Source organism: Rousettus aegyptiacus, unplaced genomic scaffold (genome assembly GCF_014176215.1).
Source record: "Rousettus aegyptiacus isolate mRouAeg1 unplaced genomic scaffold, mRouAeg1.p scaffold_m13_p_17, whole genome shotgun sequence".
NCBI lineage: Eukaryota > Metazoa > Chordata > Mammalia > Chiroptera > Pteropodidae > Rousettus > Rousettus aegyptiacus.
Genome location: NW_023416292.1, coordinates 24,365,481 through 24,494,913, shown reverse-complemented (window position 1 = coordinate 24,494,913; position 129,433 = coordinate 24,365,481). Strand labels below are relative to the sequence as shown.

At 64.1% G+C, this 129,433-nt stretch overlaps 9 protein-coding genes and 3 long non-coding RNA genes across 23 annotated transcripts; 4 read left to right on the top strand and 8 right to left on the bottom strand.

Moving 5' to 3' along the window:
• Positions 1–8,792: 8,792 nt before the first annotated feature.
• On the bottom strand, positions 8,793–12,976 carry CRABP2 (cellular retinoic acid binding protein 2). Its single transcript, XM_016166195.2, has 4 exons — positions 12,755–12,976; positions 9,981–10,159; positions 9,667–9,783; positions 8,793–9,242 (listed from the first exon to the last, which is right to left on the bottom strand). The coding sequence occupies exons 1-4, from the start codon at positions 12,822–12,824 to the stop codon at positions 9,192–9,194; spliced, it is 417 nt and encodes a 138-aa protein (XP_016021681.1). The 5' UTR covers positions 12,825–12,976; the 3' UTR covers positions 8,793–9,191.
• Positions 12,977–22,896: 9,920 nt separating this feature from the next.
• ISG20L2 (interferon stimulated exonuclease gene 20 like 2) lies at positions 22,897–27,811 on the bottom strand. 3 transcript variants are annotated; one of them, XM_016166190.2, is made up of 4 exons: positions 27,673–27,811; positions 26,291–27,105; positions 24,357–24,557; positions 22,897–23,720 (listed from the first exon to the last, which is right to left on the bottom strand). In XM_016166190.2, the coding sequence occupies exons 2-4, from the start codon at positions 26,990–26,992 to the stop codon at positions 23,604–23,606; spliced, it is 1,020 nt and encodes a 339-aa protein (XP_016021676.1). In that variant the 5' UTR covers positions 26,993–27,105; positions 27,673–27,811; the 3' UTR covers positions 22,897–23,603. The 3 variants fall into 3 exon arrangements, with proteins under 3 accessions (XP_016021676.1, XP_016021677.1, XP_016021675.1); XM_016166191.2 differs by having other exon boundaries at positions 27,614–27,751; XM_016166189.2 differs by lacking the exon at positions 27,673–27,811 and having other exon boundaries at positions 26,291–27,601.
• Positions 27,715–33,591, top strand: RRNAD1 (ribosomal RNA adenine dimethylase domain containing 1). Of its 3 annotated transcripts, none has more exons than XM_016166186.2 (8): positions 28,110–28,373; positions 30,225–30,349; positions 30,474–30,666; positions 31,083–31,145; positions 31,379–31,522; positions 31,943–32,427; positions 32,807–32,991; positions 33,315–33,591. In XM_016166186.2, the coding sequence occupies exons 1-8, from the start codon at positions 28,263–28,265 to the stop codon at positions 33,434–33,436; spliced, it is 1,428 nt and encodes a 475-aa protein (XP_016021672.1). In that variant the 5' UTR covers positions 28,110–28,262; the 3' UTR covers positions 33,437–33,591. The 3 variants fall into 3 exon arrangements, with proteins under 3 accessions (XP_036090689.1, XP_016021672.1, XP_036090688.1); XM_036234795.1 differs by lacking the exon at positions 28,110–28,373 and adding an exon at positions 28,380–30,018 and having other exon boundaries at positions 30,514–30,666; XM_036234796.1 differs by lacking the exons at positions 28,110–28,373; positions 32,807–32,991; positions 33,315–33,591 and adding an exon at positions 27,715–27,931 and having other exon boundaries at positions 30,514–30,666; positions 31,943–32,796.
• On the bottom strand, positions 33,556–37,244 carry MRPL24 (mitochondrial ribosomal protein L24). Of its 2 annotated transcripts, none has more exons than XM_016166193.2 (6): positions 37,112–37,244; positions 35,058–35,305; positions 34,884–34,979; positions 34,624–34,727; positions 34,240–34,370; positions 33,556–34,145 (listed from the first exon to the last, which is right to left on the bottom strand). In XM_016166193.2, the coding sequence occupies exons 2-6, from the start codon at positions 35,238–35,240 to the stop codon at positions 34,009–34,011; spliced, it is 651 nt and encodes a 216-aa protein (XP_016021679.2). In that variant the 5' UTR covers positions 35,241–35,305; positions 37,112–37,244; the 3' UTR covers positions 33,556–34,008. The 2 variants fall into 2 exon arrangements, with proteins under 2 accessions (XP_016021679.2, XP_016021680.2); XM_016166194.2 differs by lacking the exon at positions 37,112–37,244 and adding an exon at positions 35,450–37,072.
• Positions 37,245–38,085: 841 nt separating this feature from the next.
• HDGF (heparin binding growth factor) lies at positions 38,086–46,991 on the bottom strand. The gene is made up of 6 exons (XM_016166192.2): positions 46,650–46,991; positions 40,996–41,072; positions 40,738–40,876; positions 39,918–40,106; positions 39,501–39,724; positions 38,086–39,379 (listed from the first exon to the last, which is right to left on the bottom strand). The coding sequence occupies exons 1-6, from the start codon at positions 46,734–46,736 to the stop codon at positions 39,373–39,375; spliced, it is 723 nt and encodes a 240-aa protein (XP_016021678.1). The 5' UTR covers positions 46,737–46,991; the 3' UTR covers positions 38,086–39,372.
• LOC118612870 lies at positions 42,413–43,527 on the top strand. The gene is made up of 2 exons (XR_004955200.1): positions 42,413–43,082; positions 43,296–43,527. It is a non-coding gene; the product is annotated as an uncharacterized LOC118612870 (long non-coding RNA).
• A 4,430-nt stretch (positions 46,992–51,421) lies between the features above and the next one.
• On the bottom strand, positions 51,422–55,764 carry LOC118612869. 2 transcript variants are annotated; one of them, XR_004955198.1, is made up of 2 exons: positions 55,128–55,764; positions 51,422–53,744 (listed from the first exon to the last, which is right to left on the bottom strand). It is a non-coding gene; the product is annotated as an uncharacterized LOC118612869 (long non-coding RNA). The 2 variants fall into 2 exon arrangements; XR_004955199.1 differs by having other exon boundaries at positions 55,237–55,762.
• Positions 55,765–55,860: 96 nt separating this feature from the next.
• Positions 55,861–74,058, top strand: PRCC (proline rich mitotic checkpoint control factor). Its single transcript, XM_016166185.2, has 7 exons — positions 55,861–56,668; positions 63,801–63,848; positions 66,124–66,690; positions 69,072–69,167; positions 70,294–70,437; positions 72,245–72,310; positions 73,618–74,058. The coding sequence occupies exons 1-7, from the start codon at positions 56,207–56,209 to the stop codon at positions 73,702–73,704; spliced, it is 1,470 nt and encodes a 489-aa protein (XP_016021671.1). The 5' UTR covers positions 55,861–56,206; the 3' UTR covers positions 73,705–74,058.
• A 1,738-nt stretch (positions 74,059–75,796) lies between these two features.
• On the bottom strand, positions 75,797–83,454 carry SH2D2A (SH2 domain containing 2A). 2 transcript variants are annotated; one of them, XM_016166188.2, is made up of 8 exons: positions 83,303–83,454; positions 82,633–82,793; positions 81,930–82,114; positions 81,264–81,353; positions 80,872–81,040; positions 79,450–79,599; positions 79,051–79,356; positions 75,797–77,717 (listed from the first exon to the last, which is right to left on the bottom strand). In XM_016166188.2, exons 1-8 carry the CDS (start codon positions 83,334–83,336, stop codon positions 77,550–77,552), a joined length of 1,263 nt encoding a protein of 420 aa, XP_016021674.2. In that variant the 5' UTR covers positions 83,337–83,454; the 3' UTR covers positions 75,797–77,549. The 2 variants fall into 2 exon arrangements, with proteins under 2 accessions (XP_016021674.2, XP_016021673.2); XM_016166187.2 differs by having other exon boundaries at positions 81,930–82,117; positions 83,303–83,453.
• A 2,427-nt stretch (positions 83,455–85,881) lies between these two features.
• Positions 85,882–102,065, bottom strand: INSRR (insulin receptor related receptor). Of its 4 annotated transcripts, none has more exons than XM_036234785.1 (23): positions 102,014–102,065; positions 100,904–101,044; positions 97,968–98,519; positions 96,179–96,482; positions 95,950–96,092; positions 95,553–95,697; positions 94,515–94,729; positions 94,191–94,317; positions 92,705–92,943; positions 92,247–92,414; positions 91,953–92,148; positions 91,795–91,836; positions 91,506–91,726; positions 90,666–90,802; positions 90,417–90,579; positions 90,163–90,265; positions 89,437–89,489; positions 89,069–89,298; positions 88,639–88,749; positions 88,369–88,528; positions 87,913–88,042; positions 87,666–87,800; positions 85,882–87,433 (listed from the first exon to the last, which is right to left on the bottom strand). In XM_036234785.1, exons 2-23 carry the CDS (start codon positions 100,986–100,988, stop codon positions 87,205–87,207), a joined length of 3,888 nt encoding a protein of 1,295 aa, XP_036090678.1. In that variant the 5' UTR covers positions 100,989–101,044; positions 102,014–102,065; the 3' UTR covers positions 85,882–87,204. The 4 variants fall into 4 exon arrangements, with proteins under 4 accessions (XP_036090678.1, XP_016021664.2, XP_016021665.2 ...); XM_016166178.2 differs by lacking the exon at positions 102,014–102,065 and adding an exon at positions 101,340–101,432; XM_016166179.2 differs by lacking the exon at positions 102,014–102,065 and having other exon boundaries at positions 96,179–96,449; positions 100,904–101,424.
• An 833-nt stretch (positions 102,066–102,898) lies between these two features.
• NTRK1 (neurotrophic receptor tyrosine kinase 1) lies at positions 102,899–119,349 on the top strand. Of its 2 annotated transcripts, XM_016166196.2 has the most exons (17): positions 102,949–103,223; positions 106,092–106,166; positions 106,364–106,435; positions 107,777–107,845; positions 108,527–108,672; positions 108,844–108,983; positions 111,077–111,209; positions 112,430–112,756; positions 113,101–113,118; positions 113,292–113,347; positions 113,588–113,690; positions 114,154–114,300; positions 114,573–114,703; positions 114,808–114,980; positions 117,043–117,283; positions 117,651–117,809; positions 119,026–119,349. In XM_016166196.2, the coding sequence occupies exons 1-17, from the start codon at positions 103,012–103,014 to the stop codon at positions 119,209–119,211; spliced, it is 2,388 nt and encodes a 795-aa protein (XP_016021682.2). In that variant the 5' UTR covers positions 102,949–103,011; the 3' UTR covers positions 119,212–119,349. The 2 variants fall into 2 exon arrangements, with proteins under 2 accessions (XP_036090686.1, XP_016021682.2); XM_036234793.1 differs by lacking the exon at positions 113,101–113,118 and having other exon boundaries at positions 102,899–103,223.
• Positions 119,350–124,293: 4,944 nt separating this feature from the next.
• Positions 124,294–126,412, bottom strand: LOC118612868. The gene is made up of 2 exons (XR_004955197.1): positions 125,703–126,412; positions 124,294–125,099 (listed from the first exon to the last, which is right to left on the bottom strand). It is a non-coding gene; the product is annotated as an uncharacterized LOC118612868 (long non-coding RNA).
• Between the last annotated feature and the right edge of the window lie 3,021 nt (positions 126,413–129,433).

Genomic DNA, 129,433 nt, shown 5'->3' with positions numbered 1-129,433 from the left:
TTAGAGGTCGGAGGAACCGCGCAGCCTCGGTCCCCACCGCACCGCGGGCGGGATGGAGAATGGGGAGCAAAGGGAAGCCAGGCTGGGAGGATCCGCTGTGGTGGCGGCGGCTTTCTGAGGGGCGAGGCCCCGCACCCCATCCTTCCTCCGGTGCTTCCCCATAACCTGGGGTCCACCTACCCACTCTGGGAGGACCCCAGGTCTCCTCGGGGTCTCGGCGGAGGGCGCCCCATCCTGTCCTAGGAGTCAGGGACTTTTGGGCAGAGGATGCCCCCTGGTGGCCGACAGGCCTGGCCAAGAAGAAGAAGCAGAAAGACGCCCTAGCCCAGAAGCGGGGAGCCTTTGTGGAAGCTCTGCCGTCTTACTCACATTGCCTGAACCCTCAAAACGCCCTTCGATGGTTCTACACTCCAGGAAGCAGAGAGTTCCTTGAGGTGGCGGTAGTGGGAGGCCTTTGGGGAGGGTGCCCTGAGCTGGGTGCGAGGGGCAGGTAGGGTTTGGCTAAGTGAAGGGAAAGCAGGAAGAAGCCAGGGGTAAGGAGACCGACGGGTCGCGGGGAAGGAACTTCTGCTCACCTGAACCCAGTTTAGCCCTACAAGTGTTAATTGAGCACCTACTATGTCCCAGCACCCCCCCCCAAGTCCCAGAAGGGGTCCCGTTTTAGTGATGTGAGGGCCACAGCGATGAGCATCATGGGAAGGGAGGCGTAATAAGATTACTGCACCACTTTATCAGCTCCCCAGGTGTCCGCCCAGAGCTGGGGGGGGGGCACGGGGAGTAGAGAGGCCTTTCTGGGTGGGGCGACGGCGAGGTCAGGGACCAGGAGGCCATCCCCACGCACGCCCCCAGCCCCGGGCCAGCTGGGCTTCGGAACTCACTCCTGCTCCGTGGGCCCCGCCTCCCCATCCACCTGAGGGAAGCGGGGAGGTAGACATGCTTCTCTCTTCCTTTTCTCTCCTCCAGCCGGAGGGATGATGGGCCGGCCTCGGTGCCGTCTCCTGGCCCTCGCGTCCACAGCAGGGCGCTTGAGGTTTTAACCTGAGTTGAAAGGTCGCCTGGTCACATCTGCATCTTAGAAAAATCACTGCGGAGAACTGGGGTGAGGTGGGGGAGGCAGGCAGGATGGCCAGGCAGGAGGCGGCTGTCACCATCCAGGCTCATGGCGGTGAGACCAGAACCCAGAGGGAGAGAGGAGGGAAGGGATCCTTTAGGACGCATCAGCTGCGGGAAGAATTCGATGTAGGGATGGAGGGAGTGAACGGCGAAGACTCCCGCGTGTGTGGTTTGGAGCCTGGCATGGGAGGGCATGCGGGGCAGGGCTCGGGGCAGGGCCGGGGCCGGGGCACCGACTGGAAAGGGCCGGCGACGAGGGAGGACCGCGAGCATGGACGAGGTGGTTCCGAGAGGGTACCTCGGCGAGATGCGGTGTTCCCTTGTATCCCTGAGCCTCTGAGTCCGTGGTTTTAATGAGCCGCCTGCAAAGTGGCAGCCTCCCTGCGGCCTGACCCGCATCCGGTCTGAGGGGCAGGCACAGGTGCCGCAGCGGGGCACGGCCACCAGGGGCCACTATTGCCTCAAGAAAAGCTACCTCCCGCGGGAAACTTAAGGCACAGAAAGATTTAAAGCAGTGAGGCAGGTAACGTCGTCGTCATCGTCATCCGTGGCTTTCTACCTGAGGAAACTACTCAGAGACGTTAAGTATCCTGTCCAAGGTCACACAGCTGGAACCTGAACTCAGAGTTCTGGCCCAGCCAGCACCGCCCTCTCTGGGGACGAGGGTGATGGCCGGGACGGGAGTTGGGGTCGGAGGGGACCCAGTGCGGCCGCGGCCTCGTGGCTGCGCGTCGTCTTGGTGCAGTCAGGTTTCAACTGGTCTCGAGCCGAAGTGCGCCCATCGGTACCGCTGCGGAGAGCGGAGAGCGCGCGGTGCTGCGGGAGCCGGGGCGGGTGCGCAGCCGGCGCGGGGCGGGGCGGGGCGGGGCGGCGGCCGCCCCGGACCCCGCGGATCCGCGTGCCGTTCGCAAGTACGTGCACATGGAGGGAAAATGTCTTCGGAAGGCAAAACGATGCTAGAAATAAATGCGAGTACAGTGGTTCCGTCGGAGAGGAGGAACGGTTCGCAGGGGAACAGAGGCGCACCCTGTGTGACAACTGGGTGTCGATAGGGGGCGCGAAGCGGTCCGAAGTCAGTGCACGGCGCGGGCCGCCTTGAGTGTCTGAGCGGCTCGCGAGTAAAAGGGCCCTGGCCTTTCCTTCGTGGACGCGGGCCTGCCGCGTGGACGGCGCAGGGCCCGGTGCCAGCCCTAAGGGGGTGGTCGCAAGACTCGTTTTGCAAAGAGTAGGTCGCCACGCGGGGGCGTGCGCGCCCTGTGCCTGGAGCGCGCACCCGCTACCGGCTCTCCGGGGACTCTTTTTAGGAGCTGTCCCAGTGGATCTTAGTGGGCTTCTTCAGTCCCGGAGACTCCAACGACTTAGAAATGAACCACAATCCATCCTGACTGCGGGGTCCCTCTGCCGTCCGCCCTGGAGAGGGGCAGTTTCCACCCCGAACTATTGCCGGCCCCCGCTCTTTGGGCCAAAGTAGGAGGCCTGGCAGGTAGGTAAGCCCCGGGAGAACTGGCAAACCACGCCGCCGGAGCCCGCCAGCGCCCCCGCGTGGTGCCCAGGGCTGCTGCATCCCGCCCGAGCCGGCAGCATCCAGAGTGCCCTTTGCTGGACGTGATGTGTCCGGAAGGCACGACGCGGGGCCAGGACGCCAGCACGCACGCGCGCACGCCCGCCTCATCTGTGGGAAGCGGGGGTCACGCTGTCTTCCTGCAAGGCGTCCAGGGTCAAGGGGGCCCCACTAGGAGGAACCGTAAGAAGGGTGAGGGGCAGTCGGTCGGAGATGGGCCGACCGAGGGAGAAGGGGGCGTCTGCAGGGGTGTCGGTCTGCCCAGGGCGAGGGGGAGGGGGAGGTATATTTATCTCCTGAGCCGATGGCATTAAAAATAACCAGGCCCTGAGTAACCCAAGCTCTCAGCCTCTGCGTCGGGGTGGAGGCCATCCGTGGGGACTGGAAGGGCAGCAGAGGAGGGGACCAGACAGTCTCCCCCAGCTGCCCCTCGCAGGGGCCACTGCGCAGGGCGTGGGCTGGGGGCAGGGAGGGAGGCGGGCAGCGAGCCAGGCGGAACAATGCTGGCTGGCGGCCAGGCGCGGAGCGGGGACTGGGGAGAGAGGGGGAGTGGACGAGGGTCGAGAGGAGAAAATGTGAAGGAAGGCCAGAGGCGGACACAGCGCCCACCTGGCTGCCGCGCCCACGCCGCTCACGTCCGAGTCCCTGAAGCCACTCGAGGGAGGAGCCAGCCTCTGGTCCCCGGCCGGTACCCACGGGGAGCTGAAGCTACAGCAGGAGGCACCTGAGTCAGCCCTGGGAGGGACCGCCCGGGGGAGTGGGGGAGGGGCAGGCCCAGGCGGTGCACCCGCCCCTTCTGCTCACGTCCTGGTCCTGGCCGTCGGGTCGGCGGGCCTGTGGCACATGTTCTCACCCTGAGACAGACTGCCAGACAGGGTGACCTCACCTCTCTCCGCTGTGTGGCCACAGCTCCTTGGCTGGCTTCTGAGCCGGGCTGTGACAATGACGGGACAGTTTCACTGGAAGGCAGCCCCTGCCTGCAGCTGCGAGGCGGCGGCCTGCGGAGGGCCGTCTGGCAAGGGCACCCAGTCCCCACCCTGGTGGGCCCCGAGGGGACACGACCTGCCCGGCACATGGTGGGAGCTCAGGAGACGGCTCCTCAGCGGACGCAAGGAGGGAGGGCGGGGGCGGGGCGGAGCGCTCGCGACGGCCGCACTGGCCCCACTCGCCGGCACCCGGCACCCGGCACCCGGCACCCGGCACCCGACGGCCGCGCTCCGCCGTGTCACGAGGAGTCAGCGCCCCCTGTCTGCCGGGCCCGGTCCTGCCTCCATGGGCATCGCCGGCAGCGGTGACGACACCTGCGCCTGGTGCCTGGTGCGGCCTGCGGGGCATGACGTGGCCGAGGGCGGGTCTCACACTCAGACACTTCCGTCCCCGGTGGGCTGAGGTGGCTCGGGGGCTGGGGCAGGCCTCTGAGCCACCCCGTCTGGCGCCCGTCCCCCGGGCGGGGCCCAGGACCCCCTGTTCTTAGGCTCCCGCTGAAACCTTAGCCCCTAATCCCCCACCTGAGCCTGAAGGGCCGCACCTGTCAGGCCTCGTCATCTGCAGCCCTGGAGGAGGGAGGCCCAGCCAGGGGCTGGGCAGGCTCACCGCGACAGACCAGGGGCGGGGTGCTGCTCCTCTCCACACGGGGACCTGCTCCCCTTCCGAGGGAGGAGGAGGATGCGGAAGCGTCCAGCTGACATGACAGCCCCCCCTCCACCCGGCTGGCTGCTTCTACTGAGCCCCAGCAGCCCCCCAAGTTAGCAATGACCTCCCTGCCGACTGAGCTACCCAGGTGGCCACACCTTCTCTGGTCCTGAGGCTCTCGCCAACCAAGGAGCGGCGTGACCCCTGAGACCCTTCCTCCTGGGACTCTGCGGCTGGTTCTGGAACCCCTGGCTTCTGAGGCTCCACCTCAGGGTGGCCGCAAGGGCGGGCTCCTCGCAGGGGACTGCAGCTGTCAGGGTGCTCCCGCTTGAGTCACCAGCTTGAATGGCACACCTGGCCTCATACACCTGCTCACCTCAGGGCTGGGGGCGGCAGCCGAGCCAGACGCCCCCAGCGCTCCCCTGCCGGCTGCCAGCATTGTCCTCCTCTCTGCTCTCGGGTGTCCCTGGTCCCCTGCGGGGGGCCGGATGCTGGGGGAAGTAAGGGGAGGCCGGCCAACCCTATGGTGGGCTAGGACAGGAACGGGGAGCAATCTGAGGCTTCTGGGGTGCTGGGCAGGGCCAGAGGTCAGGCAGACATGTGATGAGGAGGCAGAGACTGGAGATGACCCTTTAAAGTCCCCTCTAGTTGGAGGAGTGGGGGAGGGGAGCAGCTCCAAGGGGCGAGCAAGGCACCAGAATGTCCTGGGAAATGAATGATGGTTCCAGGGGAGCCCATGGGCTGGGGTTAAGCGGGGTCAACCCTCTCTGGCCCTTCCTGCTTCAGGGCCAGTGACTGGGCAGGGGGCTGGTCCTGCTGGGGAAGCAATTGTCCCGGAGCTGTGGGGAGCCCGAGGTGCTGGGGGTGGGTCAGAGGGGGGTCAGGGAGGGGACGGGGTGCAGAGGCGGTTCAGACCGGGCGGGCCGATGGCAGAGAGGAGCGGGGATGGGAGGAGAGGGACCCGGCTTCTGGGACAGGGTGGGCAAAGGCCAGGGAGGGACCCTGCGCCTACAAGGCTCTCCTGAGACCATCTCCTCCACTGGCAATGGGGCTGGGCAAGGCATTCAGGAGGTTGCAAAGCGTCATTGGGAGAGAGGCGACTGGCCCCTTCCTGGGGCTGGAGCCAGAGTCTGGGGGGCACCTCTAGGTGCTCCCTTCTGTAAGAGCCACGAAGCTCTCCCTGGAGCGGGGAGGAGGGACCAAGAGTAGACAGTAAGGGACCTACGCGGGGCTGGGGGCCGGGGGAAGGCGGTGCCGCCTGGGAGAGATGGGGGGCAGGGCGAGCCCCCCTCGTGGGCTCAGCTCAGCGCGGGGCATCACACAGCGGGTGGGGGGCCGGGGGCGGGGTGCCGCCCTGCCGGGTTCCTGTGGGGGAAGAGCCCAGCCCCGAGATCCTTATCTGGAGCAGGAACAGAACTGGTTTCTCGACTGGCAGCGCCCAGGGACCAGGGGCAGGGAGGGCCACGAGGTCAGGAGGGCAGGGGCAGGGCGGGCGGCGACCTGGCGACCTGGCCAGGGGACCGAGCTCCTTTGGACACTGTCTTCACCGCCTCTGCCGGGACCTCCCGGGGCTCTCCCCTTGCGTCCACTTTGCACATGATTGATTCACTTTCTATACAGACTGAGGGCCCCCCGGCCCCCCCAGGCCCTCCACTCTGCCCCCCATCTTTCTCAGGTATGGCTGGCCCAGCCAGGAGAAACACCGGGCTGGACTCTGCTCCTCCCCGCCCCCCTCGGCCTCGCCCCACCCCCACGAACACTGCGAGGCCCCTGAGGTCACCGTGGGGAGGAGAGGGGAGCCGGGGGAGGTGGGTGACTGCGGAGGACTCCTCGGAGCCGGCCCCCTTTCATCCGCCGCCCCGAGGGGCCTGGCGCCCCCGTCCCATCCATCTTGCGCCCATGGAGGCCCTTTGTTGGGGCCTGGGGTCAGAGGGCCTGACCAGCGCGCCCCCTCTCTGACCCCCACCCCGGCCCACTCCCCACTCCTGTCTGCATCTCCTCCCCTCCCCGCCCCCCTGCTTCCTCCGGGCCCCCTCCCCCAGTCCCCTGCTTCCTCTCCTCCCTTACGCCCCCTCCCTCTCTCCCCTCTTCCTGTCTCCGGCCCCTCTCCTGCCGGCCCCTCCCCTGTGGGCTCCTGTAACTTGGCTGGTCCCGCCACATAGAAACCCTGCCGCATAGAAACGTGGAATTGACCAAGGGTCCTGGGGGCCTCAGAAGCATCCTGGGCTCTGGGCTCCCCCAGGCTTTCTGTTCTCCGGTCTCAGTTATGCCCTGAGTCTCTTGGTTTTGACATTGCTGGGCCTTCTCAGCTCCACACTCCTGAGTCCTGGGTGTGTGTGTGTGTGTGTGTGTGTGTGTGTGTGCGCGCGCTCTTGTACGCACCTCAGTTTCCCTAAGGTGTTGGTGCGGATGTTCCCAGTCGTGTTGGTGCCCCTGCCCTGCCCTGTTTGTCAGCCTCAACCCCAGGGGAGAATCACACGTGCCCCTCGCCTGCCCTGGACCCTGGGCTCGGTGCCCCAGGCCCCTCTGTGCCTCAGCCGGTTCAGCCCCCTGGGCTGGGCTCTGAGAGGCTTGGACGCAGAGAAGATGGCGCGCAGAGGCCTCACAGGGTTTGGGGGATGGAGGCCAGGGCCAGGGTTTCCTGTACCTTTTGTCCCGGACGCACCTCTGAGTAATGAAGGCCCAGGTAACGGGGAAGCGGAACCCAGGAGGGCCTGGGGGGTGGGAGGGGCAGCGGCAGGGACTTTCACACGGGCGGGGCCAGGTGGGGGAAGTGGCCCCTCCCTGACGCGGTCCGGGTGACTCGCTTCATCTCTGGCTGGCAGGTGAGGAAGTCCTGGGGAATCAGAGCTGGGGGAAGGGCTTTGCCTGGAGGGGGCTCGGGCTCAGCAGGGACACACAGCCCCTGGCCCAGGGAACCCCCAGTCTGGCGGGGACACTCGGTCCTACCCTCAGGGGTTTCCTGGGAAAGAGCGGCCGCCTGTTCTCTCTGCCCTTCACAGCATCTTTGTTCCAGAAAGAGGCTGACCTACTGGGAGCTGGGGGCGAACTGGCAGGAGCTCCACTCGAGGGGTCTGGGGTCTGGAGGGGCGGGGCCCCCCAAAGCGGTCTCTCAGGAGTGGGAGGAGGGAGTCCGTGCCAGTGGGAGGGGATGGGGAGACAGGGGAGGTGGGAAGCATGAAGGCCGGGCAGGGGCTCAGGCCAAGGATGAGGGTTCTTCCGGGCTAAGCCAAACAGACAGTGCGCCTGGCCAGCCCAGCCCAATTCATTTCCTTATTTCTGAAAAAGCCAGGAGCCCCGCAGTGAGCGGAGCCGGAGCCTGAGCGCCGTGGAGACACCGCCCTTTCTCACTGGCCCCCATCTGAGGCCTCAGTGAGGCCGTGCGCCCCATTCTCCCACTCCCTCCACCTGGCAGCCAGAGGGACCTTCTAAAACCACAAACGGGATGCTGCCTCCTTTTAGAAATCCTTTGACGGCTTCTCATCACGAATTAAGTAAGGAATACCTGCCGTCGGTCCAGGCCCTGCCTGCCAGCCGCCCCGCACCCCTCGGGGGGGCGCGGACAGCCCCACACTGTCCTCCATGCCTGTCCTCCGTGGTTCCCTCCGCCCGGAGCACCCTCGCCACTGCTTCCGGACCCCCGAGCGCTTCGTCCTCCAAAACGCCTGCTTTCCCGACCACGCCGCCCGCACCTAGTCCAAGCGGGGGCTCCCCCGTCACCCTCTCTCCTCCGCCCGTCCCCACCGTGCGTGGTTTCATTGTCTGTCTTTCCCCATTAAAGGTCTGCGCCCCCCGCAGGCCCACGAGGCGGAGATCTTGTCCATTCTCTGAATTCGTGTGTCCGTGGCGCCTCGCGGGGGACACAGTGAGGCTGCGAGCTCTTCTCCTGACACTCGCGCCCATTTCGCTCTCTCAGGCCGCGGTGACGTTAAGGGCGGGCGGGACAGGAAAGCCAGTTGGGAGCAGGTGAGGATGATAGGTCTGGCCGAGGCCGGTGGCCTGGGGCGGGAGGGCAGGTGCTAGAGATGGGGTGGAGTTTGGGAAGGTGTGGCAGAGAGCCGCGTGTGGGACCCGCGGGCGGGCAGAAGGGCTGTGGGAGGCAAGATAGACACGGGCTTGTGTCAGACAGAGACCTGGGCAGGAGCAAGGCCAGCCTGGCGTGTCGATGAGCTCATCTGGGACATGTGGGAGACCAAGGCCGGCCCGGGGTCGCCCACAGACTTGGGCTGGAGGAGAGAGGAAGCGAACCGGCTCCTCGGCGTTCGGCACCTCTGAGAGGTCAGGAGGAAGCCAGAGGGGCTCCAAGGCACCAGCAGAGAGGAGGTCACAGGCATGGACCCAGCAGCAGACGAAGGGCGGTGGAGTGGGGAGGACCGGAGGGGAGGGGAGGGGAGGACCGGAACTCCCGCAGAGCCCACACTGCACTTCAGAGTCCAGGGTGAACTTGGACGACTTGTCTACAGCCTTCCAATGAGCTAGGCACAGGTTACATTTTTTTTAAAGCATTTTAATAAAATTAACCAATAAATATTCTACACTGTGGAAGCTACAGGGACAAATAGTAGAAGCCAGAGGGTGGGTCTGTCCCTCTTGGGCCCTCAGGGAGAGAGAGAGAGAGAGAGAGAGAGAGGCTGCAACTCTGGGCTGGGCAGTGATTCCGGAATGGGAGGCCTGGGCTCTTGCAGTCCATCCCTTTGCTCATATTGGGGAGTTGGGGAGGGTAGGATGGGGGTCGTAAAAAGGGGAGCTCCTGCAGGACGCACCCCAGCACCCCAGGGAGGTGACGCGGGCAGGGAGAGCTAGCCTAGGAGGACGGAGTGGGGTCGGCGAGGCCCGCAGGGCAGGGGAGCAGGAGCAGGGCCGGGCGGGCCTGGCCAGCAGCCCCTCACTCTCGGACGTAGACCCTGGTGCACACGACGTCATCCGCTGTCATGGTCTGGAAGGACAGAGCTGTTAGCCCGCAAGTCCCAAGGACCCATGCTTGAGGGGACGAGGGCTGAGCGGAGGGACTCTGCTCGGTCCCCCAGCCCAACCCTGCTTCTTGGCTCAGGACCAACAGGCAGGACCTGGTCCCGAAATGCCCGGGCACAACGGGAGGGCGGGTGGCAGGAGAGCCCCAGGGGTCCATGCCATGTCCTCCTCCCCCAGCCAGGAAGGTCCCCTGCTGGGGCCTCTCCGTGCATGTCCGCTGCCCCACACAGAAGGGACACCATTATCCTTTGCACAAGGGTGCTGCATGGGACAGGGACAGCCTGGTCAGGAGACCAAAAGACCTTCCTCGAGCCCCTGCACCTGGAATGTCCCAGAAACTCCCTGAAGGCAACGGGGCCCCCTCTTTGGCAAGGGGAGGCAGGGCTCACCAGGATCAGCTCCCCGTCATTGGTCAGCTCTCTGGTCCAGGAGGTCTTGGGACCCTCCCCCTTCAGAAGCCTCTGCTCACAGACCATCTTGTTCTCACTCTCCCATTTCACCAGGCTCTGCAAGAGGGGGGCGGCCAGGTGAGCAGGCCCCGAAGCAGGGACGCCGCAGTGGGAAGGGGAGGAGAGGTACCCCCTTTCTGCCGGCTGCCACCACCGAGGGACTTTCTCCATCAGAGATGGAGGGAGGGATTTAGGAAGAGACCGGGGAGTGGCCAGGGGCGCTGTGCCCCGAGGGACTCCTTCACGGCACCCACCTTACAGGGCCTCCCGTCCACAGTCTGCTCCTCGAACTCGTCCCCGACCTTGAAGTTGATCTCTGTGGTGCGCACGGAGGTGGAGGTCCTGATGTAGAACGTGTCCCCCTCCTGCTTGATCTCCACTGCCGGCTTGGACGCTGCAGCCACCGCGATCTTCCTCAGCATCACGTTCACCCCTGCGGGGTGAGGAGAGAGGCTCACCTTCCGGGGTGCCCCCAGGCACCTGCGTCGCGATCCGCTGGAGCAGGGGGCGGCCTGCCTGGGTTTCCACGCACACTGGAGGCTCCCGGGCAGGCGGTGCAGCCCCAGGGGGTGGCGGGGCTGAGGGAGGAGGGCAGAGAGGCAGTGCCCTGCCCCCAGGACCCTGCTCCGAGCTGCCCCCCGACCCTGCCCCACGAATCGACAAGCCCGGATCACGCCCCCAGGCCTCGGCTCGTCACTGCATTCTCAGGTAGGCATTCTCCCACTCCACTCACCCAGCAGGTACCCTGCTGTGGGCCCCGCGTGGCTCCTGTCACCTCCCACTAGGTCCTTTGTTCCCCTTGCCTGAGACCCTCGCTGGGTGGGCTCAGCGGAGCCACTGCGTCTTCGCTCCCGCCCGGGTGCAAGGCAGACCCTCCTGGGCCTCAGCGCTGTGTGCTGGACGTAGGGCCCACTTCACTCTGTCCCCTCTCCACCCCCGTCCGGTGCTGGGCAGGCCTTCATTTGCCCAACCTCTGTCCCTCCCCCAAAGGAGAAGGAGCAGGGGTTCTCAGCGGGGAAAGAGGTGCCGGCAGCCTGGGGCAGCAGAGGCAGTGGGGTCAGATCCATTAGGCCCCGATTCCCGCCGGCCAGGCGAGTTAACTTCTCTGGCATTAGACACCTCGGTTGTGAAGTGGAAACACAGCTTCGACGGGCGGGGCCAGGGGGCCGGGGCTCCCCTCCCTCTGATCAGGCCCAGGCCCCCTTGGCCTTCCTCCAGACCACGGTCCCTAGAGACACGAACCCTCCTTGTCCTGGGTGGTGCCCACAGCAGACGCACCCTGGCCCAGACAGAGGGCGAGGGAGGCGGGAGCCCCGCCCCTCGAGCCCCAGGACCCTGATCCCTCCTGGGTCCAGGGAGAAGTGACGGAGGTTCCAGGTCCCAGAAGACACGGCCCAGTCCGCCTTCTTGGACAGGGACTGCCTCACCCTCTGTCGCCACCTGGTTGGTCCTGCCCGTGAGTCCGTCCTGCTATCTAATAACATTCGCCCCTCCCGTCACGGGAGCAGGACCTGCTACACACCACGACCATGCACCCAATGGACAGTCATCTTCCAAATACCTCACCAGGAGAGGGGCCCTTAACTAGGGCAGGGTGGGCCGGACGGGGCGGGGGGAGCTGGCCGCTGGGTGGGGAGGAGACGCCCCTCCAGCCCGCCTGGGCTGCCCGGGGAGCTGGGGCTGGCTCCACAGACGTGGCTGGCTCAGGACTGTTTGTCTACGGGGTCTGTTTTCAATCCGTCCCCCAGCAGGACCTGGAGAGGGCACGTGGCTCTGAGAGACCCCGCAGGGAGGACAAACAGAGGAAGGCGGACAACAGGGCTGGGCTTCACAGCTTATTCTCCAGCTGGGGCTGGGGCTGGGGTGTGCCAGGACACTGCCTCACCCGCCGGGGCGAGGGGCGGGGACCCAGAGACGGGGGAAGGAGAGGCGACTAGGCCTTCTGAGGGGAAAACCCCTTTCGGCCTTTAATTTCGGCAAGGGCAGCGCGAGGCTGCTGGACTACGGGTACTAGGGTTAGACGGCAAGAACCAACGGTAAATCCCTGCTTTCCACACGGCTTTATCCCCACGGCACCCCAGATCCCTCACCCCAGGTCCATATTCACACCTACAGCTCCCTGCCCCACACAGGGTGCCCCTCCCCCCACTCCCGGCCCAACGGGGTCTCCCTGTTCAGTCCAGAAATGGACTCCGGGGCTCCCAGCCACTTCCCAAGTGTTGAATTAACTGCATCTCTTCCCAGAGCGCTCTCCAGCCCCTTCCAGGGGTCGCCCCTTGCCCAGACGCCGAGGACACAGCAGCTGGGAAGGGCCTCTGGGTGGGTGGGCTCAACCGCCCCCGCGTTCGGCCAGCACACCCAGCTGCCCGCGGGGTCTCCAGGGAGGAAAGTAGACGAGAACTCGGATCCTCGAGAAGGGGGTGGGGTGAGGGTTTAGACACGAAGCCATTTGTTGAAATCGAAGAAAGTGATAATTATCCAGAGCGATTTCAGGACTTTGGAGCTGCTCGCTGTAGGAAACTATTTGTCTCACAGATGGGGAGGGGCGCCGAGTGGAAAGTGCTTTAGGGGGGAGAAAGGGGGACCACGGGGCGGGTCACCTGGCGGGCGGAGAGCGGGGCCGCGAGGTGCCGGACCTGCCCTGAGGACCGGGTTACCGGCGGGGGCCGGGGAAGGAGGCTGGAATGTCTCCAAGGAACGCGATGGGGCAGGGACCCGGGCTCGCTGCCCGGACGCAGGGTTTGCAGCTTCTGCTGGGCGGAGGGGCCCCCGCCCCGCCCTGGGCACCCGGACCTCGGGCTTCTGGTGTGGACGCTGCACGAGCTGGCATCGGGGGCAGCCCCGCCGGGGACACGGGACTTCGGTGTCCCGACCCAGCGCCCCGGAGCCAGGGCGCGCGGCCCCTTTCCTTGGGGATGCGGGCGCCCAGCCCCCCACGCCCTGCTTCCAGCGCCCCTTCTTCCTCGCGCCCGCCCCCAAGGCCACCGACGTCCCCTCTCTGCTCCTCGGCGCTCAAAAACCTCCTTACCCAGCACTTTGAGCAAATCCTCGAAGTTTTCGGACCGGATAATCTTCCAGTTGCCAGAGAAGTTGGGCATGGTGGCGACGCTGGCGGCGGCCCTCTAGATCCTTCTGCCGGAGCACTGGACGTTGAGCGCTTTAGTCGAAAGGGATGTGGCCGCCGCCTTCGCCCGATCGCGAGGCCCGGGAAACTGGACACGACCCAGGACAGCCCCGAAGCTGGCGCGGGCTCCCGCGCCGGCAACGTTTATACCCCGCGCGGCCCCGCCCCCGCCCGCGGAGGTGGCCCCGCCCCACCCCCGCCCACCGGGGGGGCCCCGCGCCCCGGCCCTGCATCGCCGCCGCCCCCCGGGTCCCGCGGCCTGTGGACCTAGTCCCGCGGGCGGGTCCGGGGTTCGCTAGGGGCCGAGATAGCGGGCGGAGGGCCACGGGAGGCGGAGGGAGGCCGAGCGCCGGCACTGGGCTTCTGCGCCGCGAGCGAGCGCCACGCCCGGGGCGCGGATGCTCGGGTCTCGGGTCCCGCGGGCCGAGCCCCGGGATCAGGTTCGCGGGGTACCGCCCCTTCCCAGGCTGACTGGGTGCACTTGACTCCGTGGCGCCGGACACCCGGCGGCACCACGGGCAGAGGAGCCCCGGCCCGCGAGCGGAGCTGCGGGAGCGAACGGGCGGCCGAGCCCCGGCTCCGCTGACGCCTGGAGGGGACCCGGCGCGACCGCTCCGGACTCAGGGGCCTCCAGTGAGTCCCCGGGTCGCGGGACAGGCACCCGAGTGAGGCGACGGCGCCCCCTGCTGGAACACCTCGAAGGGGCTTGGGGGGCGGCACCCCCCAGCTCTGCCCACCAGGTTTCGGGCTCCGGCAGTGCGTAGGGGCGCTGCGAGCTGGCGCGGGGAGACTCGAGGGCCGCGGAGCGGGCATCGAGGGGTTAAGCCGGAGCCAGGGCGCGGGGCTGGGAGGGCAGAGGTCACAGCCAATCACTTGACACGAGCTCTTTATTAAAGCGCTTTCTCTGCTGCTCGGCTCCGCAGACCCCCGAGGGGGTCGCAGTCGGCGGCAGGGAGGGGAGGCGGGGGCAGGCGCGCAGCCCCCGAGGTGGGAGGGAGGCTGGTGGCCCGGGGAAGGGGAGGAGCAGGGGCTCAGGTGTCACGATTCTCAACCGTAAAACGGGCAGAAGGAGCGCCCCGCCCCCCGCGAGCGGCTTTGAAGAGGGAGATCAAAGGAGGGGGCAGGGCACGGCTTCCCGCGGGGAGCTCCGCGGAGCAGGGGGCGCCGGGACGCAGAAATGGAGACCCGAGGCCGCCCACCGCAGAGCCGCGGCGCGCGCGGGGACGCTGCGGCTCAGGTGCCCTCGGCGAATCCGCGCACGTGGCCCTGCGGCCGTCCGCCGCCACCCGCGCCGCCCTCGCCCGACTGTCCTCCCGGCTCCCTTCCTGGGGGGCCAAGAAACCCCACGTCTGGTCCCGGCCCTGGGTTTCTGCCCTGGCTCGTCCCCGCCAGCGTGGCCGTAGGCGGAGCAGAAGACAGGCTCTGGGCCCTGGGCCCTGGGCCCTGTCCCCACAGCCGGGCAGCGGCGTAGGGGGCTGCGGGCCATAGCCGGCGAGAAGTCCGGAGGCCTGAGCTCTGAGGAGGGGACGCTGAGTAACGTACGTGCAGCACGAGAGCAGCGAGGGTGACCTGGGGCAGGAGGGGCGCAGGTCCGGCTGGGAAGGGGCCACCCCGCAGCAACCGATAACCTCAGACTGAAGAAAGGAGCCGGCTGCATCGGCCTGGTGTTAGGGGGCCAGGTTTTGCGTGGGAGAGCTTATTTGGGGATGGCGGCCTCTGAGGAAGGACAGGCAACAGCAGAGGGGATGTCGAAGGCCTGGGGCGCCGGCTCAGCGCGTGCTCCGGCTGCGCCGTAGGTAGAGGGCGGGGTGCTAGGGTCTGACAGTGAAATCCGGCTCCCGGCCCAGGGATGCTGAGAGGCGGGGGAGGCAACATGGCGGAAACCAGGCTCCCTCTGCCCCCTCCTGCGCCCTCGCTGTCCCCACCTCTCCACCCAGGTCCCTGCGTCCACCTCCGCTCCAGCCCTCTTGAGCCCCAGCCGGAGCGCAGGCGTCCTGCTGCGCGGAGAAAAGCCGGCAGCACCCCCCCCTCCCAGCAAGCCTGTGACTAAGGGTGTTAAAACCGCACCCAGAACACGGTCACCGGGATGAGGGAGGCTAGACCTACAGGAGGCAGGAGGAGGAACATGGTCTGGCCGAGGATCCTGGGGAGGCTGCCCCCCCCCCGCCCCCGCACTCGGGGGAGGGGTGGGCCGAGGGCTTGGCCCTCTCCCTCCCTTCACTGCCTCGCTCCCCCCTTCGGCCAGACGGTCAGAATTTCCAAAAAGACAGAAGAAAGACAAAGGGAAGTTGGGCTGGGAGGGAATTTTTTCCAGATGTGTTTGTGGTTTGGCAGCTCTGGGCCTGAGCTCCGGCCCCAGCACCCCAACCCTGTCTGAGGGAGGTAAGCGGGGTCTCAGCCTCCCTCAGCCCTGTTAACACCACGGGAGGTGGGTGGCGGAGCTTCGGGAAGATGGGGTGCGGGGAAGGTTGGGGGATGGGGGCGGCATGGGGGGGAGGGCTGGGGTGGGGAAAGGGGTAGAGCAGGAGGATGGGCAAGCCAGAGGCTAGGGCCAGGGGCCGGGGCGCTGGAACAGGCCGTGAGGAGGGGCTCAGCCAGCCTCCGACGCTCAGTCAGAAACAACTGGCTTTAATTTCCCGCCGGGATCAGTGAGGAGAAGGAATTTCCCAGTGTCGCTGGCCTTTTAATGATGACTAAATCCGCTGCAGCCCTGCTCGAGGCAACCTGTCCTCCCTTCCTGGGGGCCTTGGGCATACCCCTCTGTGGCTCCCCCCCCCCGGGGGGAGGGTGAAAGCTGATGAGAAAAGCTGAGCGAGCAGCGGCAGGGTGGGAGTGGGGAGAGAAGGAAACAGGCCGGAGAGAGTGAGGGAAGGGATATTCTGGGGCCTCGTCCCCACGGTGCTGAGGCTAAGAGGGGGGCAGCTGGTTTCGCAGCGGCAGGAGCTGACGAGCAGGCTTCTGGGGGGCCCAGGGGCGAGCGTGGCGACGGACTGTCGGGGGAGGGGAGAGACCCCGTCCATCACTCCTTTGGGACTGGGCGGGGGAGGAGGGGGAGAGTCCTGAGCCCCTCGCCCTCGCCCCCAGACAGGACGAAGGAGAGGCTCCGGCCAAGTCCAGCACCCGGAAGGGCCTCGCCCCGAGCTGAGCGGTGCTGTTGCGTCTGCCGGGTCAGAGTGTGTTGGCTGCGAGTCGCGCAGAAATGAAGCCCGGGTGGGCTGGGCCTGGGGCTCTGCCACTCCACGCAGGGGCAGTGGCGAAGGCAGGACTTGGACAGGAGAGCTTAAAAAGGGAGTGCGGAGCGGCTGGGCCAGGCCGGCCGTGTCTCCCGGGGTCTCTGAGCCCTCAGTGTCGCACTCAGCAGAGTGTGGGCCTGAGCATCCTGACCCGTCTGGTCTGAGCCTCTGAACTTAGGGGAATGTCCCATTCCTGTCTCCCTGGGTTCAGGGACCCAGCGCCTTTCAAATCTGGTACGGCCTGGTTCCGATTCTTTCCAAATAAATTTGTCATTGCGGCAGGCTGGATGGGATTTTGGGGAGAAAGAGGTGCCGGTGAGCTGAAATGCATGCTGGGAGACGGGTCTGTGAAGGAGGCAGCTCACTTCCCAGAAACCTCTGGGCGCAGGGCAGAGAGCCAGGGAGGTATGGGCAGAGTCCTGGTGATGGGGGAGGGGGAGGAGGGACAGTGGGACTAAGATTCGCCTGACAGTGATCCCAGGGCCATCTCCCGCCCTGGCGAAGGGAGGCAGGTATGGCCCAGGAGGCTCAGAGCCACAGGCTGGCTGCGGTAGGAGGCGCTGAAGTTAGAGCAGGAGAGGACCACGCAGCACCTGGGCAGCCAGGGCTCTGCTCAGGTCCGCCACCTGGTCCCCGGCTCCAGCTGCCGGCTCTCTCTGGGCTGGGCCAGGCGCTGAGCAGGTAGGGGGAGCCCAGGGAGGGGCAACGGGGAAGGGGGAGGGGGAGGAGGAGGAGGAGAAGGAGGAGGAGGCGATGCCCTGGCTGAGGACTTGTCGGGAAAGGATGCTGTCCCCCGAGAGGCCTCTGGCTCTGTCAGCATTTTCAGGGGGCAGCACACAGGTAGAAGAACCCGGAGACCCCGCACTGACCTTGTCCTCTGACCCTGGGGTCTTTGCTTCTCTGTCCCTCTGCCCTGGCCCCACCGCCCAGAGTGGCACTGCTTGCCAGCCGGGCATGGGGCGGGTTATCTGTCCCCACTCAGCCCCCTACTTCTCAGAGAACCTGCGGTTCCAGTGTGCCATCATCTGAAGGTGGACAGCAGGCCTGGCCAGCTGCGCCCCCACTCCTGAAGGACCCCCACCCCCACCCCAGTGCAGCAAGGCCTGGGGAGAAACCAGCACCAGCACCAGGACTGCCGTCCATGCCTCTCTGATCCAGTGACTAGGGCCAGGCCCCTCGCTACTCCCGCCCCCGGCCCGCACTGGCCCCTTAACCCCTAGCATTCCAGGGCAGGAGGGGGAAGGCCAGAGCTGTGACCAGTCTGGCCATCTGGACGCCCGGGCTTGCATGGCACCTGGGGACAGCAGTGAACGGCCTGCAGTCTAGCCTCACCCCCTGCCCCCGTGGCCCAGGGTGCTGGGCCTGGGAGCCCGAGCCCCCTTCCCGCAGCCACCTCTCCCACTCTGAGTCAGGGGTCCAGGGAAGCCCCTGCCCATCGAGATGAGCTGGCGTCCTGGGGGACGAGAGTCGCCAGGGCTGCAGACGGTGCGCCCCGTGTGCCTCCTCCCGCCTGACTGCAGAATGGGCCCTGGGCCAGACAACCAGACGCCGATTTAAGAGGAAAGAGGCAGGAGGGAAGGGAGAAGGGAGAGGCGCATGGGGGCCCCGGATGGGGATGGGAAGAGGGTCTTGTCGGGGCAGTGGGTCAGCCCGGGAAGGGGGTCAGCCAGCCCCGGGGGGACGCCCTCGGGCTGCTTAGGGCTTCCGTTCCCCTCCTCAATCTGGCCCCTGAACACAGCAGCCACCTCCAGACACAGCAGTTGGCCCCGGGCTGGCTCCTGGGGGCCTCGAGACATCGGCTGTGCTAGCGGCTCCGGGAGGCGGCCGGAGCCCCAGGAGCAGGAGCAAGGACCAGCGCCCCAACCCCAGCGCCTTCCTCCTGCCGCAGACCCGGCCCAGGCCCTGCCGTCCTTGGGGCTGGGGGGCCAGGCAGAGGTGGGGGTTTGAGCAGAGTGAGGCGGGTCCCAGGGTCCCAGATTCCCGGTCCCTGCAGCCACCCTCCCGTCAGAGCCAGCCGGCTGGGTTCAGAGTCTGGCCCCTTGGCCAGGCTAGGGCCTTGTCCTTCCAGTGACCCCCCCAGCCCCCCTCCCCACAGCAGGCTGGAGAGATGGGCGGGGCAGGCCCCCACTTGACCTAGTCCTAAAGCTTTCCCTGAGCAGCCCAACAAAATGGGAAAAAGATGTGTGAGGTGGGAAGCTCTGATTTCCTTTCGCCTGCGGCGCCTGCTCTGGAAAATGTTAGCTGTCAAAGGAGACGGAACAGTCTCCTGCCTCCCACTGCCGGCGCCCCTGCCCCGCCCCTCCACCAGCGGCCGGCTCACCTCCCCAGAGGGCACTGCCCGTGGGCTGTGCCGTAAGCCGCTCTGAGAAGCCCCCAGCCCCCCAGCCTCCCAGCCTCCCAGCCTGTGTCTGCTCCACCAACCCGGGGACCAACGGGCGCTTTGGCACTTAGGGATCCGTAGGGACTTGTCCCCGGGGGATCAAAGGAGCCAGCAGCTCCTGGATTTCACAGCTGCCAGCCTCCTGGCCACGGTCTTACGCCTCCCAAAGTCCTGAGACAGCCAGCCATGGTTTTCCAGATGACCTGGTGTTTGCTAGTCTTCCCACAGAGCCCGAAGGACCTGGCTTAGAGTCTGGGGCCCGGGGTGGGCCCCGTCCCTGCCTGCGGGCTCCGTGGGCCTCATGTCCTCACATAAGCTCCCTGATCCCTGGGACCCAGCTTCCAGGAGCCCCAGGGCTTGACTCCAAAGCTGGGGGGAGGCTGTCCTCGCCTTGGAGTGGGGAGTGTGTGGGGTACCGTGGGTTCCAGCCCCTGAGGAAGCCGCCAGAGCACCCTGCCCTCTCCGCAGCCGGGGCCCCATCGCTCCCCCTGCAGCTCCGCCTCCCAGGCCCCGCCCCCCACACCAGCTGGGCCTCAGACCCGGGCTGCCAGGCTGGATCACCTGCCTGGGCCCCGCTGTGGGCCTCGCGCCCTCCCCAGCTCCCCGGCTGGGGGCACCTGCCGGCTTCCTCCTTCAGTGTGGGTTTGGATCCCTCGTGTGGAACCTTTCCAAGGAAGCCACCAAGCAGGATTCCACAGGGAGGATGGGTGAAGGGCCTGGCCCCTGGGGAAGCCGCCTGTGGCCGAGGAGGGGCTGGATGGAGGTGTCAGGCCACAGGTGCGGGCTGGGAGGGGGCGGACCGGAGCTCACCCCTGAGCCTGCCCAGGGCCGCCGCGGGCCCACCGGATCCCACAGCCTCGCTCTTAAACACTTCGAATGGAATCTGGTCGAGCCTGGGAGAGGATTAAGGTGTGCTTGCCTTCCCATGCCAGATTCTTAAAAACACCTTTCCTCCCCACCTCTCTCCCCACCCCCTCCTCTCAAAACCCCATGCGTTGTACACGCCCTTTCAAAGAAAGCCTAGAGTTGACGGTGTCCCTAACAAGGGCTGGGACGGGACGGGACGGGAGGGCGGACAGGAGAGCCGCGGCTCCCGGGGACCACCCCCCCAGCAGTGCCACCACAGGGCCCGGGGCCATTTAGCCACCGCCTGAAAAAGCTCACGCAGCCCGACTGTCTGCCGGAGCCTGCAGCACAGGGACCCCCGCTTGCGCGTCCCCAGCCCCCCAACTCCTTAAGGCTCAGGCTGCGCCGTAACTGCGCCCTCTGCTCATTCGAGGCATCTGCGTTGCACCTCTAACTCGGGCTCCGACCCCGTCTCTGACCCTGGGGTCCTGGGGGCCTCTGCAGCCTCAGGACCCGGCCTTTACAGACCCCCGCCCTTCACCTTCCCGGAGAGGATCCCACCCTGGCCAGGACCCGCCCGGGCCGCACGTTGCTCCCCTCAGCCCCTCGCGCTCTGCAGGCTTCACCCTGCAGACCGCGTGCTCCGACGGCACCCCTCAAACGCTCCCCTTCGAAGCCAACGAAGAGCAGCCCACCCACGTCTTCACCTCCAGCCCAGCCCAACAAGGCTTCCGCCCCACACGTTGCCCCGAGGAACGGCTCCGAACTGCCCCGAGCCAGACCCCGCTCCTCGCCCTCGTCCCCCTGGCCCTCTGCGGGCCTCCTCCTCCGGGTAGTCCCCTGGGTGTCCTCCCACCTGTCTGAGTCCTCTCGTGGGCCTCTTCCGCCAGCAGCTTGGAAGTAGGGGTGTTGCCCAAGACTGTGACCTTGACCTTCTGCCCATCTTTGTACGCCTTTGGCTCCAAAGGCCTCACCCCACCACCCTGCCTTTGGCTCTGAGGGGTGTCCTGCCCCCGGGTTCTTTGCTAAGCTCCAGGCTGGGCTCTCGAGTGCTGGCTGGACATCTGCATTGGGCTGTCGCCAGGCGCCTTAAAGCCAACCGGAGTGACACCCAAGTCCTCCTCACAAATCTGCTCTTCCACCTGCCTCGGCCTCTGTCGCAGTGCGTGGACCCTGCTGTCTCCACTGCAGTGCAGAAACGTCAAGTCCACCTTCGGGCCTCGTGCCCTGACCTCTCCCTGGTTCTGCCCCCTCCGCTCTGCTCACCTGCGTCTTCCCACCTCCCCGGCTCGGGCCTCCGTCTCCGCTCGTCCCCGGTGTCCACACAGGCGCTTGGGCCCCAGCCCGTCTGCGGCCGTTGCCGTGTGGCTGTCAGCATCGTCCTCCCGGCACGCGGCTCTGCTGCCCCCCCGCCCGCCCCCCGCCTCCCCCCCCCCCCCCGCTCTAACCCTCCACGGCTCCGGACGGCGCGGGCCACGGCGCCCCGTGTGGATTCGCTGCTGCCTCCTCTTCGCATCACCGTACGCAGCTCAGGGCCTGGCATGGGGCCTGGCTCGTAGCAGGTGCTCGGAAAGCGTCTGCGTGGGAGAACTCTCAGCCTCCCCAGGTGCCGCTCGGAGGTGTTCATGGTGGAGTGCAGAGGCTGCGGACCGGCACCCTGGGCCGGCCTGAGCGCCAGCACTGCCAGCCGCCAGCTGCTCGGCCTGGGCGAGACTTCCTGCCATTTGTCAGCCTTGGCTTCCTCGGCTGTTAGGGGAGACCACCAGCCCCTTCCAGAGAACGGGACAGTGCACCTAAGTGCTTAGCAGGTGCCCGACACAGAGGAGCACTGGAGCAACGGCTGCCATTATGATGGACGGCAATCACCAGCTAAACCTCGAGGTCAGGAAAGAATTCAGGGTCTTGATGTTAGAACCATTGAGGCTTCAGGAAGCAGAGTGACTTAATGTCACAGTCTAGTAGTAAGTAGCAAAGGTGAACTTGACACCTGGTGACAAACAGGGCCACTCTGCGGTTTGGTGGACTTGCTCTCCCAACAGGTGAATAAAGGTGCTTTGCGAACCTCAGGGACTGTGGAGGGAGGGCATCTGGGGATGGCTCAGCTCAGCATGGGGTTATTAGTCTCCTGACCTTGGACTTGGGCTAATTGCCTTGGGGCAAGTTCATGACTACAGTACTGTTGATCTTCCCTGTTGTTAGTTATGATCACCTTTTAACTGGACAAGAGAGCCCCCCCCCCTGCCTCCCCTAGGTCAGTGTCCTTTGGGTAGGGGGAGGGGCAGCGCTAGCCCCCACGATTTCAAAACACACTCCCCTTTCCCTTTTAATAACCGCTTGATTAAGGTTTTGGCCATCAGGAGTGTTTGGCGGATGAGTTCTCACTCATTGCCCTTCCTGCGGCTTACCTGCTGTAGGGGGGCCCCAGCTCACCTGCAGTGGTGGGTCCCCCGGCTCACCTGCAGTAGGGGGTTTCGGCATCAGAAAACTCTGTGCCCTGAAGAGAAGGGACCTTGTTGGAGCTATTTTGTCAGGCCACGTGCTCCACTCTGCTGTTCTTAGACGTGAGGCTCAGGCGGCAGTCTGCGCCAGGGCTGGGCCATTGTCAGCCGGACGAGGGATCCCTAGGCAGCTGCCCGAGCAGGGCCGACAGGTGCGATGAGAGGAAACGCTGCAGGACTGCAGGCCCTCTGGCCCCCGCTCTTCCTGGAGAGGCGCCTGACTCTTCCCACGGTGGCCAGGACCAGGGACCTTCCGCCGTAGGTGATGGAGCCCGAGAGCCAGGCACCACTTCACCAAGACACATGAAAGGCCAGCTTTGTTCCAGCAATAGGCACCCTGAAACTGGCCTCAAGGGAACTACCTTGTTCCCCGATCCCCATGGGACAGACTCATGTGGGTGTGCCGGTTTTGGGTGTGGACTTCCCAGACTATTCACCTAGAGGTGTGCAAGGAAGCTGGCACCCTCTGCGAAGTGTCAGAGACTGCAGATGTTGGCTCAGCAGGAGCCAACTTGCTCAGAGCTCAGCAGCTGCCTGAGCAAGCAGGCCCTGCAGCCGAGGGCAGCAGGGCGCGGGGCTGGTGTGGCTGCAGGCGGCCACGCCGACCCTGGCCCCTGGGCCCGAACGAGCCGCTCACCAGGGCACAAGTCCTGGCAGTACCTAGAGTCTGCATCCTTGTCGGGCTGCAGATGGCACTGCCAGCCTGACCCAAGGCCGGACCTGTGACTCGCCCCCTCACAATGCGGGCGTGTGTGGTGGGGGAAGAGCCGGCAGGAGCCGCCAGGCTGGAAACGCTAAGCGCCCCCTCCCTGCCGCGCCCCCTCCGCGTGCCCACCGAGCCACCATCCTGGTCCCACACCCGCCGCGCGCACGGCCCGGGGTGTCCTCTGAGGCGTGCTCCTTGATCTGTGGAGGGGACGAGAAGGCACCATGGCACGTGGCTACACAGAGCTCGGTCAGCACATCATGACTTCCAGTGACAAGGGCCCAGCCGGTGCCACGGAGACCCTGGAACCCGCTCACGGACTTACAGCCCTACCAGACCCGGTGACTAAGTGAATCAATGTGGAATTAAAGAAAAAATACCAGTTTTTTTTTACATTATAAAAATTTATCAAAGGAATAATGAGTTTTTAAAGGCTTGGTGTAGCAAAGTAAGAGACTAAAAACCTTTAAAACATCGTAAGTTCTACCTGAACCTACCAGGAGGAATCTGAATGAAAGAAGCCCCGCGCCGCGTCAGGAAAGAGGCTGCGTCCCGCCCTAGAGGACGCTTCCTGCCGCCTGTGCCGCTCTGTGCCCGAGGGCTACGCCTCGGCAGGGCTGGCCCCTCTGCGACGCGGGCCGGGGAGAACGGGTGACGCGGACTAGACGCGGACTGAGATCCACGACGTGACCACGCGCGTCGCCACCCAGGACCCTCCTGAGAGGGCGCCGAGAACGGCTTGAGGACGGACGGTGACGGCGGGGCCTCGGGCCTCTGGCCGCCCGGCGCTAGGCAGCGTGGGAAACTACGCCCCCGGGGACGCCCTGCCCTTGGACGTCCGGCAGCCTCCCGGGCCAGGGCACCCTGGCCCCGCGGCAAGCACCACTCAGGAGGTAAATGGTACAGGGCTGGGTGCGCACGCGGAGGCTTGCGCCTTCCGTGGGACACGCGACCAGACACAGAACACGACACCTGAGGTGAAGTTTCAGGGGCTCTTAAGTCTGGGGCGGGGCCTCCCTCTCCCCGACGGTGCCAGCTGCCCGAGGTGCGGGGCTGGCAGAGCCGTCCATCGGCCGCCTGCCGCCTCCCGTCACCAGTCCTTTGGGGGGGTCTGGGCCAGGCGCTGCTCCCAGTCCACCTCGACCAGCTTGTACAGCTCCATGGTGGCCTGGGCGTCCTCCACAGACGAGTGTCCGCTCTTGCCAACCTGATCGCGGAGGAAGGGCGGGCACGGTGTCACAAGGCTGCTGTCCCTTCCCCGCCGGCCCCACGACCCCACGTGCTGCTTCTGCGGGGCGAGTGGGCTACAGAGGGCGCCCGGCGGGCCCTGTGCCCCGTCCGCTTTAAGGGCAGCTCCTGGGAGATCCGAGTGCTGTCTGCCTCGACCCGTTCTGTGGTGGCTGTGTGTGCCATGTCATTCCACACTCTATAGGGGCAGGACACACAGTCACAGCCATCTCAGAGGCCCTTAACTCTATGACATGTGTCCACGCCTTCTTACCAGGCAACCACCCCTTCCCTGAACAAACAGGTGAAATACACGCGAGGCCCTGGCACCCACCCTGCGGGCTGCAGACCCCCCACTCGGACCTGCTTCCTCCTCTGGGGGTTCCACGCCCGCCCGAGGCTCTGCTCCTTCCCCAAGTACCCTTGGGGACACTGGGAGGTGGCACGTGGGGACCGCTGTCCCTGCGTACCAGGAGACAGACCGTGAGGCCCTGCAGCCGCCTGGGTCCCCCTCAGAGGGACGGGGCTCAGAGGCTGGACGCGCAGCAGGGACAGTGCCGGGGCCAAGCAGGGCCTGGCGGCACCGGGGACGGCCACCTGGAATGGGAGCCGCTACCTGGATGTCCCGGTTCAGCAGCTTCTTGGTGAGGCGCTTCAGGGACACGGTGGCGTTCTCTGGGCAGTCGGCCTTCCGGTTGAGGAGGGGGATGTGGGAGGTGTCGCGGGTGAGGGCCTTGGGGTGGCAGTACTGAAGGGCTTTGAAGTCGTTGTGGACGGCATGCCCCACCACGACCTTCCCTGCGAGGATCTTCAAGATCTGGAATTGGCATGGAAGAGGGGGTGGCCAGGGGGCTCAGGTGGCGCCCTGCGCCCTCCCCCCGGCTTCTCCTCCACCTGAGACCCATCGCCTCTCCTCGAGGCGAGAGCAGAGGTGTTCAGTGTTAGGCCCATTGGTGTTTACCTCGCTGGCGGTCCCCACCCTGTCACTGACTCCCGCCCCAATGACAAGGCTACCTGCGGTCCCAGTCACCCTCGCGGTGCAGATGTTTACGCAACTGGTGCGGTTCTGGCTTGCTGCCTGAAGCCCTTTAGCCATCATTGTTATGCTGGCCTTAGGCACAGGGCTGGGACAAACGCAGTCAAACAGGGCTCCTGGGAGGTGACAGAGGCCCCAAATCATACGTGGACAGGTATGTTTTTTGAGGGCAGAGGGTCTATGGCTTTCATCAGACTCTCAAAATGTTTACAATTCCTGAAAGAGGAAGGATCACTTTTGGACTAAGGCTGCAGAGGCAAGGGACGAGGGGGCCATGTGTGCGCGGCTCCGACAGGACGCTGGCCCCGCTGCCACACCGGGGGAGTCCACCAGCTGCTCCGGAACCTGATCCACGCTGCCTTGGAACCAAGTAACTTCTCACCGCCTCAGGACCCTCCAGTCTGCGGACATGTCACCGGCAAGGACAAGCAAGGACTACACCACGGACTCTGACGGCCGTTCCGCAAACAGGGCTCCGGGCGGGCCGTGGACAGGAGCGACGGCGCTGGGACGGCCAGCACGGGGCCTCCCGCGGGGGCCCTGGGAAGGGGCCCGACACCTCCGGGTGCCCCTCAGCCTCGCAGCCCCGTCGGCCAGGTATGCGGCTGCTCCGGACGTCACCTGCAGTTTGCTGTCCAGCGCCGCCAAGGCCCATCCGTGCGGGGCGGCTTGCTGGCTCAGACCTGTCCCCTCTGGCCCCCCGAAGCCTTTGCTGTTCCTCTGCTCTTGCATCCGAGTCCCCTCTAAAACCCAGCCATTTCACCCCCGATGAACCTCCTCCGACCTCCTCTACTGACTGTTCTCGCATAATGAGAATTATCAGAACAGTGGAACTGAAATGACAAAGTGGACCAAGGGCGCCCTCTGGAGGCCTCCCGAGACCAGCAGGCTCCCCACCACTCCCTCCCCAAGCCGCGGAGGCTGCCCCGCTTTCTGTGCGGACGTTTGCTCTGCTCCCAGCACCCAGCACAAGGCTGCAATGAGCGGGTTTGCTCGGCTGGGTGAAACGAGAAGCTGGGCACGCCAGCCCTGCGCCTCTTACCCCCTCGCCACCGGCTACCTACCTGTCTCAGTGTGCAAACAATGCCCCAGCTCTGCCTGTAACATTCTGCCCTCCCCCACACCTGTCACAGGCTCCACCTTGCTTGGGAAGCCCTCCCCACTGCCCTAGGCTCCAACTGTAGGAACCCTCTGCCCCTGGCCCTCATGCCTGCTGCTCTGCCCCGCACTGGCTGTCATTTCTCTGTCATTTCTCGGCATACGTCCCCAGTTCCGCAGACCAGGATTCAGCTCAGGACCTAAAACAAGCCTTAGCTGATGAAGTATGTTATACCGGCTGACTGGAACTTCGAACTCTCACCACTCCTTACCCCAACAGGAAGCCTTCTTCATCAGCCAACATCCCACTTCCTCCTTCCCTCCATCCACAATCCTTTCGTGCCTTCCTTCACTGAAAATGAATTGGACCTCTCTCCACCCACCTCGCTGCTGCCACCGTGCCCCCTGCACCTCACCTGGTTCCGCGCAATCTTGAAGGGCGTAGCATTCACCATGTGCTGCTTCCGGATGCCACTCCACCTGGTGCGGTAGTCCACGATGTGGCAGGGGGGCAGGATGTACTCATCGTAGAGCACGTCTCCATCGTAGTTGACGATGCTACATCGAGCCAGAGAGCTAACATGGCCCTTGGGTCCTGTGCCCACCATCTCACAGTCAATCGCCACCATCTTCTTTGGCACTGTCTGGGAGGCTCCAGAGCATTTATTCTCCGCATGAGCCTGGGTAGAGTTCTGCGGGGCGTTCTTCTGGGGGCGTGTTGGGTGGCTCTTAATCTTTGGAAGGGCACTCTGGAACTCCCCCAGCAAATCTACTTTAGCCACAGAAGAACCATCCTTTTGGGACGGGGCCGGGGTCAGCCAAGGCACGGCAGTCTTCTTGTCCAGGGACTGCTCTGACCCACTGCTGGAGGCGGTGGCCTTCTTCTTTGGAAGGGGAGGGGCCTTACACGTGCCATCTGCCTGAGGAGCCTCCCCTTTCTTTGGAGGTTCTGAGTGCAGCTTAGGCGCCTTGCTAGGGGGCTGGTTCTTCTTATTCAGAAAACCTCTCCGTTCCAAGAACCTCCGCTTTTTGACAAATCTTCGGTGCTTGGCATTCCCCTCTAATGTCTTTTTTGGGGGAGGTTCGCCAAAATCCAGATTGAGCAGTAACGTAGACATGAGGATGGAGGATGGTGGAACATCAATGGGAAGAGTGGCTTATGGATGGAAGGACAGAGGGCTCACCCTCTGCTGAACCCCGCAGACCCACATCTGGAGGTCTATAGTGCACCCTGAGGAAGAAAGTGAACCTGCTAACGGAGCCTGCGGGCTGGGGAGAGCAGTAAGACCCATCTCCAGGGGACCTAAGAAAGGTGATGCATCGGAGCCCCCTCCCAGATGAGGGGGAAATGAGGAAGGAGACTCTCGGCCGGAAGCCTCACGATTCACCAGCCGAGCAAGCTTACGAAGCTCATTTCCCCTCGCCGGGGTCTGTCTCACTTGTAAACTGGGGGTTGCTGGGCTAAGCAGCTTGAACTCCAGGAGTCTGGGAAACCAGAACAGGTGAGCTCTGTCACCTGCCCAAGGAAGGGACGTGTAAGTGCGCGCGAAAGCAGTGCCGAGAACGGCGTCGATGATCTCTGGGTACCCAGGCATCCGGAGCGCGGGCCACACGAACAGGTACCCCCTTCCCCCGTCTCCAGGTGGAGGGAATCTCCACCTGCATCTCCCCCAAGTCCTCCCAAGAAAAGACCTCTGACAACGCGCGGCAGCAGCGGCGGGGCGGCCAGGGTCGCCTACCTCGGCGAGCAACACTTCGGCGGTCCGGGTCACGGAGCCCGCCCGCCGCCATCACCTACCTCCTAGGCGGTCCCGCTACGACCGGAAGCGCCCGGAACCGGATGCGGAGAGCGGCGGGCGCGGGCGAGGCCGGGGCCGGCAGGCGCGCGGGTTGGAACGCGCTGGGGGCCGGCGCACGCGCGCCCGCAGCGCCCCCGCCTCGGGGAGCGAGGCCAGGGACTCGGAGTGCGAGGGCAGCGGCAGCGGCGGCGGCGGCGGCGGCGGCGTGGGTGGGGGCGGGGGCGGGACGCGCTCCCCGGCCCCTCTGGCGCCGTGGAGGTACAACGCGACGGAGTGCGGGCGCCGCGACCAACGGGAACCGCCGCGCGCCGGGGTCCCGGGCCCACTTCCGGGAGGGGCGGGAAGGGCAGGGCAGGGGCGGGGCCTGGCGCCTCTGTGACGTCACAGCCCCGCCCCGGACGCCGGCGCCGTCGCACCCTGTGACGTCAGGAGGGCGCCTGGGGTCTTCGCCGCCTGGCGGGGCCGCTGCGGAGCACCTTCTCCCCGTCCCGCCGGCCGCGAGAGCCCGGCCCGGCTCCCGCACCCAGGGGCGCGGGCGCTGCTTCCCCCCGCACCGCGCTCTCGCTCCCGGCGCCGCCGCGGGACCCGGATGCCGGGCGTCTCCGCCCGCGGCCTCTCTCACGCCGAGAGGAGGCAGCTGGCCGCGAACCTCACCCGGGTCCTGTCGCTCTACCGTTCCCTCCTGGACGCCTACATCATCGTGAGGCCACGCGGGTGTGGGTGGGGGGCCCCCGGTCGCGCGCTTGTGTCGGTGCCCGCGACAGGGAGAGAATCTGGAGAGGTAGCCTGATGGCTTTTCTCCCCCGAGTTTCAGTCTGTCTTTACCAGAAAGGGTTAAAACTGGGGCGATCCCCCTTTTTTTTTTTTTTACAGATGACACAAATGTTAATACTTCTAATAGCTAGGTTATTTTTTTTTTATGGCCTTTCCAAATCAAGGCAATAAAACGCATGGACACGTAGCCATGCTGCAGCTACGCTCAGCTCTTCTCTGAAAGCGTGAGCTGTTCTCAGAACACACATCCACGCGCTGAATAAATTCCTGGTTTGTAATGTAATGGACGCTTCCAACCTTGGAATCGGACAGGCTCCCACCAGAATCCTGCCTCCCGTGCTGTGTTAGCTACAGGCATGAACTACAAATTCTTCCCAGCCCGGTTTCCCAGCTGTAAGCCGGGTCTCTGGAGGATCCTCATGAAGCTTCAGTGAAATGATGTATTTCTGGCTCCAAGTCCACTTGTTAAGCCCCCAAACCCAGAAGCCATCCTCGATCCAGCTCTTCAGTGACCAGTCCCTCAACAAGTCCTGTTGGCTCCGCCTCCAGAGTAGATACCAAATCCACCCATTTGTCTCCATTTCCTTGCCCACCCCGCACCCAGCCACCACCACGTCCGTCCTGGCTTCCTGGCTGATCCGTGTGCCTGCTTCAGCCCCCATATAACTTCTTCACGAGCAGCTCAGTGCATTGCTTTGAAGTGTAATCTGGTCATGACACGTCCTCGCTTCCTGGGTCCTCTGATGAAACCTGAACTCCTTCCCCTTACCTATGAAGCCCTCGGGGACCCGTGCCCTCCTGCCTCTCGAACCCCATCACGTTTCCTTGTCTCCCACATCCAGTCCTGACCCCCGCACTGGCCTGCCGGCTGCTCAGCGGGTATGGCAGGCCTCCGGGCCTGTGCGCTCACAGACCTGCCTGGCATGTTCTCCCCCCACAGAAAGGTACATCGGCTAAAAGCAGGAATTATAGTCAGGTCGGTGTCACCCCAGCTCTGCTACTTACTGGCTTTTTGATCTGGCAGTCTTATGTGTAAATGGGGCCATGAAAATAGTACCTACCTCATAGGGTTGTGTTAGGGATTAAATGTGTTAACACACGGAGAATGTTTGGCACAGCGCTCAGCACGTGAAAGTGGTTTGCTTGTTACCTGAACTTCTTTTACTGGTCTGCTTCCTGTTCATCACTCAGGTGTGAACTCAGACAAGTCTGCCCTCGTTACTTTCTCCAACTCTCCTGTTTTGTTACAGTTTTCCTATCTATGTGGCATTTGATGTTACCTGATTTTTTTTAAATGTAAACTCTGCAAGAGCAATAATTTTGTCTGTCTGGTTCATCATCATTTTCCCTGAGCCTAGAATGGAGAGTGCGTGGTGCATAACCAAAGCTCCAGGGTTTATGTTGAGGAAATGAAGGAACGAAAATGCATTCTGGCATGTCGTGTGTCTGGCATGTAGGGTGGCAGGTGCTGACTGGGAACATCCTGACGCAGCGCGTCAGCCCCTGGGGTGTTGGGGGCACCAAAGCGAAGACACCATCCCCGCCCTTCGGTTCAGCTGGTGGAGAAACAGGCACGTCGATAATGGGCACTGGCGTCAGGAGAGGAGAGCCCAGGACGCGGCCTGGGCTCCGAGGGGGCGGGGGAGCCTAGAGCAGGCTTCAGAGGAGAGCCGGCACGGACGAGGAGGAGGCACCTGCTGGTCGCGGCCAGTGGCCCTGTGTTGAGAGTCGGGAGGGGACAACGGGACCGGTGGTAGCTGCGGTTTCCCCTCCGCAGGAATTTTTCACAGACCACCTGTGGAGCACGTTGCCTTGCTCGTGGCAGGAAGCGTTGGATGGCCTGACCCCGCCGCAGCTGGCCGCCCTGCTGCTGGGGATGCCCGCGGAAGGGGAAGTGGTCAGGTATGGGCGCGAGGGCCCTGCGCCAGCTGTCACTCGGAGTCACACAAGGGCTTCCTGGGTAGTGAACTGCTGCCTTCAGGACGTGGCGGGACTGTTCACGGGGGCCTGGGCCGGGCTATCTCAGATACAGGTCGGTGTGGCCACTCACCCTGCTGGCCCTGAAGTCCACAGCCTCGGCCCTGGCCTTTACGCGGACGCCTGGCTTCCAGACCCCCTCAGAGTTCCTGGAGAACCCCAGCCAGAGCTCCCGCCTGACGGCTCCTTTCCGAAAACATGTCAGGCCCAAGAAGCAGCACGAGATCCGGAGGCTGGGGGAGGTGAGGAGACGGCCGGCTGCAGTGGCGTCTGGGGGCCCGGGGGCCCCTTAGGCTGGTGGGTGTGCGCAGCGCGCATCACCCGCAGGGCCGGAGCCCGACGTCCCCTTCCGTGGCCAGCGTCCTAAACATTTCGATGCTCTTTTTTCTCTTAATCCTTTGTCTGGGTTGGTGGGCGGCTGCGTCCGAATCGGTCTCTTCTGTGTCGCACCTCCGTCACCGGCCCACGGCTTCACAGAGGGGCTTCTTCCTGGTTTCATGGGGAGATGGGGATGAGCCTGGGGTCAGCACCCCGCTCTGGTCTCCCTGTCCCATGTCATCCACGGCACCCTGTAGCCTCTTCCTCTGCCCTCATGATGGGTGACGGCCCCGGGAATCGGAACAACGGGCCAGGAGACCTTTGTTTCCTCCTCTTTCAGTTGGTGAAGAAGCTGAGCGACCTGACAGGCTGCACCCAGGTTGTGGATGTAGGCTCAGGCCAGGTGAGCCCGGCCTTGATGTTCTGGGTGTTTTGAGGTGGAGGGACAGGCCACTGGAAGGCAGGAGGTTGGGCCCCAGGCCCAGGGAGGCCGATCCCCAGGATTGGTGATGTAAACAGCGTAGAATTTAAGCCTTCTGGGGGCCTGGGACCCAGGTGTCCAGGCCACTGATAGAGAAGGTGGCAGTGGGTAAGAGCGTTGGGCGGGGCTGCCTCTGCCCCCTCTCATGACTCCAGGGCCATCTCTCCCGCTTCATGTCCCTGGGGCTGGGGCTGAAGGTGAAGAGCATCGAAGGGGATCGGAGGCTGGTGGAGAGAGCGCGGCGCCTGGACCGGGAGCTCCTGCTCGCTCTGGAGAAGGCGCGGAAGAGGACGGCACAGGTGGGCCGGCCGGGCCTGCAGGAGCCGCGTCCGCCGGCTGGGGCCGGGCTCCCAGGGGGCTCCGGGCCGAGCGCCCCCGTCAGGTTTCTCCGCCTCGTGAGCCGGCATGCTCCACGTCCGCTTCCCCAGGGCCCAGGTCCCCCTTCGCCACCTCCAAGGCACTGTCTAGTCACCCAGTGCTTTCTGCACCAGTGTGCGCTGCTCGCAGCCACTTGTGAGGTGGCCAGTCAGGCACGACCGCTACCAGTGAGGAAACGGCGGCCCAGAGGGACTCGCTGATGGACCCCCAATCGCCCACCTCGGATTCGAGGCGCAGTTTCCTCCCACCTCCTTCACTGGGAGGGCACACGAAGGACACATCCCTTCCTGTGGCCGGAGGCGGCATGGGGACGGCAAACATTTCCTCTCCTGCCTTCGCAGGTGGCGCCCCCTGGGCCTCGCTGCTCCCCGCAGCACGTGGTTCGGTGGGTGGAGCCCGCGGCCCTGTGCGACGAGCTTTTGCTTCCGCTGGAGCACTCACCGCGCGGTGGCGCCCGCTTGCTGCTGACAGGCCTCCACGCCTGCGGGGACCTGAGCGTCGCCTTGCTGAGGCACTTCTGCTGCTGCCCCGAGGTGGTGGCCCTGGCCTCGGTGGGCTGCTGCTACATGAAGTTGAGTGACCCTGGCGGCTACCCACTGAGTCAGTGGGTGGCTGCGCTGCCTGGCTGCGAGCTGTCCTACAGGCTGCGGGAGGGGGCGTGCCACGCCCTGGAGGAGTACGCGGGGAGGCTGCAGAGCGCAGGCCCGGGCCTGCGGAGCCACTGCTACCGGGCAGCCCTGGAGACGGTCATCCGGCGCGCCCAGCCCACACTCCGGCGGCCAGGCGTGCAGGGCATCCCCAGGGTCCACGAGCTCAAGATCGAAGAGTGAGGCTGGTGGTGCTGGGGGGCGGGGGGGAGCCCACCCGCGGTCCTGTTTCCCGCTCCCCCATTCGCCAGCAAGCCCTGAGGAAAACCTCAGTCCGCCCGGGGTGGGGTAATTCTGGCTTCCTTGAGGGGGACAGCTTCTCTCTTTTATTAGGAGACTCAAGATTTTTAAATGCTAAAAATGTGGCTAAATAATTGAACAGATCTAGCTGAAAATACAATTTTGGATCTACTGGCTATTAGACAACCAACCAGAGAAACGTTTAAAAGGCAAACGAGGGCAGCCACCCAGAGTTTGAATCGGACTCGGAATGGGCGGTGTGAGCGGGAGGGGGAGGCTCTGAGCTAACAGTGCTGTGCCTGGCTGTCTGTCTGGCAGGTACGTGCAGCGCGGGCTGCAGCGGGTGGGGCTGGATCCCCAGCTGCCCTTGAGCCTGGCTGCCCTTCAGGCCCAGCAGGCCCAGGAGAACCGTGTGGTGGCCTTCTTCAGCCTGGCCCTGCTGCTGGCCCCGCTGGTGGAGACGCTGATCCTCCTGGACCGGCTGCTGCACCTTCAGGAGCAGGGTGAGGGGTCTCGGTGGCGCCCAGTCATCCTTGGGGATTCTCCGACTCCTGCGTCAGTCACGGCGGGGGTGGGGTGGGGGCAGGTAACTACAGACTCCCATTGGGTCGGCCTTTGGTGTACATCCCTGAAGGCATTTTAAGTGAGCACCCCAGGACTGCGAGCTTACCTGTGAAGGGACGGCCTCCCACTGTGTTCCTGGTAGAGAACCAGGTCTCGCGTCCCGAGCCTCCCCTGGGGAAGGGGGCTCTGCCCGCCTACAGGCTAGACAGCAAGTGGGGTGTGTGGGCTTTACCCCCTTCTGAGCAGCCTCTGTTTACCTCAGGCTTCCATGCTGAGCTCCTGCCCATCTTCAGCCCTGAGCTCTCCCCCAGAAACCTAGCTCTCGTGGCCACCAAGAGGCCCCTGGGTCAGGCCTTCTCCGTGCTGGAGACTGAAGACGGCTGATGCACCCCGCCTGGACCCTCAGTGTGCCCGAGGACCAGCATCCTGCACCCTCCCTGGGGCCTCAGTTCCCCACAGACCTCAGCTCTGTACTCCTCTCCATGTGTTAGGAAACATGTACAAAATTATTTATAATTTATTAAAAGTTGAAATCTTCATTTTTCTTCCATTTCTATTAAGTACAGAAAAAAGTGGCCCAGCCCTTCCCCGATTCTGCAGAGGTGTGACAGTTGGGTCTCATCTGCAACCCCCGTTGCCCTCAGAACAAGCAGCATTTTGTTACTCAGTCCCCGTGGGGTGTGGGGGGACCTCTGCCCCTTTGGCCTCCCTCTGCAGTCCACAGGCCCTGCCCTCGCAGAGGGCTGCCCTAGGGCTAGCCAACTCCCACCCAGGTTCCAGCTTAACCTCCGACCCAGGCCCCTCCCTTCAGTCCTCAAACCAGGAGAGGGGCGGGCACCAGCTGGGTGCCGGCAGACAGCAGGTGCATGCAGAGCAGGGCTCAGGCCGTTTATTGACATCTGAGGAGGGGAGCCCTGGCCCTCCGGGCTAGGATGGGACAAGCTGTTCTGCTCGGCTCAGTACCAGTAGACTTTCCTGTGTCTCCGGGTCTCCTGGATCCCCATCGCCTCCATCACTTCCTCCTCCAGCGTCTTCAGACGGGGCACGTAGGTTCTTTCGAGAGCATCTTCCACTGATGTATCTTTGGGGCCATCTGTTGAGCCAGAGGAAGAAGATGGGTGGGAGAGCTTCTAGCACCCCTACTCCTGTCCCGCCCCCGCCCCCGCCCTGCTCCAACGCAGCCTCACCAGTCCATGTTTCAGGGACAATGCCATCTGCTCGAGGAAAGTCTGGTTTGGGGATAATTCTTCCTGACCTTGTAGAGACTCGGACCCGCTCTCCTGCCTCGGTGAACCTCCACTCTACCTCAGTGGGTTTCCTAGTGGACATGAGAGGTGAGCCCACCTGAGAGCCAGGTCTCCCTGCTCTCCCCCAGCCTGAAATTCACGAAGGTCACCCACCACCTAACTTCTCTGCTGCCTCTGTACTAGTGTTGCCTGCAGGGGTCACATCCATGAGATGCCCTCTCGATCCAGAGTCTCTAACCCACCCTTCCCACTGGATAAAGAGCTCAACGCCTGCATGTATCCGAGGGTGGGCACCCCTCCACCCAGAGCCCCCCGTGTGCTTGCCTGTCCACAGGGTCCACAAGTTTGACCTGGTTGTGGAGCAGGGGTGCTTCGCTAGGGATCATGGTTCCCCGCTGGTCCCTGGTCCTGCCAACATAGCGGAAATGCTGTCCAAAAGAGGGGGTGTCAGAAACCAAGGTGTGTGAAGGGGACTGGCCTAGAGCATCTCGGAGCATCCAGCCCACGCTGGAAAATGGAAGGTTCACTTGTCTCACCATCCCCCAGCCAGTCTGTTGCTCATCACCCCACCCCACCCCACGTACCGTATTCAGCCCCTCCAAGACCACCCAGTTCCGCTGCCGGATCACTTGGACCACTCTGCCTTGCTTCCCGGCATCTTTGCCTTCTAGAATCTCCACCTGCAGTGAGACACAAAGGTCAGGGAGGGAGGCCCTGCCCCAGGAGCCTGCCACCACTCTGCCCCCTGAGGTCCTCACCCTGTCCCCACAGAACAGATGCCAGTCTTCATCGGAGATGGGTTCCACAGCCACTGGGCGCCGCCTGCTCCCTGGAGGGTTCCTCCTCTTGTCTGCCAGGGAGCCGGGGCGGCTCATCCCGTAGCGGTAGTTGGGGGGCAGAGTGGCCTTGGACGCCAAGGCCAGCAGGGCAGAGAGGCGCATGGTAGAGGCTATGAGAAATCCCTCGACCAGCAAAAGACGCAGAAACCTTCCTCGTCAGCTCTGGGCTAGATGGACAGAAACAAGGGGGAAAAGTAGAGGAGGAAAGTATTTCTAAGCACTTACTCCACTGCTCAGTGGACCTCATCTCACTGAATCCCCTACAAGAATTATCTTCACCTTGAGGAAACAAATCAGGTTAAGTGACTTGCCTGTGACCGTAAAGCCACTACACGGGAGAATCAGCATTCAGACCCACGCCTATCTGACTCCAAAGTCCAAAAAGTTCACTGAAGCCAGGAACCAGGTTATCTAGCTCACTCCCGAATCCAGCAGATCACAGTAGAGCTTGGCACACAGCAGGCATGCAATGAAAAGTCACTAATATGCACGAACAGTGGAATAGGAAGAAAATGTAATGGAACAAAACTTGGAAAAGAAACAAAACCTGAGATTAAAATGTTGCTATACCACTTCCAATTCCTAGCTTGTCATGAAACCTAACAAACCACTGCTCGCTAAGACAGCTGCTTTTCTAAAAGGGCCAGAGCCAGATTCCAGAATTTCTAGGTCCTACTTTTTCCAACTAAGTCACGTACTGTAAGCCTCCCAGTTTTGGACAATGGATTAGATCAATAAGGGGAAAAATAACTGCTTCCATTTACTGAGCATCTGCCACCTGCCAGGTGCCATGCTAACTGCTTCCCTGTATTGTCTCACTTAAGCCCAAGGACAACTAATGAAAGGAGGCACCATTAACCCTTTTTTACAGCTAAGAATGAAGTCTAGCTTCAAAATACAAATACAGTGTACTATAACAGCACACAGAGCTCTGGACCTGGGTTCCAGTTCCTGCTCCACCACACATTCTGTAACCCGATGCGACTTAACTTCTGGGCTGGTTTTATCATCCATAAAACTTTACAGGGTTGCTGGTGTCATTCAAATTACTTTCAATGTCTCAAGACATGGTACAGAATGTGATCAGTATTATCCCTTTGGGGTAAAATTTAAAAACAAACATTCTGACAAGCATAAATATTTATGGACAGGAAATAAACAACAAAGTGCTTGTCTCGGGGAGAGGAACTACTTGGAAGAGCTGTTACTTTAGGTCTAATTCCCTCCCATAACGTTTGCATTTTTTAATCCTGTGCGTTAGAAAATTACCGGTTTATCTGAAGAGGAGATAGTGTGTCATTTTCTTTATACTTCCCAAAATGCAAAAAGGCCAATGTTATTTTAACTAATGCGGGTTGAACGTAAGGGCCTCAGGTGTCCCATTCGGAGTCAACAAGTGGCTAGCGAGCACTAGTATGTGACACAAACTCACTATTACTGGCATTTGATCTACCCGGTAAGGCAGGCGGACAAAGAAACCAAGGCCATGCAAACTGAAGCGACTTATCCTCGTTTATACAGCTTGACAGGAGCAGAGCCGGTGTGACCTAAGACTTCTGCGTGACTGCTGCAAGAAGTCCCTTAACCTCCGCCATTCTGAATCTGAAGCTCTGGGGGGCTGATCCCAGAAGCCAGCCCCCCAGATCTCTTCCTTCTTTCCCTCCATTTCCCGGCGAGGCTGGAGTGCTCGCCCCAGCGGGGCTTTCGCGCCTGCTCTGGAGGAGCGTGCGAGGTAGTGCGTGGAGCGTCTGCCCTCCGGCCGGCGCTGCAGAGGCTTCCCCACCAGCCCTTCCCAGGTGCGCGCGCTGTCCAGGCTCCGGCGGTCTGCAGCACCCGCCCGCTCGAAGCTTCCGGTGCAGGCCAACCCCGGGCGAGACCACTGGGCCACCGCTAGGGCAAAGGCGGGCCCTTCTCACACAAACATCCCCGAAGAGCCCAAAGCCGCCGACGCCTGCGGGCCGCGCAGCCCTCACCTCCTCTTCCCTCTTCGCCGAGAAGTTTCCGCCTGTCACCTCCTGCACGTGAGGCCCGAGCGTCGCCAGCGCCGGGCCTCGACTTTCCAGGAAACGCAGTCTCACCACGGGCCGGAAGCACACCCCCGCCTGGCCCTCTGCATGCTGGGAGTCGTAGTCCGCGCCGCGAGGCGCGCTGGGAACCGGAAGTTGGGGCCGGCGGAAGCCGCGACACGTGGGATCGCGCGAAGCACGTCGGGCGTCCGCCCCGGGCTCGGCCAGCTCCTGCGCCTCTGCGGGCTGCTGGGAGTTGGAGTTTCCGGCGAGGACGGCTCCATTTTCTGGTGATCGTGGCTTCCTGGTCGCAGCGGAGGGCCCACCTTTGCAGGCAGGGACCCAGCCCGCGCGATCCCCACCCGCCCTCTGTCGCAGGGGTCCGGCAGATTAAACCTGTCAGGCTTCCTGGAGGAAGGGACGGAACATGGGCCAGGCAACGACCCAGTCACAAAATGACAAGTCTGTAAGGAGCCTCAGAGGTGGTCAGGCGCAGCCTTTCCCCTTGGCTCTGGGGAGTCCTGGGCGGGTCCCACCCTGTCAGCCTCCTCGCCCCTGAACACCAGCCGAGGGGGCCAGGCATCCTTGGTTCTAACCTTCTGGGGCGCAGGTCAAAGTGGTTTGCACTGCCAACCCAAGTACCCCCACTTCCATGGCCACCGTGGGCTGTGGCTGATGTCGGTACTCCCTCACACCCTGCTTCTTGTGCAAGCCTTCTTTACCTTCCTACGTGCTTAATGGGGGAACCTGTGTGAAATGGCCGGACACAAGCAGAATGAAGGGTGGTTTGCGACTCCCTCAAGAATTTTGGCTGTCTCGGTCTGAGAAGGGAGGACAGGATGACACCCCCGCCGCAGTCTGAAAAGGCGTGGCAGTCACTTGCCTGCCCTTCCCCACTTGTTAACCAACGCAGCCCCCAAAGAATCAGTCAGAATCCAATGTAGTAATCAACGGGTTTATTTTCCTAGAACTGAAATAGTCTACGGTTCTCAGAGCTAAACTTCCAAAGCTACAGTCAGCAATTTTTCATCAGAGCCCAAGGGAGAGGGGCAAGGGTGAAAGACGAGATGAAGAGGCATAGAGACCACTGGAAAGAGGTGGGAGAGGCCACCCATTTCCCTGTCTTCTCAGTGGCTTACAAATCAGATCTGGTGACTACAACGAGGGGACCAGTTGGATGAAAAATGACACCGGAAGGAACACCAGAGCCCCAGCTACAAAAGGAAAAGTCATTAAGCCCCAAACAGATGGGGAGCCTCCCAGTGCACCTCAGAAATTGGGGCAATAGTGGGGAAGAAGGGAGCAGAGTGGGGGGCACACGAAGGGATGGGGGTCTTTAAATTTTTTTTAAATTTTCTTTTATTAAAAACATTTTCTAAAAAATGTGTCTTCTCTATGTCTGGGTGACACAGGTGACTGCAGGCTGGCCTTGAGCACTGTGGGGAGAGGGAAAGGGGCAGCGAGGGGTCTCCCCAGGGCATCTGTGTCTGGCCAGTGACCTACTCCTCAACACCCCGCCCAAGCTGGGTGGGGTCCCCCCTTGAGATCTCAGCTCCCTGGCCCAGGCATCTGGGAAGCCCCCAAATCTTCTGATGAGTAACTACAACTCCCAGAAGTCCTGGGGTTAGCAGGAGGAAGAATGAGTGCTGTCAATCACAAGGATTTATGAAAGGGAGTCCCTCCCCTTCGAGCTGTCCCACTTTCCCTGAAGCCAGGCAGCAGGGATCACAGGTATGGGAGGAAGGGACAGGACCTCAAGCAGATCCCGCCCTCCCACCCCCAACCTGAATTTGAGTGCTGACCCTTGTGGCCCCGGAGCCCATCCTGCTGCTGATTCTCCACCCTGCCCCCCTTCCTCCTAGCCCTGATCCCAACTGACCCCAACTGAGGTCCAGAAAGCCTGGGGAAGGGGCAGAGAGGTGTCAGGAGCAGGAGCGGCTAGTCTGGGCCCCGAGAAAAACCCTGGGAGACAGCTCCCGGCGGGGAGGGACGTGATGGCCTCATCCCACGGCGAAGACTCAGCCCTGACTCAAATCACGGGGGCGTGGGGACACGGAGGGGAGGGCCAGGCGGCCTGTCCCATCCAGGTCTGGGCTTGGGGGAGTGAGTGGAGGAAAGCAGCTCGGGGTGGGGGAGGGGTTCCCAGTTTGCAGGCCGTGGCCAGTTCCCCCAGTAGCACCCAGACAGCAGCAGGAACGGGGCGGGGGCTCCTCTTGAAACATTGGTGGCTACAGGCTGCAGGGAGGGTGGGAGGGGAGAAGGTTAACAGTGTGGCCTTGGCCTGGCCTCGCCCCAGCCAGTACGGCCCTCCTCTCCGCGGCTGCGGGGCCCCCGGCCCGGCGGGCGGCTCACTCACCTCTCGTGGTCTCTGACGCTGGGGGCCCCGGCACCCTCCTTAGCAGCCTCTTCGTCCTCTTCCCCCTCTGCCTCCTCGGGAGGCGGCGCCCGGCCGGAGCTGGACTCAGAGGGGGTGCTGTTCTTCTCCCCCTCCACAGGGAGGGGCCGCTCACCCTCCACCACGGCCGCCTCCTTCTCCTCCCCTTCCGGGTCTTCTGACTCCTTGGGGCGTTTCGGGGAGTCCTGGGGAGATTGGCAAGACATGGCGGGCTGAGGCTGGAGAGGGCGGAGGCCGGCCCCCTGCCCGTGCCCCCCCACAGTCCTTCCCCGGCCCCCGGGTGGCTGACACGGTCCGCGTCCCATCTGCTCAGCGAGGGCCTCCCCTGGACCAGGGCGGGCCTGGCTCCCGGCGGGGAGCCCAGCGGGGGGCGGCTACCTCCAGCAGGTCGCCCGCTCTCCTCTTCAGTGCCCCCTTCTCGTTCTTGTCCTTGGCGGGCTCGTCGATGACCAGCTTCCCCTCCTCGTCGCTGCTCCCCTCGGCCGCGTTGCCCTTCTTGTCACCATCGCCCTCTGCGGCCTCGGGCTCCGGCTCGGGCTCCTCCACGCAGCTCTTTTTCTGGGAGGACTGTGGCGAAGACAGCGGAGGCTGAGTGGCACCCGCCGCGGCCAGGCCGGGCCCCCTCCCGGCCCCCCCCTCAGCCACTCGCTCCTTCCTTCTCCCGCTTCTCCCGCCTCGCCCCCGCCCCCACCCAGGTGCCCAGTCTCACAAGTGATTTGAGACCCACCTCTGTCGGATTAGCCCCGGGGTAAACCCACCGGCCGGGCAGGCAGGGCTCTGTGCAGGAGGGGGGAGGGCTGGAGCAGGAGGCAAAACCTCGGGTCAACTTCTCCCCGAGGGAGCTGGGACCCTTTCCCCGCCGACCCCCGCCCCCCGCCCTCCCGCCTTGTCCTGCCCGGCTCACGAGCACCTCCTCCTGGAAGCCTTCGGTGAAGAGCTAAGGCCGTGCCCTACACTCACGCTGGGCCGACACGGGCCTGTCCCCACTTACCGCCTCCATCCTGCTCTGGCTCCCCGGGCCTCAGTGGACCACACATGCCAGCGGCCGCCCCCGCCCCCGCCCCCGCCCCGGAGAACTACTCTGACAGCCCCGGCGTTTGAGACCGGTCCCGCAGACATCGGGACCCTGCACGGCCTGGGTGCCCAAGCCTCTGGCCACACCTGCTCTTGGGGGGCTTCGGGGCGGCTGGCGGCTCACCTGGTAGCCCGAAGCCTTGACGGTAGGGTTGTTCTCGATCTCCCACAGCCCCTCGCTGAACCCTTTCCTCTTGTTGGGCTTGCCGAACTTCTCCTTGGACTCCTCGTAAGGGAAGAGGTCTTTGGGGCCCAGGAATGCCCTGGGGAGAGAGGCGAGGCTGTGCTCCCAGGCCCCTCACTGCCCCCCAGCTGCATGACCCGTAGCCCTGGTCCCCCGAAGTGCTCCGCCCAGGGCCGCCCCACCCCTGCCCCCACTCACGTCTCGTGGGTCCCGAAGAAAAAGACTTGGTATTTGTTGGCTGTTGATTTCACCGCAGCCTCAGGCATCTCGTCAATCTGTGAACAAGACGACAAAGGTGAGCCAAAGTGAGCTAGTGTCCTGAGGTTGCAGATTTGGGGCTGGGGGGCCGACTTCTGGGGTACATTTGTGTGGTCAGACTGAGAGAGTCACCAAAGTGGTTTTGGAATCCTTCTGAGCAGTGGAACTTCGCTCACACGAACTCAGACACCAGCGCCCAGTGGGGACCCTGGAGCCCCCCCACAAAGCGAACGGCATCCGTTCTGTCCTCCGCAAGCCAGGCCCTGCCCGTCAGCTCCCCGTCTTTGCCCCACCCACCACCTCGGGCTCCCCCTGGCCCCGCTGCAGCCAGAGGGGCCTGTCCAAGTGTGGCATTTCCAGGGCGCCCACCCGTTCACCTTCCCCATATGTCAAAGTCTGAACCCCAACGCTGCTGCCAATATTCGTATTACCATGGGCAACCACAGAACCTCTCCGTGCCTCAGTCTCCTTCCTGTGGAGTGGGGAGTCGGTGGGCGTGACGGTAACGGCTCGCCCTGCGTGCGCCTGCCCTGTCCCCCCACGAGTGGCCCTTCTGCCCGCTGCGCGTCCCAAACTCACTCACTCCTGACCGGCCCGCCACCCTCTGCCCTGCGGCCACTTCCTCCAGAAGGTCCCTCGTGTCTCCCAACCCGGTCAGCTTCCCAGATGAGACTCCCCCGGCACCTCCCCTCCACAGCGCTCGTCACAACTCCGACTGTCCGGTTGTCCCCGTCCCCACCTGATTAGTGTCTACGCGGACTCCGCCCGCTCTGAAATCAGAGGGCAGCTGTTTTTGTCCCCAGCACAATGCCTGGCACATAGTAGGTGCACAATAAAGACTGCTGAACAAACCTCTGAAATAGCTAAAAGCAGACTGCTCTGGTTAAAGTGGAGGGACAGGCCAAGGGTCCTCCCATTTCCCTGCCCTCGAGGAGCAGCCCCCTAAAGACTTCGGGGAACACTCCGAAAGCCGCCTGATGTAGTCAAACTCTCTCACTTTACAGATGAGGAAACTGAGGCCCAGAAAAGTGACTTGCCTAGAATGACAGAGCAAGTCAGCAAGGGCCGGGTCTTGAGCTAGACCTGGGAGTGGGTCCCTGCCCCACGGCCTGGGGGCTGAGTGCCCTGGTGCTGAAGGGGCGGAGGTCTGAGCTCAGGGAAACGGCGAGGCAGCCACCCAGCCACCCAGCCAGCCTCTCAGGTCAGGCCCTGGAGGCCCAGGCCCAGCCGAGGGGAGACTACAACTCCCAGCAGCACTTGCAGCAGACCCAGCAGCCTGGCTTCCCGCCGGACAGAGGCCAGGTGGCCATGTTGACTGGGGCCCCAGGCACAGATAGGGACAGGCCAAGATAGCAATTAACGCACCAAGACAGAGACAGAGTGCCTGACTGGGGGCCTGGCGAGGATGGAAGCTGGGGGGTGGCAGTGTGCTGATACACCCGGGAGACGGGGTGGGGCGCTGGGCACCAATCTGAGGGGCATCTTGCTCCAGACCTGGAGTCTTCGGGCTCCTGGGCCCCTCCCCCCCTTGCCCTGTGGCCTCTGGGGACAGAGGTCCAGCCCCTCCCCCAAAGGCCAGTACCAACTGGGCCCTCCCCAGGACCAGGAGACACGGGGCTGAGTGCAGCGGGTGGGAAGGCACACTGTCCCCCCCAAACTGGATCTCCATTGCCATGACAACCCAACCCCGCCCCCAGGGCCACTCAGCAACCAGGAATGTGACCACTCCTCCCCCAGGCCCTCTCTCCGGGTTGGGGAGGAGGGGACACTATCACACCCCACCCCCCAGCCTGGAGTCTGGCACCTGGGTCCCTGGCTGTGCTGGAAATGGCAGCTAGGGCTGGAGGGCTTGGGCCCTTCTGGGAAGCCCGGCCTGAAGTTGGGGCTGAGGGGCAGCCAGTCCCGGGCCAGGACACCTGGGTCTGGTTTCCGGCTAACCCCCCGCCCTCTTCTTAGGGGTGAGGGACACAAGAAACAAGAAAGCCTCCAGGGCTGAGGTCTCAGGGGAGCCTGCGCGGGGCCTCCGGGTGGGTCTCCGCACCAGGCGCGGCTGGGGCGGGGTCTCAGGGCTCCCAGCACGGCGGGCACGCTGGACCCGCACTTCCAGTGCCCGCACCTGAAGTGGGGGCAGGGAACGTGCGACGAGGGGGGAGAAACTGAGGCTCAGGAGGGGGCGGGGTGAGTGAGGGTCTCTCCTGGAGCCAGAGCAAACAGTTCGCACCCACCCGCCTTTTCCTCAGGGAGGTAGCTGCCCGGTGTGACAGAGGACCCAGGAGGCCACCAGCTGCCCAGCCTCAGGGACCGGGAGAAACAAAAGATGGATGGGAATTAAAAATAGACAGAACACAACACGCCCGAGACCCGCCCCGCTGGCCACCTGCCAGAGAACGGGGGGCCCAGAGAGAGGGAGGCCGGGGCGCACGGGCAGGCACCCCAATGCAGGCACCTGTGGGGGAGGGGCCGGGAGTGTGCTCTTCCCACTTAAGGGGCTCCCAGCACCTCGCCCCAAGAGGGGAGAGCCCCTCTGCACTGGATCCTTCATCCTTCGGGTACAAAGGAAACGTCTTTCCTGCATCTGGAAGCGAAAGGCAGTCCCTCCTAGACCCAGCAGATGACAGGTCTCGGGGAGGCCTGCACCCCAATACAGACATGTCTCCAAGGCGGTGCCTTCATGTCCAGGCTGTGACTCAGAACAAGTGAGTCAAGGCTAAGGGCGTCGGGGTGGGGTCAGACGAGCACTGGGGACCCCACTGCAGCCCCTCACTGGCCCGACGGCAGAGGGTGCTCCGCTACTTGTCAGCCATCCCAGGACCCCCTGGCAGGTTACTTCCCCTCGGGGCCCGGCCCACTCGCTCCCTCTGCAACTGCCCAGCTCTGTCAGAAGGGCCCAAGCATGAATTCCTGTCCTCCCAGGGCCCGTGGACACGCACGCAGAGGGATCTGAAGGTCCCAGGGCGGGTGGGGGACAGGACCGAACACCTCTGTCCCAGCCTCAGACCAAATCCAGGCCTGGGGTGGCCTGCTCAGCTCAGAGGAAGGCAGCAGGGAAGGCCAAGCCCACAAGGCCCGCCAGCCAGGGTTCTGACCACCACACCCAGGGCCCAGGCCCCACCTGACCCAGGAACCGGAAAATCTGGGGCAGGAGACGGTTGGGGCCGGGAAAGTGTGGCAAACCCAGCAGGCAAAGGCAAGGTGGTGCCTGGTGTGGGGGAGGGGCAGAGGGCGGACAGATGGGTGAGGCCCTCTGGCCGCTCAGGTTTTCTGGGACCAGACTTTCTGGGACCACGAAGCAGGAAGGGAGAGAGGAAGGAACCAGGGAAAATCCCTGAGTCTTGGAGGTTAATTGTTAAGTGCCTGGAGACCCCCCAGGAAGTCAGGCAGGAGGAAAGGGGAAGGCTGGCTGCAGTGGAGCCCCGCTTCCAGGCAGGTTGGCCCACCACGGGGCCCCTCTGGCTGGGCTCCCCCCAGCGCCGCACCCTGGAGTCAGCTGTGGGAGGCCACATGTCTCCTCCTCCATCTCAGGAGGGGCCGGCTGCTGCGCAGAGACTAAGACCACATCCAAGAGGTGGTGAGGAGGCTCCCATCTGTCCGTCCTTTTGGTGGTCAAGGGGGATGTGTGTCGCAGATAAGCCCGTTGGGTGCGCAGCTCCCCCAGCTGTGACAGGGCACCCACACAGGGCCCTAGCTCCGGGATCCCACCCACGGCCCTCCCCAACCCTGACTTTATCTAAAGGGTCCAGGCCTCCACATCGGAAGAGACTCTGCCTCCTGTCCCACCCCCTGCCCTGGAGGCCGGCGGGAAGTGCCACAATGGATGGCATCCCCAGTCCCAGGCACTGCCCTCACTCCAAAGGCCACCAGAAACCTCGAGGGCTTCTCGGGGCCCAGGTAGGCCCATCTGTGTCTGTGGCCCCTTCGCTGATGCCTACGGGGTTCTGTGCAGCTCACCGCCAGCTTGCCGCACCGCCCCCCCAGCCCCCAGGCCTTAGCCCAGATTCTGGACTTCGTCCCACCCCAGGAGGCAGGAGCAATGAAGACCTGGGTTCAGTTCTTGCCCTGCCCACCAGGGCCTTGGCATCTGGGCCAAGATGCCAGTTGGATCAAAGGTGGAGGGTAAAGTACATGAGTGTTCAGACCCCCCCCCCCCGCGCACATGCGCAAAAGGCTGCCGTGGCTGCCGCCTCGCACGGCCTCCCCCGGACCCCGAGGAGGCCCTGAAAACCGGAGCCCTGCTCCTCTATCCTTTCCTCCTATCCCAGGGGCCAGGCGTCCAGAAGTGTCAGGGACCCGGGAGGTCAAGGCATATGGGGTCGGGCACACTCCTCGGGAGGGGGGACAGGGTGAGGAAAGATCCCCAGGGTTTTCTCAGAGTGGCCCCAAAGTGGACCTGACACTGAACAGGCCCCACGGGAGCCTGGGGCGACCTCCTAAGTTCACAGTAGGGTCTGGGCGAGAGACGTGGCTCCGCCAAGAGCACCCCGAAGCCCTCAGGCGCCTGGGCACCCGGCCCCCTAGCCTACAGGCCGTCCGCCGTCCAGCCGTCTGCCTCTGGCTTTCACCGGGCAGGAGTCTCACGATCCAGGTGCCCAACACCAGGCCTCCCCGCACCACCCCCAAACTCCTCCAGCACCCTCTGGGTCTCTCCCTCCCTCCTTCTTTCACCTGTCTCAGTAGGGGAGACAAGACTAGGCGCCAGGCCGGGCCTCTGCACCCCACCCTCCCACCTGGCCAGGTGCTGGTAGGGGGGAGGGGCCCTCATACTGGCGGGCAGATCAACCACATGGCGGACTGGGCCTTTCTGGCGGGAGAGGCTCATATCTGGGGGGGAGGGGCGGAGAAGAAAGTCGGGCTCCCCCCGCCCCCACTAAGAGGCAGTCTGGAGTGGACTTCCCAGTCCCACGGGGGCCCTGCCACCCTCAGCTCCATATGTGAGTTGCCAGCATATGGAGGTATATTTCCGTGGGGCTGAGGAGTGAGGAAGGTTCCCAGCCAGGTAGAGAGATCCCTCTTACGCCGCCCCCGGCCATCCCGCGACCCTCCCAACTTCGGACCTCTCACGGACGCCTGAGACCAAAGTTTTCTAAAAGCGCACTCCGCCTCTATCTATTCTTCCCTGGGCTGGGATCCTTCTTTAACCATTTAGTCCAGGAAGAAGTCAGAGCTGGGGGCAACGATCAATGAAGAAACTGGGGGTCTCTAAGGGGGTCCTGGAGGGGGTGGCGGCGGCGCCCCGGGGTGGGTGGGCGGAGTCACACGGCTGGCCCAAACCCGGGCAGCGGGCCCGAAACCCCGGGAGTGTGGGGGCTGGGGGCGGAACTGAGCACGCGGAGCCGGGCGGGGAAGTGACCCGCGCCCTCGGGTCCCCACGCCGCGCACACGCCGCTGCGCGCGGACGCCGTCTCGCCGCTGTTCGCCGCCCCCACCCCGTCGCCTCCCCCATTACATAACCGGCGGGTGGGCTCAGCGGGACCCGGGAAGGAGTCGGGGGGTCAGGCGCCCCCGCCCCCACCCCGCCGCGCGGAGCGCTCGCGCCCTCCCGGGTGTTATGCAACCCGAGCCCGGAGGGGGATCGGGCGGCTGGCCGCTCTGCTCACCCGGGCCGGCCAGTGTGGGTAGCCCTTCATCTTGGCGAACACCAGGTCCCCGCATTTGTACTCCTTCTGCCGGTTGGATCGCGACATGGCGGGGCTCCGGGCGCCCCGAGCTCCGCGCCGGGCCGGGAGGCGCGAGCCCAAGTTGGCGCGTGCGGCGGTGGCGGCGCCGCTCCGCTCCGGCCCTCGCGCGGCCCCTGCCTCGATGGCGGCCCCCGGCCCGGGCTCCGGCGCGGCCACGGCGTCTCCCCGCGCGCCGCACGGACGGGGCGGGCGCCGATCGGGGTCGACGCTCCGGCGCGGCGGGTGCGCGCTCGTGCGGTTGTTTGTGTTTGAAATTCAATTGCTCCCTCCTCTGCGCTAGGCCTCTTCCTCCACCCCCCGCCCGGTCCCCACTCCCGCGCCCTCCTCCCCGCCCCACTCCGCCTCCTCCCCTCCGCGCCCCCGCCCGCCGCGGTTCGATGCGCGCAGCTTCCGGACGCGCGGGCCTGGCGCCGCCCGGCGCCCAACCCGGAGCCGCCTGGCGGCGCGCGGCGGCACAGGCGTGCGGAGCCGAGCGCCGAGCGCGCCGAGCGGGCTTTGTGTGCCCGCTGTCGGTGGGTGCCCGCCCGGCGGGAGGAGCTGGCGCCCGGCTGGACGGCGCGGCCTGGCGCCCCTCCCCCGGCGGCTCGCCGCCGCGGCCGCCGCGCAGGCCAGCGGCGACGTCTGCCCGCAGGGTGACTCCCTGCCCTCCGCTCCCCCCAAGTCCACGAGCGTGTGCCCGGCGCCCGCCGCGCTGGGCAGCGCGCTGGGCGGCGGGGCGAGGGTGGGCGCCGCGCCGCGGAGCGCAGAGGTACGCCCTGGACCTCCACGCGCTGAGTCTGCGGGGTGGCCCCGGAGACGTCGGGGACTTGCGCCCCACGACGGCCTTTGATTAGGAGGAACGGCCAGGAGGTGGCCGAGGGGCTGTGGCACAGAGTGGCCACGTTCCGGGTGCGTTAGAGCTGGCGAGAGAGCCGGGCTGTGCGCAGGTGGGCTGTCCCCGTGGGGAGAGATGGCAGAGTGCCCGTCGATCCCAAGTCGTCTGTGAACCGAAGACCAGCCGCCAGGCACTGCCTCTCTTGGGGGCGGGAGTGGGAGAGAATCTGGGAAAGCTTCGTGCTGGGCCTTAAAGGACGAGTGTCATTTTGCTGGATTCCAGAGGCCACATTTTAGCTTTGGTGACATGTTATGGAATGACAGGGTCAAAGCTTAAACTCGGGTCTCTTCCCACTGAGCCAAACTAGACTACTGTAATTATATCACTGCTTTGTTGTCGCCGTATGGGTCTTGCGTGTCCCCAGATTCCAGACATAGACGCATAAGGTGTCTTGGAAATAAGGTGTTTTTGAATCTCATGTCCGGATCCCTAAAATTTTGCATCGAAATAGTCCAGGTTTGAATGGGTAAAACGTGCGGGTGTTTCTCCGGCCCCGGCATTCCCTGGTCCTACCTCGAGGCCTCAGAGGCCTCAGAAGTCTGGCTGCAAGGCAGTGCCAGGCGTAGGTAAGGCGGACTCCACATCCTACCCCGCCGCTCAGAACTTAGAGCCCTGCTCCACCACCCCCTCCCCGGAACTTTTCCCAGCTTTGGTTTCCTCAACTGTAAGATGGGACTTTACTGCCGCGCCAACACGGGAGCATAGAGCGGCCGCTTGTCGTCAGTGGTCGCGCTTAGCCCTTCGTGCCGGCGGCTTTGGCCCTGGCAGTGCCCTTCGTGGGGTTTGCCTTTGGTACAGGGCGCCCTCTCAGCTCACTCCCCCTTGCAATGGGAGTCCCTCTGGCCCTGTCCACACTCCACAAGGTGCCTTCAGCCTGACTTGTCAGCTTTTCAACAGCAAATTCTAACTTCCTGCGACAGCACGGCCGGGTTCCAGCTGGGGCTGGCGGCACCCCCAACTCTGGACGCAGTCGGCGCAGCGGTCCACGTTCTGGCCGAGGAACGCTTTTCTTTGCTGTCCTTGTTGTTAGTACTCTTGTCACAAGTTCTTAGAGACGTGTCAGTTAAGTCCAGTGTCACGGTAGGTTTCCTTTAAGTGACCAGGCCAGTATTATAAATAGGCTGTTTCAGTGCAACAAACATATTTTTAAACTATCTTCCAATTTGGCACACCCCAGTTTAGTTCAAAGCGAGAGTCCTATCCGTTTCTTCACTCTATTGCTGTCATAATATCCCGTTTGGAGGTGGCAGCAAGGTTTCTAAATTTTTGCAATTGCTCTGGGGCCTGTCCCAGGCCACCGTGGGGTCGCTGGCTGCAGTGGCCCGGTGAGGGCTCGCTTTGTTGCCGTAATCTCCCAGGCCTTGGTTGCAATTTAATACCCAAGTTCTCCTTACAATAACATCGGCCACCTCACAGCTGCCCTGACAACAGAGCCGAGAGCCGCAGAGGGTCAGTTACACGGGCAGGTGGGCATGAGCCTGCTTCCCTTGGGCTCCAGGAAGAACTTAGTGCCGCGAAACGAATCAACTGGGAATCGCCTTAAAAAGCAGATTCGAGATTCAGCAGGTTTGGGGTGCCTGCCGCAGGTGCTGTTGCTTTAAACCACCGTCTGAGCTTTATGATCTAGAACACGCGGGTCACAGGCCCCCAGACTGCCAGCCCTGCGTGGAGCCAGGCCAGCTGCAGGTGGCCAGGCCGTGTTTGCTTCTCCATTTGTGGGGCGCGGGGGGGTGGTCAGGAAAGAAGTCAGGGACCAGGGGCCCCAGGGCAGAGGAGACTTGCCGGTGCAGATCTGAAGCAAGTCTGGAGGAGCCAGGTCAGGGAGGATGGGGGTGGCCTACTCCGTCCACTTGCAGGGGGAGGACCGACAGCAGCAGGGGAGGTGGCGTTGAGGGTCCAGCGTGGCCTAGTGGCAACAACCTGGGTTCGAATCTCACTTTTGGTGAATGATGTAATTAGACCGACATTCACTGACTGAAATGGGAACCCACACAGCTGCCTGGAGGCGGGTGACAGGGCGCGGCCTGGGTGGGGGCCGCCCTGCTCCTCGGGTTCGAGGGGATGCTAGCGTCCTCCCTGTAAACTCCTGAGAGAGTCCCCAGGAGCCTGGAGGGGTTCGGCCCCGGCCCGCAGCACTGGGCGACCCGCTCCCATCGCCGCCCCCCCGGCCCCCAGTTACCCCGACTGTGTCGTTCAGACGGGCGGTTTTCCGACCCGTGTCGCCGCCCAGCTCTGACAGCAGCCATGCATTCGTGCTTTCGGAGGAGTCGGCCAGCAGGGCCTGAGCGCCCGCCCCGCCACCAACACCGTCACTGGAGGAAAGTTGCTCAGCTGTCCCTAGGCTAAGTTTGCCTGTCCAGAAAACGGGGTCCCAGTGAGGAATGACAACGAAAGCGTTTAAAGTGCTTTGAACAGAGCCCGGGACAACGTGCGTGCTGGACAGACTGATTATCACCGCGACTGTCGGACTTCGGGAGACGTGTTGTTTGAGAAGATGGGTTCCTTTGCCAGCACTGTGCCCTGGAGGTGGCATCTCTGCAGTGGGCGTGGGCGGCTCCCGGGCCTCGGGCGCCCGCTCACCTGGCTGGGCTTGCGTCCTGTCTCCTGCTTACCAGCCGTGCGGCGTGCTGCAGGTCGCCCAACCTTCCTGTGTCTGGTCTCACCTGTGAGCGGGGTGTTGATAAATCAGTAAATATACGTGATGTATGTAACATCCCTAGCGGGTACAGTTGGCGACTGTGTATTCGCTAGTAGCTGTTTGTGCAGTAATATTCGCTGTTTTCTTTAAAATGCTTATGTTCTATACCTCTTCTATATGTATGATAGTCATAATAAAATTATTTTTAAACAAGCTTTTTTTCTAAGTGAAAATCATTGGAGTCCTCTAAGGCTGTATACTGTATGTGGACTACTTAAATTTAAATTGACTAAAATTAAATAAAATTCAGTATTCAGTTCCTCAGTCGCACTGGCCACATGTCAAGTGTTTGGTGGCTTCTAGCTTCGTTTGGCTGTTGGCTGCCGAAGGCACAGAACGTTCCCATTGTCAAGAAATCCTCCTGGGCGGCAGTGCCCCGAGGCACTGGCTGGCTCGAAGCTGGAATCACTCGAAGCATTTAAAGAAGACGAATTCCTGGGCGGGACCGCAGAGTTTAGATGCAATTGGCTGAGAGTGGAAGCCATTAGGGGGTTCGGGCAGCAGAGGTGAACCTGGGGAAGCTTCATCGGGGGGCGGCCACGCAGACCCACATGGAGGGGCCTGGAATTGCCAGGTCTGGGCGCGGGGGTGGCTCCTGCGGAGAGAAGCTGTGTCCTGGGTCTCTTCCGCCCTCCCAAGGATAGCGGGGGTCCCTCAGGGGAGAGACCTAGAGGGCAGGAGGGGCACAGCTCCCTGGCGGTTCGGGAGACCCAGGTGGCGGTGTAAATTTAGGAGGAAATGAAGGTAATCTAATGAAAAGTCATCTCTATGTTACCCCTGTCCCTCAGCCACCCGATTTTCAGCCCGGAGGCAAAAATATTACTAATTTCGTATGTATTCTGCCAGTAATACTGTTTCTGTGTAATTTTCAAGCTAATGCAGAGCCGTTATCGCCTTTACACAAATCAGAGCATTCCACGTGTTCCGTTCTGTACTTTAAGCTAACACTGTACCTTCCATACGCGTCCACCGAGGCCCGCCCCGTTCATTGTGAATGCTGTATAATAGTTCACAGCATTATTACCCGGTCTCCTGTGGGGGGGGGGGGGCACGGGCATTCAGGTTGTTTCTTTTGCTCACACCAGCAAAGCCCTAATGAGCAAGACGGTACACATCTCATCTTATTCAGGGGTGAGGCTCTCTTGCCATTTATTTCCCTCCAGTTTGCAGGGTGAAAAAGGCTGTTCACAGCGACATTACTTGCAGGAGTTTGCTGACAAGTAGTTCCCAAAGTCGCCTGGCCGCTTACAGACGGGGGTGCCGAGGTTGCATGCGGAGCCCACCATTCTGTCCAGCCAGCAAACCCAGGTCAGCCTGCTTTCCCCCTTGGTCCCTGGGGCTTGAAGGAATGAGGCCTGGGGCATCACTAGGTGCGCGCCAGGCCCGGGCCAGTGCGGGCATGGCGGTAGGCCTGAAGGGGAATAAGGTCTCCAGCCCTGGAGGCTGACACGCCCTGGCCCTGCAGACTTTGCTGTTCTATTTTGAAAGCCCCTGGTTTTCTCCAAATTCCATGCTCTGCTCTCTCTCCTTTAATTTTTTTGGTGTGTTTACATATTTTTTGAAAGTACACAAGCAAACCGACGAGATTATGCCAAGACTATGTGAAGAACATTTACAAATCAATAATTAAAAAGACAACCGAATAAAAAATGGGCAAAATACATGAACAAGAGTTTCATACAAGAAAAAAAAAGCACCAAAGGCCAATACACACGTGAGGGGACACTCGGTCTCGTTAGTGATCGGCAGAACTCAAACGATCATGGTCAGAAGCCACGCAGACGCATTCGGTAGGCAAAAATATAGAAGTCCACAGTACCAGGCAGTGGGAAGCTGTGGACAGTCACTTACGCATTGCTTGGTTTCTTCTTTTTATTATTTATTATATTTTCTTTCTTTTTGTTATTTCCTCCTTATACGTTGTTTTGGAACTCGGATTGGCAGCGAGTTGTTAGGTCTAACGCCCACAGACCCTCTGGCCCGTGACCTTCACTCCTAAGTGGGGAAGGAAGAGCATCCCAGGGTTGTTCGTGACAGCGACGACCTAGCAACAGCTCAAAGACCCTCCCTCCTCATCGGCAGTTTGGCTCGGTGTTCAGCTCTGGGCTGGAAACGGTTTCCTTTCTCATTTTTGAAGCCCTCGCTACCTTGTCACCTGGCTCCGTGTGGCTGGTACAAAGTTTCAGGCCGGATGTTTTGAGAGGTGTTCCTTTTCCTTGGGGGCTTTTAAGATCGTCTCTGGGTCTCTCTCCAGTGTCTGAAATCTCATGATGGCGCCTGCCTGTTTTTCTCCACCACGTTGAGCAGTCGCTGGGCCCTTTCAATCTGAATTCTTGTCCTTCAGTCCTGGGAAGTTTTCTGTCATCGTTCCTGTGAAGATTTCCTTCTCTCTGTTTTCCTGTTCTTTTTTTTTTTTTTTTCCTCCTGGAACTCTTATTATTTAGATATTTCTGAGCTGATTCTTTGATTTTCTTAATTTTTCCAACTCTTCTAGTGTGAATTTTATTTATGCTCATATATTTATGTTTCGAGAATTCTCATTTCTGCCTGTAACTTTTTAATGGCATCATGTTCTCGTTTCATGTATACGCTATTTTGCCTAGCTGAGAAAATTATCGGTAGGTCTTTAAAGTTCTCCATGCACCTTCCATTATTTTTATTTGTTTTTGTGTTCTGTCTCTATTGCTCATGTCAGAGGCTTTCCTCAATACATAATCCTTGGTGCCTGCTTATGATCAAGCGTGAGGGACTAAAAAGCCATCCTACACCTCAGGACATGTGGTTGGGGCTTGTCAGCTGAGAGCTTGCCACGGGGGTGTCTGGCTGCAGGCTGTAGATGGGATCCCTGGTATGAGACTCTGTGGGTCTTTCGTCTTGGGCTGAGCGGACTTCCCCAATGTCCAGGCTGGAGGGTAAATGCCAGTGGCCGGTCTTCTGGAAGAGACAGGGCCGGGGGCTCTGTAGTCCACGTGCATATTGCTTTCTTCCCCCTGATTTCTGTGCACTGCCTCTGTCTAGTTTTCCCCATAGTAGAAACCCTCTGTTTCATTCCGTCTTGTGGCAAGGGGAGCGGGGGCGGGGGGATGCCTCTTTTATTTTTTGGGGGGTTGAGGTGAGGCAGTTCCCAGCCAGCATGAAGTGGAGGATGGAGGGGACATAGCTGTTTCTTGAACAGCTTTGAACCAGTCCTCGTTCGTGTTCCCTTCTCTTCTCATTCGCTTCCGGAGGTGCCTGCTGCCGCCACTCCCGAGCCCTCTGAAGCTTCTACAGCGGGTTCTGTTGACCCTCAGGTCCCCAGGGCCCACTTGGGTCTCGGTCCTCTGGGACGTGCCCAGTTTGCCTCGGCCATTTGCTCCCCACCTTCCAAACTGTTGTGACTGTGGTCTCCTCTTCTTCTCGCCCCATCTTTGTGGGTTTAAATCTTCAAAATAGTCTTTAAAGCCTTTTAAAAAAAAAAAAACCCTTATTGAAGTGTTAGTAGGATTTCAGGAGGGAACCCAATTAGATATGTATGTTCAATTCACTGTCTTGTACTGGAAAACTTTATTACAGTTATGCTACTTTTGAATAGGTGATACACAGGTTACAAACTTCCGAAGGTACAGAGAGTACACCCCAAGAAATAAAGCCCCTTCCCACTCTTGTCCTGAAGTTGCTATTATCAATTTCTTGCATGAAAACAACTTTTTAAGCGTCCCTATCTAATAAGATGAATCGTTAACCTTTGCAGTAAAAGGACCCAGCTTTGAAAATATTGGTCAAATATTTGAGACCTCACAGGACTTCTCTTCTCGAGGATGGCAAGATGTGTTGATAAGGAACAAGGGCAGTCACATCCCCTGGAATGTGTCTTATTCTCCGAGGGTTCTAAATCACTTCACTGTCTTTTAATAGCAGGTGTTTCTCACAGAAGTCAAGGATTCTCAATACTCCATTTTTCAAAGGAGAAAAGTGAGACTCAGAGAAGAGAAGTGACTGCCCGAAGTCACCAGAAAGTGGGTTGGGGAACCTGGACTCGAAAAGCAGGTGCTGGAAGTCAGCATCATGCAAAGCTCAGCCGCTGTGAGGTAGCACTGGGCGGTCCAGTTTCTCGGAGTGGTCTTCAGGGCACCTGTTTTGCAGTCAATTGAGGACTTTCCTAAGCGTCCAGACTCTCTGCCCCTCCCCACACCTACTGAATAGGAATCTCTGAAGCTTCGGTTCAGAAATTTGTGTTTTCAAGAAGCTTCCGTAGTGATCTCAGGCACCCGAAAGTTTAAGAACTGATATGCGGGGAAATGCCCTGGGCACCCAGAGCAGGGAGCAGCGATCGAAGGGGGCTTCATGGCGGTGGAACCTGAGTTTGCCTGTGGAGGCAGGGTGAGGTTCGGACACATGGAGTGGGGCAGAGGAGGGGCCCCTATCAGGCTTGTCTGGTGGAAGAGTCAAGCTGGGGTCTGTCACTGCCTCTCCGTTGATGCCACCATCACTGTCCCCCTCGTCACCCTGTCCGTCTTCCTCTTTAGCCTCCTTTCCAAATCTGAGCAGTCCTCAGCCGAGCTCAGTAGGGCCTTCTGCTCTCTGTGAGCAGGGAGGGGGTGCCCACACAGACGTGGGGTAGCCTGTAAAGGATACACTGAGGCAGAGTTGACAAGCACAGGGCATCCAGTCACAGGCAGACAGGAAGGGGCAAAAACAGGTAAAAAAGGACATAAAGTCACAGGTAGACAGGGAAGGATAGAATCATGGGCAGACATGTATGAGCTGGAAGACAAATAAACATGGGTAGATATGAAGGGGGTACGCAAAGGCAGGACAGACTCCAGGCACAGACAGAGCTGGATACCGAGGACATGTGCAGACCGACAGGTGGCAGGCACAGCAGATAGGGATGCACGCAGGTGATGCCTCAGGTCTGTGAAGGGGGCTGGGAGGAAGGGATTAACCTCCAGTACCCGGCTCTGCCTTCCAGGGCCCTGACGACGTTTGTCTCACTGGTCGCTGCTGAGGGAAGCGCAGCGCCAGGCTGGAAGTTAGGTGTGCTCCATGATGTGCACCCTGGTCCAGGCAGGAAGCGTACCTCCTGCCTCTTAAGTCAAATATATATCGGCTCTCAGGTGTTCTTTATTAGGTCCGAAGCCTGCGGCCCAGTTCCGTACAGGTGTGTCGGGCCCTGGCTCTTGTGGGCTCTTTCCCTCCAATGCCTGGCTTCGGTTGACTCGGGAGCTTCACCTGGTGGCTTCCGGGTCACTGCGCCTTTAAGCTACTCCACCGCCCCGCCGCCGCGCATTCCGCCTCCTTCCCAGACTCCCTCTTGTTCCCGACGGCCCTTGCAGTTTCTGGGAGCCCTACATCTCCCACAAGCCTTAGCGCCCGAGAGGCTCCCGCGGGGGAACTTCAAGTACCGAGAGGCCCTCGCGGCCGCCTCCGTGCTGCCGCGGTGGCCGATGGGGCGTGTAGTCGCCTAGGACTCGCCAGGCGCCCCGCAAACAGACTACGCCCCCCAGGAGCCCCCGCGCGGAGGCGGGCCGCGCGTCGGCAGTGTGCGCGGCCCTCGGCGCCGTCGGACTCCGGCTCCCGCCGCGCCCTGCGCCGCCTCCTGCGCGCGTTGAGGGCCGCGGCCCGGGCGCTGTCTGGGGGCTGTAGTCCGTCTGTCAGAGAGGCGCGGGGGAGGCGGAGCCACTCGGCGGCCATTAGCTGTGTGGAGTTGCCCGGGGCCGGGAGCTTAAGTGGCGAGGGGAGCCTTGCTCGGCGGGAAGCAGCCGTGGCCATGGGCTCCTGCCGGGGCTAGCCCTGGAGCACGGAGAAGGTGGACTTTACGGTCTCCCGCCCCGCCGGGTGGCGGGGCCCACTAGGCCTCCGGGCATCCCCGGTCTCAAGTAGGCCTCGTCTGCCGGCGAGGGCGCCCCGAAAGCGGGAGGCGCCATGTCGCTGGTCGCGTACGCCAGCAGCGATGAGAGTGAGCCGGAGGAGGCCGAGCCGGAGGAGGAGGAGGCGGCGGCCCCCACACCTGGGCCCCCCTTAGGGGGCTTGTTCGCGTCGCTCCCCGCACCCAAGGGCCCGGCCTTGCTGCCTCCGCCCCCTCAGATGCTAGCCCCAGCCTTCCCCCCGCCGCTCTTGCTGCCCCCGCCCGGCGGGGACCCCCGGCTGCAGCCGCCTCCGCCCTTGCCTTTCGGCCTGGGGGGCTTCCCCCCGCCCCCCGGCGTGAGCCCTGCTGAAGCAGCGGGCGTTGGCGAGGGGCTGGGATTGGGGCTGCCCTCGGCCCTTGGCCCTGGCCTCAGCCTGCCGCCCCCCGTCGCCGGTGCCGGGCCCCCCCTGGGGCTGCCCAAGCCAAAGAAGAGGACAGAGCCCGTGAAGATCGCGGCGCCGGAGCTGCATCAGGGGGATGTGAGTATCCGGGGAGGGCACCCCCGACCCGCCCACGGCCTTGGGCCTCCCGCCCTCCTTCCTGTAAACGCTTCCGTTGATTCCAGAACGCTGGGTTCCTGGGGCAGCGCGATTAGCTGAGCTGAAGTTTGTCAACTTCGGGGAGTTAGCGCGTTTGTGCTCGCGGGTTTCTCGAGGCCGGACTCGCCTGCAGAAGGGCCGCATCCTTCTGTCACCTGGCGCGCTCGCTGCACGGTAACCTCCGGCCGGGCGTTTGACTGGTTTTGTTTTTCCGTCTTATCCTGAGAACGGCATAAAACCTGGCACCTGAGGAAGTGACAGGAGACAGGATTCTTGAGCCCTTGCTGAACATCGGACGCTAACCTTTACTTTGCCTCTGAACTTAAAAACATCGGGGTCTGAATTAAAAAGAGAGGAGTCCCGGATCCTGTTTTCGAGAGGGGTTAGGGGAGAGTCGTCGAATCTGGGTCCCTTGCCAGCCTTTGTCCCTTGCTTTTCATCACGAAACAGCTCGGGAGAGCAGCTCATTTTCACAGAGGAGCAGGTGCTCAGCATGTAAGCTCTTACCTGGCTGAGGGCAGAGTGATGACGGGCTGGCTCTGTAAACTCCACGTCTGTGCCTCAGTTTCACCAGTGAGGTATGTCAGGCTTTGGTGAGTTAAGGTGCGTGGCTGCCAGTTCTAGAAGAGGCAGCCCAGCTGGTTTTCCGTAGCAAGCCAGACGGCCTTTCTGCAGTGAGTCCTGGGGGATGAAGGAGACACCAGGCCTGGGGCAGGTGGTGGACTAGAGTCCCCGAGTCTTGTCCTCTTCCAGAGCGTTCCTCAGTGAGTTCCTGGCTTACCTTTGGTCCTGTCTGCGAGAGGCTGGTTCTTATTGCTTTTCTTCAGACTTCCGACTCTGCCTGGAGGCCGCATCCATTCCCTGCACCTGCTGGTGCCTCAGTTTCGTCCCCAGGTAGCCTGATGTAGGACCTGGTCCCAGGGAGGACTTCCTGGCCTTCCTGTCACCCACTTTCTGCACCCCGTCTCCGTCTCTCCTGGCACGTACCACCGTCAGACGCACCGTGTTCTGCGCCTCTCCTGCTAGCGCGCAGGCTCCGCGCAGGCAGGGCCCAGGGCTCATCGTACTCACAGCCGTGCCCCTGGTGGCCAAAACTGCCCGGCACGTCCTGAGTGCTCCCTGAACGTTTTCTGGGCAGGTGAACGCGCATGATACGGCTCATTCATGGGGGGACGTTCCAGAGTCCCCCCCCCGCAGTCTGGTTCCAAACTCGCTCTCGTCTTGCTTCCGCCTTGTTCCTTGCCGCCTTCGCCACTTCCACGTCTGGCATCCACAGCAGCCCCCTGGACCCCCGAAGAGGACTGCGGCTTCGATTTAATCTGCAACAAAGGAGCGACAGGAAAATAGGTTCATCTCCACGGCGTTCTCTCTTCTCTCCTCTTCACAGTTCTCTCCCCAGACTTGGTCTTGGCCTCATTGTGGTGGACGGGGGTAGGTGGCACTCTGGCCCAGCCCGCCTCCATCCACAGTGACAGTGGAAAGGCTCATTTCTAGGTCCGCGAAGGTAGCAGTAGAAAAAGTTGGTGGGAGAGGCGGTGGCATCGTCTCCTTGACAGGTGGCAGGAACCCCGGGGACTCCTGACTCTCCCTCCTTGCTGAGGATACTTCGCTGGGCTCCTGAGGGGAACCGCGACGCGGATGATTAAAATTTAAGTCGCACGCGGGCCCTTGGTTCCACTTCCCGTTTTTGTTCTGTTCGAGTTCTCTGAACACATAATTTCTGGGGAGAGGCAGCCCGATGAGTGGGGGGACCTTCGTCCTTTAGTCCTTTAAACCGCTGTGCCCCTCCCGTCCTGAGCCCTCCGGCTGGCTGCACTCTGCCTTGCACTTGGTAGGCTTTCCGTACACGCTTGAACAGATGAGTTAGGGCTCCTTGAATGATTTCCCTTCAGAGTTTGGTGCTGAAGTAGAAGTAACGAGCTCTGAACTCTCATTAATTGGATCCGTTAGTTCAGTATACTGCGCCAGTTCCCTGTGCCAGGGCGAAGAGCACGGTCACACACGTGGTAGACCCTGCTCGGAGGGGCTCACGGCGAGGGGGCGGACCTTAGGTCAGGTCCCCGGAGAGCCGAGATGGGGCTGATGCCATGGCAGCACACCAGTCCGGGGCTGGGGGCTTCAGAGGGGTGATGTCTGACCAGAGATAAGACAGACAAGTAGGAGGTAGCCAGAGAAAGGGGGGGTGTGGGGAGGGGCCCCCAGGCAGAGGGACCAGAATGTACAGAAGGCCAGACGTGAGAGGATGGAAGAGCCTGGGATGGACCAAGCAGAGGCTCTAGGTCTGGAACTGGACAGGACAAGACCAGGGGATGGATTAGGTGTCATGGCCGAAGGCAGGATCCCAGACAGACCCCTGCCTTTGGCTCCGGCAGCTGGAGGGGAGTGGTGCCATTCACTTCTGGGTGCAGGAGGCAGCGCGGGCTGGGGGCGGTTTGATTTTGTTGGTCGCGAGGATCAAGAGCCAGCTCAAGCTCCCTAAAATAGTAAAGCCTCACCACAAGGACCCCAAGGTCCTCGGGAAGGGCCTGGCGTCACATGCTCTGTCGGGCCCGCAGCCTCTGCCCGCCTGGTGCATCCCTCTTCGTTTGGGGACCGCTCTGCGCCCCAGCCCTCATCGCAGGTGAAAGGGAGCCACCCTCACCTTCCTGCTTAATCCTCTCAGCGACCAGCCCAGATCGAACTGCAGCCCTGGTCCCAGCCCTGCTTTCCCAGGGTCGCCGGTGTGAGTTGGGTGGTGCAGTCACCTGAAGCCCGTGACAGGTCGGCACCGCGCTCCCCCTGTGGGTGCTGGGCCACATCACAGCTCCCGGCCGGGCTGCGAGGGGTGAGCGGTGGTCCGGCGGGTGCACAGCCGCCCCCCTTTTCCCCTCTCCCTCGTCCCTGCCTCCCCCCCTTGGGCGAGTGCCAGCTGCACGGGCTTAGGGGAGGCCGACCGCTAAGGTCAGGGCGTGGGAAGCCAGAATTAGAGTAGGAGCTGGAAGTGCCCGTCAGGACGAGTGGCCCAGAGCCAGTAGGGATTTTCAGGCTGTCTGCGTTAGCGGTGCTCGCTCTCGGGGGTCTGCCCAGACAGTGGGGGTGCTGAGTGAGATTGCCCCCGTTGGGTCATCTCTGACAACCACGTGATTGGGAGTTGGCTGCAGCACGAGGCTGGGTAGACCGGGAACTGCACTAGCCTCGGGGTGCGGGATGCCTTCTCAGACTGCCCGCTGAGTTATCCCGGTTTGCAGACGGGATAGGAGTTGAGAGAGCAGAGGCGATTCGCCTAAAACCACACAGTTTGGGAATAACGAGGTCGTGTGTGCAGCCGGATGTGTTTTCTGTCTGTCGGTGCTCGCCGAGAAGATGGCAGAGCCTCGGGCATCCAGAAACAGGAGAGTGACAGGGTGAGTGTAGAAGCAGGAGAGAACACGATGGCCTGGTCGGAGGGCAGGTGTCGGCGGGAGCCCGCGGAGACCGGGCGCAAGCAGCAGACGGGCTCGCGCGTCGGGGCGGCCGGCGAGGAGCCTGGGGTGGGCGCAGCGGCGTGTGCGCTGGCCCCGGGCCGTCATTTCCTCCTCGGCTCCTGGTCCCCACCCTGACGACGGCTTTCGGAGGGGGAGTCTGTGAGAGCCAGGGCCTGGGAGGCCGCCGTGGGCAGCGAGGCGCGGTAGACGCACAGATCCCCCTGGGCCTCGCTTAGTGGAGAGTGTCTGTTTCCGTTCTTGCTCAGCAGTCTCGGGGTGTGCGTGTGTCTTGTCACTCTTGGCAGCTGAAGCACAGAGGACAGTGGCAGCCATCGCGGTTCAGGCCCATGTGAAGCCACGAAAAAATATAATACGTCTTAAGAGACGCAACCAGGCTGCGCCTCCAAAACTCAGGCGCTGCCTGTGCGGCCCGCACCTTCTCCCAGCCAGGGCGCGCGCTGTCTCTGCTGCCACCTGCCTCCCCGGGTCTGGTGGCACAAACCCACTGAGGCCGCCACCGCCCACTGGTCTTGGCACTCTCTGGGCGTTGATGCCACAGCCTCTGTTTAATAGACTCCCATGGAAAACGATTTGGAAGCTCCTCACAAAAGTTAGTGAGAACCACCGCGCGACCCCGCAGTCTGACTCCCAGGTGAAGAGAACGCAAAGCGGTGAGGCGTGTTGTACCCACGGCTCACAGCGGCACTTCTCGCAGCGGCCAGGAGGTGGCAGACGAGTGATCAGCAAAGCGTGCTCTGTACACTCGAAGGAATAGCGTTCAGCCGTTAAAGGAGGGACAGTGACCCGGACGTGGAGGGCTTTGACGACGGCTGCGTGAATAAGCCAGACGCGGAAACGCGCGTTTGTGTCACCGCAGTCGCGCGAGGGGCCCGGACCGGGCGCTCTCGCCGACGGGCGGTGCAGAGGGGGCGCCAGCGGGCAGCGGGGAGTTGGCGTCCAGCAGGCGCGGAGGCTCTGCCGGAAACTGGTGACCGGTACGCCGTGAGCGTGCTCAGCGCCGCGGAATCGCACGCTTAGAAATGGTTGAACGGTGAGTTTTCAGTTGTTCGTTCTACTCTGATGAAGAAAACACCCGCTGTGCCCGTCAGGGACGTTCTCGGGTTGCAGGCAAGTCTGTGTGCCGGGTGCGGAGCCCAAGCCTGTGGCTTCTAGCCAGTGGCTGGTGGAAGCCGAACTGATTTGCTCTCAATAGAAGCCAAATTGATTTTCCTTTCAGATCCCCCGAGGCAGCTGTACCTCCCCTCCCTGCCTCCCTCCCCGCCTCCCTTCCCTGGGTGGCTGGCGGGTGCGTGGCACATCTGTCCCTTGGATCACTCAGCTCCCTGGTTATCTTTAGCGAAGCGTTCAGGTGGCTCCGCGCTGACCTTCCCTTCTCCCTGCTGGTGCCCAGTCGGGCCCCACCTGCCAGGAGTGCCCTGAGGGGCATCGCACCCTCCCTTTGAAGGAACCGGTGAGCCAGTTCCCTGTCTGCAGCCTCTGGGGTGGAGTCGGCTGAGGCGGTGCGCTTCAGCACCCGCACCCCGGGGCGGCGCCAGGCCCCACTGATGCTCAGCCTCGCAAGCCGCCGGCCTTCCTCCCTGGCCGCTAGATGGCCGTCTCCAGCCCTGCTTGTCAGCTGCAGGGAGCTAGGGTTTCCTCCTCCCCCTCCTTCAGCAGTGAACAGTCGTGACTTAATAGGGTTTAGGGGCTCAGTACGTTTCTGAGGGGCTTATTTTGGTGTTCTGTTTTGGGGGCCCATCATCCTTAGTGCTGTCACGAGGTGACTTATAATGGGGTTCAGTAGGTTCAGACGCCATGTTCAGGAGAGGAGCCGGCCTGTGAGGAGTCAGGGAGTCCTCTAAAGATACGGTGTTTGGAAAGAAGAAGGTGTTCCGAAAGTCTTTGCACTGTTTTTTTGTTGTTTATTTTTTTTAACGTGCGTTTAAACCTCAAACCTAGGTTGTCGGTGTAAATGGAAACGATCTGTGACATTTAAAGAGAAGTCGAATTTCCGTCCTGTGGCTGACCTGGCTTCTGGTTTGTCAGCCGTGGGACAGCTCGCCTGCGCTTTCACCGTAGTCCCTTAATTTGTTGGTCACAGGATCTGCAAAGTAAGAATGTGCTTGTACAGTTTTATAAATGCGATTGTCTTAAGCTTGGGTAAAATTCACGTAATCTCAGATCGTTCCCATTGGACCCGTTGCCCAAGGTGTTAAAGCTTCAACACTCCCGGGGCCGTCGCGAGAGCCTCGCACACCCTGTGGGGAGGTGGTTCTGTGCGGACCACTGCGTGGAGCCGGGCCTTCACGGTGGACCCAGGAGGTGGCCCGGAGCCTCTGAGGCGGTGGCTTGGAACAGGGAAGCGAGGTTGAAAATGCTTAGGTGTTCGGGGCTTAAGGCTTGTTCCGTGGTCGAGTTGGCATCTCGGCAGAGTCGAGAGCGTGCCGGCGCCGAGCCCCGTCCAGGGCTTTGGCCCGTGTGTTTTCGTGTGAAGTGGCGCCCGCGGTCTCTGACCGTCTTCGTGAGGCTTGGGAGTTACATGGGGTACTGGGGCCCCCCAGCCGGTAAGTGGCACAGCTGAGACTCAGAGCTGTCTCTGAGCCTTGTGCCTTGTGCCCTGTCGGCCATGTCACGTGGGGTCTGGTGGGGTCCGGCCCGTGTGGGTTCAGGCCTGGACCAGCGCGATGTCGCTGGAGGGCGCGGCCAGGACTCTAGCTGAGTGGACCAGTGTCACAGCTGTAACCTGGCCATGGGACCCCATATGGGTTCTCGGTCATGGCACTCCAGAGACCCAGAAAGCAGTTCGTCTGAGGGCGAGGGCCATCTGAGAAAGACGGGCACGGACTGGGGTCTTGTGGCTCTTGGAGGTGAGCTGGGATCTGAGATTCCTGCCCAGTCACCTTTGCTTGAGGGTGCTCCGACCAGGGTCCTGAGAACCAGTGGAAAGCTTCTAAGGTCTTGGTTTGGAGACGAACTTTTAAAATGGAACGTCAAGCCTGCTCTTCACATCCTTGTATCTTCCTGATGGTTGGGGGCGCTGAGGACCTGGTGTTGAGCTCCGAGCTTAGGTGTTTTCCAGCGTGAGAGCTTGTGTCGGGAGCGGCCCGATGAGTCGCAGGGGTAACACACACGGCCTCCTGTCTTGCCCCGGATTCCCAGACGTGGGCTTGCCTTCTCCCTGGACACGAACATTGGCAGACAGTAGATCATCTGGAGAGGGAATGGATTTCTGCAGTGGCTTTGACCTTTCCTGCCTCATAGAAGAGCAGTGACCACACCGCGTAGTCCCACCGAGCCCCCAGCCCTGGGCTGCGTGGTCTGCAGAAGTGGTTTTGAAAGTGGAGCCGAGATTGGGTGAGGCTGTGGGCCGGATCCCATTCGTCTTCAGTGGACAGACTTAAAGCAAGGAGAACGGGTTTGGCCTTTTCCTACGAAAGACTAAATGGCAGGAAATAGTCTTAATTTAAAGAAATAGAAATCGGTGCCAGGAAGGCCGTGCAGCAGGTCTGGAGGGGAGCGAGTGGCCAGGGAGCGCGGCGCGCGGCCCGTTCTCCGGAGGCGGCCGAGCGCGGGGCAGCCCTGCGCCGCCCCTCAGCCGTGAGGCCTGATTGCGTTTCTTTTTCTCTTAGTCAGATTCCGAGGAAGATGAACCCACAAAGAAGAAAACTGTCCTTCAGGTAAGCTCTGCGACGTGACAGCCGTTTCTCCTCCCCTCGTGCGGCTTCCTGAGCGGCAGCCGTTTCCAGGGCAGACCGAGCGGGACGCAGGTATTTGGGCCCTGGCTGTGCGGGCGGATTCGGTTTCCTCCGACGACGGCTGCGCTCCGCGCCGCGCCCTGGCCGGGTGGCGCCCTGGCCACTCTCACAGGGCGGAGGCGCGGACGTGAACCGTGAACCGGCATTCAGCCTGATTCATAACTTTCAGGTGAAAGGATTTTTTAGGAAGGATGGGATAAATTGGTCAAAACAGCTGTATTTCATTTATTTAGTAAAATCTCTCTATTTTCCTATTTTTTTCAATTATAGTTGACATGCGATGTTACAGTAGTTTTACGCGTACAGCGCGGCGGTGAGACACTTACGTGTCTTACGAAGCGATCGCCCCAGGCAGGTCCCACTCGCCACCCATAGCCACTACAGCACCGACCGCGTTTCTTCCGCCGTGCTTTCCGTCCCCGTGGCTGTGACTGTCCATTTGTGCTTCTTAATCCCTGACCCTTTGTCATCCAGCCCCCCCAGCCCCTTCCATCTGGCAACTATCACCTTGTCCTCTGTATCTATGAGTCTGTTTCTAGAACGTCTGTACTTTAAAATTATCCGTCTTTTCCCTGTCTCATTTTTAACCTGGAAAATAAACGAGTAGCTCTCGCTGCGCGCCTGGCACTGTCCCGGGGCTTCCGCAGTTTTTAATTGACCTAATCCTCGAAAGTGCCTCAGTGCCGGTGGTGTCAGCATCCCTGTGTCGCATGTGAGGAAGGGGAGCTTAGGGTGGGCGGAGCGGGCCTTCAGGCTTGGGCGGTCTCTCCGCAGAGTCGGGGCTCCGCCTGCTGCTCCGTCCTCAAGGCCAGAAGTCCTCCCCCACACGGGGCCAGGCGATGGTCTCTCTGCCGTCGCGGTTTCCCTGTGTCCCAGCGCCTTGTTTCTGGCTCCCAGGGGTTCTTCCTGTCTGCCCGCACGTGCTGTCTGAACTTGTGCTGATCAAAAGTGGTCCTGCCTTGTTAAGGTCGTCGTCTCGTGGCTCAGGGCTGTGGTGCTGAAGTTGCCCCTTCCCCGGCCCTGTTCAGGTGTCGCTTCCCCTGCCGAGAGGTCTTAGAAGGACACAGTCACGTGGAAGTTAGAAAGAGAACTGGCCAGAGTGTCCATATTTGAGGCGGGTGACAGAGGGAGAGTCATGCGGGCACCTGCATGACTGAGCGCGGCTGTTGTTCCCGATCCCAGAACGGCTTCCTGGAGGAGGTGGGCTGGCATCTAAAGAGATGGAAGGACACTGGCTCAGATAGAAGGCCCCTGGAGTAGAGGGCCGTCTCCTTGGTGGTAGGAAGGGAAACCGAGCCGGTGGGCAGGGCGGGGACCAGCGCCGTAGAGGGGTGCGGCCGGATTCCAGGTGTCCCGGTGTGGTCTGGGAAGTCCAGTGCTTCCAAAGTGGCCTGAGGATGTGCTCCACCCGGCGCCTTGATCTGGTCCCTGTGACCCTCAGCCTTGGGTCAGCCGGGCTGGAGTGACCCGAACCTGTGAACACAGACAGCAAGGAGCAGAGCCGTTTTCCGATGAGCAGCTCCGCCTGGCCCGCCCCACTCGGAAGTCGTGTTTCCGTGTCCCGGGCTCGTCCTGGTCGGGCGCTGCGGCGCCCTGCTCCGCTCTCCTCACTCACGCTGGCACCCGGCTCTGCTCTGAGGCTGGCCAGGCTGGTCTGACGGCAGCAGCGTCTGAGGGATGCTCACGAGTGGCGGGAGCTGTGGGCAGCTGAGCCCGTGAGCTCCCAGATTGGTACGGGGCAGGCTCGACTCCGGCATAAAGAGCTGCCACGCTGCGGCTAGAGGGCTTTCCTTGGGCGGGGGCGGGGGCCCTTGGCAGCATGCACGAATGTGTCCTGGACAGAGCCTTGTCCTGACTGAGCAGTGACTCAGAGGAAGCGGAGAGAGCGCTGGGCGTTGCGTTTGCCCAGAGCACAGGTCGTGGACGGCTCTGGCAGAGGGCAGTGGAGTGGGCTGGGAAGGAGCTGAGGGACACGGGGTGACATCTCGCCTTGGGAGAAACGGCCAGCAGAACGGCCTGAGGTCGGAGCGGCTGGCTGGGGCGGGTGGCCCGAGTAGGCGGAGGCAGAAGGCAGCGGGGCTGGCAGGGTTTTGGCCGGACTCGAGCGCAGACCTGTGATTCTCGAGCCGCCCAGTAAGTGTCGCAGCGTTTCACTTGTCACCTCTCTCCCCTCCTTCCCCAAACACGGGCACACCAGGGATCCGGCGAGGGAACCGGTCTGTCCGCCTTGCTTCCCCAACCTAAAAACCTGACTGTGAAAGAGACTAACAGGTTGCTCCTGCCCCACGCCTTCTCCCGGAAACCCCCGGACGGCTCTTCTGACACCAGGCCCTCCAGGCCCGCCTCTAAGACCAAGCCCTCCTCTCTGGCCCCCGTCGTGGGCACCACCACCACCACTCCATCACCCTCTGCCATCAAGGCCGCTGCCAAGAGCGCTGCCCTGCAGGTGACGAAGCAGATCACGCAGGAAGAGGACGACAGTGATGAGGAAGTAGCCCCTGAGAACTTTTTCTCCCTCCCGGACAAGGCCGAGCCCCCCGGAGCTGGGCCGTACCCTTACTCCATCCCCGCTGTCCCCGAAGAGCTGCCTCCAGGCACAGAGCCAGAGCCGGCCTTCCAGGATGACGCAGCCAACGCCCCCCTTGAATTCAAGATGGCAGCGGGCTCGAGCGGGGCCCCTTGGATGCCCAAGCCTGGGGACGAGCGCGGCTACAGCCAGTTCCCCACGTACGGCGGTGCCAGTGCCGCTGGTGCTTACTATCAGGTGGGTAGGCGGGGATGCAGCCGGGGGGTCGGGGAGCGTCGAGTGGTGAGACAGCCTGGGGGTCGCTTTGGCTGAATTACCGAATCCTCCGCGTCGGGGTGTCCCTTCCTGTGCCTGCTGTGCCTCAGCACACGCTACCTGTATTCCACACGGCATCGGCCTGAAATTTGCTGAGTCTGACAGGTAGAACCATGTGACTGACATCTTCATTCTGGAAACAAAAGCTTATTGTAGGAGCCGGCGAGGGATGGGGCGGCCAGGGGCAGGGACGGAGGAGGGTCCGTGATGGAGATCCGGCTGCGGTGCGGGTGAGGGGGCGAGTGGCCTGCGGCCCGGGTTTCTGATCGCAGTGAGTCTAATGGGGTGGGAAGTACTGAGCACACAGAGGGAAGGGGAGAGGTGGGTCCGGGGAGGCCAGGGGGCGTCTGCAGGGTCGCACGCGAAGGGGACAAGGACACGGGCGGGAGGCCACGACCGCATCTCCAGAAGCTGGAAGGACTGAGGTAGAGGCCTGGACAGGGGAGGCGGGGGCCAGAGTCCGGGTGGTGACGGAGGATGGAGTCTGAGGCGGTGTGGGGTCTGGGTCCCAAGCCGCGAGCGCCTGGGCACGTCCTTGACTGCCCCCAAGTCTCAGGTCCCTAGCTGCTAAACCGGCATAACGATGGCCACCTCGTAGGCTCGCGCGGAGAGGTACAGCCGCTTAGCCTGGCGCCTGGAACACAGCAAACGCCCAGCAAGTGGTTATGACAGCTCTTTATTCATATGTTATTTGGTTGTCCTCTGTGACCTTGGGCGAGAGCGAGGACGCCAGGTTGCGAGTAGGCGTGAGGCTTTCTGAGCACTCGAGCTTCGCAGCTGGCGCGGCCCCGGAGCCCGGGGGCTTGCGCAGCAGCAGTGGGCCTGGTGGGTGAGCAGACGCGTCTGGCCGCTCCCGCCGGGAGGCTGGCAGGAGACACAGGGCCCCATCACCCGTGTGGTCCCCCGAATGGGCAGTGTTAACCATGTCCGGGGGCCAGGGGGACCCTGGTCGCATCAAAGATGGAAGACATTGTTTCCTCGACACTCGCTGTTAAACCTCCTTGTGTCCTGTGGCTGGCTGCTCAGGGACAACGCATGTCCTCAAACGTTAGAAGGAAGAGGAGAGTGTTTTGATCTCTTCAGCAAAAAAAAAAAAAAAAAAAGGAAAAAAAAAAGATGCTATTTAAATCTAAGAAATTACTGGTTTATACCTGGCAAGCAAATAACAAATCAGAGTTTCGTATCCAGTTATAAACTGTTGAGGCGGCAGTGCAGATTAAGGCACTTCAAAGACACTGGGGACCCCGCAATGTAAATGCATCTCATTGTGAGTACACTTGACCCTGGAACACCGTGGGGGGCAGGTGCGGGCCAGGGGGCCAACTCCCCGCTCCATATAGTTGGAAACCCTCCTGTGACTCGTGGCTCCCCCGGCACATGCCCATGAGGAGTCTCTGCTGACCGGAAGCCTTGCCGAGCACACAGCGGTCAGCGCACACGTGCTCTGCGCGTCCTGTGTGACGTAAAGGCAGTGACACAAAAGTCCCCGTGCGCGGGGCGGCACGGTCCGGGTCTCCTGGGTGTTTGGACAGTCTTGCTCTGATCACTCGGGTTTTCTGTATTTTCATGTAGTCGTCACTCAGCCTTGTTTTTTGTCTCACTCGCTGCGAAGTGAGCCCTAGAGGGGTACCTTTGGAGTCGGGCAAAGGTCAGAGGACCGGGGTGATGCAGCCACAGTGGAAACGGTCCTCAGCCCCGTGGCCGCCTGGCTTGGCCTCAGCTCGGCTGGGCCGTGCCTTCCTCCAGGGGCCACAGCGATGTTGGCACAACTTTCCCAGGAGGGGTCATCAGGTGCCCGAACCGAAAGTCTGGTAACAGCCTGGCTCTTCCTGGCGTTGAGTCCTGTCGTGCCCGCGTGGCGTCAGCTCCCGTCGGGGACCCCCTGGCTCCCCGTGCAGTCCACGGAGGCCGCGTCCCACGCCCACAGGCCCTGACTGGGGTGCGGAGGGGGTGCTGTGCCGTCCCCGTCTCACCCCGCTGGTGTCAGCCAGGAGGAGCCGTGCTGGGGACACCGGGGATGCAGGGGTGGGACTTACCGGAAGCAGCTGAGGGAGCAGGCGCAAGGGCGGCAGGGGAGAGCGCCTTTGTTCCTGGTTCCCCAGCCCGCCCCCCTAAACATGCCCGCCTGTCTGAGATTGCTGCTGAGCTCGGGGACAGGCCCTTAGGGCCTGCGCCTCTGACCAGCCCCCTCCACAGGCCGCAGTGTGGGCGGCAGGCCTGCCGCTCTGGGTTTCCTGTGCTCCGGGCGGACCGCCCCCCTGTCCACGGTGCCCTCACGTGGTGTGTGGTCTTCCCTCCTGCAGGATTATTACAGTGGTGGCTACTACCCTGCGCAGGACCCGGCTCTGGCGCCCCCCCCGGAAATCGCCCCAGATGCCTCCTTCATCGACGACGAAGCAGTGAGTTAACAACTCTCGCGTGACCGTCTTTGACCCACGGACAGATCTGAAGCTGAAAGATTCTTTTTTCTTTTCACGTGTTCAGTTAGTGGGGTAGCTTGTGGCTGAGAATCTCCAGGCAGCGGCGGCTTGTGTGAGAGAGGGTATCTGTGTGCCTCCTGAAAGGAGGCGGGAGGTCAACAGGCCAGGCCGCTGATGGGGCGGCGCCACGCAGTTGTCAGGGATCCAGTCCCCTTCTGGTCATTACTTTGTCATCCCTAGGTTGGACCTTTACCCTTACGGTCGTGATAGTGGCTGAGGCTGCAGCTGTCACACCTGCATCTCAGTCAGCCCCCTGCAGCAGGGCGGAGAAAGGAAGAGATGGTCCCCTTCCCCTGCTGGGACGCCTCCCAGAGCCCCTAAGTCCCTGCTCTTCTGTCTCATCGACTGGAGTCGTCCCACGTGCTCCTTCTAGATGAGATACCCTTCTTAGGCCCTTTTGTCCCAAGCTGGGAGCTCCAGGGAGCTCTGCCGTGGCAGGTCGGTCCCTTGTGGGTGGAGTGACCTGGACCTGGCTTTCCCGGGGACCCGAGTGTTCCGATGTGACTCCTGCACCCACGCTCCCTCCTGGACACACAGTTGGGGACATGCGCCTCCTGTGGGGTGGGCGGCTCGTGAGCGTTCGCCCGGCCTTTTCCTGTGAGGCTCCCTCTCCGCCCAGCTCCACGTCCCTGCTCACGGACGTCCCTCTGGTGTGGGCTCTGCTGAGGTGGCGACACAGATCAGTGAGAAGAGACAGATACGTGAAGAGAACTAATTTTGAGAGAAGAATTTTTAGATTTCTCCCCCAACTCTGTAATTTGAAAGCTGTGCAGTCTTTGGGGCAGATACGCTGTCACGTGATCTGAGTGCGGATCCGCGCCGGTGGTCCTCTGCGCCCACTCGTGTTGGGGCGTGTCTCTTGGCCCCTCGTCCCTGAGTCTGGGAGACTGCGAAGTAGCCGTGCCTGTGGCATCAGGGTGAAGGGACATCCCGCGTGGAGGGCGCGTGGGAGTCGGGGCGTCAGAACCATCCCGTAGACTCCGCATCCCTAGCCACATCCGGGCCCGCCCCAGAGCCCCTGCTGCATCTCTCCCTCCTTTTCCAGTTCAAACGGCTACAGGGCAAGAGGAACCGAGGCAGGGAGGAGATCAACTTCGTGGAGATCAAAGGGGACGACCAGCTCAGCGGGGCCCAGCAGTGGATGACCAAGTCGTTGACAGAAGAGAAAACCATGAAGTCATTCAGCAGAGTAAGTGGCGCGGGCCTGCTGGGCAGCCAGTGTGGGAGGCCGCGATCCCCCCTGGCCCTGCCGCCCGCCGCCGCGCCTTGGCAGACGCCTGTGGTCAGGTGGCAGTGCGCGCCCGGCTCCGGGACGGGCAGCGCTGTCTCCCCTGGACGGGGGAGGCCGGCCGCGGAGGCCGGGCAGCAGCGCAGCGTCCCAGCCCGCCAGGTCTCTGGGGCCTCGTGGCTCCTCCCTGGATAGCCCGCGGTGGCTCTCCCTCCCCGCCGTCCCGTGAGGCTAGGACCTCGCTCAGCACGTCTTTGGGGTGCGGGCGCCATGGAGCCGCAGAGGTCCTGGGGTCCCGGGTTCTGGGCGTGCAGCCCCTCCGTGCCATCGTTCCTCGGAGCCGGCGGCCCCGCCCGCAGCCCTGCCTCCTCCGGGCGCGATGGCGAAGCTCTCTGCACCTAGCAGCTGAGCACAGCATATGCGGACGTTACAGCCTACGCCAGGGCGAGGGCGGGGAGCCCCGGACTACAGCCCAGCAGCCTCCAGGCCGGCGTCGGCTACCTCACTGCCTTCTCCTGGCCCCGTTTGCGCTGCTTTGTTCCGTGGCCACAGATGGCCACCTGCGCCCCGCCTCTGGCTTTAACGGCGTGCTGGCGGTCATGTAGGACAGCTCCGGACTGTGGTTAGGTCAGCACGGAGCCGTCACCGTTTGCTGGCACAGCCACTCCGGAGGGCTCACTCTGCCGACTGGGTCGAGAAGCATCGTCACGGAGTGACAGCTCGCGGTGGAAGTGCTCACCGTGGGCCGGGGGGAGCCGGATGTGTCGGGTCTGTCATCTTTACCTGTCGTGTCAAAGGACGTTAAATAGCAGCATGGAACAGAGCTGGCTGTTTTCCCAGGTCCGAGTTTTCTTTCCACCATTTCATTGAGTTGCGCTAGATTTTTTTGAAAAAGAAAAAGGTGAGGTCCTTGTGGCATTCGCAGTGTCTGGGGAACGAGGTGTAAGGACACTTGGGTGTAAGTGATCGCCATGCAGATTGATTACACAGGCCGAGGAGACTCCAGAGAGGCGTTTTGGGAGTTGGGCGGGGCTGATGAGGAAGCTCCCGGTCAGAGACGTTCTTGGCAGAGGACAGAAAAACCGCAGAGCAGAAGCCCAGACCAGGACACGCTCTGACAGTAAATCACGTGCATCAGAGCTTGGTTAGGGCTTCAGTGCAGCTAGGGGGAGGCTGGCAGCGTGGAGAGAGGTGGAGTGATGGTGGAGATCTAGTTCCAGGGAAGCTGTTGGCACACGCCGGCGCGGCGGGGGCGGGGCTTCAGCTGAGGGTGATCGATGGGAGAGAGTTCGGTGGGAGGCAGGCCGGACATCTGGCCTGCCTGGGGCGAAGGGAACAGGGACCACAGGGCTCGAGGGTGGCTGAGGAGGGGAGGTCGCCTGTGCGGCGGCCCTGAAGGCGTGTTGGACTCTGCGGGCACTACAGCTGGTGTCCAGTGTCCACTGCGGGCTGAGCTCATGCTTGGTGCTGGGGGTGGCATGGAGTGACCGAGAAGCAGGAGACACAGCCCTGACCTCACAGTATTTCCAGTCTAATGGGGTATTAGCAGGCTATTTCAGGCAAGGACTCAGAGCTCGGGGTTTCTATATAACGGCTTTAATAAAAATGACTTTGTAAGGACGCTCACAGAAAGAGCTCCAGCTCGCCTCCGCCCCCAGGGTTTGGGCCATGGCGTCTGTTTCTCAGGCCCGGACGTGGCACCACCTGCGAATGGGAGAAACTGCTCTTCTTCCGCGTGGACTCACGGTTGTGTTTCCCTCCCTTGCAGAAGAAAGGTGAGCAGCCGACAGGCCAGCAGCGGCGGAAGCACCAGATCACCTACCTGATCCATCAGGTGAGAGCGCGGAGGCCCGGCCTGCGTGCGGGGTCCCTGCGAACCCGGAATCCGAAGGCTGAGGTCTGGGCTGGAAGCCCAGGGTAGGGGCGCCAGCTCCCTGCAGGCGTCGTCCCCGGTTCTCCATGTGGCCACCAGGGGGAGGTGTGTCCCGCAGAATTGTCAGTCTCACTCCAGAGAGAAGGTTCTTAGAACAAACCCGGAGAACTGGGGTATCTAGGCTGTAGGAGAGAGAGGGAAGTGGGACGGGTTCGCACGGACTTCTTTTCACATCAACTTTAATAATTAAAAAACTAATGAGGAAAGGAGTTCCCCAGCCCCCACCAAGGCACCGCCTGATGAGGAGGCTGGTTTTGCGTCTCCCACTTCTGTGGTCGGAGAGCAGGAAACATGAGTGCAGGTCGTTTGGTATCGCAGATGATCAGCGACGAGTTTCAGAATTAGAACGTGTCTTGGTATTTATTTGCGAGGCAGTTTTTAAAAACTCCATCGTAAGCAGTCCTCTTTTCGAGACCTGCGGCACGCCCTGCTGTCTGGGTGCTGACCGGAGGCCTCCCTGGCCCCTCCCCTGGGGAGGGTCCGTGCTGCTGGGCGACGTCAGCGGCAAATCGGCTTTCATTGTTCTTGCCACGCGTTCACCCTCCTCTGCCCTCTCGTCATGTGCAGGAAGGGATTTGAGGGTAGGGTCTTCTCTTGAAACCCAGACCGTGAGGCCCCCCTGCCCCGTTGCATGGGAAGAGAGCAGGGGGTGGTGACGCGGGGGGGGGCGGTGAGGCTGGGGAGCCCGCTCCTGCAGTGGGCGTGTGCATTCCCAGAGTGCAGTGCAGAGCCAGGCGGAAGGGGCGCGATTCCCGTGCTTCCCAGTCTGTCCCTCACCGCTCTAGTGTCCAGTGTGAACTCGCGGGGTCCCACGTGCCCGTGTTTCGGCCTACAGCAGAGCTGCCCCCCAACTAAGCTCCTGCCGGTGGGCGTCCTCTCACACCTGGCTGGGCAGGTGTCCAGGGCAGCGACCTCTCCAGTGCCAGAGTCTCATTCTCACTTGTCTGTTTCCCACACGAGGATTTCGGTTTTAATTCCAGCAGATGAAGGACCAGGGTTTCTTGAGGTTTTTATTCCCCTGAACCTGCTAGCCCCCCAGAGAGGGGGTGCTCCTGCTCTGCCGGGTCTCCCCTTACACGCGAGCGGTGTCTTCCCAGGGGTCGGCTCTTCTCCTGTGTTGTCGGGGGAGAAAGCTTAAGTGGGGAGCCCAGGCACGAGCCGTGTCCGCCACACCCGTCTGACTGCCGTCCCTCCTTCCCCGCCGGCAGGCTAAGGAGCGGGAGCTGGAGCTGAAGAACACGTGGTCGGAGAGCAAGCTCAGCCGCCGGCAGACTCAGGCCAAGTACGGGTTCTAGGGCCCTGCGCTGGCCGCACGGCCCGCAGCGCCCGCGGCCCGGCCGCAGCTCCAGCTCTGGCGCCCCAGCTGCTCCGAGCCCAGGACCTTGTTGCCTGAGGACCCAGCCCTCGCCTCCGCGAGAACGAACACATTTGATAGATTTTTCTTAACAAACGTTAGAAAATTTAGCTCCTTTCCGCCTTGGAGCTAGCAGACTCGAGTGACGGCTCAGAAGGGGCTCCGAGTTCTTGGGTGGGAGTCTTGCTCCCTGTTGGGTGTGATGAAATGTTGAACCCCGCCCTCCGCCTTTTTTTTTTTTTTTTTTTAAACCAGGGATGTTTGTTGAAATAAAACATGGAGTCTGACAGACGCAGCCGGCCCTGGCCTGTGTCTCCTTCGGCGCGGTCTCCCTTTCTGTCCTGGAGCTCCCTCTGCTGGCGCCCTGCCCCGGGTCTCGGGCGACCTCGCGGGGAGCAAGCACCCTGTAACCCGTTGCGACCTGCACTTGCTTCACCTTTTCTCTGGGCCCATCGTCTAGACAGCACATGGCCCCGGAGGCCTCAGGAGCTGTGTGTACGATGCGTGCGGGGCTGGGGCTTGTGGCCTCAGATGTGGTGGTTACTGCCCATTTCCATGTCTTTGAAAGTGGGGAGGTCAGGAGGATCTTTCTGGAACAAAAGAGTCACTAGATGTGAGATTCAGTCCAGCGAGAGCTACAGTGGCGAGACGCCCGTCCCTGAAGACGGTTCAGGTGTACACGATTCGAGTGGTAGTGGCCCGGACTGGTTCGGGGGCTCTGCATGGACTTGGGGGCTAGACGTAGACAGGTCTCCTGGGAGGCTTCCAGACCCCTCGTTTGCTGCCGAGGGAGGGGCGGTCGGGGCGGGGAGCCAGCGGGGTGTGTGGACTCGGGCAGCGGCCAGGCACTGCGATGCCTCGAAGCCACCGGGCGGATGGCACGTTCCTCCGCATCAGGGCCAGGTCCAAGTGGGCAGGGAAGACGCGGGCCCTGGCCTCAGAGCTCTGTGCGTGCAGCCCTTCCGGACGCGTGCCGCGGAGGACACGGGGCCCTGGCAGGGCTCAGGTGCGGCGGCTCCCGCGGAAGGGACTGAACAGAGCCCCGTGAGGAGGCAGGGCCCGGGCGCCAGGCCGGAGGGCGCTGCGGGACCGACCGAGAAGCCGGGCTCCAGCTGTGGGCGCAAGGGACACGCCGAGGACCTGGGGTCCGGCCGTCCTGCTGACGGAGGAGGCGAAGGCCAGGGGGGCAGTTCGAAGAAGCATGTGGTAGGGGCTCGGGGCCGAGAGGAGAGGGGCGGACGCGAGGCCTCTCGCCGTGCTGGGCTTGGGGGCCGGGTACGTCGGGTCTGTTGTCGTTAAGTGCGGAGGACGGTTTCATCGCTTACAGGAACACTGCCGCTTATCTGAAATCTGACCTACTTCGGGTTGGAGCCAGACAGGGCTGCTGTGTCCCGCAGGGACACTCAGCTGCAGTCGTCCAAGTCAGTGCGTCCAGCTGGCCTTCAGCGGGGAGCGGCAGCCCGTCCCAGCAGCCCCGCGGAGCCCGCCGCCCTCTCCCGAGTCCACGGCGCTGCAGGGCGGCCCCGCCCCACCCCCAGGGGCTGCTGTCCTGGGGCTCAGCTCTCCTGGGCGCTGCGTCGTGATGCAGGGCCGGGTGGTGGGGAGCGGACTGAGTGAGGCCACGTAATCTTAAGGTCCTTTTTGCCGCTCACCTACTTTGGTTCTCTGCAAGTAATCTTAAGGCACTTTTTCTTAAAGCCATTTTTTAGCTCTACTGAAGATGATATTTTATTTAGTCTGCCAGCTTCACTCGGATGGGCTCGCCTGTCCGCAGCAGCCCGTGCGCCGTGAGGAGGCGGCACCTCCGTCTCAAGGGCACGTGCGCACAGTGCTCGGAGAAGAGGTCTCCCTGGCAAAGGTGTGGCCCGTTAGCACAGGGCATGGCCCGAGCCCAGGGCTCCTGATGCCACCGTCTGCGTCCCCTCCCCCACCCCCCGCCACCGCGTGGAGCTGTGGGGCTCAGGGAGGCAGGGGTCACTAGATAGTTCTCCCCTCCCCAGCTGCCCCTCACGGTTATATCCTGAGGTCCAAGGAAGCCCTGCTTCCCTCCCCCACCCCTCCCCATGCCCAGGACTTCCTACAGACAGCAGGAAGTGGAACGCCGACTCCGTCGACCTCAGCCCAGCATCCCTGGAGTGTGGAAAGGAAGGGGATTCACCAGCCACCCTGCAGGGTGGTAGTGACCAGACGTAGGGGCGCTGGCTTCAGGAAAGGGTCTGCGGGGTTTCTATGCCTCTGGCAGGAGAAGGGACCCTCACGGGCACTCACGGGCACTGACTGCCTTGAACAGGCTCACAGGACACTGGGGCCTGAGTGGCCTGGGGCTGGGGAGGGGCAGGCTCTGTTCAGAGCCCTGAGCACAGTGGGGCAGACCCAGCCCAGCCCCCAGTCCGAGGTGAAGTGAGACCAGGGCAGTCCCTTCCGGCCGGAGGCCAGACTGGGGAGCCCTGCACGGGGCAGGAGGCTGCCCCGCGGGGGCTGGAATGGGGAGGGGGTCCCGACAGAGGCAAAGGAACACCGCCTGGGCCTGGCCAGGGAAATGGGGGTCTTGGAGCTGCTGCAGGGTGACCCCCCAAGGGCTCACCCACAGCTAGGGGTGCGCCCCACTCCCCAGTCCCATGCTAGCAGGGGGCGGGGAGGAGGGGCAGGGGGACCCTTCCCCCGCCTCTTTCCCTGCACCTCTCCTGGCATCCCCAGGAGATGCAGCCTCCCCTCCATCCCCGGCGACCTGCCTAGACCGGCCCAGGTAGCGAGGGGACACGTTGCAGAAAAAGGTCTGTGGCCCCTCTTGGGGTCTCCCCGTCCCCAGCCCACATCCGAGACTTGTCCAGGTGTCTCACCTCCCAGACTCCTCTCCCCATCGCTGCAGGGTGGTGCAACCACCTGCCTCGCACAAGATGAGGGAGACGGAGACGGGAGGAGCCGGATCCCTGTGGGGGCGGAGGTTGGCGATGATTTATTAGCCAGACAAGGATCGACCAATTTCCAACATCTGTTCTCGCCAAACCGCTCCTCAGACGACAGCAGCATTGGAGCAGGGCCCAGCCCCGGGGCTTGGAGGACCTGGGGAGTCAGACCCCAGGAGAGGCTGGGCTGTGGGAGGCTGCAGGGCCCTCCCAGCCCCCTCCTCAGAGGGGCGCCAGCCCCTGAGGACCCCGGGCTGTGCCCCTAGTAGGGAGTGGGCCCTTGTTTGCCCCTCTGACCTCCAGGCTTCTTGGTGGGGACAGAGGAACAGGGCTGAGCTGGGAGCTGGAGGAAGGGAGCCAGCACCCAGGTCCTATGCGGCAGACTTCCTGTCCAGGAAGTCACTGAGGTCCCCCTGCAGGAGACGACGCGGGCGTGGGGTCGGGAACAGAGCGCTGCACCAGGGGCTCAGGAGGCCCTGCCCGAGTCCTCGGCCTTGGCCAAGCCCTGCCCTCTCCAGCTTCGTTTCCTAATGTGCGCGGCGGGGGGCTCGGACTTGACCAGGAAGGGCAAGGCGGCCCCTCCTCCTGCCCTCACCCACAGACACATCGGCCGTCAGTCACACGCTCTTCCTGCTGAGTTCAGAAGTGACCTTAACGTCCTTTCCAGTGCAGCGCCCTGGACAGCCACGGCCAGTGGATTGGAGCTGACGGGCAACGGGACACCTCTTTTCCATCTTTGCAGTTGATGACGGCCGAGGTCCTTTCCAGCTGTGATCACCTCCACTTCGTTCTGTCCAGATTTCCTGGGAGGGGCACCTGGGTGTGCATGTGGGTCTCCGCGCTGCCGCTCCAGGTTATCACCCCAGCTCCGACTCCCCGGCTACTGAGGCGGCCCCAGGGGGAGCCACGCCTGTCCCCTGTCCTGAAGCACCTGTCCAGATAGGTTGTGAGGGAGGGTGTGCCCCCAGCGAGGCTGGGGCTGGTGGGGCGCAGAAGGGGCTTGTCCAGCCACAGAGTTCTCGGAATGCAGTTGCTGGCCACCTGGACTCTGCAGAGAGAAGGACAGGCTTAGGTTGCTCCCTCTCCCCGCTGCCTCTCAGGCCGACCTGCATCCTTCAGGGCCAAGACATCTGGTCTGTGCAGGTGCTGGGCAGCACAGACGCAGGCTCAAGCCCTCTCCTTCACTCAGCAAGCACGTCCTGGGCACCTGGTTTGTGCTAGCCATTGCGGGTGCTCTGGAAACATGAGTAGGGCACAGCCCCTGCCCTCAGGGGACCCCACTCTGCCGGCAAGGGGAACAGGCATCCCAGGTGCCCCGGGCCTGGCGGGTGCGTGTCAAGTAGCGGGCCGCCCTGTGGCCAGGCGAAGGGCAGGCCAGTCCTGAGGCACGATTAGAAGGCTGCCTGGCAGTGGGAGTCCATGCGGGCAGAGGGACTGGCCTGTCAGACCCCAGGGGGCCTGGACCCACTTGGTGTGTGTGTGGGGACTGAGCAGTTCTTGGGGGGGACGGGCGGGAAGGTTGAGGCTGCCCCCAAAAAAGACACACTCCAAGGACGGAGAGCCTCGCGGGGCAGGCAGCTGTGTTGGAGCACTGGGGGTCAGACGTGACAAGACTGGAGGTTAGCGGTCAGCGAAGCAGCCCCGGGAACATCCTGAGGGATGTCGCAGACCGGAGCGGGGGAGGCAGACGTTTGGGAAGAGGCTCAGCAGAAACCAGCGGCTCGTCGGGGAGCGGGGTGAAGGGGAGAGGCTCGGGAGGGCCGGGTGCTGGAGAGAGGGGAACTCGGGAGGGGGCCACTGTGGGGAGCGGGAGCAGGCCGAGGGCAGTGTCCCCTGTGTTGAGTTGGGAGGGTGCCAGGGAGCTGAGCAGAAGTCAGGAGAGAGTTTGGATAGAGGCGTGGACCAGTGACATCAGCTCTAGGACTGTGGCCAGCAGCAGGTGGCAGGGTCAGGGGTGCGAGGAACAGGAACAAGGGCTGGGGGGGGAACCTGAGGGTCCGGCAGGAAGGGAGGGTTTGGGAGGGGCCTGAGGCAGGGGCAGAGGCCACCTTGCTCCGCCAGGAGAGGGCAGTGGAGGGGAGAGAGAGGGCGGGGTGGGGGCGGGGCGGAAGGAGGGGCCTGCGGGTGCCCCACCCCTGAGCCCATCCGAGATGGTGCAAGGACCCCCGAACCTCTTCCTCAGGCCAGCAGGGCCCAGAGAGGATGGGGTGGGGATGGCCGAGGGTGTCCGGATGCGGCAGCCTGGACCCTCTGTCCGTCCCATCCCACCTCAGACCTCTGACCTTCACCCTGGCCCAGGCGTCCAACCGGAATGCCTCCGCCTCCCCAGTCAAGCCCCCAGGAGGCCTGGCGAGCTCGCTCCTCCCTGCGCCCCCACCTACCTGGCTCCCTGAGACAGGCCTGGACCTGCACTTGCGGAGCGCGGGGCGCCCGCGGATGCCGGGCCGGGCCTCGCCCGCCGACGGCTCCTCCACCTCCACCTCCGCGTAAATGTTGCTGGCGGCTTCCCCGGGGCTGCCCCGGCCCATGGCGTAGAAGGCTATGGGCTCGTCAGGCTCCTGGTAGATGGGCACGGAGGGCTTGGGGGGCGGGGCTGGGCGCGGTCGCGGGGCGGGGCTCGTGTAGACTTCGGGGGGCAGCTGCGGCTTGGCCCGCACGGGAGGCTGGGGCCGGGGCGGCTGCGGGGGCTGGGAGAGCAGGAGGAGAGTGGGTGCGAGGCGCGAGGCCAGCCCGAGGCGCCCCCTGCAGGCCCGCCCGCCTCGAGGCCCCTCCTGCTGTACCTCCTTCGGCTCGCCCGCCCCCTCTTTCTGCGTGGGGGCTGCAGGCTGCTCCTTTTTGAGGACTGGGCTATACTGGGGGGGAGGCTCCTGGCTTTTGCTTCCAGAGTCTGCGTCTTCAGGCTTCAGGGAAAGTCCCGTGGGCTCAGGTTTCTGCTGGGAAAGGAGGCCTGAGGGACGGCGCCGCGCGGGAGGGCGGGCGGTGGGGGAGGGCCCTGCCCTCCAGGGGGACCAGAGAACCGGCGCGGGGGGCAGGGGCGCAGGAATTTGGCCCGCACTGGGTACCCTGGGTGAGGAAGAGCAATGGAGACGGGAAAGAGACCAGGGGCTGGGAAGCTCTGGTCGCGGCAGTTTCTGGAGTGACACGCAGTGGCATCCGGAGCACAGGGCCAGGCTGGTCTCCATTGCGCCCGCGGTTGCAAAAACGCAGCAAGGCTGGTGAAACCTTTAGCTCAGAATCGGATCCCAAGTCCACACGAGCCCACGGGGCCCCCGCCCTTCACCTCCGACGACGCCTGCCTGCCCGCCGCTGGCTTCCTCACGGCCCGGGCCCTTCGAACGCGTCAGCGCCCCGCACCTCAGGGCCTCTGCACCTGCTGCTCCTGCCGCCCAGAATGCTTCTCCCCTGGTCCGCGCGGCCCCCTGCCTGGCTTCGTTCAGGTCTCCTTTAAATGCCCCTTTACCAGAGGAGGCACCTCTGCCATCTCTACGTAAAGTGGCCCCCGACCTGTCACCCCCTGTCACCCCCTGGTCCTCCTCAGCGCTTACCACCATTAGTGGGCCTATTGCCATCCGCGTGCTCCCTTCGCCGTGCACACATGGGGCCCGGCCATCTTGTCCGCGGCCTGTGTCCAGGGCCTGCCAGCACCTGGTACACGCGGCACACAGTAACTCTCCCTTAGTTTAACTTTTCCCATTTAGAAAAAAAAGCTTGCTGCCAGCGTTAATCTGATGTCGCACGTAGGCGAATGCTACATCTTCTAGATTTGACATTTTCAGCAAATGAGAATGACTGTGTTTTGTAAACGGAAATAGCGCTACTAGAAACAGCGTGACAAACAGTGATGCCATTTGTTTCCGAAGACCATCGCCACGTAGAGCAACGGGAAAATCATAACAAAAGCGAGGTGGTTCGTGGCGCACGTTGGGGGCGAGGCGAGGTCGGGACTGTGTCTGCGAGCTGTCTCAGGGTAAACACTGCTGGGGAGTATCCTCAGGGCAAACAGGAAATGGGTTAGAAAACAAGTGACCCAGTTCCTTTCCGCTCACTCTCAGCCCCTCCGGTCCCTGTGGCTGGGCTGGTCTCCGAAGGACCCCCACCCAGCAGGCGCCTCTCCAGAAGGGCTGGCCACAGAGGCCGGTGCGAGGGCTCCGCGGCCTGGGCTCTGGCCGAGCGGCCCCGGTCGGGGCGGGGGCCGGGCCTACCTGGCGGGCGAGGGGCCGGCCGAGCGTCTCCCCGTAGGGGCTGAGCGGGCATGCTGTGTAGTGCTGGAGCAGGTCCTGCAGCCGGGCGTGGGTGCTGTCCTCGCCCAGCACCACGTGGCTCCCGTCCCGGAGCTGGGCCAGCAGGAAGTGGCGGCAGCAAGTCTGGCTCCTAGGGGGCACCGGCCGGGATGAGACCCCGCGCCGTCTCTCCGGCCAGGGCCAGGGCCCCACTCAGTGGTGGGGGTGCGGGTGGGGGCGGGGAGGGGGGAGGATGCCTGAGGAAGAGCCAGGCTCCCGCATCCTGGTCCCCACCCAGGTCCACACCCAGGTCCACCCCTCCCACTGGCCCGAAGCCCCGCCTGCAAGTCACTGGGTGCTGCCCCGCCCCTCACCTGTATGTCAGCACGAAGGTCACCACGCTCTCGCTGAACCGCACCAGGTAGCATCCCGGTGGCTTGGGCTCCAGCAGCCTTTCCGCTTCCCTGTAGGGGACGATGGAGAAGAGACTGACCCCCCATCCCCAAAGAAGCAGGCCGAAATGGTTAGAGGAGGGGGAGGAGGGAGCTCAGCGGGCCTGCCCCGCACAGCCCCCAGCCGGGCGGGTGGCGACGGGGGGGGGGGGGGGGCTCGTGGGGGCCGCAGCACCAGGGGCGGTCAAAGGTGCCCAAAGCTGCAGGCTGAACAGAGGGGAACAAAGGCACCGGAGAAGCAAGCTGAGAGCCGAGGAGGAGGAACTGCAGGGCCGAGGAGAGAGGAGCCCACTGGGAGAGCCCAGGTCAGGGTGCAGTGGGAGGAGCCTGACAGACAGGTGGGAACTTGAGCACCAGAGTCTTAGCCACAGGAGGAGGACTGAACCCACAGAGGGAAGACCGGCATGGAGCGGGTTGGGCCAGAGGTCTCCAGTGACCTCTGCCAGGAGAGAGGCCTTGGTGATCGAATGGCCCGGGAACGTCCAGGGGTCACAGCCTGGACCTGTAGCTTCAGTCTCCTCCCGCCTGGCTGGGTGCCGTGACTTGGCCCTGCCCATCCCCGGGCCTGTGGCCTCCGCGGTGACTCACCTCCGGGTGATGAAGCCGTGGAACCAGGGAGGGGCCGCCCCGTGCTGCAGGAGCCCGTGGGCCTGCGTCTTCTGGAACCAGGCCCGGGTCTCGGCCTGCAGCGACCGGCCGCCTTCCCTCGGCACCTCCTCCGCTTGCCCGGCGTCCTCTGGCCTGGTGGCAGTCCCCAGGGCCTGGGGAGATGCCTGCTGAGGGGCAGAGGGGGAAAAGTAGCCGTGGCTCGTGGGCCACCCTATCGCTCTCCTCCCCGGCCCCATCCCAGTTGCCCATTTGGGGGTATAATTGCCCAGAAAGCCCTTCGGCTCCAACCGAGTTGGTTTCTAAGGAATTCCCTCCCATTCCCCTGGACCCCGAGGGCCTTCAGTCCAATAGCATAAATGGGGGTGAGGCCTTCCAGATACACAGAGTCCTCCGTGGCCTGACGGGTGAGGGGAGCGGTGCGAGAGGTCACCCCGGTCATGGGGACTGGGTTGGCGAGGGGGGCCGGAGCTGGGGCTGTGCCAGGCAGGCGTGGAGGCCTGCTTCCTCCCGGGACTCGTGCATGGGCCGCCCAGGGACAGAGGCGCAGGAGTGGGCAGTGCGGCTCCTTGCCAAGGCACCTGCCATCTCCGGCCCTCTGCGCCCCAGCTGCAGGTGGCCCCACAGCACCCTTCGGGGGGGCGGGGAGCAGAGGAGGGTGATGCATGCCCAGGTTCCCACTCACCACGGTGTCGACGGCCAGGGCTCTGGGGCCGAGCTGGGCCTCCGCGGCCTTCGGAGCCTGAGGTCTGGGCCCCGGAAGTAAGCTCAGGCCCGGGCAGCTCCTGCTCGTCAGGTCCGAGGGCTGGAAGGTGCTGAAGGTTGGGGCAGGGGCCCGGCGGCTCCCTGTTGGTGCAAAGAGGCCAGCTGGGGCTTCTCAGTGACGCTCTGCCTCTCCCCGCTGCCCACCCCACCCCCAGGCTGAGGGGCCCTGCAGGCCTCGGACTGGGGACCCGGGGGACAGGGATGGTGAGCACTGTAGGAGAAATGCAGGGGTGCGATTTCTCAGAGGGCGGGAGGCTGGAGCCAAGGAGGCCAGAGGGGCTCGGGGAAGCAGCACCGGGAAAAGGGGCCGAGGTGTCAGAGGTCGGAGGGGGGGCAGATCTCCGTGCAGGCCCCTCTCGCGTCCCGGGTCCTCCGTCTCCCCCGCCGACCCCCGCAAAGCACAGGACAGACCCTGTCACCTCTGTTCTTGGGGCTGAGTGGACCTGTGGCCCCACAGAAGGAGAGGGGGTTGTGGGCGCCCCGCCATCAGCCTTGCCCACCCTCTCCCGGGAGTGGGAGCCCTGGCCTGAGAGAGCAGGCGCGTGAGGGTCTCGTCGTCGCCCCTGCGACACTCTTCAGCGTCCACTCACCGGGGGGGCCCGTCCGGGCCAGGGGGAGCGCCATGGGGGCAGCGGAAGGGGCCCGGGAGCGGGCGTGGGTCTGCACACTCAGCAGCTCTCGCCCGGCCCGGCAGGAAGTGTCGCCTCACCCGCAGCCCGGGCCCTGGCGGGGCCCCACGTCATGGAAAGCCGTAAGACACTTGTCCCGCCCCCGGAAGCCAGGCTGAGGGTGGCGGTGGCATGGCGGTGGCTTGCGCGTCACCCTGTGCCTGGGTGTTGGGACCGGCCGCTGCTGACCTCCATCCCACCTGATCCTCTCGCCCCGGACATGGCCTCCGCCGCCCACTTCCTCTCTGAGCGGTGGCAGCGGGCATGGCAGCCGCAGAAGGACGAGCCCTAGGGGGTGCTCAGGCTTCGGGCTCCTGGGAGATTTACACTCAGGATTTCACTCTTAGGACACGGGGGGGCCGGGGGGGCTGGGGCAGGAAGCTCACTTTGGGCCCATATAAAATCTGAGACCCGAGGTAGAGAGGAGGGGACCTGGCTCCACCCTCCAGCAGATAACAAGGCCGGGCCAGCGCAAAGCGGGCAGAGCAGAGCGGGGTTCCCTCCGGCCGGGGGGCTGCTGGTGGCCGGGACACCGTCGGCTGCCGTTAGTAACTCCAGGACCCACGTCCCAGCCGCGCCGCGAGCCGTGTCTCCTGCCGCACCCGGGCACCAGCCCCATCCCTCCCTCGTTCGATGCTCGCCAACGAGGAGGGAAACGTTAGCCCGTTTTCAGGAGGGAAACTGACGCTCAGAGGAGAGCCTCGGCCAGGGTCCCCCGTCCCGGAAGTCGGTGGCGAGCTGGACCTGGAACCCAGGTCTCTTACAGTCCCGCCGTGATCGAGGCCAGCGGCCCGTGACCACGTGCCAGGACCCAGAGGGAAGAAGAAGGCTCTTGTCTCGAATCGTGGAGGTGGCTGGACCTGCCATGGAGAGTCCCCGTGGCCAGTTGCGGTGTTACTGCTGGCGCTATCCGCCGGCCTTGGAGGCCCGCCCCCGGCCAGGGCTGGGGGGGTCAAGGGCGGTGCATGGGGGCCGGGGATGGGGGGTCGGGGGCGGTGCGTGGGGGCTGGGCCTTCGAAGTGGGGACAGATGTGCTGTGGAGGAACATGGGGAAAGGTGTGACTCCCCGTGCAGATGCGTGGAGGCACCCGGCAGCACTGGGCAGGGGGCGGCGGGGGGTAGGGGGGCTGCCTGCGTGCTCGGTCCCTGCAGTGGGCTGGGCCGGGCTGGATCACACGCTGCCTCGCACCCAGGAAGGAGCTTGGACCCCTGATGCTTGGCCATTTCCCCACCGCTCCGGGTATGGGGACACTTAGCGCAGCAGCTGCCAGCCAGCCACAGCCGTGCCCCAGGAGGGCGCCGCCCTCTCCCTCGTCCCCGCCTGGAAAATCACGGCCTTAGCTGTGGCCCTGTCCCCCGTGCGGGGTGCTCTGTGGTGGCCCTCGAACCGAGCCCGAGCAGCTGCACCCTCTGTGCGTGGAACGCCCGGGGGCCCTCGTCTCAACCCGGACCTGCCGTCCGTCCGCCACCTCCCTCCCAGGCCGCTTCTCCCCAGCAGTTCGCAGTGGACGCCCGACGCGTGCTGGCCGCCCCGCCCCCCCGGGAGGACTTCCTTCACCACCCTGAGCGAGGGGACACCCCGCGTGGGACCTTAGTGCTGGCACCTGCCTCGGCTGGCGACGGGGAGGCCCCCGAGAAGCGGCGGAGCAGTGGAGGCAGGTGGGCCCGGGGGGCCGCACCCTGGTCCAGAGGCGTCGGCCCCGCGACATCGTGGGTCACTGCCTGGCCTGTCCGACCTGTGCCACGTGGGCCGGATACCTCTCAGCTTAGCAGGGGGCCGCTCGCGTCCGCTGGTGCTCGGTGCCCCCTGGGCAGGCAGCGGTTTTCATCGGGGCCCCACCGCCCACAGCCCGGCTGTCCTTCGGGTGCGGCTCTTCGTCTGAGAGGACGCGACCTTGTCGCAGGACCCTGGAGCCATGCCGTTCTCCACGGGCCTCGCCCGGGACCCACACAGCGCCTTCTGCACCACAGCGGTGTCTCGGGCTGCTGGACGCTGGGAGCCACAGCCGAGAGGTGGCGGGGCCACCCCACTCCGCACACGGAGCCCGAGCCCTGCCGTCCCCCGGGTCGCCCAGCAGCCCGTCGGAAGTGACGTTCTCAGGCCTGGCACTCGGGGTGGGGCGGGGGGGCTTGGACTCAGGGCTCTGGTGTGGAGACCTGTTTCCCTCCGCCCTGCCAGAGGCCTGAGCCCAGCAGCTCAGGCCCGCGGGAGCTCAGCTCCCCACCCAGTGCTCTTTCAGCTGCGGATCCACCGGCAACCAGTAGGGGCCGCTGTTGCTTCAGCCAGCAGTGCCAGGCCGGGCAGGGCAGGGTGCGAAGGGACGGGGCCCTGGCCGCCCACCCTGACCCTGAGAGCATGGTGTATGGGAGTCGTAACTGCTGCCATAGAGACGGCCCCTCACAGGCTCATGCCCGCCCCACTCAGGCCCTGCCCCGAGGAGCTGCGGGAGCAGGGCAGCTGCCAGGGTGAGCACCTCGCCCTGACTCCTGGCGTGTGGCAGCGTGTGGTGGCGTGTGGTGGCATGTGGCGGCGTGTGGCAGCCTGAGAGCTATGGCCCCGTGGATCCGGACACAGGAAATGCTGACACGGAGGCTGAAAAGCGTCTTCTGCTGCCACCCCAGTTGCCAAGTTCTGAGGCCATCCGCCTGCAGCCACCCCCTTCAAACGTCCTGATGGCGCTGGCTCAGGAGCCTGGACCTGAACCCCACTGTGCTCCTCCAGCCCCCAGGGCGTCTCTGAGTGGGGACATGGAGTGACTGAGGGACGCCTGGTGGCCTGGCACGCAGCCTGCCTGCTGTGTGTCTCCTGCCTTGCCCGGGGGCATCCAGCATGGACTGGTGATGTCCTCGAGGCCCCTCCCCCACCCCTCAAGCCTGTCCTGGGTTACCCCAGGGCGTGTCCGCCCTCGGGAATGTGAGGGGTGGCTTCGATGGGGCGACCTCCCACTGCCGCAGCACAGATAACAGCGAGCCTAGCCGGTCCTGCCTCACTGCCATGGCAACCCTGCTGCTCTGGTCCTCGGGGGGGTGGTGTTTGACAGCGCTGTCCCTCCCATCATGGCTCCAGGGTCACCACCTCCAGTCCCCAAGGGGGGAGGGAGGAAGTTCATCCAGTGATAACCCCACGGAGATGGAGTGATAATGGGGTGCGGGCAGACTTGCGTTTATTGTGGCGGCTTCCCCTGAGGGCGGGGCGGGGCGTATGGAGCCTCTCAGAGCCTTGGTGATCCAGGGGGATGAGGGGGATTGAGGGTCGGGACCCGGAGCCTGAATCGCTGGAGGGATGTGAGGGAAGAGAAAGACAGAGGCGCCGAGCTCTGGTGTCTGGAACAGCAGGGGAGGAGGCGGGGAGGGCGGCCTGCTCCCCACGCCGGCTCCTGCTCCACCTGGCGTCCGAGGCAGAGGGGAGGAGGCGGAAGGCAGCCACATAAAGGACAATCACGGGGACACCCTGTTCCCAGCATCCCAGACATGGACAGAGAGGGTTCCAGGCTGATTCCAGCTGCTTATTGGCTTCAGGTGTGTCGATGGCCCTGGATGTCCAAAGGAGACCTATGGGCTGAGGGCGGGGTTCCCCAGACCTGCCTCTGGAGTACGCAGGCCCTCTCCTCCTCGTCCGAGCAGGGCCCCTCACCCAGAGTACCAGGATGTCCTGTCAGGGTCTATCTGCACTTCTCCTGTGGGGACCTGCTCTGTGCACCCCGGCCACCCACCCTCTGAGCAAGGGGTGGAGGCGAGGGTGTCTGCACGTCTCACAGCCTAAAAGGTCAGGTCCCTTTCTCTCTGTCTGCGGGAGGCCAGTTGGCCAAGGAAGGGGGTGCCCCTCAGTGCCCTGGCCCCCCATTTGGGGGGCTGCAGTCAGAGGGAGCCCCTTGTGTGGTTGGCGGGAAGTCGGGCTCTGCGTCAGCGCGGGACCCGCGGCACTCGGGGCTGTAGTAGAAGGACAGGTGGCGGAAGGAGGGCCGCAGCCCCTCGCGGATGCTGTCCAGGACGTGCGTGAAGGCCGGGCGCAGGCGCGGGCTCTGCTGCCAGCAGCGGCTCATCAGCTCCTGCCTGGTGGGGTGGGGGCCGGGTCAGAGGGGTCCACACCCCGCCTCCTGCATCAAGAGGGTCGGCCAGTGTGAGCGGGGCCACAGGGGAGCCCGTGGGCATCGCGGTGAGAACCGAGAGCCGGCTTGGAGCTGGGGTCGGCGGAAGGGGACGCATCAGCAGGTGGGGCAGGCGCCGGGGCAGGTGTAGGCAGAGCAGGGGTGAGGGCGGGACAGGACGGACTGGGGTGACTCACAGCTGAAGGGGACAGCTCTCCAGCCCCTCGAGGACCCCGCCGTCCATGACAAACTTGAGCACTTGCTCGTTGGACAGGCCCTGGTAGGGCTGCTCCGCCAGCGTAGCTATTTCCCAGAGCACAACGCCGAAGGACCTGGAGTGCAGTGGGGGGTCTGAGCCCGGCGTCTGCATTGGGGGGGCGCCCAGGCCTCTCCCCAGACCCCGCCCCCTCATTCCCTGAGCCCTCAGCTCCAGCCGCGCCCCACCAGACATCCGAGTGGGTGGTGAAAATGCCGTCTTTGAGGGACTCGGGGGCCATCCAGCGCACGGGCAGCAGCCCCTGCCCGCCCTTGCGGTAGTAGTCTGTCTCGTACACGTCTCGAGTCATCCCGAAGTCTGGAGAGTGAGGGGGACAGGCCGTGGGGCCGCACAGCCTCCCGGCAGCTCCCGCCTCAGCCACGCCTCCCCTGCCCCGCCCCGCCCCTGGAGGCCTCAGCCACGCCTCCTCGCTCCACCCGCTAGACGCCTCCGTCACACCTCCCCGCCCGGCCCCTGGACTCCGAGGGCCGAAGCCCCTCAGACACCTTCCCCTTCAAACACTTTGTACTTGGACCGCGCGCTGAGATCCAGGGTGAGGCTCTCAGGGCCCTGGGCCAGGCCTGGGTCTCCCAACGCCCAGCTGAGGGGCAGTCGTTGCCCCCACTCATCCAACACCTCCGTACCCCCGATCTTGACGGTGAAGTCCTGGGACACCATGCAGTTTCGGGCCGCCAGGTCCCGGTGCACGAACTTGTTGGCGGCCAGGTAGGCCATGCCGTCGGCAATCTCGCCGGCCATCTGGATCATGTCTCCCAGGGCCGGCCGCGGGAGCCCAGGGTTGTTCTAGAGCCCAGGGAGGGGGCGGGTGAAGACGGACCAAAGGCAGGACTCCTGCCCAAGCTCAAGGACTTCCCCCCACAGCCTGGCCAAGTCTCCCGGTCCCCGGTCCCCACCTCCGCCTCAGGCCTCAGAGATCGAAGATGGCTCTTGAGGTCCCCACGGGTCATTAACTCCATGATGACCAGAGTTGGTTGGCCCTGAGACACCACACCCAGGAGACGTACCTGGGTGGGACAAAGAGCCTGGCTGCGGGTCCACCTGGCCAAACGACCTGCTTGTGACCACGACCCAACCCAGACGCCAACCCCATGAGCATAATTCTGATCCTGACCTAACAATGACCCTCACTGTGACCTTAATCCCGTCTATCGTCCCAATCTTTACGGTCAGCCCCAGGCTGACCATGATCTGGACACTCAGCAATGACCCTCATGACTGCTCAGCCCCAGCCATGACCCTACCATGACCTCGGTGACCCTATTCCTGTCACCACAGGACCTTCGCACTAATTATGACCCTGACAGTGCCACGACCCTCCCTTACCACATGGTGACACTTAAACGCCTTCATGACAGAGGCTTCCTTGAGGAACTCGACGCGTTCTCGTGGGCTGGCCAGCTCATTCACTGTCTTCAGGGCCACGGGCGTGGACGCCCCTTCGGCCTCCAGGCCCTGTGCCAGCCCCTCGTACACCATGCCAAAGGAACCCTGGCCCAGTTCTCGGATTATGGAGATCTGCTCCCGGGGCACCTCCCACTCATCCGGGGCATACACTGAGGAGGGGGGCGGGGTCAGGAGCTGTCCCTCTGCGCCGCCCCGCCCCCTGCTCCAAGGGGCTGGGCTCTGAGGCTGCCTGCCTCGTCCTTCTCCCGCCTCCCTTGGCACTGCCCGCCCACCCCCTCCAGACCTACTTTCAGAGGCACTGAAGTACTCCGGATTCACAGAGGTGTACAGAGTGCTGTTTCTGCAATGGAAGGGGCCCCGGGAAAGAAGGGGCACCGTCAAAAGACAAGGAAGAGGGACATTGCAAGGAGAAGAGAAGTTACTGACCACACCTGGCCCCAAGCAGGGTGACCCCTGGAGAGCCCTAGGCACTCTCCAGGCCGGCCTTGGTCTTGGTCCTGGGACCTGGGCCTGATGGGCTGGGGACAGGAGGGACAGGAGGGAGGGGCCCCTGCCTCCTCAGCTAGTCCTCAGCACCCAGCTCATCACAGTCCTGCCCCTACTCCCCTCGTGTTCAGCCCTGGGTGGGGGGAGGGGAGGGGAGGGTCTGACAGTGAGCAGCCCAGGACACACCCTAGGTCTCCTGCCCTAGTCCCCCCCCACACACAGGGCCAGCCTCCTTAGTCCTCAGGCTGAGTGCGTGTGGTGACTGACCGGCCCAGTGTGCACAGACCCAGTGGCTTCCTGGGACATGGGACTTTTGCTGCTAAAATCAGGAAAGCCCCAGGCAAACTGAGATGAGCAGGTCACTCTACCTGAAGGCATGTCTTCCCCTACGCTGTCCCCAGGGGCAAGTCCCTCTCCTAAGGAAGTCCCTTCTGCCATCTCACCTGCCACCTCTGATGGCACCGACCTTGTGCTGAGGCTCGGGGAGGGGCGGGGAGGGGGCGGGAACCCGTGGGACCCGCCCTCACCTCTTCTTGCTGTAGAAGAAACCAAGGGTGGCAAGAATGATGAGCAGCAGGAGCCCCACGGGGGTGATGGTGAGGACGTACAGGCCCCCGGAGTCTTCCTCCTCTGGCGGTCAGCAGGCAGGGGCGATGGAGGTAGGGGCAGAAACGGAGCCGTCAGAGGGCCAAGGACACTTCTCTCCCGGCAGTGGGCGATGTGGCTAGGGTCTGGGCAGGGCTGTCGGGAGGGTCGGAGCCAGAGGCTGTGCTGTGCCTACCGGGGCCGGGGACGTAGAAAGCCACGCTCTCTGTCCAGGAGCCGTTGCCCGCCAGCGAGGTTGCCCGCACCCTGGCCGAGTAGTTCCCGGGGGGCAGCAGGGCCAGGTGGACGCCCCCAAACTTGGCATATCGGAGGCGGGACACACACAGCACTGTGGCCTCCTGAGGGCGACACAGAACAGCTGGCTGGGAGGAGGATGTGGGCGCCAGGTGGGGCTGGCCCCGGGGGGGTCTTCCAGGGCACCTACCTCCCCCAGGCGGCGGTACTTGATTTCATACTTGAGGATGAGGCCATTGGGGTCCGACGGCTCAAGCCAGCGCAGGAGGACACTGCTCTTGCTGGCCGCCTCCCAGGCCACCTTCCCTGGGATACCATCGGCCTCTCCTGTGGGAGAGGGCGTCAGGCAGCTCAGCCACAGGCACCGTCACATGCTGCAATGTGACAGTTTGTCAACGACGGACCCCATACAACAGTGGTCCCGTAAGGTTATAATGCGGCCTAGCGAGACCCTAATGGCATAGCACAACGCACAGCCCACGTGGTGTGGCGGTGCTGGTGTAAAAACGCGGCCCGGCCAGGCCAGGCCTGGCGGAGAGCGTGGGCTGTGGGTACGTCCGCGGTGCCCAATGATGATAACGGACAACTGCGTTGCCCGCTCACGCGTTTACTCTCCTTTCTGCCGCTGTTGTAGAGCTCTCTTTCTACTGATGAGAAATATTGGCTGTCAACAGCAGCCGCGCCCCATCCGCGGCCTCTGCACCCCGTGTTCGCCCGCCTCTCGGTTGCGTCTTTCGCTCTCGCGCCGGCAGGGGGCTGGACCTGCCGCCTAGGTGTGCCGCGGGCTGCGCCACCCGCGCCGTGTGAGTGCGCGGATGCCCACGAGTAAGCAGCAAGTGACCATTTCCTCTCACCTTCCTGTTCAAACCCAAGGAGGCTAAGCTGGGGGGGGGGTGGCGGGGGTGTTGAAGAAATTCTGGGACTTCAGGCACTGGGAGGGGCGAGCGAAGCGAGGCCCTGGGGGTGAGCGGAGCACTCGTCCGGCGGGGCGCTCGGCGCCGGCGGTGGCGCGGGGCGCGGGCTCGCTTACGGTGGGGCATGGTGCGCGCAAACACGAAGGTGGCGGCGCTGCAGCCCACGGCGTGCGCCGCGTGGTTGCACGCGTGGATGTCGATCCGGTACTCGGTGAAATGGCGCAGGCCGCTCAGCACCGCTCGCTCTCGGGGCACTTTGTCCTCCTGGATCTCGAAATCGGAGCTGTTTCCCCCCGGTCGGAGGGCGTCTGCGGAGCGCCGGTGCCTCCCGGAGTCCCTGGGGAGGGCAGGAGTCAGGGCCCTGCCCCGGCCACACCCCTCAGCCTGGGCCCCGCCCCCGCTCACCTTTGCGGGCTCTTATTGACGGACGTCACCTTCCAAGGGGATCTGGGGAGACCAGGGAGGGCCCCGTCTGCGGCAGCACTCCGCCTCCAGCCCCGCCCGCAGCCCGCGCCCCGCAGGCCCCGCCCGCCAGGCCCGCCCAGCCCCCCGCCCGACCGCACTTGGGGATGGTGATGGCGTTGTGCAGGAAGTTTTCAAACTTCTTCTGGAACGAGGCCTCTTGCGCCTCCAGCGGTGGCAGGACCTGCCCCGGAGGCGGGTGCTGGCAAGAGCAGCAGCCGGGCTCCGTCTCCGCCTCCAGGTCGCCGTCTTCGCGGTCGAAGCGCGGGTCGCTGCTGCTGGTGGGCAGCCGCAGGCCTGGCGCGGCGGCGGCGGGCAGGGAAGCAGTTAGACCCGCGGCGCCCGCGACCCGGCGCCCAGCAGCCCCGCGGCCCGCGCCTCATCCCTGCGCGCACCGCGGTGGCAGTAGTCGTTGATGTAGAGGTCGCCGTCCTCTGCCAGACGCTGCCACAGCACCAGGTAGTAGGTGAGGTTCCCGTTGCGTTGCGTCGGCGGCTTCCAGCGCACCAGCAAGTGGGAGGAGGACGTGGACGTGGACACGACGTCCTGCGGCACCGTGGGCGCTGGGGGTGTGAGTGGGGTGCACCTGAGGGGCTGCGGGGCCCCTTTCCAAACACTGTCTGGTCACGGGCCCCTCTCTGTGGGGCCCAGCCCCCACTCGTCCCAAGGACTAGGTGACTCTCAACCTCCTCTTCCTAGAACTCAGGGTTTTGTCCCTTGTCCTCCAAAGGCCCTTAAATTGGCGGGTGCGCCTTCTGGACAGTCCCCCCACAGCCTCCTGAGGACCCAGGCGGGTGCCCTCGATCCTTTCCAGGACCCACGCATCTAGCTCCTGGTTGCTCCAGAGGCCCACCTGCAGGCAGCGTCCGGAGGTAGACAATGGGGCTCTGGGCTCCTTGGTGGGGGCTGTCCTCCGCAGTGGTCAGCGTGATGGCCCGCACGAACACCGCGTACTGTGTCCAGGGCTTGAGCGGGGCTAGGGTCACCCCTGGCTCCTGGTTACGGCTCAGGGGCAGCTCCACGTCCAGCAGGTTCCAGCTCTGGGTCCCGCAGGCGTCTGGGCCTGTATGCTCTGTGGCGTTCTGGAACGGGCTGAACACCCATCACGGGCGCTGGGGGCGGCTCGGCCCCGCCCCGTGTCTAGCAGCCCCCTCCTCTCCGAGTCGCCCAGACGGTGTCACTCTCAGTCCTGCACGGCGAAGGCATCGGAAGCGAGTGCGGGTCCCCCTGTGGCCTGACGCGCCCCCTGAGCGCTTCTGCTCGGAGCTGGAACTGAGCCAGGGGCCTGGCGCAGGTCTGGGAGGGGGCGCCACCCCAGCCACGCCGCCAGGCGGCGGCGGCAGGGGGGCTGCCTGGTTCTCTGCCCTCTGAGGCAGCTGTGTACAGCTGGCAGGCCGTGAGCTGCACACGCCAGGGGCGTGCCATTTACACCGCAGTCCTGTGAGTGCTGCTCAGAGCACGTCTAGACCGGGAGATCCAGCATTACCTGGGAGCTTGATACACACGCGGATTCGTGCGCCCCACCTCGGGCGGACCAATCGGTCTGTGGGGCGGGGCCCAGGAAGCTGTTTTTAACAAGCCCGCTGGCTCCCCATGCTACAGACCTTCACCTACCCCTGCAGCCTGGAGGAGGCCAGGCCCCGTGCCAGTAAGCAGCCAAGATCTCTCAGCTTCACAGGAAATGCTTCCAGGCCAGGTGGCTCCCATCATCTTGCATCAACGGGGAGGCCGAGTCCTCCTCGCCCCGCCCTCCCCAGAGGATTTCTATTTTCGATTCCTAGCTATGCTTTTGGAGAAGTCCTTCCTGTGGGCTAAGCACTATCGCTCCTGTTTTGGTCAGTACACTCTCAAAGAGCAGAGCAGCCTGTCCTTTGCTGTCCCCCGCTTCCGCCCATCCTCCCGCTTTAATGAAATGCTGGCCAAACTGCGCATAAAACTGGCCAAATTAGTGGGCACTGCCCAGACCGCCGCTGGGGCAGGAGCATGTGGTCAGTGCAGAACATTAGCATACGGAACTGAAACTTAATTATCCGAGGCTTCCCAGCGGGCTCCCCCCCAGCTCTCAGAGTCCCGACTCCCCTCTCCGTTGTACTAGGTGAGGCAAAAACGAGTCACGTGGGACTGAAGGTGAGGGAAGAGAGCCGGACGCGGGCCCCAGAAGGGCGTGTGACTTGGGGGGCCCGGCTTCCTGGCTCTGCACAGCCCCGCGGGACTCTGCGGTCACCTGCCTCGGGCCGTGATGGTCCCGCCCCGGCCTGGCCCCGCCCCGTTCTGGGTGGGCCCGGCCTGGCCCCGCCCTCGCCTGGCCCCGCTGGGTCTGGCCGGCCCGGGGTACTCACGACTCCTTGTAGTACACGATGAAGCTAAGCAGGTCTCGAGCTTCCAGCGGCTCGTAGCGCTCCCAGCGCAGCAAGATGCGGTCGGCCTCGGTCACGTTGGACACGAAGCGCAGGGTGCGAGTCTGGCCTGGGCGGGGCGAGGGGCGAACACCTGCTCTCCAGCCCCTGCTCCAGTCCCCTACCCTGACCCCGCCGCATCCCATCTCCAACGCGGCCTCCGAGGAGAAGTCACACTGTCCCCTCCGAGCGCCCCCGCCCACCCACACGCGCCTGGGCGTTTCTTGGTGTCGCGTGCACGCCCCGGGGACGGGGGCAGGGCCTCACAGGCGGCGCGGTCTCCGTTGGTGCGCGGGTTGATCTCCGCCTTGTTTTGTCGCCCCCGCGTGCCGGTCACTTCCTCCAAGCGGTAAATGTGCTCCAGGCAGAGGCGAGGGTTGAAGGCGAAGTAGATCTTGCCCACGGGAATGGTGAGCCCCCCGGCCACCCAGGACCCCAGCTGCTGCAGGTTCTGGTTGTCCAGCACATACAGGGTGTAGTTCCTGGGGGGTGGAGGGACCTTGCCTCGCTCGGGACACGCGGGCAGGGGTGGGAAGGAGGCGCGTGGGTCCTTCCAGCAGAGGCTGTACTGGGGTCTCAGAGGAGGAGGGGCGCTCAAAAGCCCACTCACGCCTGTGCGCGTGCCAGGTACTCGGACACACTCCCTGCGCGCACCACTGACCACGAGTCACCCACACTCTCTGCTCATTTCCCCATCAGTGAAATGGGGTAGACAGTTTCTCTGCCTTTCCCCTTCCCTCATCTCATCGGGCTGAGGAGCAGTGCTCAGTGTGGGGCTATGCCTGTCCTGCAGGCGCTGGGCACCCCCGGGGCACATGGCAATGCGCCAGGAGACAGGAGCGATGGCCTGGCTGGCTGGTACTTTAAAACGTTCGCTTTATTTTGAAAAATCCCAGCTACATTAAGGGTAGGCCTGGGTTGGTGGGTGGTGGGAGCAGGTGTCAAACCCAGGCAGGGTGTCTCGCATTGGAGCCGAGATGATGTAATCACAGCCAACCCGTAAAGAGTTATACGGAACTCCGGTTTGTATAGTATACACTGGGTTCCAGGCACTGTTTCAAGCGCTTTATACATAACGACTTAAGTAGTATTCACAACTTTCCTAAGAAGTAAGTAGTGTTAGATAAACCCCGTTTTACAGATGAGAAAATTGAGGGCCAGAGAAGTTCGGTAACCCGCCCGGACTCACACAGCTAGCGAGCAGCAGAGCTGGTTCCGGAGCCTGCGCTCTTCCCCACCAGTTGGGAGTGTTGGGGAGAAGATGCGAGAGAGGCAGCTGTCGGAGGCCTGTTCCCGACACCTTACCCATCCACCATGGCGTCTCCCCGGATCAGTTTGAGGTTCTTGAAAAAGCCCAGGGACACGAGGGCGAAGGAGTGCTTGATTTTGAGGAAGCCGGTGATGGTCTCTACCAGCCCCAGGCTGTGCTGCAGCTCCTGCTCCAGGTTGTCTGGATGTGAGGAAGACAAGGCTGGAGCAGAGGCAGGGAAAGGGGTGGGCCCGCGGGGGGAGGAGGAGGGAGGCGGAGGCTGAGAGGGACCCAGGGAAGGAAGGGGTCAGTCCTCAGGCTGGGCCCAGGCTAAGGAAAGTGCTACTTGAGCTGACCATGTAAGAGGTGTGGCCTGGGGGGCGTGGCCTGGGAGGGTATGGCAGGGAGGAGGGCGTGGCCGGAGGAGAGGCGTGGCCCCAGGAGTGTACTAACAGCCCTGGCGAAGGTTGAGGATGAGGCTCCCCTCCACGTGGGTGCAGCCCACCAGATCTTGAGCCACCTGCACGGAGTCGATGGTCTTGGTGCCCACCTTGCACTCCTTGGGACACAGCCCCTCACACTTGTGGCAGAATATGCTGGCAGGGGCAAGCAGAGGGAGTGGCTAGAGCCCCGTGTGGGCCTCCTCGGTGCCCCAGGGTGACCCCACCTGCTCTGCACTCACCTGCTGCTGTTCCGGGTGAAGCCTGGAGGGCACTGGGCGAGGCAGCTGCCCTGGTGGATGCCAAAGGTGGAGGCGCGGCCGGGCACAGAGTGCAGGCTGGCGCAGCGCTCGGCCGTGACGCAGCGCCAGGACTCGTGCTGGTAGGTGCCGGGAGGGCAGGCCTGGTGGCAGGCGCCCCGGAAGTGGAAGTGGCGGCAGGCGACACAGGCACGGGGGTCGTCCGGCCGGCTGCAGCCCCCCAGGCATTCGACGTGGCAACACTCGCCCCCAGCTGTGCAGGCCAGCCCATGGGGACAGGGGCACACTGTGGGCAGAGTGCCACGTGAGACGGTCCCCACGCCTCCGCGGTCCTGGCCCCACGCCCTCCTCCTGGGATACTGAGTCTGAACCCGGATCCCTCCAATTCAGATGGCAGTGAATGCCCACTCCAGGGCCTCTCCAGGGCAACGACCAGGGTCCCTCGGTGGCTCCCCACCCCCACAGTGCCTAGTCAGGGGTGCAGGAACTCAGGACGGAGCAGCCGCCTTGCCCGTCGGGGCTGCTGCTCCCTGGCCTGGGGTCCTGCCTAGGCCTGGTTCGCAGGTCGTCGGTGGGCACCGTGCCGGCATGAACCAGCCAGCTTCTCCCGAGCAGCTAGGCCCAGGCCTGGTGGGTCTGGGGATGTGTGGAAGGTGGGGCCCCACTGGGCACTTCACCCACGCCCCTGCCCGTAGCTCCTCCCGCTTCAGCTCTGCCCTGGGCAGGAGGCCGCCCCAAGCAGCAGGGGGCGAGCTCGGGCTGGGGGCCCGATGGCCTGGGAACTCTGCGCAGTGGCAGCTGGGTGCCTGGGAGCGTGGGTGCGGTGGGGGTCAGCCGGGGTGTGTTGACACTGTACACGGGAGAAGAGAGGACGCTCGGCAGCTGTGTTTACAGCCAACACGGAGGCCCCGGGGAGGTGGCCCCAGAGGATACAGCGGGCGTCTGGTTACTCTTCCGCCCTGATGAGGCCTTGGGGTGAGCGGAGTGGGGTGAGAGGAGCTACGTGGAAAGAGCCCCGGGTTGGGGGACCCCAGCTCTGCCCCTGGCCTCCGAAAGAGCCCCGGAATGTCCTCTTCCTCCTTCTCCTAACCCCTTCCTGCCCCACCCCCGTCTCCTCCTCGCCCTTCCTTCCCATGCACCTTACTTCCTGAGGAAGAGCCCCCCTCACGCATTTGTCCTCACTGGTCCTGTCCTTCATCTGTCACCTCCTCCGCCCTCCTACTCATCTCCCGGCCTGGCCTCCGCGTTACAAAACCGGCCGCCTACCCTGGGTCGCCCGCGCCGCGGCCGCTTTTACCAGGGATGGAGCGGCTCCCGCGGCCCGGGCTCTGCTCTGACGCTTATCGAGGGCTCACTCCTCAGAAACACCCTGGGTTCCCTTTACAGACGAGGAAACTGAGGCTCAGGTGCCTCGGGGAACACAGCCAGTAGGCTGTCGAGCTGAGAGTGGGACCCGGGCCTCCTGGCTTTGCACTCCGCCGCCTCCCACTGCCGCCTGGTGTCCGCCCGCCCACCGTGCCCCAGGCCCACCGCCCCTGGCCTTTCCCTCCTCTGTGACCGCCCCTCTTGACTGCCTTGGGCTGCGTCAGCTAGTTAACCTTCCCGAGCCTCAGTTTCCGCATCCGCAAAGCAACAGCCCCTGCCTCATGTGACCGGCGAGGACCAAAATAAACAGCGGCGGCAAGGGACTGGTCACGCCGCCCCGTGGCCACCCAGTGCCGCCGGGGCCCGCCCTCCCGGTGCCCCAGGTGTGCCCTGTGCCGGTGCCCACCTCTCTGGCAGTGGCTGGAGGTCCAGCACCTGTAGTCTGTGTGGCCGCCGAAGGTGGTCCTGGAGCAGGGCTCGCCAGTGGCGCCCAGCACGCCGGGGCACACGTCGGCGCACTCGGCGCCTGGCTTGTTGCCCACGATGTGGTTGGCGCTGGGCGAAGGCTGCAGCAGGCCCCAGTCGATGGTGGACAGGTGGCAGAGCTCCTGGTTCTTCTCCACGCGCACGGCCCCGCGCAGCACGGCGCCCAGGGCCGGCAGCCCCAGGTCGCGCAGGTGCGGCATCTCGAAGATGACCAGCGCGAAGCCCAGGAAGAGGCGCGCGCCGCGGATGACCGCGAGGTTGGGGAAGAGGTCGCGCAGGCTGTCCAGGCCGTAGACGCGGAAGAGCAGCAGGTACTCGGTGACTTGCGTGAGGCGCGGGAAGCTGAGGCCACGGAAGTCCTCGCCGGTGGCCGTGAACATGAGCAGGATCTGCAGGTGGCCCTCCACCACGCTGCAGTTCTCCAGCCGCCGCAGCTCGGCCACCTCGGAGCGGATGTCCAGGCTGGGGCACACTGTGGCGCACGGGGCGGGCAGCGGTCAGCACAGCCTGGGCCGAGCGCCGCCCCCGCCGCCCCGGCCATTCTGGAGGAGGGGGCCACACCGGATGGGGGGCCGGCCTTGCGTGGTGTGGGGTGCCCCCTCCCGGGCCTCCCTCCGGGTCCCGGAAAGCCACCTCCCACCCGTGATGTCACTTCCTCCCCGACCCGTTTCCCTCTCTCGCACCTGTGCCCTGGAGGCTCCGCCTGTAACATACACCCAGAACCCAAGTGCTGGTCACCCCGTCCCGGCTTTCGCCACTGTCCTCTCACAGAGGACAACGTCCTGCACTCACAGAGGGAGCCTCCCAAGTGCCCTCCCCCACCCCGCCCCCGAGCTGGACCCCGGCCCAGGCGCCCCGCGGCCCCCACCGCGCTGACTGGGCGCCAGGCGCCGTGCTGGGCGCCGAGGACACGGCACCGATCCCCCCGAGGCCGCGGGAGCTGGGCGCCTGTTCCCTGCATTTGTTCACTCTCGAAGGCACCGTCCGGGGCTCCCCGCTGACAGAGGTTCAAGTTTAAATTCCTCAGGCTGAGGTTCAGGGGCTGTTGACGAACTGGTCCAGCTCATGTCCCAGCCTCGGAAGGGTTCCTCGGCCAGTAACACCCTCGGCTCCTGTCCTGCAGCCCCCGCCCCCATCCCCTGCCCCCATGACCCGAGATGATCGCCGCCCCTCAGGCTGGACAGCACTCTGTCCAGCACCCACGCCACAGCACCTGGGGCGTTGCCCAGTGCTGCTGTCCACATCTCTGTCACCCTCTCCAGGAGGGACCGTCCAGAGGGGTTAGCTGTGCATCTCCCCGTGGTGCCCAGGCCGGGGCTGGAACCACTGGGCGCTCAGGGACAGTGGGTCGACCTGAGGACTTGCTGGGTCCCAGGCCCCTAGGACCGGTCCCCTGAGTGGGTGGGACACCTGTTCCGCGGCTCACTTGCTCCCAAGGATGCCCCCAGGGTCCCAGCGAACACCAAGTCTGGGCTCCTCCATGTGCTCGCCATCCAAGTCCCGCGAGCCTGTCTTCGTCCACAGCCCTCAGTGTGCTGCGTGGTGCCCCTAGCCAGGCACCTCCCCTGACCGTGAGGAGGGGGCGGGCAGGCTGGCCCCCCCCCGCCCCCGTCCCTGTGCTCGGCTCTGCCGGCAGCTGTGTGTGTGTGTCTGAGCACACGTGGGTGCACACACGGGCACACACAGACGAGGCGGAGAGAGCACGAGAAAACACTTCTAGCCCCTCCAGGCGAAGAAGGCCAATCAGGCTCTGCGAGGCAGACGGGGGTTCTCTCAGGCGCCCGCATGCCACTTCCCATCATGCCCACAGCCTCTCTAGGGCTCCCCTGATGGGAGTCATTTGGAAAAACAAATTTCCGACCTTCACAGATTAACCCCTGCCTGTCTCCCCGAGGGCACAGCCCTGTGCTGAGCTGCACTGGGAATGGGACATCTGGGCCCCCTGACCAAACATCCCCCCCCCCGGGGCGTGCTCCTGTCCTGACAACCGAGGTCCAGGCTGGCACAGGAGGCGGGTGGGGGCGGGGCCGCGCCCTGGAGGCAGTGCCTCGTGGGACCCCGGCCCCAACCACTCGCATCGTGTCTGTACAAAGGGGAGGCTCTGCCCCCAGGCCGAGGATGTCAGGGGACCCTCGGGCAGGCACAGGGCCCTGGACTCCTGAGACGCCTCCGTCTGGAAGGGCAGGGTGGCTTTGGGGAAGGGGACAATCCTCAAGCCTTCCCCCTCAGCTTGTTTTCCTCTCCCAGCCAAACCCCCAGCATCCCGTGAGGGTCGCTTAGTCTACACGGCCCCCACCCCCACCCCCAGCCCTACACATGGGAATCGTGCAGCCCGGGGCACTGAGGGAACGCAGCCCCCCCATCCCAGTAAATGGGCCCCAAGAGTGGGGGACATGGACATGGCCCTGGAGACAGGGGCTCAGGACCCCAGGCCGGCTTCGCCTCAGTGCCCAGTGCCTCAGTCTCCTGTCTGCACGTGGGCTCAGTTACTTAATGCGCCCGTCCTCGGTGGCCCATCGTGTCCCACACCTGCCCCCTTACTGTCCAGGGGCCCTGGCAATGCCCTCTAAGACCCCCCACTCTGATTCACACCGGGCTCTGCTGGGACCCCCTTTTCACGAGCGGAAATGGAAGGCTTCTAGTCGCTGCTGTTTCCAGGCCCTTCTCACCTCCCTCGTGTGGGGGACTGGTCGTCCTCCTGGGGGGTCCTGCTGAAGCTTCCCCCAGTCTCTGTGTGGTGTTGCGGGAGCTAAATGGCTGTGTTCTGGGGGAGCTCAGTCTTTGGCCCCCAGGCTGGCTGGGGGTGGTGAAGATGGAGCTCCGGGAGACAGTGCGGGAGGCGGGGGGGGGACTCACCCTCTAGTGTGTCCAGGCCAAATCCCAGGGACAGGAGGATCGCAAGCAGGCATGCCGCCCACGGCCACAGACTGGGCACTGCCATTGCCACTCCTGGCTCTCCTCCCGGTGGTTGCGGGGGGAGGGTCTGTCTGACAGGCCCTAAGGGACACAAAGGATCAGGCTTCAGAGGGGAGAGGGAGAGGAGGGACAGGGCCGCGAGGAATCCCACGGGTATAGATGGCCAGAGACAGGAAAAAAGAGTGACGGCCACAGACAGACAGACGGTGACAGGCAGCTAGAATCGGAAAGGCTCCGCGTGAAGCCAGAGAGTCGGGGACAGGGCGCCGACAGCCACAGAGAGGCACCCAGGGGGAGGAGGCCACAGGGGGTGCAGAGCCGAGGGAGGGCCAAGAGGCCGGCCAGTGAGGGGCAGAGAAGAGCCCGGGGAGCGTGCCCTGCTAAGGAGGCTGGCGGCTCCGGCGACGGGAGTCTCCCGGATCCCCGGGCGCCCGCAGCTGCCCTGTCTCCCACGCCTGGCGGGCGGCACCCTGCCCCTGCCCACACGGCTGGTTTGCTGGGACCCCTCGGTTCTCTCCGCCCCTCCTGCCAAGCCAAAATATTTAGCCTGACAACTGACGGGGGACAGGTCTGTTGGGGAAATAAGGCCAAAAATACCAAGGGGTGGTAGGCCAAGGACCGCACCGAGCTCCCCCCACCCCCAGACTCCCCCAAGCCGGCCGCACCGCAAGGCACTCAGCCAGCAGCCCCTGTGGGGGAGGGCTGGTTCTAGGCTCTGCCACTGGTGCCCTGACCTGCGGGGTGACGGGAGGCCACCCTGTTGGTCCCAGCAAGTCCCTCATTTGCTACCAAGATCCAGGTGGAGGGGGCAATCACCCTGTGGCCCGCCCCCTGTCCGTCACCTTCCTGAATTCAGGCTGCTCGGTTGGCCTGGTCTGTCTCTGTCCCCGCCTCGGGGACTGCGGAGCCATCTGCGGGGTCCCCGGAGGAGAGGACAGCCGCGGGCCCTCTCGTCCTGGGGCCCACTTCCCCCACTCTCCCCCTCTCCCCGGCTTGAGACAGCTGGGTTCTTGCAGCAAAGAAGGCCGGCGCCGCGTCAGGGGCTGGGACCTGCTTTGTGGCGCCCCGGGTGCCGGGGATCCTGGGGCTTTCCGGGTGCGCGGCCTCCTGGGACGGGCGGGTCCCCAGCTCCCCCGCCGGCCGCTCCCGCGTCCAAGGAGCTAAGAGAAGATCTATTAATTTCTCCACGCAGAGATCGATGCTCTTGTCAGGGAGGCGATCGATGCCCGCCCGGCCCGACTCGGCCCTACCGGCCTGGGGACAGCACTGGCCGGCGGGGGTCGGGGCTGATGCTGGGTGGCCAGGAGCAGGCAGTGGGTGCTGCGGGCTGCGCCCCCACCCACGCGGCCCGGGCCGGCGCGCACCTTTGCGCGCGGGCTTCTGGCGCCACCCCGTGGCCTCTCCTGGGAGTCGGCGTCCCGACAGGGCTCTCGCGTCTCTCTCCTCCGACCCTTGGGGCGACACCTTCCTTTTCTCTGCCTCTTCTGATTTTTCCTTTCCCCGGTCCTGCGTTTGGTCTTTTTGGGGGTCCCTTCCGTCTTCTTCCTAGGGTTTAGAGAGTGTTTCGCCTAAGACGTCCCCAGTGGCCTGCACCCTCCCCAGGCACGCGCGCCGCGAGGAGGAGGATGGAGGCCGGGGGCTGGCTAGGATGACCTGGACCTTTCCCCGGCTCGGTCCCCTCCCTTCTCCCCGACACGCAGCTGCTTTCGGCTGGAAAATCACGTCTCGGCTTCCCAGTTCCTCCGCCCCGGCAGGCACCTCTGGGGCGTCCGCGGGCGCCCTGCGCGTCTCCCCGCACAGCGGGATCCTGGGGCCGAAGGCTGACGCGGGAGCCCCCGGATAGGGTAGGGGCCCATTTGGGGGGCTCCGGAGGGCTGGGGGAAGGGCGGGAGCCGGAGGGGGCGGGGCGGGGCGGGGGCCGCTGGCTCCGCCCTTTCCTGGCGGCTGGGTCTTTAACGCCGCCCCGCGCACGTGTCGCCGGAGGCCGGGCGCGCGCTGCTGGAGCGCTCAGTCGGCGGCCCGGCCGGGGCGAGGCCAGCGCCGCCGCGATGCTGCGAGGCGGACGGCGCGGGCCGCTCGGCGGGCGCGGCGGGGCGACGGGCGCGGGCGGCCTGCTGGCCTGGCTGGTGCTGCTGTCCGCGGGCGCCGCGCCCTGCCCCGAGGTCTGCTGCCCCCGCGGCCCTTCGGCGCTGCGCTGCACCCGCGCTGGGGCTCTCGATAGCCTCCGCCACCTGCCGGGCGCCGAGAACCTGACGGAGCTGTGAGTGTCCGGTGGGCGAGGGGCCGCGGTCAGGCGGGCAGCGCCGTGCCCCGAGGGCGCGGGCTCGCGCGGTCGGGAGGGGCGGGCGCGGCGGGAGGCTGTGCCGCTGTCCGCCGCCGCCGCCCTGGCAGCGACGGTGCCCAGCGCTCAGTGCAGCTGGGGCGCCGGCTTGGGGAGAGCATGGGGGCTCCCCGTGGACCAGGTCCGAGGCAGGTCCGCGTCCCGAAGCCGCGTCCTGGAGCCCCGGCAGGAGCGCCACCTCTGCCTCGCGGCGCGGGGGCGGTCGGCTGCGGACCGCCCTGCCGTTTGGCATCGTTCCGGCCTTACCCCCTCTTCATGGGGAAAATAGCCCCACGCCCTTTCCCGTTGTGACCAGGGAACCCCAACTCCCCCCGGAATTGAGGATGGAACTGGCAAAGTGGAAGGTGGTGCGGAGTCATAGCTTGGTGACCGGCCCTCTTCTCCCCGTGTCCACCACCTCTTGTCCCCAGACCCTTGGTTTCGATGAAGGAAATGAGACCCACCCGCCTGGCGTCTCCCCCACCCCCGCCTCCCTGTCCGGGGCAGGAAGTCAGGGCCCAAACTGGGAGAGATCTCCAGCATTCTGGGGTGGTAATCCGTTATAAAACACTCAAGTACTTTTTAGCAGTGAAACCTACAGGAGTACTCTGGAATAATTGGCCTGGAGGTACTCGAGCATCAATCACATGGTGATGACTGGAAAATACTTGAGTATTCTGTGTGGCTGGTGGGGCCAGCGAGACTTCTAGGAGAGAGGAGAACCTGCTAGAACATCCTCCCCTGTGGCCCGGGGCCTAGAGGGTGGCGAGGAACCCTGGCCTCAGGCGGGACGGACGGGTTGGAGGTCTCTGAGGCGGGGCCACCGCTGTCTGGAAGTCACTTGAGCAGCCTGCGATAATTGGCACCGAGTTACTCGGGTAGCTCGGGCAATTAACGGGAAGGTACTCAATCTCTCTAATGGCCCTAGGGAGACCGGGAGGAGCGAGGCCCCTGTCTTGGTCTGGGCCTAGGTCTCTGCAGGACTGCAGGACGGGAGGGGGCGTGCGATTGGCCGCCACCCCATTCCCGAACGCCCATCGCCCCAGGCCTTCGAACCAGGGCCAGGCTCCCGGCTGGATATTCCCACGAGGGCGCTCACTTGCCAGTCCCTTCCAAGCCCTAGGTGGGCCCAGCCGGGCTGCGAACTGAGAAGCCCCTCGGCGGGGCGGCGGCCTGACCCCTGCCTCCGCCCGCACAGCCCCCTCCTCCCTCCCTGCAGAGCCAACGAGGAGATAATGGACTGGAACAGACAGATTGATTGTGAATGCAAACGAACCAGGCAGCTTTGAGCACGCTGCCTGAGAGCTCGCACACCCGCCACTGCGTGCCCACCCCGCCCCGGGTCCCCTCAGCTTCAATCCTCTGGGCGGGACTGCGGGTGGGCAGGACGGGAACCTTCTCGCCCTCAGAGTCTCTGGAGGTTATTCCCCAGGCTTCAGGGGACTGAGGACCTGCCCCCCGGCTGTCCTGCTGGGGCCGAAGGAGGGTACGAAGGGGGGAGCAGGGGAGGGCCACTCAGGCTGGCCTTGGCTCCCACAAGCCAGGGGAAGTAAGAGGGTAGAGGGGGAGGGCTCCGGGACCGGCAGTGAGTCAGGGACCCTGGCGTGCTGCGTGCGGGAGGGGGTGCACGCTGACGTGCCCTTGCAAGACGGCCGAGTTCCCGGGAACTCCCGGGTGCCAGGCCCTGGGCCCAGGGCGCCAGCGTTCCCCCGCCCGCTTCCTCCTTCTCCCCCGGCTCCCTATCTTGCTTTCTCCGGCTCTCTGCCCTTATCTCGGCTCTCTGGCTCCCTCCCCTTATCTGTCCTCCTCGCCCGTCTCTCTCTCTGCCAGGCTCGTCCTGTCGGTCTCTTTCTCGCGTCTCTGTGCGGGCCTCTCTCCGCTGCCCGCCATGCTGAGCCTTCCCATTGCTCTCGCCTGTGGGTCAGCCAGTCCGCGCCTCTTCACCCCACACCCACCCGGCCTGGCCTTGCTCCTCTCCCCCATCCCGGGTCCCCCCTGAGGCAGGGAGGGGTTCAGGCACCCCTGACTGACAGCCTCCGTTCCTCTGCTCGCTCTGCCGAAAGGCGGCTGGGCAGAGCACGGCCTGCTCCTTGAGTATGGGGAAGCGGGGAGCGTGGAGGGTGTGCGTGTGCGTGCGTGGGAGAGACGACATGCCAGGGTCCAGACAGTGGCCCCTGAGCAGGCGCGTTCGGGCACACGCATCTGCGTGAGCCGGTGTCCTCGGTGCCGGGTGGGGCCGCGGCAGCCAAGCCTGCGCCTTTGTGGAAGCGAGTGTGGAAGCGACCCCATTGGTGAGTGTGGGCAAGACAGGCTGGTGTGTAAGAGCGGAACACCAGCCTGGAATGGACTTGTGTGTGCTTGCGGATGTGAGCATGCACACGTTCTCACACGTGTGTGTGTGTGCACGTGAGAGATATGTGCATATCCGTGTGCGAGGGCGCACCTGCGTGCTCAGGCATGCACACGCGTGGCTGCGGGAAGGCACGCCCCTGTGCATACGTGTGTCTGTGCATGCCTGGGCGTGTGTGTGAGTTGCACAAGAGTGCGTGTGTGATGGTGTGAGGAGGCATGCACACGTGTGTGTGTGTGAGTGTGGGGAGGTGGGTCTGCGTGTGTGTGCATGTGTGACTGCGTGTGGGGAGGGGGCCTCTGTGCACGCGTGTATGCATGTGTGTGTGCACGCCTGAGCATGTGTGTGTGACCAGGCCTGTGCACGTGAGTGTGCGTGTGCGCCTCTGAGCGAGGCAGGAGGGTAGAGGAACGTGACGTGGGCCTGGCCTCCCGTGACTCCATGCCCTCTCCCCACAGCTACATCGAGAACGACCCCCGGCTACAGCATCTGGAGGCCGGTCACCTGAGGGGCCTGGGGGAGCTGAGGAGCCTGTGAGGGGGCTGGGCCCGTGGGTGCGGGGCGGGTCCTGGAGGACCAGAGCGGCGGTCTGGACGCCGAGGTCCTGGGGGCCTGGGTGGACCTGGGCGGTGGGGCCTGGCACTGGAGTTCGGGAAGCTCAGGGGTCCTGGGGGGGCTCTGAGGGGTGGGGGCGGCAGAGGCCGGGGCTGACCGCCGTCCCCTCCCCTAGCACCATCGTGAATAGCGGCCTCCGCTCCCTGGCGCCCGACGCCTTCCACTTCACTCCGCGGCTCCGTGTCCTGTGAGTGGCCCGGGCTGGGCGGAGGGGTGGGCGGCCACCCAGACTGGGGCGGCTAATGGGCCTGGCGCTCCCCAGGGACCTGTTCTGAGCAGGCCGCAGCCTGGGCCTCCTCTGCCACCTCAGGGACGGCCGTCTCTCGGCTCCCGGCCCTGCTGGTGGAGGTCCTCGCGGCCCTGCGCCCCGCTTCCTGCTACGGCCCCGTTCTCTTTTCGGGGTTCAGATACGCGCCAGGGCTGGCCCGGCTGCGGCTTTACCTCCCGGCCCCTCCCCAGCCCCTGGGGCAGCCTGAGAGCTGGGGCGGCAGGCCTGCCACTTGTCACCCTCCTCATTCCTGGGAGTCACAGCTGAGGACAGGGAGAGGCTTGTGAAGGGGAGCCCGGTGGGCCCGCCCCGGCCTCCGGCTGCCCCCGCAGGGCGGTGGGGAGAGGGGAAGGGAGACGGGGCCTGTCGCTGGCACGGCCGCACCGGGGACTCTGACCGTCTGTTACGTCCAGTGACCTGGCAGCAGATGGGGAGCTGTCATGCCACTGGCCCCGCACTGGGGCCATAGTTACAATGTGGGCCGCGCCCCACTAACGCACTAACGCCAGCGAGTCTGCACAGCCAGCCTGGGGGGAGAGGGCGTGTCCCCCCCCCCCCGCCCCGTGTATAAACGAGGGCTCAGACTCAGAGGGGTTAGAGGTCACACGGCGCTGAGTGGCAGGACGGAACCACACTCAGCTCTGCCTGGCACTGAGGTGGGCAGCCTGACACCCTACCCCGACCCCCACCCGCCGTGGGACGGCCAGGTAACGAGGGGAGCAGCGCAGGCCCCCAGGCAGAAGGTCCCAGGAGCAAGTCTGGTGAAGGCGCAGGGTGCTGGGGCCCCTGGGTCAGCCCTGACGGACCTGGTGCTGCCCCCGGCCCGCTCACTTCCTCCAGCTCTACAGCAGGGGACGGGCCTGGGTTCCCTTCCAGTGGACTCTTCTTAGTCCCTGAGAAGGGGGGCGGGGACGTGAAAACCCTGTCATCGTCGGGGGAGGGGGCAGGGGAGTATGGGTACCTTGGTTCTCCCCCCGCCCCTGCTGTCCTGGACCCTGGGGGGAGGGGACACAGATGGAGCCCCTTCCCCAGCTGGGGCCTCAGCACTTTGCCAGCTGGGGCCAGGTGGGGAGGGGAGCAGCTGTTCCCCGAGAGCCCTTCCCTGGGGTCCGGGAGGGTTAACTGGGGTGAACCCTTATTGTCCCCGGAAGAGGAGGGGACTCAGAGAGCCAACCTGTCCCGACCCCGATGCCTCCGGCTGGTTCTTCCTGGGTCAGAGGGGGTCACTCACAGGGTCTGTCTGCTGCCCGGCTCCCGCAGGAACCTGTCCTCCAACGCCCTGGAGTCGCTGTCCTGGAAAACCGTCCAGGGCCTCCCCCTGCAGGAGCTGTGAGTGCGGGGCGCGCGGGGCACAAGCGACATGGGTGTGAGCCTGTGAGCAGCGTGCGTGCGAGCCCGTGCGGGCGTGCGAGCGTGTGAGTGTGCGAGCCCGTGTGGGCGTGCGAGCGTGTGAGTGTGCGAGCCCATGTGGGTGTGTGAGTGTGTGAGCCTGTGTGGGCGTGTGAGTGACACTGTGTCATGGGTCCATGTAGAACTAGGGGGGGCCGGGGACTCCGTTTGTCCGGGAGCCGGACGGGGTCTCCACGTACCTGTGAGCCTCCACCCAGGCTGCGCTGCGGGCCCACCCTTGAGGGGGCCGCTGGCCTGGGGCGTGCGGGGTGTGGGCTGGGCCGCAGGCCTGGATGACCAATTCCGTGTGTGGTTGAGAGGCCCGGGGCTGCCCGCTGCCCGGGCACGTGAGACGTGCTGCTCGGTGGACAGCAGGCCTCTGGGGCACTCCGGGGGCAGTGTTCTTCCCTCCAGGTCACCTGGCCTGTCCCCCTGGGCAGCCCCTCCCTCTGACTTTCTGCATTGTCTTTCGAGACTTCTTACCAGTAGGTGACAGGGGTGACAGGGCCTTCTACATCCCCGCCCCTTCCCCTCTGGACGCCCACGCTGCTGTCTGACCGCGCCCCCCCCCCCTCCTCGGCCCGGCGCTGGCCCTGCCCGACCCCCGTGTCCCCTCCTCAGAGTGCTGTCGGGGAACCGCCTGAACTGCTCCTGTGCCCTGCACTGGCTGCGGCGCTGGGAGGAGGAGGGGCTGGGCCGCGTGCGGGAGCAGGAGCTGCAGTGTCTCCCGCTGGGGCCCCTGGCCAGCCTGTCCAACGCCAGCTGCGGTAGGGCCCGCAGGGGCGCGAGGGCCGGGGGCGGGGCCAGGGCTGCGTGCTGGCCACGGGGCAGCGCGAGGCCCGGGGACTGGGGCATGAGGCTGGGCTCACCGAGGACGGTGGGGGGGGAGCAGTGCCCGAGGGCCGGGTTCTGAGGCCCCTCCCCGCTCTGACGCGCAGGAGTGCCCGTGCTGAGGGTCCAGACGCCCAACGCCTCCGTGGGCGTGGGGGACGACGTGCTGCTGCAGTGCCAGGTGGAGGGGCGGGGCGTGGCGGCCGGCTGGATCCTCTCGGAGCTGGAGGAGACGGCCACGGTGACGGTGAGAAGCCCCTGCCCCCAGGAGGGACCTGGGCAGAGCACAGGCGACAAGGAGAGGGGAAGAGACCTCAACTGAGAAGCACACAGGGGACGAGGGATGGACAGAGACGGTTGGACCCACAGGGCTCAGGCTCATGCTGTCCCCGGCACACACGTGGCCTCGGGTGGGAACATAGCACTGGCCGTGAGGCAGAGGGTCACAGAGCCCTCACGCATGGGGGCCGGGAGGTCCCCGCAGACCACCCCTCCGTCCGCTCTCTTTCTAAACAAGGAGACGAGGGCCGTGGCGAGGGCGCAGCCCGTGTGGCCCTGCTCCCAGCCGCCGGCTGGTCCTTAGCCTTCGGCAGGGGCGGAAGCGGCGCCCCCCCGCGGTGCAGCGAGCGCATGCGTGAGGCGGCGCGGGTCCCGGTCCACCTCCAGCTCGCTGATGAAGCCTCAGCTCGACTTGACTTTCGGAAGAAACGCTCTAATCCGCCTGCACTTTGGTTTCCTTATCTGTAAACGGAGGTGGACATGCTGGCCTCTGGTGTCCTGCCTGCCCCTGGGCATTCTCTGGCCTCTATCTCTGTCATTCAGATGTGTCTTTGAGCACCGTCCCAGGCTTGCCCTGTGTCCTCATCCTGGCGACAGGCAGAGAGAGTAGCCGCAACTGGCTCAAGGTGTTCTGTTGACAAGGTCAGGAGGGGCCAGCCATGGGCTGGGCCCACCCAGGAAGCCGTTCCCATGTGGTCAGACACACAGGGTCTAGCGCTTGGGGGGAGCCGGGCCAGTGGCACTGGGGAAGCTGTTCCGTGAAAAGGCCCTCGGTTTGCGGGGGTCCGGGGGGCGGGGTGGGGGGGGGTCAGCCCCAGAATTGCTGGGGGCCCCTGCAGCTCCGGTCAGAGAGCCGGGGGTTGTCCAGAGAGGGTGAGGGGACCACAAGGCATTGGGTGTTTCCCACGATCAAAGCCACCGAGAGTGAGCAGTGGAGAGGGGACAGGGCAGAGCCAAGAGGTGGGCCGTGACCATCTGTGGAGACGCTTGATCCACCGTTCATTTGGGGGAAATTCCAGGTTTTTGCTTTTTTCTTTGGGAGATTTACATGTTTGTTATTACTTGTGTTTTCTAGAAACTTCCTATAGAAAAGTCACACCCTTCTGAAACTAATATATAACAATATTGAATGTTAACTGTATTCGAAAAAAAACAAGCAAACAAAAAAACTCTCAGAAAAAAAACCCAGAAAACAGAAAAAAAATAAAAGTCGCACTGTAACTGGCTTAAGCAGGGGGTGGGGTGGGGGGAGGCTGGTCGCCCTCGGGCCAGTAAAGGGAGGGAGGGCAGAAGCCCAGAAAAACCTCACCTCATCGGGCTTCGTTCGAGGGACCCCGTGCTTAGCGTTTCTGGATACGGGAGATTCGTCCACTGGTTCATTTATTTTCGTTGTTTTGCGAACGTAGCTTTCTGAACTGTCAAAAGGTTGCCTACCTCTTCCACTTCGGAAACAAGGAAACCACGGCTCAGCAAGATTAAGGGTTGTCTCAAGGTCACGTGACTCCCCCACGTCCCCCGTTTCTTAGGAAGAGAATCTGAACCTGATTCAATCTTTCAGTGATGACTCAGAATGAAGTCACTTTGCCTCTAACTTCACTCTCTTTCTTCATCTGCCAAAGGAGGTTGTGAGGCTGCTGTTGCTTCTGCCTGGTGGCCTGTGTCTGAGCTGTGGGGCTGAGGCCGTGTTGGCCCTGTGTGGGGGAACGGGGGCGAGGAGGTGGCCAGGTCCTAGACAGTGCTCTGGGGAGTCACATGTGTTTGGTACTTGGGATCTGTGACATCTATCTTGCTGCTCAGATGGGTGGTTTTGGTTTGGGGCATTTCACACCTGTTTGGAGGTTACTGGTTGTGTTCTACACTTCCAGATCATTAGGTAAATGATCGGGGTGGGGGGGACAGCCTGTGAACCGGGTCGACCACCCTCTCCCTCCCCTCCCCCAGCCCGCCGTCTTTTCCATCTGGAGCCAAAGGCTCCCAAAGACACCAGCGCCAGCCCCCAGCCTCCCTCCGGCCAGAAGCTAGCTGACGCTCTTCCTGGTTTCCCCCTCTTCCCTGACGCAGGAATCTGGGGATCCGCCGTCCCTGAGGCTGACCCTGGCCAATGTCACCAGTGACCTCAACAGAAAGAATGTGACCTGCTGGGCGGAGAATGACGTGGGTCGGGCGGAGGTCAACATCCAGGTCAATGTCTCCTGTGAGTCCCGAAGCCCGCCCTGCACCTGCCCCCACCCCTACCCCTTCTTCCCTGAAAAGAGGGCGTGAGCGTGGGGGGATGCGTGTCTCCACAGCTGCTCGCTCCCAGCTGTTCCCAGATTCCCATGAAAACCTGATCCTTTGGAGGAGACCCTCAGGCCCGTCAAGGCCAGAGGGATGGAGATGGATTTCTTTTTGGCCCCCTGCCCAGGTCGGGCTACCTGAGGCCCGGCCGCTGCGCTGTGGTTCTTCAAGCCTGTCCCTCTGTCGCTCCATGGGACCTGAACCCTGCAGACCCATTTTAAAAGAAGCAGCTCCTCTCCCCAGTTCCTCTCTGCCTGATTTCTTTAGGTCTGCCAACGAGAGGTCTTAACTTGTTTACGTTATCTAACTTTCCTTCTTTGAATGCGAAGCGTGACATACAGAGACCAGTGCGTAAACCACATCCACTCTGAACGAGTTATTCTCACCAGCGCGGGAGCAGACGCGCCCTTCCTCTGCCGTTCTCAGCCCCGTCCCCTCCTCCACCCGCCCTGCCGGTCCTGCCGGTCCTGACAGTCCATAGTCGTTTCCTCGCTTTTAGAGATGAGTCCGAGCCCCTGCGCTTCCGCATCCGTACCGTGGGGACCCCGCCGGGTCCCGCACGCCTTCGGTGCGTGCCTCGGTGCGTGCCTCGTGTGCTAGCTTGTGTCGAGCGTCCTTCGCTCACTCACGCTGTGCCTGCCAGGCCCGCCCCCGCGGACGGGAGCAGCTGGGCTCCACGCAGTTCCCGGGAAGGGCGCCCCCGTTGCGTGAGCGCTGGCCGGGGTTCCGATGTGAACCGTACACGTATGTGTGCGCAGACGCAGACGGAGCCATATTTTTTCTATTATTGAGGAGCTTTTGCCTCTTTCGGGTTGGGTCTATTTCAAACCCATGTCTTCTTTCAAAAAGTTTAAAAAAAAATTTTTTTTTTTTTTTTTGCTTGTTTGATGGTCAGGCTCCCTCCCATGTCCTTAAGCCTGAGCCCACGTAACTCTGTCCAGGCCCCCTCACCCAAACCAGAAGCCGCTGCCCACTTCCCTGGGGCCGTTACCGACTCACTAAGATTTACTAGCACTTTCCCTCAAAACGCGTGGCCCGCACGGTGCTGAGCGGCGGCAGACCCGCGTCCGAGCCCAGCGGCTGCCCCGCGCGCGCGCGGCCGCCCCCGACCCCCTGACCGCCCCTCTCCGCCCGCAGTCCCCGCCAGCGTCCGCCTGCACCAGGCGGTGGAGCTGCACCACTGGTGCATCCCCTTCTCCGTGGACGGCCAGCCGGCGCCCTCGCTGCGCTGGCTGTTCAACGGCTCCGCGCTCAACGAGACCAGCTTCATCTTCACCGAGTTCCTGGAGCCGGCGGCCAACGAGACCGTGCGGCACGGCTGTCTGCGCCTCAACCAGCCCACGCACGTCAACAACGGCAACTACACGCTGCTGGCCGCCAACCCCTCGGGCAGGGCCGCCGCCTCCATCATGGCCGCCTTCATGGACAACCCTTTCGAGTTCAACCCCGAGGACCCCATCCCCGGTGCGAGGGCCACCCTGACCCCCTGGGCACGGATCGCGGTGTGGGGAGGCCGCGCCCACTTCCCGCGTGGCCCTGCCCCAGAGGTGGGGTGCTGGCCGCCTTGCCCCACCGATGCGGCGCCCGGGCGTCCCAAGCCCCTGAGCTCTTCTGTCCTCTGGGCTGGCCGAACAGAGCCACGTAGCAGGTTGACCATGGCCCAGATGGAAAAGGGCCTCCTGCGTCTTCTCGCCCCACTTCCTGTCCCATCCCATCCCATCCCTAGCCCGTGTCGGGGTGAGTCCCAAGGGGGGAGGGGACTCAGGCTCTCCTCCCCACCTGACTGCTCTCTCTCCTTCCTGCTGCAGTCTCCTTCTCTCCAGTGGGTGAGTACCCCAGGCTGGAGGCAGGCTGTGTCTGGGCCCTGGAGCCGAGGCTGGGCAGAGGGTACAGCTGACCCGAACCCCAAGGGGCCAGCTGGGGCCAGGGCGGGGCGGGGAGCTGCTGGAGGAGACGCAGCATGTGCCAAGACCCAGCTTCCTGCCTTGCGTCCCCATAGACACCAACAGCACGTCTGGAGACCCGGTGGAGAAGAAGGATGAAACACCTTTTGGGGTGAGCATGGGAAGTGGGGCTTGTCCAGGACGGGGCACAGGGAGACCGGCTACAGGCTGGTCACTTCCGGGCAGAGCCTGGGGATCAGTGCAGCCTGGCTGAGCCCAGCCAGCCTCGTCACAGCCCGGCCCAGTCCCCAGGGGTGGAGCGGGCAGCCTTGGGGGCCTGGCTCAGGGTGGGGGACTGCCGTGGGGGGCTCTGAACGCGCAGGAGCCCCAGACCTGACTGCCCCACCCTCAGGTCTCCGTGGCCGTGGGCCTGGCCGTCTTCGCCTGCCTCTTCCTTTCCACGCTGTTTCTTGTGCTCAACAAATGCGGACGGAGGAACAAGTTTGGGGTCAACCGTGAGTGGAGGGGCTTCGAGGGGCTGTCCGTCGGCCTGTCCCACCGGCGCCTCGGGCGGGGCGGGGCGGGGTGCTATGCACACGTGGAGTTTGGGAAGTGTGAGTTCGGGGCGTATGAGGGCCTGGCTGTGGGGCTGTGTGTGTGAGTGTGTGTCAGGCTGGTGCCGGGGGAGTTTCAGAGGTAGCAGATGCTAATTGGCGGCTGGACTGCAGTCAAACGCTAAGTGGGTCTGGGAGGTCTGGGCTCTGTGGGGGGGCCGAGGGGGCGTTCTTGGTGTCCCCTGGGGCCTCAGGTTGGACAGGAGCCCGAGGAGGCCACAGCGCCTCCCCGCCCCCTGCCACTGTCGTGTCCCGCCCCCCGCAAATCACAAGGTGGGGTTCTCTGGCACCCGGCATCCTGGCAGGGGTCGGGATGTGTGCCTAGGCTGTGACCCCTCCACACGGTGCTGCGTCTCCTCCCCAGGCCCCGCCGTGCTGGCTCCGGAGGATGGACTGGCCATGTCACTGCATTTCATGACGCTGGGTGGCAGCTCCCTGTCCCCCACCGAGGGCAAAGGCTCCGGACTCCAAGGACACATTATCGAGAACCCACAATATTTCAGTGATGCCTGTGAGGGGCTGTGCTGGGTCGTGGTGGGGACAAGCCTGTGTGCACGTGTGTGCACATGCGTGTGCATGCGTGTGCATTTAAGCCTGTGTCCTTCCCAGGCCTGGACACACCCCCCCCTCCCAGCCCCACCTTGTCCACACCATGGGGGGGGCTTGCTGACGAAGTGAAGGCTCCACTCGGGCTTGGCCCCTGGCTGGTACCCTAGTGCGGGGCACAGCCTGCCGACAGCCCGTGCGGCCCCGCTCCTGTCTGACCCATGACCCGCCCCCCAGGTGTCCGTCACATCAAGCGCCAGGACATCGTGCTCAAGTGGGAGCTGGGCGAGGGCGCCTTCGGGAAGGTCTTCCTTGCCGAGTGCCACCACCTGCTGCCTGAGCAGGACAAGATGCTGGTGGCCGTCAAGGTACGACCCCGGCCACTGCCCCAGGGCAGGGCGCCCGGGCTGGGGGCGCTCACGACTTGCGGCTGGGCAGTGGCACGTCCCTCCCGCGGCCGTCCCCTCCGCAGGCGCTGAAGGAGGCGTCGGAGAGCGCGCGGCAGGACTTCCAGCGCGAGGCCGAGCTGCTGACCGTGCTGCGGCACCAGCACATCGTGCGCTTCTTCGGCGTGTGCACCGAGGGCCGCCCGCTGCTCATGGTCTTCGAGTACATGCGGCACGGCGACCTGAACCGCTTCCTCCGGTACGAGCGCCCGGCCTCGTCCTGTGCCTGCTGCCTGCTGAACTGAGGGACCCCAAGTCCGGGGGTAGGGGGGGCGGGCACAAGTCCTGTCCCCAGGGAGCTCAGAGGCAGACGTGTGAGCCGGGGGCAGTCCGTGCGAAGGACAGTGGCAGCAGTCAGGAGGGCGCCCCCCGTGGGAGCTGCGAGCCGGAACATCGGGACGGATGCGCGTTGCAGAGGGCCAGCGAGTGGCGCTCTGCGGCTGCGCCTGCGCGAGGTCGTCGTCATGACGACAGCAGCCGGACCAGCGCGTCTGCGTTCCAGCACTGCCGACGCCGTTCCCACAGTGGCCGTCTGTGCTCACGCCGCGTATCTGCGTCGTCACATAACACGTGTGCATTTTTCGTTCCCTCCAAGCATGCGTGGCAAGTTATACACGAGGAAAGTTACCAAAAGTTGGTTTGTTTGGTTTTGGATGCAGCGACTCTGACATGGTTACTAATTTGTGTGGATCATCTCAATAACTTCGAGAAATGAGCCCATTTCACAGATGAGGCTTGGAGAATTTAGGTGACTTGCCCAGGGACCCGTAGGTAGTAAATGATCCCAGGGGGTAGGACCCCAGGCGGAGAGCCCTGCATCCCACCCTGACTGTGATGGCCACGTGTTCCGATGACATGAGTCCCCATGAGGACGGGCCCCCACGAGGATGGGGTTGTGTGAGGATGGCCCCCTATCAGCATGGGCCTCCGTGGGGACAGTCCCTCTGAGACAGGGAGAGGCCAGGGTTGGGGTCCGCTGGACGTCTTCGCTGAGCCTTCTTTGCCAAGGAGCTTTGCTTTCTGACCGCAGCTCCGCACCAGGCGCCGTGGTCCTGGAAGAGAAAGCCCTGTGTGGCTGTCGGCCGGTGGTCGAGCTTCGGTCCCCAGGCATCCCCTCGGGAGTGCTGGGTCATTTGTGTGGTCAGGCTGTAGGAGTCAGCTGGGAGAGACCCTGGAGTCTGGGCCTCTGTGGGTGGGGAGGGGCCGCTGGACAGTGTGGAGCGGGGGGAGGCAGTGCCGCCCCCAGGGCTGTGTGCGGGGTGGACTGGCTCAGAGGAGGTGAGCCGAGAGGAGCCAGGGAGGGGTGGTGTAGGAGCTCAGGTGGTGGGAGACGTGCTCTAAGGCTGGATGGAGCACGGGGAACCAGAGGGGGCTGTGCAAACACCTACACAAGTCCGGAAGACTTCCTGTAGGCGGCGCCCTCTGTTCCTTCTCATCTCTGGGCCTTGGTACTCAGGGTTCCCTCTGCCTGGCACACCAGGCCTCCCTCCCAGCCACTTCACCCACCTCTGTCCCTGACCCCTTCAAATGGCTTACCCATCCCTATTCCTCAGGGCTGGAGTCTCAGGTAGATGTCTCTTCCTCCAGGAAGCCTCCCCCTATTTCTTCCATCCCTACCCATCCCTCATACTGCATCCTACTCTCTGCCATAGTTTGGCTGCTTGGCGCGATGGAGGTGTTTGTTAGATGCCTGGAATAAATGTGCAAATAATCGGATGAGGAGAAAGCTGGCCACTAGGCAAGGGTGGTACAGGCAAAGCCATCAGCTCAGGCAAAGCTTCAGAAGGAATATTGGGGAGGGGGTGAGTGACCGGGGAGGGGCGGCTGTGGGGAGTATGGCACCCCGGAAACCTTTGTGGGGAAGGAGAACCCTACAGGAATGGCTGGAGGTTGAGTGCAAAGGTGAGAGAGACAGGAACCCAGGGGGCTCCCAGGTTGCAGGCTCTGAGCCGGTGGGGAGGGGCCCTTCGCTGAGGCAGGGCAGGCTGGGGCGGGGGAGGTGCTGGGCAAGGGATGTGGGGGCCGGGGGCAGCTGGATGCGGGGATCGGAGTTCGAGGTGGCCGCCCGGGAGGAAGCCATGAGCGTGGGCAGTGCGGGCACTGCTGGAAGCCCTGCCCCTCCCTGCCCCTCCGAGGACGGCTGCCTGCCCTGTTCTTCCCTTCCTCCGTTTAGGGCCTGGAGCTCCCTCCCCGTTCCACGGCCCCTCTCGGGCTCCTGGGGACCCTCTCCTCCCAGCCCAGCCCCTCTCCCTCGGTTGCAGGTCCCACGGGCCCGATGCCAAGCTGCTGGCTGGCGGGGAGGACGTGGCTCCAGGCCCCCTGAGCCTGGGGCAGCTGCTGGCAGTGGCCAGCCAGGTCGCTGCGGGGATGGTGTACCTGGCGGGCCTGCACTTCGTGCATCGGGACCTGGCCACGCGCAACTGCCTTGTGGGCCAGGGCCTGGTGGTTAAGATCGGCGACTTCGGCATGAGCAGGGACATCTATAGCACCGATTACTACCGCGTAAGGGTCTGCGGCCCCAGCCCCGCGCCCGGGGACACCTGGATGCCCGGGCCCAGCCCAGAGCCCTTCCCCACCCAGCGCGCCCTCCTCCTCCTCCCCCTCTTCCTCCTCCTCCTCCTCGTCGTTCTCCTCCTCCTCGCGGCCGGCGGGGTCCCAGGCTAAGCCCCTCCTAGCTCCTGGGCCCCGGTGGTGGAGGGTCCGTCTCCGCTGTCCCGGACGAAAGGGCACCATCGGCTTTTCCCGCTTGGCGCTGGGCGCGGGAGCCACGGCCACGTGTTTCAAACGACGCGGCGGGGGCGGGCGCGGGCGCGAGCGGCTGCGGGGGGGGGGGCGCCCCCAGCGCGTGACGCGCCGGCCGCCGCCGCAGGTGGGAGGCCGCACCATGCTGCCCATCCGCTGGATGCCGCCCGAGAGCATCCTGTACCGCAAGTTCACCACCGAGAGCGACGTGTGGAGTTTCGGCGTGCTGCTCTGGGAGATCTTCGCCTACGGCAAGCAGCCCTGGTACCAGCTCTCCAACGCCGAGGTCAGTCGCGCCCTGGGCCGCCCCCTCCCTGCCCCCCCCCCCCCCGCGTCCCGCCACCAGCGGGCACCCCCCTCCTGCGACGCTGAGCTCCCTGCACCCAACGCCGCCCTGCCTTGCGTTCGAGACCCTCCCCTACGCCGCCTCCGCTCACCGTCCTGAGCGCGGGCTCCTGGGGGAGCCTCAGAGCGCTTTAGAGACGGAGCCCAGACCCCCGGTCGGGCTGCAGCTTGCAGAGCTGATAGGCGTTAGCGGGGTGGAAGGGGAGGTGCGGAAAGAGGAGCCCTGCGCGGGAGAGGGCCCGGCGCTGCAGCAGGGGCCTGGGGGTGCAGCCCTGCCCCCTGCCCGCTGGGCGGGGGAGCGGGCCCCAGGTGTTCCGTCTTCCAGCGCGGCTCCCCCTCCCCCTTCTTGGCTCGCAGCTGTCAGTTTCCATTTCTTCTCCTAATGCAGCCTGCTCCCTGGAGGCTGGTGCGGTGGGGGAGAGGGTTATAGATTTTAATTTTCTCAAGCACTGAGAGAAGGGATGGAACTGGGGCCGCCCACGATCCAGGTCCTCTAATGGGGAGGGAGAGAAGCGGGGAAGGAGGCCCCAGGCCCCTGCGGCCGCCGTCGCCCCTTCCGCCCGTCCCCGAGTCCCCGAGCAGCTGAGCAGGCTCAGCGGCCCTTCCTGGAGTCGCGCTTTGATCTTTCCCGCTGCCGGTTTTTTTCGGAGGAGCTAGGTCCCCACAGAGCGGTACCTACAGAAGAGAGAGGACGCGGGGCTGTCTTTTGCCTTCAATGCGAGCCAGGTCGTTCAGGGCCTTTACCCGCAACTCTGCTCTCTGTTCATTTTGCCCGCTGTAGGTGACAGGTGCAGGCCCCGCCCCCTCCTCCATTCAGCAGCCGACAGTAGGCAGTTGGCTTTGGCCAGGGCCTTGGCCCCGCCCCGTCCTTCCACCACCTGGCCGGTCTCCTGAGGGTCCCATTCAGGCCGCTCTGGGATCAGTCCCACCCCCAGCCCAGCCTTCTCAGAGTCAGGCTCACCTCGGTCCTTCCTGTGCTCAGAGTGGAGCAGAAGGGAAGCTCGGGGTCCCCTGTCCTCTTAGGTTATGATTAGCCAGGAGGCCCAGATGCATTATGGGACCTGCCCCGGGGTCTGGGGAGGGGGGCAGCGCCTGGCTGGCCTCCCTGTCCTGCCCCAGCCCAGGGTGCCCTCCTCTCCCTCCTCCGGTGCCCCCAGGCGATCGAGTGCATCACGCAGGGGCGTGAGCTGGAGCGGCCGCGCGCCTGCCCCCCGGAGGTCTACGCCATCATGCGGGGCTGCTGGCAGCGGGAGCCCCAGCAGCGGCATGCCATCAAGGACGTGCAGGCCCGGCTGCAGGCCCTGGCCCAGGCGCCCCCTGTCTACCTGGACGTCCTGGGCTAGGGGCTGCCCGCGGCGACCCCATCGAAGCCTGCGACTCGCCCTCAGCATGCGGGCCGGGTCGAGCGGGGTCTGGGGGGGGCGGCGTGCCCTCTGCCCCTGGGAGAGCGCCGCCGCAGCAATTATATTTATCGTCCCTCGGCTGTGTCTCTTGCCCATTCTTGGGGTGACGTCGATCAGGAGTGGGGACCAGGGCTCCGGGAGGGGCGACTCCCTGGGACCCGCCGCCTGCCCCTGCTCCAAGCCGCTGTCGCTTCCGCTGTGGCCGAGGTTCGCCTCCCAGTCCTGAGGTCCCCTCGTGCCCCTGGCGGAGAGGCAGCCCCCGGCCTGGGCTTCCCCACCTCGGCCCTGCCCGCCCGTCTCCGCACTTGGTGCTCCGAGGCGAGGCCGGTGCTGCGGCGGAAGGGGTGGCCGTCAGGTGTGTGGGGACAGGGCGGAAGCGTTGGGGGGTGTCTGCCCTGCCTGGAGCAGAGCCAGCAGACGGCGGGGTGAACGGGAGAGCGCGCCTGCGCCCGTGCTGCGTGTGCCCGTGCGTGCGCCCGTGGGTGTCTGTGCGTGTGCCTGTGTGTCTGTGTGTGTGTACCCGTGTGTCTCTGCATGTGTGTGTGTGCCTGTGCATGTGTGTGTGTGGGTGAGTGTGTGTGCGTGTGACTTTGTGTGTGCCCGTGCGTGCGTGTGCCTGTGCGTGTGCTCATGCATGCATGTGCCTGTGCCTGTGTGCGCATGTGTGTGCCCGTGCGTGTGCCCGTGGGTGTGCCTGTGTGTCTGTGTGCGTGTGCCTGTGTGCCTGTGTGTGTGCCCGTGTGCACATGTGTGTCTGTGTGCCCGTGTGTGCCCGTGTGTGTCTGTGTGTGTACCCGTGTGTGTGTGCATGTGTGTGTGCCTGTGCATGGGTGTGCATGGGTGTGTGTACGTGCGCCTGTGCGTGTGACTTTGTGTGTGCCTGTGCGTGCCCGTGCGTGCGTGTGCCTGTGCGAGGGCGTACGCGGAGCAGGACCAGGAAGGAGCAGGGGAAGGGACCATGAGGGACACAGGACCCCCTGTCCCCCTCTGTCACTCTTCTTGGCTCCCGGTGCTTCGAGGTCAACACGGGAGGCTGGGGACAGGATAGAGCCATCTGTCCGTTTATCTCCCTGTCCTGCTGATGGAGGGGGCGGGGTCTCCTTTCTCTCCGCTCGGAAGGCACCTGGCCTTGCTGAGGGGCCGAGGCTTCTGCCAGCACAGAGGCTGGGTGCGGCCCCCACCCCCGGTCCGGGGCCCTGCCCCCACCTCCCTCGCCCCAGCGGCCCCCACCCCCGGCCCATCACTTCCAATCGCCTGTCCGGCTCCTGCAATAACCCACGCTCCCCGCAGCTCCTCGGGGCTAATGGCGTGGCTGCCTCGTGTCCCTGCGTGCCTGGTCCCCCGCCGCTGTGATTCAATCTGGGTCTTATCGTCCCCAGGCCTGGCCCGGTGGTGTCTGCGTCTTGTCCAGCCTGCTTAGCGCTGATGGAGGTCTGGGCAGAGCTGCAGGCTGACCGGCGGGGGTCTGGCCGCTGAGGGCAAGCCCACGGGCCCTCTGCTCCTGCCCTGGGGTGGTGGGGGGTGCTGCTGTGCCACCCCTGTGAGAGCAGGTAGGGTCACCTGGGGGGAGAGACAGGGTGGGGGGCAGACCGGACAGGTGAGCCTGGAGACAGGTGCAAAGAGGCAGTGCAGACAGACGGGGACGGGGCCGTGGACCTGGAGGTGCTCAGACGGAAGGACAGAGGAGGGACGGAGGGACAGCCGAGTCAGTGTCCTGGAGCACAGCACGGATTGCCTCAGCCACACTCCTGCCTCCCCCCTCCTCTGCCTCCAAGCCCAGGGGCCGAGGAGGGGGAGGGACAGCCAGCCTCGGAGTCCCCGAGGGGAGCAGCCTTGGGCTCTGAGGTTTGGCCCCGCTGTTGCTGGAGCAGAGGGGGCGGCAGGCAGGTAGCAGAAGGGCCCAGCGGGCACATGGAGCATTTCCAAGGTCAAGAGCGTCAGGACAGCAGAGGCTCTTCAGACCGCGGCTGGGGGTCTTGCGGTGGGGGGCTCCAGGCACGAGCTGCAGACAGGGAAGGAGAAGCCCCGGCGAGCGTGGAGAGGGGACCGGGGTTCGCGGATGCGGACAGCCCTGAAGCCGGTCACTCTGCCCCTCGGGCAAGGGCGGCCTTGTCCCGGGTGCTGCGGAGGGCTCGCACGGCACACCGGCCTCCCCGAGGGCACGGCCACGGCACACGGGCCCGCCCCACGCGTGCGTGAGGGGCGCGCACACCCGGCCCCCGTCACCCGCGGCTGCTGGATTTCCTCGTCGCTGACGGCGCCCCCTGCCCCCCACTGCGGCACACGTCCCCTCCCCGATGGCCTCCTCCTGGCTGCGTCAGGATAACAGGCCGCACCCCACACGCAGCAGGAGCTGGGTGCCTGCCGGTCGGTCGGGGGAACGGGCCCCTCAGCGCCCCGTGGGGAGTGGGGTCAGGGACAGCAAGCTGGTGTGGCTGGCGTGGGCCCCTCCCTCCGCCCCTCTTGGTTGGAAGACGGAGGCTCAAGAAGGTGGGGGCGTCCAGCTGGTGCCAGCTCCCCCAAGCGTCTGGGAGAGAGGGAGGCTGCGGCGCAGGAGCCAGCAGGCCCCCGGGGCCCCCTGTGGGGCTGGGCGCTCTGGAGAACTCAGGGTCCCGGCCGTCCTGACCCCTTCAGCCTTCCCAAGCAGCCCCAGCTCCTTCCTGTCCTGCCTGCTCTGGCTTCCAGGAACAGTGGGGGTGGGGCGCTGGGGTGGCCTGGGCAGTGCGCCCCAGCTCCCCGGAACCCCCGAGGCAGCGAGAAGTCCTGGAGAGAAGGCCGGGCTCTGTGGGCGCTGTGCTCTCCGGCCGGCGTGTACCTGTCTTGCCAAATTCCTAACGTGGCCTTGGACAGGCTCCCAGTGAGGAAGGGGTGGGCCGCCCCCCGGGAGGAGCCAGGAACGAGGACCCCGACTCAGCCCCTGCCAGACTGAGCCACCAGGCAGGCCAGGCCCCCGGGAGTGAGCGGCTCCCGTGCTCCCAGCACCAGCCCCCCGGGCCGCCCCCCAGGTCTGACAGCCACCTCTGCTAAGATGGGACACCCCAGTGGCTTTGGCTCTGGGCTGCTGAGGAGGAAAGAGACCTGGAACCAGAGACCAGAGGGGCCAGGGCTGCGGGGAGAGCCCGGGAGGGCAAAGGGGCGTGGAGACGGGGCCGGAGTGGCCGCAGCCCCCGCGCTCGGCCCCCCGGCCCCTCCACGGGCCCTTCCTCCTCTTCTGGGCCAGGTCACCTGGAGAAGCTTCCAGGCTCTGGAGCCAGAGTGTCTGGGTCTGCAGATATCCAGCAGGTCGCTCGACCTTGCTGTGCCTTAGTGTCCTCTTCAGACGGGACAGGACTGGGTCTGACCTCTGACCTCGCACGGCCGCTGCGAGGTTTGGACCAGGGGCCTGCGTAGAGCTGCTCCCGCAGGGCCGGGCCCAGCGGGGGCTCCGTGACCGTTTGCTGTTTCCGTCACTCCTCCCCACGCCTCGCCCCCTGTCCTACCCCCCTCCAGGCCCTGGTCTTTGGGGGTGGGGGGCACAGGCCGGCGGGGGCATGATTTGGGGCCTCACAGAAGAGAAGCTGCTGCCTCCTGGTCCCCAGCGCCCATCCAGCTACAGCTGCTCCAGGGAGGACCTGCCTGGCTGTGGAGTGTGTGAGGCGAGGGGCTCTTTCCTGCCTCCGAAGGCCGTAGCTGCAGGTTCCTGAGCTGCCCCACCCGCCCCTGTGCTGGAAGAGCCCCCACTACAGGGAGGGCAGGGCCAGAGCACCCCACAAACCGCCCTGTCACTTCCAGCCCCTGACTCCTGATTTCCCCCAGCTCACCTCCTCCCGGCAGCCCTCAGGGATTAGACTTGGAGCTTGGCACCAAGGTCACGAACCCTCACAGGCTGAGTCAGGTCTCTGGCATACTTGTCTGGGGGTGGGAGACATGTTCCCAAGGCCTTCTGTCCCGAATCCCTGCGGCCCCTTATTCCCGAGTATCTGGCAATCCCTGCTGCCGGCCCCCCTGCTCCCCCGGGTCTGAAGGGGTCAGTCCGTTCGGCCCGCCCACTGCAGGTCCTGGCTGCCTGAGGCCTGCGGTCAGAGCAATGCGGGCTGGAGGTGGAGGAGCGTCCTCATGTTTGAGGGGTCTCGATTGTAGGGTCTCCAGCCTCACTTGGTCTGATAACGGGGCTCATGGGGTTGACGGGGGCTCCGGAGAACCTCATGGAGCCTTCAGCCTGCACTGTGCCGGGGGCAGGGGGTGGGTAACTGCCTGGGTCTTCTTGGAAGAAGACGTGTGGAGACAGAATTTGGGAGGCAAGAGCCCTGGGGGGTGGAGTTAGGATGTCCTGGGTGAGGAGCAGGTGGGGGCAGAAAGCTGGGGTGGACCTGGCCTTGGTCTCGTTTCACTTTAACATGTGTGTGTTTATGAGAGAGAGACAGAGAGAGAGAGAGAGAGAGAGAGAGAGAGAGAGAGAGAGGATGCAGGTGAGCTAGGGAGATCCAGCATGGCAGTGCAGGGGGAGAAGGCGCCCCCCCCCCACACGCGAGGCTCGGACGCCTCCCTTGCCCACGCGCTGCACCTGGGGTGGGTGGCGCCTCACTGGGGACTGCGCTGCCCCTTCTCAGCCCCAGGGCCACTCAGTCCCATGTCTGGTTTTGTGTTCGTGTGCGGCAGTGAAGGTTCGGGCTAATCCCCGGTCCCAGCCTAAAAGCAGAAGGGACACAGGCAGGGAGGGGCCTGGGGGGCCTGGCTGTCCTTCTGGGGTGGCCCCTCTCCCAGCCGGACGCTCTTCAGCCCCTGCCTGACCATCTTCAGGCGAGGGGGCGAGGGGCCGGAGTACCTCAGAGGGGGCGGCGGGGGGCGCGGGGTGCTTGGGGGAGGTCACGGGCTCCCTCCCTCCCACGACTTTCTTCCTCTCCTCTCTCTTCCTTCGGAAGTAGCGGGGAGCAGGAGAGGCTTCTCGGGCAGGGGTCAGACCTGGCTCCTTGTCCCTCAGGAGCTGGCTTCCCCCTGCTGGGCTGGGAGAGGAGGTAATTAATGACATGGAGGCCAGGAGGGGACAGTGTTCAAGGCTAATGTTGTATTAATCAGGAGCTGGTCCCCAGGAGGGACAGGACTCAGCTGGGGCGAAGGGATGTTGGGGGGACTCCTCCCAGCCCCCCTCCCTCCCTGCCCACAGCGCCTGCCACCCAGCCCCTGCCCGTGTTTTACTGGAAGTCCCTCCTGCTCTCTGCCCTCTGCCCTCCTGCCAGGGTCCCTCCCCAGGTCCAAGTCCACCCTGGGCGTGGGGCGGGCAGCCCCCCGAACCCTTCATCCGCCCTCACCGCGGGCGGGCGGGCGGGCCATTAGGTGATTCCCCAGGCTGTCAGGCCCGCTAATTGCCTCTCAACCTTCCCCTCATCACCAGGGCGGCCCCCGCGAACTCCATTAGCCCCCCTCCCCTGACAGCCCCTAAATCAGCCCCAGTTATTCACAGGAGGGGGTCTGGGCTGAGCTGTGATTACAGCTGGGGGAGGTGAGGGGGGGCATGAGTGCCAGGCAGACTGGCCCGCAGGCCACAGGCAGGGCCGGGAGGGGGAGCGGCGGGGTGGGGGCTGCGGGCAGATGCGGGCGGAGGCCACCCAGGGCCGGGGCAGAGAGGGAGGCCAGGCTGGACGGCGGGCAGCTGGGGCGCGCAGCTTGTGTTTCAGCCCCTCCTGGAGACGCGGGGGGTGGGGGGTGAGGGCGGGGGGAGCTGGGCGCACCCCAAGGGCGTTGTCATCCTTGCTGAGCGCTTGTGCTGGGCCCCCGGAGGGACAGCTGCAGGGGCGCCCTTCAGCTCCTGCCCAGGCCGGGCGCCCTCCCTCCGGCTGCGCCTAGTGGGACTGCAGGGGAGACAGGGCATGTTGGGCGGGGCGTGGGCGCAGGTCCGACCATGGGCGCCCACAGTGTGTGCAGGACACAGGCCAGCCTCACGCTGGACTCTCAGCCACCTCTCTGGGTGGGGGCGGGCCCCCCAGCCCTCTCCAATTCCCTCAAGGCCCCTTCCCATCCTGGAGGGAAGAAGCACCCACACTCCTCCCCACCCCCCTTAGTGTTCTAGTGTGTTCTGAGCTCACAAACTCCTCGCGCCTCTGCTGGTCCAGGCCACCAGCACCACCCACCTAGGCCAGCAGCCGCACCTCGCTGGGCCCCCTGCCACCCCCACGCTCCCTGCGGTGATCAGCGCGACGCTCACGCGTGTAAAGCTCAGAGGGGCCACGGCCCTCTGCCCAGGAGCGGCCAGCGGCTCCCGCCTCGGCGGGGACGACCCACAGGCCCCGCAGGGCCGGACACCACACGGGACACCACCGGCCTCCAGCTCCTAGCTCGTCCGGACCTCCCGGCCTCTGTGCGGGCTCTCCCCCTGCCCGGGTGCCCCGCCTGCCTGGGGTGCCCCGCCCCCGGGGCATGCGTGTCTGCCTCGTTCCCCGTCTTCTGATCCTCACCTTTTCCGCGAGGCCGACCCAGACCACCTTTCCAGAATTGCCCCCGAATCGTCCCTCCCTGTGGTTTTCCTGTTTTTTACGACAGTCCTCCTCCTCCTCATCTCGTGTGCCGGCCTTACTGACTCAGTTTACTCATCATCCCTCCACCAGCGCCACTGCCGGGGCGGGAGCTCCGCCTCTCACGGTCCACGTTCAGGCCAGGCCCCGGGGTCACAGAGCCGATTTTGACCTGGCCCCGGTCCTGAGTCTCGGGAGAGGGCAAGTTGAACTTTCCTATTCAGGAGGGGGACGGGGAGGGGGCAGAGGCTGGACGGACCCCCAGCGAGGGGGCCTTGAGGCGAATGCGGAAGGATGAGAGCCAGGTGAAGGCCGGGAAGATCGCAGAGGACTCTTCTCTGGTCCTCAGTCTCCCCTGTTGCCCCTTGAAGATGCTGGATCAGGTGACTTTCAAGGCCCTTCTGGCCTCAGACATGCTGGAACTCTATGGTCTTTGGCCTCCAGCCCCTGGAGCTGTGCTCTGGTTTCTGCTGCCCCCTGCTGGAGATTTTTGGGAGCACTTGGATCAGGAAAAGCGGCGTCCAAACAACCTCCAGCTTCTTTCCTTCCCTTCCTTCCCCAAAGGGAGCGACACCGCCCAGCCTGCCCCCTCAACGCCTTCCCCCTCCAGCACCAAACCAAACAACGCTTGCTCGTCTCTCAGACAGAAAATGTTCTCGATACATATTCTCGACGAAGGACTCGAAACCAGAATACATAAAGAATTCATAATGTATAAACCAGCGATCTCGCTCCTAAGTAGCTACCCAGGTAAATGAACACATAAAGGATTGTACACAAATGTTCATAGTAAGTTTATTCATAGTAGCCCCCGAATGGAAAATAACCCAGTGCCCATCAACTGGCGTAAAGATAAGTGGGAGTTAGGTCCGTACAGCTCAGCGGCCGGAGCAGTCAACTGTTGAGAAGTCTTACCGCGGGACACATGTGTGACTATACCGTGAGAGTCATTTATATGAAACCTCAGACAGACAAACTGTAGCAACGGGAAGCAGGATCAGAGATTTCCAAGGGCCAGGCTTGGGGGTTGAGGACAGAGTGGGGGTGCAGCCTTAGCTGCGAAGGGGCACAGGGAAGTTTGGGGGGAGAGGAAAGTGGTTTAATTTTTTTTATTGGGCTGGTGGTTGCACGGATGAATGCATTTGCCGAAGCTCATCAAACTAAGATATCGAACTAAGTGAAATGAGCCTGACACAGAGGGACCAATACCGCACGATTCCACCTAGCCGAGGGACTCAGAGCAGCCAAGGTCGGGACTCAGACAGCAAGTGGAAAAGAGGTTGCCAGGGGCAGGGGTGGGGTGGGGTGGGGTGGGACGAGGACGGAGTCTGAGTTTGGGGCAATGGAAAAGTCCTGGAGCCGGATGGTGGTGACCGCTGCACACAACGCGAACGTTCTTAATGCCACTGAACTGGACACTTGAAATGGTCGAAATGGTTAAAATTTTATGTTGCGTCTATTTTATCACGATAAAAATTTTAAAACTGTCATCGAACTGCACGCTTTTAAGTGGGTACATTTTTTATTGTCCATCAACTATACCGCAGTAAAGTTAATTTTCACAAGCCTGGGAGGGGGAGGGTCCCGTCTGGGCCTTCCCGAACTGCTGTCGCAGGCGCGGTTTGCAGAGGGACCCCTGTAATCAGACAGGCCACAGGTCTCGGTTCAAATTTCGCCGTGGCCACTGACTAGCGTCCTAACCGCGTGGGACATCTGTCTCCGCGCGTAAACGGAACGAATCTCGAGTTAAGGGTGAAAGGACGCAGTACCCCGGAAAGGGCTGGGGATGGAGCTGTCTCTGACCCTCACACCGAGAAGGGCGGGGGACTGGCCGACGACCCCGGGGCGAGCGCGTCGGGCCCGGGCGGCTGTGCCAGGGGGCCGCTGGCCGCCCCGCGGCGCGGGCAGAGGCGGGACTCGGCGGGAGGCTGCGCCCCGGTGGTCCGGAGCGGCGGGAGCGGGAGGCCCTGCCGCGGCCGCGCCGCCCAGACCCGGCCCGTCTGGAGTGAGGTCGCCTCGTTGGCCGCACTGGCAGAGGCGACCTCAGCGACCCCCCGCAAGCCCAGCGCGCAGACGGGACAGGGGCGGCACGAGAGGGGCGCGGCCGCGGGGCGGGCGGCAGCTGCTCTTCGCGCTCACCCCGCCCCCGCCCGCTTCCCGCCCGGCTCCCGGGTTCCTTGTCCAAACTTCCTGCCGTGGCGCGGCCGAGCCCCCTCCTTCCTGCCCCCGCCCCGCGCCCCGCGCCCCGCCTCGGCTCCGCGCTCCGCAGTCGGGCTGGGGCGCCGCACGGGGAACCCCGCGCGTCCTCCTCCGGGCCAGCCTGGTCCCCACCCCAGGCCGGCGGAGAGCTAGGTCCCCGGGCAGGTGAGTGACAGCGCGACCCCGCTTCGGGGGGGCGGGGCGTGTGGGCTCCGAGGTCCCCTCCGGACTGGCTTCTGAGCCCCCTGAGCGGGGAGTGGGGACAGACGCGAAGGGGTGGGCCCAGGGGATGGGGGTCGCCATCCATGATGAAGCTACCGGGACACGACGTGCAGGGGAGGCTGCTTCGCCGGCCCTGCGGGGACTGAACAGGACAGCCTCGGGGCGCTGGCCCGTCCGGGGCCGGAGGGGCAGGCGCGCCGGGTCCTCCGCTCGGCTGAGGGGCCGTAACAGCGCCCAGGGAGTCACGGCTGCTGAGCCCCGGCCGGCCCGCCGCTTACAGCGGCAGGACCCGGCCCGGGAGGTGTCAGGGCCAGCCTCGGTCTCGCTTCTGAAAGGGGAGGGCGAACGCGCGCACCTCGGGCCGGAGGAGACCGCGCGGCGCCAGGCCTGCGCCGGTGACCGGGGAATGCCGGAGCAGGGTGCAGGGGAGCGACCCGGGGTGCAGGGGAGCGACCCAGCCCTGCTGGTCCCCGGTGCTCGGAGCTTCTCCAGCTTTCAGGACTAGGAAGTGGACGGAAGACCCCAGGCACCTGAGCCCTCAGAAGGCGGGTCAGCTGGGGACGACCCGGGGTGGGCTGCGCCAAGGCTGGGGGCGGGGCCGCTCCGGCCTCCCGGAGTGGACGCTGCTTCCCCCGCCTTTCATGAGCGGCCTCCCCCGGGGCCGGGCTGTGACCCCGGTCCCTGGCGATGGGAACAGCTTGTGCCGGCTCCCGGTTCCCAGGCTCGGCCAGACTCGGCTCCAGGCAGGACCAGCCGAGGGCTCAGCTCTGAACCCGGGCCTCCGCCCGGCCTGGGGGCGGGACGCGGTTCCCTGGACCCCGCCCCACCTCAGTTTATGATCTAGGGCCCGTGTGCCAGCCAGGCTGTGGGGGAGCCCTCCGTCGCTGTCCCCTGCTGCTGCATGTCCCACTTCTGAGGCCTTGCAAAGCCGACCCGCCTGGGGGCCGGGAGCCGAAGCCTGTGGTTGGCATGTTTCCCCCCTGGCCCCGGGTCCCTATCAGACCCTCCCAGAAGAGGAAACAGGCTCCCAGGCTGTGCCGTGCCCGGCGGGAAGCCCGGGTAGAGATAGAGGTCGCCGGCTGCTGCCTGTCCCCTGCCCGCGCCCCCGCTGGGCAGGCCCGAGGCCCGGCCTGGCCTCCAGCGAGGGCCCCCAGCCTCTTCTTCTGGGGGCCCTGAGGAGGAGGGCTCCTGGGGTGCGGGAGCAGCCCTAACTCAGGGAGGGTGTTGGCACCACTCCTGGCACAGGACCTTCA

Excerpts from the sequence above, each read along its gene's own strand:
- NTRK1 (XM_016166196.2), top strand. The coding sequence starts at position 103,012 with ATGCTGCGAGGCGGACGGCGCGGGCCGCTCGGCGGGCGCGGCGGGGCG. Across the intron at positions 106,436-107,776 it reads ACTCCGCGGCTCCGTGTCCT|GAACCTGTCCTCCAACGCCC; the intron begins GTGAGTGGCCCG and ends CGGCTCCCGCAG. Across the intron at positions 108,673-108,843 it reads CCTGTCCAACGCCAGCTGCG|GAGTGCCCGTGCTGAGGGTC; the intron begins GTAGGGCCCGCA and ends TCTGACGCGCAG.
- PRCC (XM_016166185.2), top strand. The coding sequence starts at position 56,207 with ATGTCGCTGGTCGCGTACGCCAGCAGCGATGAGAGTGAGCCGGAGGAG. Across the intron at positions 70,438-72,244 it reads CCATGAAGTCATTCAGCAGA|AAGAAAGGTGAGCAGCCGAC; the intron begins GTAAGTGGCGCG and ends CCTCCCTTGCAG. Across the intron at positions 72,311-73,617 it reads TCACCTACCTGATCCATCAG|GCTAAGGAGCGGGAGCTGGA; the intron begins GTGAGAGCGCGG and ends CCCCGCCGGCAG.
- CRABP2 (XM_016166195.2), bottom strand. The coding sequence starts at position 12,824 with ATGCCCAACTTCTCTGGCAACTGGAAGATTATCCGGTCCGAAAACTTC. Across the intron at positions 10,160-12,754 it reads GGATTTGCTCAAAGTGCTGG|GGGTGAACGTGATGCTGAGG; the intron begins GTAAGGAGGTTT and ends CTCACCCCGCAG. Across the intron at positions 9,243-9,666 it reads ATGACGGGGAGCTGATCCTG|ACCATGACAGCGGATGACGT; the intron begins GTGAGCCCTGCC and ends CTGTCCTTCCAG.
- INSRR (XM_036234785.1), bottom strand. The coding sequence starts at position 100,988 with ATGGCAGTGCCCAGTCTGTGGCCGTGGGCGGCATGCCTGCTTGCGATC. Across the intron at positions 90,580-90,665 it reads AGTACCGCCGCCTGGGGGAG|GAGGCCACAGTGCTGTGTGT; the intron begins GTAGGTGCCCTG and ends TGTCGCCCTCAG. Across the intron at positions 87,801-87,912 it reads ACCACCCACTCGGATGTCTG|GTCCTTCGGCGTTGTGCTCT; the intron begins GTGGGGCGCGGC and ends ACTGCACTCCAG.
- RRNAD1 (XM_016166186.2), top strand. The coding sequence starts at position 28,263 with ATGCCGGGCGTCTCCGCCCGCGGCCTCTCTCACGCCGAGAGGAGGCAG. Across the intron at positions 28,374-30,224 it reads TCCTGGACGCCTACATCATC|GAATTTTTCACAGACCACCT; the intron begins GTGAGGCCACGC and ends TCCCCTCCGCAG. Across the intron at positions 30,350-30,473 it reads GCGGAAGGGGAAGTGGTCAG|ATACAGGTCGGTGTGGCCAC; the intron begins GTATGGGCGCGA and ends GGGCTATCTCAG.
- HDGF (XM_016166192.2), bottom strand. The coding sequence starts at position 46,736 with ATGTCGCGATCCAACCGGCAGAAGGAGTACAAATGCGGGGACCTGGTG. Across the intron at positions 40,877-40,995 it reads TTCTTCGGGACCCACGAGAC|GGCATTCCTGGGCCCCAAAG; the intron begins GTGAGTGGGGGC and ends CTCTCTCCCCAG. Across the intron at positions 40,107-40,737 it reads TCAAGGCTTCGGGCTACCAG|TCCTCCCAGAAAAAGAGCTG; the intron begins GTGAGCCGCCAG and ends TCTTCGCCACAG.
- MRPL24 (XM_016166193.2), bottom strand. The coding sequence starts at position 35,240 with ATGCGCCTCTCTGCCCTGCTGGCCTTGGCGTCCAAGGCCACTCTGCCC. Across the intron at positions 34,980-35,057 it reads ATCTGTTCTGTGGGGACAGG|GTGGAGATTCTAGAAGGCAA; the intron begins GTGAGGACCTCA and ends GTCTCACTGCAG. Across the intron at positions 34,146-34,239 it reads TGTCCCTGAAACATGGACTG|ATGGCCCCAAAGATACATCA; the intron begins GTGAGGCTGCGT and ends CTGGCTCAACAG.
- SH2D2A (XM_016166187.2), bottom strand. The coding sequence starts at position 83,336 with ATGGCGCTCCCCCTGGCCCGGACGGGCCCCCCCG. Across the intron at positions 82,118-82,632 it reads CCCTGGCCGTCGACACCGTG|CAGGCATCTCCCCAGGCCCT; the intron begins GTGAGTGGGAAC and ends TCTGCCCCTCAG. Across the intron at positions 77,718-79,050 it reads GGCCTGTCTCAGGGAGCCAG|AGTCCAGGTGGCCAGCAACT; the intron begins GTAGGTGGGGGC and ends TTCTCTCTGCAG.
- ISG20L2 (XM_016166190.2), bottom strand. The coding sequence starts at position 26,992 with ATGTCTACGTTACTGCTCAATCTGGATTTTGGCGAACCTCCCCCAAAA. Across the intron at positions 24,558-26,290 it reads TCAAGATTGCGCGGAACCAG|ATCTTGAAGATCCTCGCAGG; the intron begins GTGAGGTGCAGG and ends TGCCAATTCCAG. Across the intron at positions 23,721-24,356 it reads TGCTGAACCGGGACATCCAG|GTTGGCAAGAGCGGACACTC; the intron begins GTAGCGGCTCCC and ends CTCCGCGATCAG.